At 51.2% G+C, this 143,363-nt stretch overlaps 1 protein-coding gene and 1 long non-coding RNA gene across 3 annotated transcripts; both read right to left on the minus strand.

Annotated features, from left to right (window-relative positions):
- Positions 1-7,881: 7,881 nt before the first annotated feature.
- FOXK1 (forkhead box K1) lies at positions 7,882-68,009 on the minus strand. The gene is made up of 9 exons (XM_061207810.1): positions 67,489-68,009; positions 23,497-23,682; positions 13,193-13,349; positions 12,592-12,738; positions 11,855-12,048; positions 10,431-10,597; positions 10,039-10,323; positions 8,976-9,200; positions 7,882-8,384 (listed from the first exon to the last, which is right to left on the minus strand). The coding sequence occupies exons 1-9, from the start codon at positions 68,007-68,009 to the stop codon at positions 8,125-8,127; spliced, it is 2,142 nt and encodes a 713-aa protein (XP_061063793.1). The 3' UTR covers positions 7,882-8,124.
- An 8,535-nt stretch (positions 68,010-76,544) lies between these two features.
- On the minus strand, positions 76,545-92,922 carry LOC133103553 (uncharacterized). Of its 2 annotated transcripts, none has more exons than XR_009703310.1 (3): positions 92,433-92,922; positions 91,605-91,737; positions 76,545-76,577 (listed from the first exon to the last, which is right to left on the minus strand). It is a non-coding gene; the product is annotated as an uncharacterized LOC133103553 (long non-coding RNA). The 2 variants fall into 2 exon arrangements; XR_009703311.1 differs by lacking the exon at positions 76,545-76,577 and adding an exon at positions 77,151-77,507.
- Positions 92,923-143,363: the final 50,441 nt, after the last annotated feature.

Raw genomic sequence — 143,363 nt, forward strand, 5'->3', positions numbered from 1 at the left:
GGCGCCAGCACACGCTGCTGTAAACCTGAGCGGCCACGGCCAGGATTCAGGACGCCTCCCCCTCCCTGCTGGCTCCCCGTACCCCACAGTCCACACCCACTCCCCTCCCCAGAGGCAGCCGCTAGCCTCGCTCTCATCACCAGAGATCAGGTTTGCCTCCTTTTACACTTCATACAAATGGAACCCACAGTACTGCATTTTGCCTTCACGGTGATGCCGTGAGGCTCATCTGTGTTGTAGGATGACAACAGCTCTTACTGCCGTGTACTAATCAGTGTGTGACTGTATGAGTTTACCACAACTTCTCCATTCTACTCTTGACGAATATTTGTTTTGTTTCCAAATTTTGGCAATGATTACAGCTGCAATGCACAACCCGGCTTTTGGTGGGGATATGCACTCACTTGTCTTTGGTACTCACCCAGGTTCACAGGGTAGCTTAGCTTTCATTGAGAATTATGTGCTCTCACACACTCACACACACCCAAGTGACATTACCAAGGGTAATATTTGACTATTTCTTACAAAATGTACATTTGTGTAAAATGCTATTTTAAGGTCTTACTAGTGAGAAATGATTGTCTTAATCAAAAACAAAACTTAAAAAACTTAAACAGTTAAAAAAATGCTAATTAGGGACTTCCCTGGTGGCGCAGTGGTTAAGAATCTGCCTGCCAATGCAGGGGACACAGGTTCGAGCCCTGGTCTGGGAAGATCCCACATGCCACGGAGCAACTAAGCCCGTGAGCCACAACTACTGAGCCTGCGCTCTAGAGCCCACGAGCCACAGATACTGAGCCCACGAGCCACAACTACTGAAGCCCACGCGCCTAGAGCCTGTGCTCCACGAGAGAAGCTGCCACAATGAGAAGCCCACGCACCGCAATGAAGAGTAGCCCCCCGCTCGCCGCAACTAGAGAAAGCCCGCGCGCAGCAACGAAGACCCAATGCAGCCAAAAATAAATAAATAAATAAATAAATAAAAGAGGAAATTGTTAAAAAAAAAAAGATGCTAATTAGCCAATGTAGCTCCTAAAACTCATTATTCTCACTCTTGCTTGCTCTCTAGCTAAAATCCTAACCTGTGATTAATCTGTTACTGTTGTATGAAGGCTTCAGCTGGAGCAGTGATGGAGCACCAGAGGAAGAGAAGTGCTCAAACCTTAGCACCGTGGACCACTGTGAAACCTGAAAAAGGCACGTTATCAGCTGAACGAGGGGATGAGTCCCACGCACAAACATGAGGGAACCTTGAAGATGATGGATTTGCGACAAACCCCAGGTCAGAGCCAGTCTGCGGCACAAACGCCCAAGCGCCCCCTTCCGGTGACTGTCAATCCAGCAGCACCACGAAGAGAGCAGGCGGCGATTTCCCCGCAGCTGAGGGGGCGGAGCTGCCGCTCCCAAGACCACACAGAGCCCGGTGTCGTTTCTTTAATATATAATTTTATTTCTGGTTATAGAAACAAATGCTAAGAGGAGAAACAAAACTTCCCCATCCACATACAACAATTTAATAGATAAAAGAACAGTTAAATGAGAAACAAAAAGTAGAAATTTTAAACTTTGTTATAGCTTTAAAACATTAACGTCTGGTACAATTGGAAATCACATTCAGATCTCAAACTTTAAAAAAAAAAAGTATGGCTCCTTATTAAAAAAATACTGTATCCCATTTGAAATGAAAACGCAGGCCGGCCCAGCTGCGGTGGGCCCCGCCCCGTCCTCTCGTCCCCGTGACGGGGTTTGTGCCGACCCCCCTGGGTGTCCCACAGGACCCATCACACTCACAGGTGGTGAAACACGGCCACGTGACGTGACCTCAGCTTCCCATCCAGCGCTCTGGGACCTAATTCACTCTACAGGATACCACCACTTTTTAAAGCACTGATGATTAAACATATTGTGAAAAATACTCTAGACAGCCACCATTAAAAAAAAAAAAAAAAACCACTCACACACAGACACGCCCCTAACAACACCCGCCCCCCCAAATGATCTTTACAGGAGAATTCTCAGTCAGATAAGAAGGAACAATCCGTGCTGGGTTTAACCCTCCCCCACGTGCGCCAAGCTGCCCAAGGTCAGGGTCTGAGTGTAAGCCACGAGCAGGGACACACTTTCTTCTTTCCTCCCGGATCCCCGTCCTGAGCTAGAAATCGAACCAGGTCAGTTCTGGGCTACCAGGTATTCAGAAAGCCCTTCCTGAAAGGAAGCTGGGAGGGGAGGAGGTAAGGGCCAAACTTAAAAGTGTTGGAGTTTTAAATCCTATTTTTACTTATTAAAAAAATTTTTTTGGACCAGTTAACCCAGAAATTTAGAGGCTAAGATCCTAAGAGGCTGCAGGTGTAGTTCAATCCCCTTTAGGCCAGTTAACTTCATGCACAAAAAATCCATTTCAGAGTCACAGGCCTCATTCCAGCTCAGCCAATACGTTCAGAATTTGGGGACAGGTCACAGCGCTCCTCGTGGCTCTGGGCAACAGCTCAGAGGAGCGAGTCCTATTACTGCAGGTAAGAAAACCTTTACACAGGAAGCACAGAATCTTTTTAAAGTGTCAGACCACTGGAACGTTAACCCTGGGGGGCGTCGCAGGTCTAAATGGCCATGTCCCTCTCGGGTCTGGCCTCCCCTGCACTTTTTACTGTTTCTGACACAGAGTAAACCACCAATAAATATCTGGACGAATCAAATGAGCCAACGATTCCGGAAAAGATTCTCAAATAAAGAATAATGAACTAGAATTCTTCCAATTCTATCTTGACTCTTAAAATAACTGGGTTTGGGCAAAAAGGCGAGAGTAGTTTGGAGACCTCTCACGTCTCCCTTGGAAGCGAAAGGGAAACTAAAACCCGGAGGCATAAACTGAAGACACCCTGGCTCATCTGCCGGGGGTGCGGGCCCCGTGCAGCCAGCTTTTGGCACGTCAGCCCAGGTAGAGAAGCGTGTCTGCTTTGTCTTCTCTCGACCTCTTCCCAATCGCTACCAGCATGATAAGCAGATACAAGGAATGAATGAAATCCTCTGAGTGGGGCTCCTCCCTGGGGAGAAAGAAAGAAGCCTAGAAACAAAGTGACTGCTGCCTTCACTCTCTTCTAAAACACTGAGCAGCTAAAACCGTTAGGGAAAGGAAAAGACACCAAGGATCCTGAGGCCCGCTCGCCCAAAGGAGAGCTCTTCATTCCAGCCCCGCGTGAAAACACAGCACAAGCGCCCTGCTCCTGGTCCACGGTCAGTCCGCAGGAGGCCTCCCGTCAGCAGGCGGCAGGGTCACCGTGCTGCTCAGGGCAGGAACAGGGACAGTTTCCCCGACAGATCGGACCTCCCACAGCGGCTGCTCAGACACCCACTCGGATGTGATGGGGACACGGGGGTCTCGGCACACCTAGAGGCACGAACCGTTCCAACCTCCGTCCTCTGCTGAGTTGCCCTGTGTCCCCGGGGCAGGCGCGGGGGGGGGGGGGGCGACGGTGGTGCAGCAGGACGCGGTCTGATGGCAGGAGGGGACCGTCCCTGCGGAGGCAGGGCTGAGCTGTGGCCTGAGCCCGGCTGGGAGGCCTTCCGCAGAGACGCCCCTGACAGCCCGGCGGTGCTGGGGGCACGACAACTCGGCAAGTGACCGTCCTTTCTTTGCAGCATAAGAGCAAAACTACTTTCCCTAAACACACTTGGCAGACGGCCCGTTTTCTATTTCCGTTTGGAGGAAATGCTGGTGGTGTGTCACACACCCCGCACTGCAGAGCAGCTGTGACTCCGGGGCTGGACAGAGTGGGTGGCCGCTCTCCGCAGAGACCCTCACAGTCGGACAAGGTCACCAGAGGGGCCGCGCGGTTACCGATGGCCGAGGACACCTGCAGGCGTCGGGCCCAGACCTGCTGCCCTTGGACCCAGAGGGGGCAGCTTCTGGTGGTAAAAGAAAACGCGAGAAGCGGGGCCCCGGCAGGAAGGGCGGGTACACACGCAATGGCGAGAGCTGTGTCCTGAGCATTTTGAACCCTAACGTGGGAAACAAGGCCTCGAGAAAGGAACCTGTGAGATGAGAGTAGTTTCTAAAACACGGGGAAGCAACCTGAGGACCACGTAGAGAAACCACTGCTGTGCCCACCGCACCCCAGCCCCGGGCCTCCCTCCCTCCCTCTTGGGCCCTCCCACCTTTACAGCAGCACGTGTGAACGGTTTAAATGGTGCTTTTATTAAACACCATCGTCTCTGGCAGAGGTATCACGAGGGCAGCTTCAAGCAGCCGTGGAGAAGCCACTTTCACTGTCAGCCACGCGGGGACGGGGCCTCGGTTTAGCAACTCCGGCCGTTTCTACTTGCAGAGCCTCATGATCATTTTGGGTAACTTATTCTAGAACAAGCCACGCACTGTTTACTCGGCACTGAAGCAAGGGGCAGCCGCATGGTCCATGGCGCCCGAAGCCCGTTCCCGGGGGCACGACAGTCCCTCATCCCAGATGAAGCCATCCCAGGGCAGAGCAGAACTTGAGGCTTCTGGAGAAAAACAGCTCATTGCCCTGCATCAACTGCACGTAAGTCTAACCCCTAAAAGCCCCGCGAACAAACCTCTCTTCTCTAACATGCTCTCACGTTTGGTCTGCTCTTTGTCTGCATAAAGGAAGAAACTGACCAAAGTAAATAGCCAAAAAAAAAAAAAAAAAAAGTCTTTCTCCTTCTGAACTCCAAGCGGCCAAAGAAAGGGGTTTCTGTCTACAGAGATCTCACCACACACCCCAGGAGATGCACAGCTCACTCTAAATGGTCCACGCACAGCTACCTTTAGAGGAAGTAAGCGCATTAGCTGAACGATGTCTGTGACCTTGCACTAGTCTTTCGCCAGGGCCAGTGAGGTCCAGAAAAGGGGCCAGGCAGCCCGGGGGCCCCCCACAAACCCATTCCCGTCCGGCTTGAGAATCACCGATGCGCGTTTAGCAACTCAGAAATCCACTTTCACCAAACTCCCACAAACAGCAAGCCCCAAACATGAACCAACCAGGCCCCGGCAGGGAGACCGAGGGCCCCCCTGCAGCAAGCGAGTCAGAGACGACGGTGTCCGGCCTAGGGACCCGACCCCCACAAGCACGACTCTGATCTCATGGGAAATGCAGGCTGTGTACCCTTTACGGACCTAAGAAGAAGTGAAGCTGGATAGACTGAGCACTGATCGCAGGTTCTGCCCTCGACAGCGCTGTGTGACTGGGAGCTTCGCGTGGAGAGAAAGCTGCAGGTGGCGGACGAGGGACCCTCGGTGTCCACTCCGGGGCAGCTGATGAGCTCCTAGGTGCAGCCCTTCCCCCTTCTGACGCTGGACCCAACTGTCTTGGGGGAGATGCTCAGCTGCTCAAGAGCAGTGGTTTTCGTGACTTCCTTCCTGTGCAGAGCGCGTGTTTTCCTGTATCTGGCACTGGTAAAGGTGATGACTCGTCCAGCACAGCCGGACAGGTGGACCCAGGTACCTGGATAGAGAGGGAGCCACTGTGACAACAGGGGCCCAACTGCCCTGCCCTGAGCCGCACCCGCCTGGCACGGATTCCAGCCCCTGGGTGTCCTGAGGCTGCAGTGACACGAGCATCAGGCCAGGTCAACTCACTTGCGCTTATTTTCCCAGCCTCGGCTGGGTCAGCCCACGTGCCACACCCATGCTTGTGGCGGGTCATGGCTGCCAGGCCCCGAGGGCGGGGGTTCTCCTGGTCACTCTGGCCTGGCACTCTTGCTCCCGTGGGCGGGCTTGGCGGGGGGAGGGGGTGTGGAACCATCTGAGGACATCGGCGATCCTGCTGGCCGCCACGTGCATCTTCCTTGGGGAGCTGGCCACTCCTGGGCCTCCTGGCTACCAGCCCCAGGCCAAGTGCTGGCGGGAGCCACGCATGCCATCTGGTCAGGTGACCAAAGGCCCATCCGGAAGCATACCGTGAACCTGGAGTGGCAGGTCCCCCGAGGCCGGGCTCCACAGGGTCTCTTCTTCTCCTTCCCAGGAGGAGCTAAAAACGCACAAGCTCTCCACGTGGCAGAATGTCACCGAAGGGTACCCCGTCCTGTCTCCCTTCCGGGTCCAGTCACCCCCCTCCACTCCCTTCTCCCTCAACCACGGCCAGAATAAACAGTGGGATCGCCGCTGATAACAGACAGAAACCAAAGAACCTCAGAAGTCAGGAAAGCACAGGGTCAGGGCCAGACGGGCCAGACCAGGCAGCGAGGCCCGGAGCTGAGGGCGTCCTGTGGCCTCAGCTGTCCTGGGCGTCTGTCCTCCGTGGGTGGCGCCAGCTCTCCCGAGGAGGCGAGCCTGTGGCATCGAGGACAGCCCGTGAGCAAGAAGCCCCTGCAGGAGGCCTGCGCAGCCCCGGGACCGAGCAGCAACGAAGGGGAAGGAAGCGATGGCCGCCCCGGAGCCCTGGCCGAGGACCCACAGGGGCCAGGCCACCGGTGTCGGGGCGCCCGCCTCGGCCTCACTCGCTCTCACACTCGCCCACACACACCAGACGCGGCCAAAGACACAGTCCACACGACACAACACAGAACGTCAGCGGGGCGTGAGCGACTCTCACCACCGGGCGGGAACAGGGCCGAGGCGCCACCCCTCCCCATCTTGGCCGCATCACAGGAGAGCTCCTTCCCACGTGGGGTTCAGTGCCGCGGACGCCGGACGAGGCGTTTCCCGGGCCGGGCGTGCGGGGACAACCGCGACAGCTAGAGCACCTGGCCACGCCTGGCCCTGCGGCGGCGCTGCCGTCGGGGCACTGATGCGGACGGCGTGTCGTAAGGGAGGAACCGTTTCCGCCGGGGCCCCCAGAGCTCGTGCGGAAGGGCCGACGCGGGGCGCCAGGCCGAGTTTAAAGCCACTTTTCACAGAGACGTGCTTAACATTTCCTGAGAACGTTCTCCCAGAGAAGCTGAAGGACTGCGGGCTTCCTCTGCTCTGCTCACGTCTCCAGGGGGCACAGGGGGTCCCACCGAGCCGGCGAGAGCTGCGGGCCGAGCCCAGGGCCTCCGGCGCCGCGGGCAGCAGACACGGTTCCGATGGGAAACGTCAGGCAGGCTGTCGGGCGGTGAAGACACTGGAACCTGGTGATAAAGCCTGGTGAGCGGCCGCGTGGCAGCCGGCCATCAGAGCCACAGGGAAACGGGGGCCACTCGACGTGACAGTCCTCCTGTCGAGCGGCCACCTCCTTCCCCGGAGGACCAGTGGCCGCCGTGTCCCCCGTGTGGCCGGGACACAGGCCAGACGCTGCAGCCGCTGGCTCAGGTGGGTCTTTCGTGTGAACAGCTTTCTGCCTTGAACACCAGTCCGGGAGGCCGTCAGTCTTTCTTGAAGTTAACAGACAGAGCGGCAGGTTTACTCTCCGTGGGATTAATGCCAGTAAGAAGCCCAGACCTACAGCTGCTAAACTGTCTACAGATGAAAACCGCAAAAACAGATGATCCCTTCTGTGTCTGTCTCAGGTTGACGATGAAGCCTGAATTCCGTGTTTCAGCAAAACCAGAAACACCTGGGGCCCAAAGCCAAACCAGGCCCCTCCCCTCCGTCCCATTAATGCCAATACTTTCTATGTCGCTTTTAGAAGAAGAAACCATAGGACAGTCTGGAATCCGGCGGTGCTGCCGTTCTCTCGCCTCTTTCCAATCTCTTACAAACAGGGCTGGATCCCCAGGCCTGTGCTCTCCTTTGGAGGCCCATCCGCACCAGGCTGCGTCTCTGTCCCGTCCTCGGGGTGAAGGCTGCTCTGGGAGCCTGGCTCCTGTGCGGGGTCGGGGCCGCCGGGACGTGTTCCCAGAGACACTGAGCTACAACCTTCTCCCCACGCCCTTGACGAAAGGCACGGGGAGAAAAGGTGCTGCTGGGGGAGAAGGAAACGAAAACAAAGAATTCCCAGAACGGTACAATCAGCTGTCTGAACATGTTTATGGGTTTTTGTCTTAAACCAGAGCGGGGGCAGGAGACAAGATGCCGGGAGGATGCGTGTGTCCGGGTGCACGTGGACGGAGAAGTCCTGCCCGTGTGGCACCGAGCGCGGTCCGCGTGGAGCCCCCTCATCTCGGTCCCGAGCGGCGGTGGTGTCGGCCGCCTCGGCCCAGCTCCGGAACTCCTTCTGGCGTGTGTCCCGCTCCACCTCCACGCGGGCGACGTCACTCCCCGGTCCCGGGGCCCTGTGGGCCGGCAGCCGCAATCGCCCCGGCCTGCGTGGTCACGGTCCCCAGGGGCTCCTCCACTCGGGACCTCTTGACCTCGGGCTCCCCAGGGGGCGAAGCGGAGGGGGCGGTGGCGGCGGTGCTGGGGGCCGCCGCTGCTGCCGGCTCCTCAGGCCCCACCTCGTGCACACGCGTGACCACCACCGGGGTGGACGAGCTAGCCTGAGCCGCGAGGAGCTGCAGGGGGCTGGCGAGGGCTAGGGCGGAGGAGAAAGAGTCACGTTGGGAGGCCGGCTGGGAGCACCGCTCGTCTGTCCTGCGTGGCCACACGAGGGCCAAGGGACGTAGGGGCCCAGCTCCCTGGCACGCCGGGCGCCTCTGGGTAAAGCCAGCGGCAGCACTTGGCCGCCAGCCCCTCCCGGACCCCGGCCCACTCCCCGCCCCAGGGGCCTCTGTCCCTGTCTCCTCCTCGTGCCGCTGCTTGTGTGTGTGGATCCCTCTAGACACCCCGCTGGCTCCCGCCTCCCCTCCGGCAGGGCCTGCCCGCACCATGGAGCTCTCTCCCCCCAGACCTCCCCACACCCTCCTGCGTGGCGCTCAGGGCGCCAGTGCCGTTTCACTTCCCTCTCCGACCTCTATCCCCCCAGCAGGGCATGAGCTCCGTGACCTGGGGATTTTGCCTGTTCCCTCGGGGCTACCCTGGCATCGTACCCCAGTGCCTGGCACATAGCAGGTGCTCAATAAACTGAATGGATGACCGCATTAAATGGGAAAATGTTCTTGCTGCACTGACCCTGGTCAAACCACAGAGCTTAAGGCCAGGAAGTGGACGCCGGGCAGGGCCTCACCATAAGCGCTGCCGGCTAGACTACTCGTGGGGACGGTGTGCTTGCCGTTCTGAGTGACGGCCCGGACCGGAAGGTGGTGCTGCCCGATGGTCACTGGTGTGGCCGGCTGCAGGATGGTGACCGTGTGTCCGGGGACCCCTGGGGCCATCTGGCTGGCCACCGTCTGGATCACTCGGCTGGCGGCAGGGATGGTGGCAAACGCGATGGTGGGCTTCTCTTCCAAGCCTGCGGGGACAGCGTGCGTCAGAGCCACATTCATGGCACCCGCGGTGGCACTCACAGGCGTCTCAGCCTGAGCCTGTCCACGTGGGGAAGGGGGCCCTGAAGCAGGGACACTGGGAAAAGACCCTGGTTCTCAACAGAAAACTTCCAGTGATGGCATGTTTTGAAACAAGAGAAAAACAAGCAATAGGGCTTTAGGAAAAAATTTAAATACCTTGCACTTTAACCAAAGCAAGTTTAATCGAAGAAAAAAAGTGTATTATTTGGAATGAAAGGACTTGTACTTGGAGCCATAACTTAGTTTTCTTTTCCCAAAACGCGTGTGTCGTTAGGACGGTATTACAGAAGACGGAGCCGCTGAGATCAGCCATCGGCGGTCAGGAGGACACTGCTTCATTCAGAAGTGTTCCCTCGAGGGTCTCTGACAGCACTGGTTGCATTTTCAACATTTACCTCATTAATTCCCTGGGACCCAGACTTCTAACTCAGGACTTTGTTTTTTTACTTTGAATGCCTTCTAAGGACCCCTGCTGGGGGTTCTACAGGACTCTTCCTCCGACTCCAATCTGAGGCCCCATACCTAGTTCAGGGGCACCTGGGGGCGCTGGGCATCTGAGGTGCTGCACACAGGGAACAGCGTTTCAGAGGATAATCAGTGCTGCTTCATAGGACGTGCTTCCCGAAAAACAGGAGTGGGGAGGAGCGGCCGCAGCCCGGGAGCCACTGTCGCCCAAAATAGCCTGTGCCCCACGCCTGGGCTCTGCAGCCCCCCTGGCCCAAGCTGACGGCTCCACCTTCTGGAGACCCACGTCCCCGCCACGGGACCGCTTGGCGACGTTACCTCTCGCCTCGCTGCCCAGGTCCAGCACGGCCGTGCCCGCCGCTTCGTGGGCACCCCCCGCCGAGGCCTGGCTGGCAAGGATGTATCCGTTGGCGGAGCTGGCGGAGGTGGTGACCACCCTGAGCATGGTGACAGGGGGCGCCTGCTGCACCACGTGGATGGCGTGGCCCGAGGGCTGCTGGGCCGTCACTAGGGAAGCCGGCATGTAGGCGACAGGTTTGGCCACCAGATTGGGCGGTCGGGGCGGCACGGCCATGATCACCGGCTGGGCGCTGACGGGAGAGCCTGCGGAGGAGGATGCGGGTCAGCGGAGACCCCCGCATGCTCCCTTCCTGGGTGGGGCGCGGCTCCGAGTGCCGCCACATCAGACCAGAGGATAAGACCCTTCTTACCGGGTGCGCTTTGGGAATACCGATACTCGGGAACAGAAGCTAACTTTGCCCCAAAGTCAGGGTCATGCGGAATGGGTGAGCCCTCCCGGGACAGGCACTCTGGAGTCTGCAGGCCACTGGAACGCGGGGACATGAGCCCGGGGTGGGTGGGTGAAGCTGGGGCGCTCCTAGGAGGGGGGAGACAGGACCACAGCAGTGAGTACATACGATAAGAAACGAAGACGGCACTTATCAAAACGGGAGACGTCTCAACACCCGTGCCCTACACGCTGCCTTTGCCCAACTTTTCCTGATGCTTCTCTGTCCTCGCGAGGGACTTCCGACGCTGGCACTCCGCCCGGTACACGTAACATCACCCAGTGTTTAAAGGCCCAGCAAAGGCCACGATCCAGAGCGTTTACCTCCTGAAGGCCCGGGCCAGCCTCTCAGGAAAGCAGCTCGGGCTTCTGGGTGAAAAACAGCAGCTTTGCTGGGATGGGCACCAACCTCCCCCTGGACAAATTGACACCCGGAGAGCAAAGCACATGTTGGGAGCCCAGCCGTTTTGTCTTGCACAGATAATAATCCACAGAACACTTCGCCTGGGTCTAAAATCGAGCATCTTGCCCAGCTCCTGCCCAGAGCATTGCCGGGATGGGCTGGACAGCAAGACTGTCCCCGACCCAGGCCTAGCGGCCTCATCTGACTGGTCTGACGCTCAACCTGGTAGCCACCGGGTCACTCTCCAGTCCTCGCGTCTGTGACGGCCCTGCCTCTCACCGTGAGGGTCCGAACTCCCATTGGGGCCTTTCTAATCCGGCTTTGCTCCTCCATCCCCAGCACAGGCACCCCTGCCTTCTCTCCCTGAGACGTGGTGCATACCAAGCTTTGGCTGAGCTCTCCTCCTGGCCTGGGGGCTCCCTTCCCGAGCCCCACCCGCCCCAATGCAAGTTCTACCAGCACAAGAACAGGTTCCCAACGACCAGTGTGACCTTGAGGATGGGCCCCCTTACGGACACTCTTTACGGGGGTTCCCTGGGCAGCGCTGGACACACAGCGCAGGCCCAGTTACTATCCCCAGCTGGCCGGCAGGCTTGTCTACACGTGACAAGCCGTGTTGGTCACGGGGTTGAACTGTGTCCCCCAAAGACATGCTGGGGTCCTACCCTCCAGGGCCTCAGAAGGCGGCCTTCCTTGGAGACAGGGCCTGTAAGAGGTGGTCGAGTCAGATGAGCAGGAGGGGGCCCTCGTTCGCCTCCGCTCCTCCGTTTCCCCCCATTCCCACTGCGCATCATCCCAGCGTCCGAGAACCGACGTGGAAGACCAGCTGCCGTGCCTGCTCACTCCCTACCACAGGGCTGGCCGGGCCTGAGCCAGTCTCTCCAAAAACCAGTGAAGAGGTTTGAGTGGCCACGGCCCCTGGGGGTGGTGGGGCGGGGACTTACCTGGACGACAGCGGCCCGAAGGGGGTGCGGAAGCAGGAGACGCCCCGCTGCCTCCGTTTCCGGAACGCCTGCTCCACGAGCTTGGCCTCGGAGGCGGGGTCTATCCGCCAAAAGGACCCCTTCCCGGGCTCCTCCTGGGAGCGAGGGACCTTAATGAAGTAGCGGTTGAGAGAGAGGTTGTGGCGGATGGAATTCTGTGGGCAAAGCAGAGAGAGTCACTGGTCACGGCGGGTCAGACCTGAGCACAGCAGCCAGGAGATCGCGGCCCCGGGTCCGGGCCGGAGAGGTCTCCTCGGGGGCGGGGGGCGGGGGGCGGCTCACGGGGGAAGGACAGGGGTTTCACGGTGGTTTTTCTTGTGAAAACTCAGCACAGGCTCACGACCACTCCTCACACAGGAAGCGAAACAGAAGGACAAGCCCTGGCCTGGGAGACGCCAGCTTAGAGCTTGCACTGAACCAACCAGCCAACGGGACAGAGTGGCCACAGAGGGGACCTGAGCGGCTGTGACGTGCTGGCTGTGGCCAAGGCCGGCGACGGTCTTGTGAACCCACACAAGAAACCGTCTGGAAAGAGCGGGGACAGCGTGTCTCCAAGTTAGCGCAGGAGAAGCCGGCGCGCCGAGCGTTGGAGCGTTTCCGGACCCAAGGGGGTGCCCACTCTGGACACAGCCTGGCCGCCCGGGGAACAAGCCCCCAGCCCCCGGGGGTCGTAGAGTCGGGGCCCAGGCGCACCGCACCTGCCAGCCCTTGTCGGCGGTCCGGTAGTACGGGTAATGCTTGGTGATGTGCGCATAGATGCCGCTCAGCGTCAGCTGCCGGTCCTGCGCCGAGGAGATGGCCTGCACGATCAGCTGTGCGTAGGAGTACGGCGGCTTCGACTCGTCCTGAGGACACAGCCAGCGTGGGGTTAGCCCGGAAAGACGGTTCTGGTCCGACCCCCCCCGCCAGGCCACCTGCTCATGGAGAAAACCCTCCAATGAGGGCGCAGATTTGCAGGGTATCCGCTAAAACCAATCCCCACGACCTCCTCTTGTTTAATCCACGTGGTTTAAGCTAGGAAGAGCTGTGTCTCCCTCATGGGGGTAAAAATTAGGTTTATTCATAGTTTAATTCTGAAATTTCTCATCTTCTCTACAAATTGATTTAAAAACAGTTGTCAGATGGGAACGAACTAAGACAAAGCTGTAAGGCGAAAGTCTGACATTCTTCCCAGAGACTGTAATTACGCTCGGAGCCATCCCGCCCCCGTGGACAGGACGAGGGGAGGACGAGGGAGGGAGGGGCAGGGACGCCAGCACCCCACGCCCGGTCACCGGCCAACGCGCCAAGGGCTGAGACCTTGGGGCTGTCCCCTCCGGAGGCGTCGGCCTGCTGCTCCGAGGCGGCCTTCGCAGCGAACTCCGCCGCCAGCTGCAGGTCCGAGGTCACGTTCTGGACGAAGCGGTAGCCGGAGGACCCGGCCCCTCGGGGACTGGCCGGGCAGGAGTTGGGGACACTGCGGAGAGAAAGGACACGTCCTGAGTTCTGACCCTGAGCCGAGAAGGCGGGCCCGGTGCCACAGGATGTCCGGACGGCGTGGGGGGCCGGCGCTCATGGCACTGCCCCACCCCCACTGTCCTGACACCGCACCAAGGGCAGCCAGGGGACTTGGGCGGGTGACGGCCACACGATGGCGCCCGAGGAGAGGCCAGGACGCGGGGAAGCACAGTGCCCGCCTCCCCGACCGGTTCCCAGGCCCATGGCGCCCACCGTCAAGGTCGCCGCCTCAACCCACGGGTTGGGGGGGGGGGAGCTCCTCTCCGGTTGGAAACTGCAAGCCAATCCGTGGGCGGGAAACATCGGGGCTCCCACTCCGGGTCTCAGCCCGCACGGCCCGAGCTGTCTGCGGTCTGTCCCCGCTGCCCTGCAGCTGGCACAGCGGGGCCCGCCAGCCACAGGCGTGGCCCAGTTCCTGCTGCTAACAAGGTGGACTGCAGTCTTCAAACCATGTCGCAATTTTGATTTTGTAAGTTACAAGTATTCCGAGAAAATCAACACAAGCTCTGAAAGTGGGTCCCAAACCCAGGTAAAAAGTATCCCTGCTGAGAGCTGACCGAGAGCCCGGGGGTGCCCGCCTCCTTCCGCTTATCCCCGTAAGTGCTGAGGCCAGCCTGCCCGCATCCACCAGCACCCCCGGAAGTCGCCCTCCATTCTCCCAACGCGCCCAGGCGTTCCCGCCATTGTCCAAATGACAAGACGCCCCCCAAATCCCCACAAGTCAAGCTCATGTGAAAGCTCTTTGTGCCACTTTCCTGGACACACACGCAGAGCCTCCTCTCTGGCTGCGCTGCCATCACTGGCTTCCCTGCCCAGCTCCTCAGAAGGGGGAGCCATCTGTGGCTTTGAAGGAGGGGCTCAGGAGATAGTTACTAAACACGGGAAGGGAAGAACGAAAAAATAAAACACTGAGACTGGGAAAAACCTGGCAGTTGATATGAATGGTGAATTCCACTACAGGCGGTAATTACCCCTTTTTGGTGAGGAATCTGCAATCTATGTAGAAATTATAAGGAATCTTTTTTTTTTTTTTTTTGAGAATTCTTGTTCTCCTCCGCACTAGATTCCCCAAACATGGAGACAGTAAGTCCTGTGAGTATAGAAATTTTAACCAACGACCGTAAGGTAGGATGCAGTAATAAAAGCAGCTCTTTCTGAATTTCATTTTGAACGAAACATACAAAACCCAAGCTTATAAAGTAAGGTAGGAGGGGAGAGAAGGCGTCTTACTAGTGACATGCTCACACACTCAGCGTCAGGTCTTCCAAATGCATCCATCCGGGAACCAAATGCCATGGCACACAGTGGCTCAATGAAGGTGCAACCCTGATGGGGGCTGGGGGGAGGGGCTTCCTGAAGCCTCTCTGCCCTGCTTCCTCCAACGACGTGGTGCTGCAGGACGCGCCAGCACGGACGCGCCGGTTCGCCAGCTCCAGTCCCAGACACATTCAGCGCCCCTTCTGGACTTGCACACAAGTGAACCGCAACACCACGCCTGGCCCATGCTCTGACCACAGGGGGCGAGAACCGTCCCCCGGAAACACACCGGCCTCAGGACAGATCAGGAAACGTCCAGGTTGGTGGAAACAGACAGTGCAGGGCTTATCTGGGAAAACCTCGCTGACATCTGACCTCTGTGACCCACGGGGCACCCTGACCAGTGCAGACGACAGACAGCGACTTCTGGGCTTGGGCACCAGGGATCCACTGTCTGTCCCAAGTCCATATTTTGTAAAAGATCATAGAAAATTTATATCTAACTCTCAAAAAGCAAAACCCAGAGAAAAGCCTGTCATTCCCCACAGAATGATTTCTAGTGGAAATAATGAACAGCGGGCTGGCAAGGCTGGCTCGCAAACGGGAGGAGAGGCCGGGCAGCCTCCACGCCACTTTCTACGACGCGGCAGGCTTGTGCTGACAAACCCTTCCTGGGGAAGCGTCTGCGGGGACAGGGCACCGCTGATGCCCAGAGGGCCCAGCAGGCCCGGCCTGGAGAACGTGCGTTCGGGCACACCGCCGCACAGACCTCAATAAACCCCATTCAGCTGTCACTGCAGGCTGGCCTCGGCCCAGAGGGCTGTGCCTGGTACCCAGCCGCCCTGGCGTCACACGCCCGGAGGGCAGGAGCAGAGGAGGAAGGAGGTGAGCAGGACGTCTCTGGGCTGAGAACACGCGAGTCAAAGGCGGGCCTCGTGGGGGTGTGTGTGGGGCGGGGGTCTGGGCGTCCGGGGGGCGTGTCCCACCCTGGGGAAACCGACCAAGACACTGAGTGTCCCCCGAGGGAGTTTCCTAGTCCTCTGCAAAGTCCCTGACAATCAGCAAAATAGGAAAGATTCCTATAGTATAAACACACATGTCATCTCTAGAGGGGCGGGGGAGAGGAAATGCCGGGCCCCCTGGGACGCCAGGCTTCAGCAAAGAGCCGCCCGCTTCAGGGGCCCCCCAAGTGCCCGGGGTGGGGGAAGTCTGATTTGCGGACGGGGTAAAGCAGCAGAGGCCAAGCAGCCTGGAACTACCCGACCTCACGTGATAAACACCGTTCTTCCCACCTTGAGGTTGCAAGTGGGAACGACGTGGAAGACGCACTTTAGGACATCAGTCACTGACCCCCCCCCCAACCCCCCTTTTACGGAAAAACAATTCCTAAGTCACATTTCCGTTCAGGCAAGAAGGGCTTCGGCTCAGGAGTGGAGATGGCTCCTGGCTGGCCGGTCCTGCCAGCGGCTGCCCTGCATCTGGGCCACCGTCTCACCAGGACAAACGTGCCGGGCCCTGGGACAGTCCAGGCCCAGAACATGACTCCTGTGACCGCTCAAGACACACCTGGAACCACACCGCACCCTGTATTCACAGCAGCCTGACGGAGAGAGAGTGCCTAGGCCCACTACGAGGGTGAGAGCCTGAGCTGAGAAAAGCAGATCTGACCAGAGGCCACTGTCCCCAGAGATGTGCTGAGCCTCATCTGGGCTCCTGCCGTCCCCACGGCGTGGCCCTTGCTGCCCCGCTCAGACGCCTGGCGGTCCGGCTTCGCCTGGGCCTCAGCAAAGCGCGCAGGTGGGAGGCTCTGGGAAGGAAGTCCTGCTGGTCCCGCACCAGAAACATTTTCTTTCATTGTTACTTGTTTATAAAGCGCTTCAACCACTTAAAGAAAATCTGCTTATGGCACAATTTGCCTCAAATCGATTCCAAGTTGTAGAAGGGCTTTTCAACAGAAAAAAATTATAATTAAAAAAAAAAAGGAAGTGGGAATGGATCTGAAATGGAGGTGGGAACGTGGGCCGCCCAGGCGCGGGGGCAGCGTGGCCCCTCCACCCTGGCCCTGTGCCTCGTTTGCCTGGATGGAGGGCAGCTGGGCCAGACAGGACACGGGGAACACACAGAGGAGGGGCTCGCGGAGGACGCCAGACGGCGGGGAGGGGGGTTGCCTGGGAGAAAGCAAAACAAAGCAGCAGGATCACAGCCCCAAAGAGGTGAAGAGGCTGTATTCACAACAGTAGGACACAATTAAGAGGACATCTGGAGAACAAGGAAATGCTCTTACAATTTTTAAAAAGAGGAGAAATAAAAGTTCAATAAAGGGTGGAAGGAGAAACTTGAGAAAAGCAGAACGCAGAAAAGAGAAAGGGACGGACAGAGGAAGAGTACGCAGGGGGCGAGAACGTCACAGAAATAAGAAGGTAACTTCCTAGAAACGTAGGAACTGAGTCTTCAGATCCAAAGGGTCCCATTAGATGTCCAGCCCCCTCCTAGGCACCCCGCTGAGACGGGGCCGGTGCTGCGGATGCCGGAGACCCAAGCCCACCCTCCGCCCCCAGGGGGACACACTGTGTACAAAAGGGCCAGGATCACAGGAGCATCAGACTTCTTAACAGACACACTCGAAGCTAGAAAGCAACATCAATTCTGAGCATAAACGTTTCCAACCTAGAACTCTCTACCCAGGATAACCATCTACCTAGTGTGAATGGAGAATAATGATAATTTTCAGGTGTGGAAGTTTTTATTAAAAAATTTACCTTTCCTGTCCCCTTCCCCAGGACTAGAAGATGTTGTCCAATAAAAGGAAGGAGCAGATCAGGAAAGGGAAGACTGGGGAGCTGGGAGAGAGGGGATTCCCAGGATGGTGTGGAAGACGATCCCAGGGTCAGAGGCGCCCCCCGCACCTCGGGGCCAGGCGGGAGGAGGCCTGGGTTCCAGGTGATGACATAAATGGGAAGGATGTGCCAGTCGTCCCAGGTACCAGGAGATCTAACGAAACAGAGAAAGGGCCGCTGTAACTCCCAGGAGCACAGGCCGGGGAGAGGCTGAGCAGTGTAGCCGTCACACAGCCGTACTGAGGCCACTAACCAACACTTCTGATGCAACCTCGTTGGGCCGATGGGGTGGGAGGAAAAGCCAAGTCCTTTATCCCACAGGAAGTCAGTGTATGATGATCTGAAACTGAGACACCAGAGGGTGAGTAGGTGCCGAGGGGCGTGAGGACAGGCTGGGCGTGGCCAGGGGCTGTTTCATCATCACCAGCCCTGCAGAATCTTCTGCTTTCTTAGATCACGTGCACATATTACTTTGATATGAATAAACCTTTAAAAAACACGAGTGAAATCAGTACCGCCTCTCTCCCTGTGGGCACCTGCTGAACGTGCAGCCCAGCCGTTCTACCCGCTCTGCTGGAGAACCACCTCCGTCTCCCATCTGCAAAGTGGGGACAGCAAGGCTGTGACACCGCACGGCAGTACCACACAGCAACACTGCACAGGACCACCGTGGAGGTGAACGGATGTACTGAGCTCCCAGCCCACCGCGCAGGTCCGGCGTGTATGTCAGAGACAGCTCTATTTTTATCACTGTTCTTAAAATCTTGTGGCTCACGACCCTAACAAGTGTATTTTAACCAAAATAATCAAACCTGAGGGTTCCATGGCCTCAGCACAGACCGTTTAGACACTTCAGAGAGGCGATTTCAGACCCAGGAGACTAAGAAACTGGAAACAGCTGCCTGGCCCTCGGTGGGGAACTGGTCAACCAAGTACAGGACACGTCAAACAGTCCACTGTGCAGCCACGAGCGATGCAGTGACACAGAAAGGAGCCCGAGACACAGAGGGACAGGAGAAAAAACAAGCTGCAGGACACTCTGAGCTTCAAAGGACCTTTCTGGGGAGAGGTCACAAGTACTCACACCCGTCGGACAAGCTCTCGGGCATGTTCAGAGAAGATGCACCTGCAAACATGGACTTATCTCCAAGAATGTCACTGCACGATTTTTATTTTCTGAAACATTTCAGTTTTGTAGAGTGCACATATATTGTAATATTTCTGTAATCCGGGGGAAAATAAAGGGAAAGAGAGGCCAGTCTCTTAAGAACACCTGTGCTCGCTAAGAGAAACTCAGTGCTGTGAAATCCTGGGACACTATTTTAAAAGGTTAACTCATTTATGAAACACACCTTGTCCAAGTGAGAACAATGAGCGAACCGGCCTGAACCCAGAAGTACCAGGTGCATCTCCGTCTGAGGAGAGGGCAGATCCGGGCGGGGGTCCCATGCCTCCCTCAAGTCCTCCTCCAGGCTCTGCCTGCTTCCGGAAACCCAGAGCCGCAACCTGGAAAGGAAGGGCTCTCGGCGGCAGGGCACCAGGCCGGGCCTCGCCCAGAAGGCACACCCAAGAACACATTACATGGCACCCATCCCCCAAAGATGTGCCCAAGAGCAGGGAAACAGCCGCCCCAATGGACACGAGACTAAAGCACAAGCCCAGTCAACCTCCTCTCAACAATTTAAAGCCAAAAAACACCCTGGCACGGATGTAGGCAGAAGGAAAACTATAAAGAACACGGAGGGCCGCACCTCTCTGTGTAGATGAACCAATTTTTATTTCTCCCAAGTTTTCAGATGGGGATAGGGACCAGGTGGGTGTGAGTGGGGCTGGGGGGTGCAAGGGCCACAGGTGCAGATACAGGTGCGGGACCCACTGACGGCGGGTCTCCCAGACCAGCCAGGCAGGGCTCCCCACTGCGCAGGCACCTTCCTCTCTGGGTCACTCGGGGGAACTGAGGAAACGCTGCAGCTGGAAACTTCGCAACAGAATAAATCACTCTCAAGGAAGGATCCAAAGTTTGCCAGAAACACAAAGACTTTCCAACAGCCAACTCGACAACCTCCCAACTCAAAAGACACTTAACACTGCAAAGTGAGTTAGGACTGAATCTCGCGCAGCAGTGAAGCAGGACTGGGCTGGAAGGTCATGGTTAAAAGTGGTCTAGGTTCTGAGGCTGGTTGCTTAATTTTTATTTCCTACAGGGTTCCGCTCACCTTGGCCAAATTCCACAAAACAAATTACTTTTGGTTTTGATCTCTGTATTACAAAAATTAAGAAACGCCTTCCTCAAGAAATAGCTTCTGAAAGCTTACTCTTAGTATAAATTAGCTGCTCTCTTTCTGTGCTGCTCCCTTTCTCTGGTTGAATTTCAGCATTTTTCTTAACAAGAGAGATCATTCATTTTCTGGGTGGAGGACTTCGGCGCAGGGAAAAAACCCCGCAGAACCCGCCCCCACCCCGCCCGGCCACCAGGGGAAGGGGGGGGCGGGTCAGCAGGGCAGGGCGGGGCCGCTCCTACAGGTGCAGCCGCTCCCCACACCTCGAGAGGACGGGCCCAGAGCCGGAGGAGGCCGACCCAGGCCGAGGCCTGCGAGCCTCTGCAGCTGAGCCGCCGGGCGAGCGGGCCAACCGGGCAGCGCGCTCAGACGCTCCAAAGAGGAACCGCGGCGGGGAGGGGCGGGGCGGAGGCGGTGGGGGCCGCGGGGGCGGGGCGGGGACCGCGGGGGCGGGGCGGGGACCGCGGGGGCGGGGCGGGGATTACGGAGGGGGCCGCGGGGGCGGGGATTGCGGAGGGGGCCACGGAGGGGGCCACGGGGGGGGGGCGGGCGTAGGGACGGGGACCGGGGCGCGGGCGGCTGCCGGCCGGGGTCTCCCAGCCCGCCCGCCCGCTTCCCCGGGGACCTGCTTTGGGCGACGGGCGCAGGGAGGGTGCCCGGGGGGTGGGGGGTGGGGGTGGGGGTGGGGGGAGGCAGCTGTTTGTAAACACGCCGGTCCCGCGCCTGCGCCGGGCGCGCCGGAAAAGGATCTGGGCAGCAAAACCTCAAGGGCCTCTGAGGTTTCCAGCGGGCAATCGGATTCCGCGGCGCCAAGATAAACGGATGTAAACAGAAATCCTTTTCTGTGACACTTAAAGGCCCAAGAGTGAAAGAGCCAGTCTCAAAGTTATTACTTTCCCCGCAAAGCTGTTCTACCGGATGAAGACCAGAGGCGGGTGCCCCCGGCGGCCCGGCGCCCCAAGCCCCACTCGGGCCCGGGGTCTCCACAGTCACATGGGCGCGACTTCCCAGAACTGCGCAGGGACACCCTCCTCATTCTGCTCGGTGACGCCATCTACGCCCCTTTAGAACCGCCGGCGCCTCCTAACACACAGGCGGCCGCAGCCCGTGGAGCTGCCGCACTAGCTCAGCCTGCTGGGCACTGTTTTTATTCAAAATGTTACTGGGAATTATATTTATTTTATGAAGACCTCCAGGTACAAACCAAAACATCTTTCTTTCTTAAAAAGCGTCGCAAAAAAAAAAAAAAAATAGCGTCGACGTGGCTGGATTATGAACTGATTATTAGCAGCCCCACGCCAGTCTAAGGCTGACCGCGGGCTCTGGTTTCACCAGGCGTGGAAGGGCTCCGAGGCCCACACGCCTGTCTGGCTCCCAACGGCACGTAAAACACACTTGGCCACTGCTCCTGCAGCTGCTCGGAGGTGCTACTGGATTAAGGTGTCAGTGCATACAAGCTTTTTTATCAGCTTCACTGAGCTATAATTCCACACACTACACAATTCACCCGTTTCAAGCGTACAATTCAGTGGTTTTTAGTGCATCCAGAGTTGTGTGACCATCACCTCATTGCACAATATTGCCGTCACCCCAGAAAGAAACCCCTTGACAGCGAGCAGCCCACTCCCTTGAACCCCCCAGCCCCTGGCAGCCTATTTTCTTTCTCTAAGGATTTGCCTATTCTGGACATTTCATATCAACAGAATCACACAATGTGTGGTCTCTGGGGACTGGTTGCTTTCACTTTGCATCATGTTTTCAAGGGTCATCCATGTTGTACCAGGTGTCAGCACTTCATCCCTTTTTATGCCGGAATAACCCTCCACCCCGTGGCTGTAACACATTTTCTCTCCACTCAGCAGCTGATGGACACGTGAGCTGTTTCCACTTTGGGGGCTGCTATGAATAACACTGCCATGCACCCTTGTGGATGAGTTTCCACGGAGACCTCACGATCCAGGGAGCTGCTGGGCGGTTAAGGTAACCCTTTAACATTTTGAGGACCTGCCAGACGGTATTCCAAAGTGCCTGCTTCATTTTACTACACAAAATTTTTTATCTATGCATAAATTATACACATGTAAGTAAGTGCGAGAGCATTTTCATAGCACAACTTCATCATTAACTCCAGTGGAGCCCTCATGTTTTCGATTATTTTCAAGGTACATGTCTCAAAGAACAGTGAGATGACATGCTAAATTTCGGGTTTGAGAACAGAGCTATTGCTGGAAGCCTGAAAAGAAATAAAGAAAAAAATACATCTCGTAAATCCCTAAGGACTAAATAAAATAACACACGTCCAGTGGCTGAGCGCAGGGCCTGGCATACAGCGGGTCTCCATCACTCACTGCTCCTCCTTGGCATCCCAGACGTCTGCAATGTTGGAGGGATTCACTGAGGGAGAAAACGAAGCCCGAGGAGGCTGCAGAGACCTGCCCCCAGTTCTCCCACCAACTGGAGATGCGGCCAGAACCAGAATTCAGGTCCGTGGCATTTCAAAGCCGTCCCTGAACTTTCTCTCTGAACTTTCTCTCCGTAAGAGAAACGCGCCCGCCCGCTCACTGGCTCGGGAGGAAACTGACTCCAAGCAACTCAATGCAAATGACTCGACACATCATGGTAGGAAAACAAAAGGCACAAGTGAAATCAATGGTGATGCCATGATTAACCCATCTGGGCTTCTAAGTGTAACCCTTAAAGGTGCCAAACCAGGGACCACGAGCCTGGCTGGTCAGCCAGAGGAGAGACCTGGTAAGACTCAGGGACGCAAAGCTCGAGCTCTGCTGGGAAGTGCTTCTCGGAGTGTGGCTCCCAGAGGCACCCCGGGGCCCCGAGACCATTTCAGGGGGCGTGTGAGGCCGAAACTGGCTTCGTGGCGACACCGAGACACGCTCTGCCTCTTCCACGGGCTGACGTTTGACGATGCCCAGTCTGCGGTGGCAAGCGCAGTGCGTGGCAGGAACCGAGGCACCAGCACCAAAGGCACTGGTGCTCATGGCATCGCCAGGGCCGCACATACCAATAAGGAAAAGGCCAGCTTTGTTTTAAAATGTCCTTAATGAAGCGATAAACTATTTTAAAGTTTATTAAATCTTGATCCTCAAGTCCATGTCTGTCAACATGTTTTATGACACAAGGGGAAGAAGGCACAGGACCCCTGTTGTCGCAAAAGTACTTGTGCCCCTGAGAGGGGACAGCTCACCAGCCACGCCCCCAGTCTCTGGTTACACACTTCACCCTCAAACCTTCCGCCAGGGACCCTCTCTGTATAACACGCCAAGGATGAGAAAGTTCGAGGACTTCCCTTTCTTCAAACTCTAGATTAATTTCTAAAACTTCGCACAGGATTCCTACAAATACAGTTTAGAAAAACCTAGTCCACCAAATCCTGGTATACAAATATTCCTTTTAAACGGTTTCACTGTCTTTAAAAACTGATACCTAAGCTTGTTTTAAAAGACCCTAGTATATAAAATTTCATACTGGAAAAGTGACTAAGTAGTGATTCTTCACTTTATAAAAGAATTCTCCAGAGAGTTTATTTAAGTTCTCAGGTCCCTTGATGCACTTAAAATAGTTTCAAAATTTCCATCCATGTGCGATTTTCCAGAAACATACTTGATATTGTATGAAACACAGAACACCCGCATCACTCTCCTCCTTCTGGGCCGCGGTCTAAAGCACAGGGCCCGGCTTCTGCACAGGCAACCACGTGAGGGGCCAGGCCACTCACCTGATGGTGCCAGTCGGGGAGGGGACGGGGCTGACCAGGCTCCGGAGGTCCGGCTCCGGGATGTGGATCTTCAGCGGGGAGATCTGCGGGTAGAGCGGCCGGAGGGGGGACGCCGGGGCCTCCTCCTGATGGTACAGCGACGTGAACTGGATCTTTATGGCCGTGCTGGGGAAGCGGAAGGTGCACCTGCAACGGTAGGGGAGCGGGACGTTAGGTCCAGCGGGGGAGAGGTGTCCCGGCGCGTCTACGCCGCCCGCCGTCACCAGCCAGTGCGCTCTCCGACCACGCCGCGCGCACACACGTGCCCAAACCTGCGCCCAAACGGCGCCACCTCCGCTTCCCTCGGGACAGGCCGGCGAGGGCACCGGGCTCCCCCCACCACGCGTGCCACAGCAAGACCTCCGGCCCGGACAAGCCCCCTGGTGTCCCCTCCCACACGGGCTCCAGCTGGCCAGCCGGCTTCCTGTCTGCCACGCTCGCCACGTGGATCCAGCACCGCGCAGAGAACGCTCCTTGGGAAACCGAAACGCCACGGTCACCTCCTGGGCAGCTTTTTAACGACAGATGCCTGTCACCCGGAAGATGGAAAGCGAGCGCTGCCTGGGAAAAGCGGCAGCGCCTCCTGCAGAGGCGCCGGCGGGGGTCTCGGAGGAAGCGCCTGGAACCCGAGGGAACCGGCTGCCTTCACCGTCCGTTCTGGCCTCACGAGCCCCGAGCCTCGTCTCCTCTACTGGCAGGGGACCGCCAGCCCCAGGCCACTGCAGACCCCAGTCCCTCCCTGTGTGCGCACAGGAACCCAGGGCTCATCTCCCTCCCACAAACTCTGACCTGTAAAGCGGGGCATTACTTGTCAGGCACACCTTCTAATGTCTAAACTGACCAGTTATCCACAAGTTGCTAACTGTGGTTAGCAGACAAAGGGTGCACACCGAAAAGTCCCTGATATTTGGTCCAGTCAATTCAATTCAATTCAATTCACTGTCTAAGTAGCCAATTACCTCCCACCTCCCACCCACACAGCAAGCACTGCTTCAATCCAATTCCCTTTTCTCTTAGTAAAACAACTTTGAAGAAACAAGATTGAAGAACAGGCTCTGGGACATGGCAGGTGGTGACCTGGCACCCCAGCATCCAACAGGGGTGCTTGCGAGCCTTCCGCCGGGAGACCCACCTCTCAGGAAATGACTCAGCAGTACAAGCGTCTACTCTGAGAGCCCCTGCCTGCATCTCACAGAGAAAATCAGGAACTCCAGCTGGCCTCACTGGCCAGTACAGATCCTTCCAGAGACACCAAGCAGAGAGCGGCTGCATGTGGCTGTCCAGGCAGAGCCCTGCAGCAGGCAGTGAGGCACCAAGACACTGGGACCCACGGCTACCAGGTTTGTATTTCCAAATCTAAAAGCAGAACAAAGGGATCTTGATACTGTTCCAACAGAAGCTGTTTTCCTGTTGGATGCTGTTTTGACTCTGGGAAATTCAGCCTAAACACCAGAACGTTAGGGATGAGGGTGGGCAGGTCTGGAATGGCGACATCATCCCTACGGTTCTGCTTATAGGGCCGCCCCAGGCTACTTAAAAATCGCCTGCCATCGCCGTCTTGTAAGCCAGTTAAAGAAACGTTTGCTGTCCTTTCCACTTTCTTTAGTTTCCCCACCACCCAATGGAAATTTCCTCCGTCAGTATTTTGGCTAGAAAGTGACATCACACATTTGCCTAAGATGCTTTCTGAGGCCGAGGGTCTCTCCAGACCCAGAGGCTGGTCAGCTTTTGTAAGTCAGAGTCAACATGCCTCCCCACCAAGTCCGAGATGGGCCCGGTGTCCCCGAGCCTGGGAACTGGCTGAGGGCTCCACACAGGTGAGCAGAGAGCGACTGAGGTGAGCCCCACCTGTGAAGGACAGGACTGGACAAACAGCAGGGGTGTCTGTGTACACACACACATGCACGCACGCACGCACACACACCTGTTCCACCAGTGCTAGGTAGGAAGGCAGTAATGCTGACAAACAGTTAAAAAAGAGTTTCTACGGCCCTTTACCATTTGTCTCTTCCTTCAACTGCTGCAAATTAACAAAACAAGCTACGTGTTTACTCTCTGCCAGAGGCGCGTGGAGTTCTGACTTCCTGCATAGTGCAAGTCCCTGTGTTAACGTGGAGTTCTGACTTCCTGCATAGTGCAAGTCCCTGTGTTAACGTGAGATCAGACTACAACCTCGAGATCATGTTACAACTACAACTGTCAATACCAACTAGAAAGAGGTTGTGGCTTCTGGCCTCTGACAGAGGTCACAAGACGGGCGGGGAATCTTAGAAAATGGGGTTTAGGGTGAAGATGAGAAAAGGCACGAGATCCGGAGAGAAGAGCTCTGGGCAGGGGTCAGTGCCTGCCTGGCCCTGGGCTGAGGAGGCAAGATGCCGGGGAGCATCGTCAGGCCCCCTTCCCTCTGCTTCCCAGCCTGACTTCTGCTGTGGGACCACCTGCCGTAACACCTCTGCAGCCCTGGATGCTCTGAGCAGGAGAGATCACCTCCAAGACGCTTTCCAGTTCAAATCCAAGACGCTAGACAGACAGTACATGCACACAGACTGGGATGTCAGTGAAACAAAGCACAACGTTTTATAGGTCAGGGATCTGGGCATGTCACCAACGGCAAAATCTGCTGCCATCCGTAACTGACAGCAGCATGACAGTTTCCTACTGGAACCGTGATTTTCCAATTAAGGTTTAACCATAAACAGTTTCACATTAGTTACTGCAAGAGCTATTTCAAAAGCATCTCCTGACTCACTCTTCCAAAAATTATCCCGAGGCAGCTGATCTCCCACCCGGGAGGAGGAGGAGAAAATACCAGGAAGCTGCTTAATTTTAACCAGATGCCTCCCCAGGGTGCCCGCCGAGTCTGCCAACTGTTGCTTCTCTCTCTGGAACACTTTCGTTCTGGTTTAGGGCCCCAGCTGCAGCTTTAATGAGCGCGTTCTGCAATCAGAGCTCCTCTCCTGAAGGTGCTCCACGCTCAGGCTGGGCCCAAGCGCGCTCTGCCCGTGCGTCGGGGTTCCTGCCGAAGGGGGGGATGCGCGCTGGAAACCACCGCCCACCAGCCCAAGGGAGGCTCCGTGCAAGCCCGCGAGCTCTGCACAGAACCCTCGCCCTGCTTTGCAGAGGCAACGGTAGTCTGGTGGCTGCCCGGCGGGGGGTGGGGTGGGGGTCCTGCAGACGGGCGCGGGGCTTCCTTCGGAGGCGATGCAAACGCCCAACCGTTGGCTGTGGCAGCAGCTGCACGATTCCCCGGGTCTCCTGAAAACCACTGGCCTGGACGATCCAAGTGGGTTCTTCCTGCAGTGTATGAGCCGCACCCAATCGAGCTGTTTCTATTTTTTCATGTAAATTTATTTATTTATTTTTGGTTGCGCGGGTCTCCGTTGCGGCGCGCGGGCTTCTCACTGCGGTGGAATCAAGCTGTTCCACCTGTTCCTCCTGGACGTTGGGCCAAACTGGTATTGCCTCGGTTCCCCGTGAAGCTGCCCTGTTCAGCATCAGGTCAGAGATCCCTGCATGAAGGCTGGTCTGGCCCCGCTCGGCCACTAATGAGCCTCAGGGACTCGGGCTGTCACCCACCTTCACTCCCATCTCGTCCTTGGGGAGGATGCCCTCCACCGGCCCTACCAACAGGAAGTTGTCAGAAAAGAAACGTAATTTCTCTGTCATCATTCAGTCCTCACGGAGAGGACACGGACCACCTGTATCCCTGGGACGGGAGAGGGCGCCACCTCGGCCACCCACGGACTGCAGCCCCAAAAGGCACCTCCAGGGAAAAACAAGGACCGTGGACAAGTAAATGTGACACAAAAGAAAACTTCACAAGGAAGGCTGGGTGACAGGCTTGAAAACATCTCCCGGAAAAGATGAAGAAAATACGAGAAAACTTTGGAGGCTCAGGCCAGGAGGTTTAACACCTGAATGAGAGTCACTCTGCAAAGGACGCCCCTCCTCAGGCAGTGACGGGGAGGGCGGCCCAGGACCCTGCTTCGTGGCCGGCACAGAACTGCCGCTGGCCAGGAGTCGCCAGGGCGGTCACACAGTTTGAAGTGCAGGGTGCTGCCTCGGCAGAAAGCAAGGACGCGAGTGCTGCAGGCTAGAAATCCGGTCACCTTCCCTGTGCCGGGTCCAGCGGTCCCCCGAGATACCCGAGAGCGTAGCCTGTGTACCCAGGATGCCACAAGCTGCAGGGGTCCACGGGGACCAGCGCCCGGGGCAGGGAACGATGCCACCGAGCCTGCAGCCTCAGTGGCCTCAAAGGAGCCATGACTCGGGTGAGACAGGCAGAGAGGCCCCAGCCCAACGGCAGAAAAGACCAGAGCAGAGTTTTCAAGAGTGAAACCTGCCCCCAGAGACCCTTGCTGTGCATCTGACCTGCGGATGTGACGGAGCCAACGTGCTCGGAGACGCCGGAGCCGGAGCAGCCCCAACCTGGCCTCCGAGGAGGCATGACCGTCCCTCCCCAACCTGCCCGGCCCGGGGCGCCGCCAGGAAGCACGGCAGCGTCGTCTCCGGAGCACCTCGGAGGAGGCCGGGGAGGCGGGCGGACACAGAGCCCTCCACGTGCAGACACGGGGGCAGCCGGGCGGGCCCCCCGGAACCTGCCCCTCTGGGGAGGGCCTTTGAGAGCAGAGCGGCTGTGACCAGTGAGTGTGCGTCCCGCTCCTCCCTTTTCCAGACGGAGCTGGGACCGCCTTCCTCTGCTTCTCCTCGGCACAGCGCTTCACAGATCCACCACTCGTGGCGCCCCGATGCGGGCACGCGCACACCTAACAGTGACCCTGGACCTCCGCGATGCGGTCACCAGGTGGGACTTGGGCCGCCTCCCTTGACAACGGGGATGAGTGGTTCTTATGTCAGAAGAAGGGTCACAAACACATGCGGGGCCGAAAAGGGCAGACTATGATAGAGATGGCTAGTCCCCTGGACGTGCACCCTCTTCTGCTTCGACAGTGAACTCGTTTCAGCTGGACACGTGGCTGCCCGACTAAGGACAACGCTTCTCTGCCTCTTGTGCAACCATGAGACTGTGCTGGTTAGCGGGATGCGATGGTTTGTGCCCTTAAGAGGAAGAGAGTGTCTTCTTCACTTCTTCCCTTCCTATGGCCAGAATGTGGGTGTGATGGCAGTAGCTGGAGCAGCCATGCTGGGCCATAAAACGGACACTGGGTAACAGAGCAACAGAACAGAAAGAGCCTGGAGCTGCCGTATCAGATTACACTGGGACTGTTATACGCAAAAGAAATCCACCTCCCTTGCTATCCTGACCTTCGTTACAAAAACCAAACCTCCGTTCTAATTCTAAACAGCTAAAGAGCTCCCTGTGAGGAGCAGCTGAATGAACCACAGTGCACATTCATGGAGGAGTATCATTTGAAAGGATGCCTTCCAGGACTGTTTGTCTCTGGGCAAATCTCTTAATGCATCTGATCTGTTCTCCTCATCAGGAAAATTGGGGTATTTATGGTGTGTATTGTGTAGCAGTCTCGTGTGAGTATCAAATGAAATAAGCAAAGTAGTTAGAAGCTCACACAGTACCTAACAGGTAATAAGCACTCACTAAAACGGGCCCATGGAGGAACATTAAAAATGCTGATGACACAATGACAAGTGAAAACAGCAGAGACTAAACGGTCCAGCATTGCGGCTAAAGGCCTGGGATTTGAAATCAGACAGACCTGGTTTGAGAATGGGCCGCTGGGATGCTGTGGGGGATCTGGGGCGAGTGGCTGAATCTAAGGCCCCTCCCTGGTAAACCAGAGACAGGCAGGCAGGCCTGGTGCAGCAGGAGCCCTGGGGCAGGCGAGGCCGGCACAGCAAGCGGCCGATGACACCGGCTTCGGTCATTCTCGCAGGACAAAGACAGAAGGAGTGAAAACATCCCCGGGGTAAGAGTGGTACTGCCGGAGACCTCGAGTCTTTCACAATGTTTTTTAAATGTTGTAACTGTGTCCTTTAAGAAGTGAAAGACTCAAGAATAGGGGGGAAAAGCTGTTACACATTTGATGACCAGTACGTTCAAATTTTGAAAATAACCACAGCCTAGTAGTGGAAAAATGGTCAGGCGTGGGGGCCAGCTGACAGCCAGCGGCCCCGCCCTCCCCCGCCGGTGTGTTCTAGGCCAGCAGGCGGCTTTTCCGGGTGGGCCCCGGCCAACAAGCAACCCTCATTTACAGAAGGTCTGCAGCTGGCACACCAGAGGCTCTGAGTTTTGTAAGAACTCCAAAGAACAATAAGACAGTTCAGGAAATGGTTTTGAAAAACCTTTTACATATACAATCCCCAAATCAAAGGTTTCTGATCATCTTAAGTGTTTTTAACCTAAAATATCTATTTCTATTAAAAACGTAATACATTTTGCTAGAACATCTTTAAAAAACAAAACCCAAAAACAGAACCGAGCAGAGGAGGCTGGAGGCTGCAGAGGCCATAGTTCACTGCTGTGCTGGGAAGCCGTGCAGACCGGCGAGGGGTGAGCACGTGATCCAAACACAAGCTCCATCCAGGAAGAGGGAACAAGCAAACAGCCCAGGCCCCGGGAAGGCGGGGCGACGACCGTCCTGACCAGGCAGCAGCTCCGCAGGGTCCCAGACACAGCAGCAAAACCTCAAGTCATCCTACTCCAAAAAAACTGGCGAGTGCTGGTGTATTGCGAGGCCCTCGTCCCTCCTCCTCGAACCAAGGCTACCCGCAGCCTGGACCTCAGACACAGAGGGTCCCAGCAGAGCCACGCAGGGTCAGGCACCCTGGGGAGGAACCCAAGCCATCTGCCCAGGGACACTCTTATCCCTCAGTGGGGAAGCATCAGGTTTAAGACAAGCAAACAAAAAAATGACTGTGTAAGTCGAGCTCCCAAGCTTTACAGTTTGGAAAATCAAATGGGGCAGAAAGTCCAATATATCTGAAAAAGCAAATACCTTCCAGATTTGCCTGAGAAACACCAAAGGTGATCCAGTTGGGTGAATGGAGGAACTATGAAGATCAGAATTCCACTTCACATGTCCTGGCTCCCTGAGGGTCACTGCCGACTGCACGGGCGCTGCAGAGGGGCATCCTGCACTGGGTGACTCAAGTGTGGACACAAGGCCGGGCTCTCCAGGGACGGAGCTCCAGACACGGCACCGCCGCTGGGATGCACACGGCGACGGCAGAGCTCGCGGGCGACGGGCTGCCACCAAGCACAGGGCCTGGCCGCGTACCAGCAGACTCACCTTCTTCAAGATTCTGTCCCCGGAGGCCACCCCCTGTACGGAGCCCGCCTCAAGGGCCCCTGCGCATCCCCGCCGGGCTTCCCAGACCGCGGGCTCCCGGAGGGAAGTGTCCCCTCTGCAGCCGCCTGTCCCCTCCATGCCGCGCACACACATGCTGGTGCACACGGCCAGGAGCTCACCACGCTCCGCGTCTCTGTGTAACTTAGAGTCTATCGGGAGGTAAAGGCGGGTGTGAGGCAGGAGAGCGATTCCTTCCACATGGGTGAGGCACCCCGGAGGGTGTCGGCTGAAACCCAGCGGCCAGACCACAGGGAAACAATCAGACTTTTCTGACCCTGGGTTAACCTTGCAAGGACATTGACAACATGCCTTCTCTGTGTTTCGTAGAACCACTCAGCTGGAGAATCACAGGACAGCTGGCATCCCTCCATCACACATGGAGGGCAAGGGCCGCTGATTTCACCGCTCAAATCCACATCCACAGTTTTTACGGAGAGAGACTCGTGTGAAAATGGGAGCATCTGCTGGCAGCCCGACCACTGCCTGCAGGCTGCAGACACTCCACGTGCAGAGCCCGGCCGGCCGGGCTGCCACCAGGTCAAGTGCCACTGAAGATGGGTGTACTGAAGATGGGGGGGTACTACAGTGGTCTGTGCAGTGATCAACACTGGCCCATTCCAACACTAACCTGATCTGAAGTCAGATGCCCAGATTATCTCCACATTACACACAGCTTCTCCCTCCCGAGGACGGGGTGTCTAAGCACGAACGTGAAGAACCAGGAAAGAGCCAGGTGTGACGCAACAAGGACTAGCACGAAATAATAACCACATTTACACTTAAAAATTCCACCCAGAGAGCAGCAGTGACACGCTTCCTCAGGTCAGGGACCGCCCCCTCCTGTGAGAGATGCGGATGTGACATTAGGAACCTGAGACTGGTCAGGGGCTGTCAGCTGCTGGGGCCTTAACACTTCCAGTTACCCAATCTGCAAAATCGAGAGTCTACTGCCTAAACCTTAATCAACGTGAAATTCAATCATATAACATAATACAACACAATGTAATGATAATAATAATTAAAAAGTAGCACTGGCTATTATTTATTACATGTGCCAGCAAACCATGCACTGAGCAGGTTAAGTATATCGACTAACCAGAATATTCCCTTTCTCTGGACACTTGAGATATATTTAAATACGTGTACATTAAGGACACCCCGGAAAGGGCTCTGTGCTATCACAGCGCCTATAAATTTGAGGGGCAGAAAGAAAAGGCTCCAGGACAGGGCGGCTGTTGCACTGGGGGGTGGGGGGAGAAACAAGAAGACAGCAGAAATCTGCTCTGCGCGTTTATTTTCCGGGTCCTGGCAAGGCCCGAGTTCAATTCTGTTAAACTTGGCCAAGGAAACGCTTCAGAAGCTGAAGACAGAGCCCAGGAGGCGCTGCCAGAAAGGTGTGGTCACCACCACTGCCACCGCCCACCGTGAGGGCCGAGGGGAGCGCGTCCTTCCTGAGTGGACCGTTCCAGGCAAACCCACGAGCCTCCTACCCAGGCATTACCGCCCAAACCAAGACCTTCCTTTCGATACCAGCCTCGGAGACAGCAGCAAAGCTCGAGAGGGAACCCCAAACACAAACCGCGGCTCCACCTCCAACGAGAGCAAACAGCCTTTGCTGTTAAGGAAAAAGAAGAGAAAAAAGTTCCACTTGTCGCAACACAACAGGAACCGTGTGTGACCGCTTCCAGCCCGGCTCGGCTCCCCTTCCTAATTTGGAAAATCCGACAGGCACACTCGGAAACCGGACGGAGCGGCCCTGCACAGAGGCTGGGGGGGGGGGGGGCTGGCTCATGGGCGGGCGGGCGGCTCCCCTGCCCCCCACCCCCCACCCCCAAGCACCGCACGAGGCGTCCAGCCCATTTCCCCGAAGAACCGAAACCATGAAAGCTGCCGAAGCGCAGAGGGAGGTATCACAGTCGACAGAGGTGGAGAAAACCTTGCTGCCTGTCGAGGCCGAGTGGGATGGAAGCGCACCGCCCCACCCTCGTTCCCAGGGCAGCTGCCCCGGCTCTCACCTCCGGCCCAGCAGCGAGAAGTGACCTCCTCCCACCGCCCCTGCTTATGTCAACACACAGCTCCCCTCTGTCCTCCCCAACGGGCCCCAGCAAGGGGAGAATGGGGCAGGGGTCCAAGGGCCTCCCTGCCGGGGAGCTGGGGGTGCTCCCCCAGGGCAGCTCCCACACCCAAAGGAACCCGGGCTTCATGGGGGGAGCCAATCACGGGGCCGCCAGGGGAAGGCTGGTGAGCAGAGTTCCGCGGGGGGCAGGTGCGGGGTGAAGGGGTGCATGAGGGCAGGCACCACCCCCAACCCACTTCCATCCCCCCCTCCTTTTCCTGGGTGCCCACATCCCCAGCGTCCCCTGCTGGGGGGGGTGACTCATAAAAAGTGACACAGTCGCAGAAAGCCCTTGGAGAGCAGACAGACACCGCCTGAGGGTGTATTACTGCCCATCGTCCCTTCCTTCCACTCCTCACCTGGCGTGGAAATGTGACGACCGGCATGCCAGCAACCACCGTGGGCAAGGAGATGGCCTTGAAATGGAAGCCCCGGGCCCGGAACGGTGGGACAGAGAAATGGAGGCGGCCTTGATGTGAGCTGGGCCCAGAGCCCGGCCCACCTGCAGTCTGTGTTCAACACAGGGCCGCGTGATTCCTCTGTCCTTTACACGTTTTGGATGAAACAAAACTGTATGGCTTAAGGAAGGAAAATAAGCCAGAGCTCTCCACTGAAAGATAAACCAACCACGGGCCGTCCTCTGCCCAGCTGGGCACCGGGCGGGGCTGCTACAGCACCATCCCCATCCCCCACACAGACTGAGAACCCAGCACACCAAGGGCCTCGACACATGGAGAAGCAGGAAGCGCAAAAGGGCACTTAAGTTTCTTAAAAACTAATGACAACGATTTTGAACAGCATCTGCTTGGAAGATGAATTCCTTGCTGTTTGCGCTGCCCCGCGGTGATCCTGCCCCGCGACGAGGAGCAGGATGTATGGGCACCGGGCGGCGTGTGGGCCCGAAGGCCAGTGTGGTACTGGTCACTTTGGGGTGGGGCAGCCCAACGTCCTGCCCCGGCTCTGTCCTAAGACAGACCCCTCCCCGCCCACTATGAGGGAACCAGGGCGTAGAAAGAGGACGCTTTATATTCAGGATCACGACGCTGACAAATGGGGTGCTGGGACCTGAACCTCTCGTCCGGATGGCATCGTCTGGGGGGTGCCCCACCTGTCACCCCCTCTGGGGGTTCTTCACGCAGAGACTGCCGCCGTGCAGAGACCCCCAACAGAGAGCTCTGCACAAGGGGCTTCTGGACCCAAACCAAAGGGACAAAGGAGAAGTGGAGGTGTGCCAGAGCGGAGCACTGGGGTCAGGGGCCTGTGGCCAAGGAGGGACAGGAGCCCCCAAAGCAGGCCAGTCAAGTTTCCGTAACTTCCTTGTAAATCAGGTCTTTGAGGGAGGCCCCTGAAAACCTCCTGTGCCATAATGAGTGAACCCCAGGCCGTCAGCTGCCCACACGACACTGAGTCTGCCCACGGCCAGCACCGTGGCCCTGCTCTCAGCACGGTCACCACTGGGGGCTCCAGACGTCCTCTGGCCAAGATTTCAGGGAAAACCTACTCACAGAGCACTCCCTTCACTAAGGAAGTACCGCCAACGAATGTCAGAGGCTACAGTGAGAACCCGGGCACAGCTTCCGAGGGTTTCTAGAACCACACACCTTGGACAGTCCCTGCAGCAGGGACACTGGGAAGGATGGAGGACACAGACCGCAGCCCCACCTCGTGGGGTTTGTCTTCGGGCAGCAACGGAGGCGACATCAAATGTTCACTCAGACGCACACCCGCCTGACACAACCAAGCCCCAGGCCCAGGGCCTAACCCAGGGCACCTCTCCCATGAGGTCCCTGTCAGCCAGGACGGGGGCGCAGGCGGCAGGGCGGCCACACCACTCACAGCTAAACTCAGTTCCCCTGGGGAGGGTCCGCACAGGTCCCAGCTCCCGCAGGAGAAAGGGCTGCGTTGCTGTTTAAGAAGTCTAATTCTGAAATGAAAACTGAACAGACAGCTCTCATCATCTTCCTTATTTTTCAGTTGTTCCCCAGTTTTCCTGTGCTCCTTCAATGGAAATCTAGGGGAGCATCCAATCCATCTCCTCTGCAAAGTCCAAGGTGAGCTGCGGTACTCACACCTTTTAAAGTCAATTACTTTCGTGACGTTGAACGTGAGTCACTATTCAAAGGAAGAAGAAACAGACCACGCAACGCAGAGACCTGATTCTAGGTTTGCCGTGGATGCACCAGCCAAGGAGGAGAGTCATCCTGCAAGGACTCCGTGGTAGTCTACTGGTGGGAAGCAAGTTTTTTTCTTTTTTCTAAGGGCCAACTCAGGGAAGATTTAAATATTCAGAGGCTTTTTTACAATTAAAAATTAAAATAATATTAAATTCCGTGCAAAAACCCATACGTTCATCAGATGCTGGGCTGGAGCACGCGAGCCCACCCGTGGGTCAGGACTTCTCATCACTAAACTTTTCTACCCGCATCGCCCACCAGGACAATGTCTTGGCATCACCACCTAATTACGCATACTTGCTTACTTCTTTATGAACTATATTCATGATGCCGTCCGCTAATATACACTTGATGAAACGTGACACATACACTTTAAAAGGAGAAGATTAACAATAACCAAATGAAAGTTCTGACGTCACCTCCTGCACCCCGTGGGCTCTGCTCCCGGGTGACAGGCCAGCCCCAAGGGCTTTCTGCCGCTTCCCACCCCTCCCGCCACTCTCCACAGGCCAGCAGGACAGACTGGGTGAAACCCCACAACAAACCGGGTCCTTGCTCAGCTTAGAAACCGCCCACAGCTCTTGGGAGACAATGCAGACTTCGGGCCCCGCCAGCCTCTCCGATGCCCCCTGCTCCCTCCCGGGCCTCCTCACCAGGCCTCCTGGCATTAGCGGCCTCGCTCAGAGAGGTCGCCTCCGACCTCGACGCACAGCAGGCCTCCGTCCTCCCTCGGGGCGCTCAGGCAGCTCCCTCCCAGGACAGGGCCCAGGCCTCCTGCTGGCTGTCATATGCCAGGAGAGGCGAGATGGAGAGACAGGAAAACTGCCTCTGAGCCTCCAGCTGTGGAGACTCGCAGGTCAGGGGCTGGCATTATTCTCACTCTCAAAGTTTAAGAAAATTCTTTATGTGATTTATTTATTGATTTATTGATTTATGGCTGCGTTGGGTCTTCGTTGCTGCGCGCGGGCTTTCTCTAGTTGCGGCGAGCGGGGGCTACTCTTCGTTGCGGTGCGCGGGCTTCTCATTGCGGTGGCTTCTCTTGTTGCGGAGCACGGGCTCTAGGCGCGTGGGCTTCAGTAGTTGTGGCCCGCGGGCTCAGTAGTTGTGGCTCACGGGCTCTAGAGCACAGGCTCAGTAGTTGTGGTGCACGGGCTCAGTTGCTCCTCAGCATGTGGGATCTTCCCAGAACAGGGCTCAAACCTGTGTCCTCTGCACTGGCAGTGGATTCTTAACCACTGCGCCATCAGGGAAGCCCAGCAGGCAGATTCTATACCACTGTGCCAGCAGGGAAGTCCCTTCTTTATGTGATTTAGATGAATGACTGCCGCTCTGCAGGCCCACCGCCTGCCCAAAGGAAACAGGCCTGTTGTCCCAGGGAAGACCACCGTCTCACCAAGGCTGCTGGAGGGGGTTACACCCTCGTCAGAGGCCATGAAGCCGCAGGCGCCTCCTGGGAAATTCTGGTGGGATTTTCCATCCACTTCGACAGCACACACAATGCAAGGCCTCCACAGAGCCCAGGACCCCATGTTAATCTGGGGCGGCTTCATAATAAAGCACAGCTAGATTTCGACAGAGACCTACTTCAAGGCAGCAATGACAGCACCCGGAGTTTCACAGCAGAAAGCTGTTCATTAAATGGAAAACGCTGAAAGCAACAATGATAACAACAGAATAAAAAGGAAGTCTCAGATATGCAACATCTTTATGGAGAAAAATTATAAAACTTAATTAAAGGACAAAAAAAGACCTACCTGAATGGGAAGACAGGTCACACAGCTTACAACAGTTTACAGTAGGTTTGTCTAATCCTGTTGGCAGGGAGGAAGGGCACTGAAATGGGTGGCAGGATGAGATGGCACCACGGCGAATGAGGCTGGTGATTCACGAGGACTGGCTCAGTTACCAACCCACGGTGGAGACCAGCCCCTGCCAATCACACCATCCCCCCTGGAGGGTGGGGACACACATCCTCCCCATCCTGGGTGGGGACACAGTATGTCCCCACCAAGGACAGGGGGCTCACACCACCCCCACTGAGGACCAGAGAACACATGCCAGCCACACCAAGGACAGGGGACACAGGCTGTGCCCACGGAGGGGCTAGGAGACGTGTCATTCCCACTGAGGACTCGGGGACACACAGGCCAGTGCAGAGAGCAAGCAGCAGGGGTGGGGGCAACACGTGTGCGCCTGCGCTCGCCCTCAGCATCAGTGGTAGCCACGTGGGAAATAACAGGGGGTGTCCCCCCTTCTCCCAGGGCCATGTCAGAGGAGTGCTAATAAAATACTGGATTTAAATAAGATCCAAAGTCTTCAAAGATTATACCCCAAATGTCCAGATTTCAATTATGAGGAAAATCTCAAACAAAATGAGAAAAGGCGTCAACAGACACCAACACAGGATGACACTGGTGTCAGAATTATCTTTCCAGGACTTTAGAGCAGCCATTATAAAAACTCCAATGAGCAATTATAAGCAATAGAAAATCTCAGTAAAGAAAAGATATAAGGAGGAACCAAAGGGGATTTTAGAACTAAAAAAAAATAATAACTGAAACAAATACTCAGTGACTAGGCTCAAACAGAATGAAAAGAACAGAGAAAGTAATCTGTGAACTCAAAGCTAGAATGATAAAAATGACCCAACCTGAACAAAGAGAAAAGAGACTGAAATAAATGACTGGAGTCTCAGGGGCCCATGGGACCTACAACAAAAGGTCTAACTTCATGTTATCCAAGTCCCAGAAGGAGAACAGAAACTGGGTGGGGTAAAAAAATAGCTGAAAATTCCCCAAAGTTGGCAATAAAGTAAACTTACAGATTCAAGAAGATGACTGAACCCCAAACAGGATAAACTCAAAGAAATCCACACCAACCTTTTGAAAACTGAAGACAAAGAAAATGTCTTAAAAGCAGCCAGAGAGAAATAATATATTATCTATGGGAGGAAAACAATTCAAAATTCAAAAAAAAAAAAAAAATTGGCACCTAGGGCTTGATGAAGACGTGACACCAAAAGCATGATCTATAAAAGAAGAAAGAAAAAAAAATCAAACTGGACTTTGTCAACACTTAAAACTCTTGCTGTACAAAGAGCCCATCAGAGGATGATGACAAGCTTCCGGCTGGGAGAAGGAATGTCAAACCACACATCGCACAAAGGACCATCCAGAATGTGTAAAGAACTCTCAAAACCCAACAGTAAAAAACAAACAATTCAGTTAGAAAGTGGACAAAAGATACAAAGGGACACTTCACTGCAGAGGACACCCAGATGGCAAATAAGCACACAGACAGACGTGCAGCACCACCAGCCAGTTAGGAAGTGCAAAGTGATGGCGACGCACCTAGAAGAGTAGCTAAAATAGAAAGCAGCCACACCACCAGATGCCGGCAAGGATGCGGAGAAGCTGGGCCTCCCCTACCCTGGTGCTGGGAATGGAAAACGGCACAGCCCCTGCGGGAGATGAGTTAGCAGCTTCTTAAGCTAAACATACCCTGATGATGCAACTGATCGACTGCACTCCTGGGCATTTATCCCAGAGAAAGGAAGATTACGTCTACTCTAAACCTGCCCGTGACTGTTCAAAGCAGCTTTGTCTGTAGGAGCCAAACACTGGGATCAGCCACGGTGTCCCTCAGGAAACACAGGTGGAACCGCACACAGTGGGATACTGATTACTCAGCAATAAAAAAGGAACGAACTACTGCCCTACACGGCCTGGATGGAAGGCATGATGCCGAGCTTGGAAAAGCCAAATCCCATTTATGTCACATCTCAAAATGACAAAGTCACAGAGACAGAGAACAGATTCGTGGCTGCCAGGGGTTTCGGGGCGGGGGGCGGTTAGGTGTGACGAGCGCAAGGGAGAACTGGGTGGTGGGGTGAGAGCCATGTGTCTTGGGGGAGGTGACGATCACACAGATCTACAGGTGCGGTAACACGACACAGAACCACACACACCTCGTACCAACGTCAGTTTCCTGGCTTTGATACTGTCCTGCAATCACGTAAGCTGTAACTAGTAGGGGGAAGCGGGTGAGGTATAAAGGGGACCTCTCGGAACGTGTTGACAACTTCCTGTGAACCTATCAAAGTAACAAGTGCACCTGTGGAGCTGGAGCCCACTGTGGAAAGCCACGTAACGACGGGGTCTCACTTGGGCAGCAACCCACACTCCACCCTGGACTATATAACACGTGCGGGGGGCATTCGCTCCCCTTTATCTCAAAACTGAGTTATCACGTAGAAGGAATAAAAAACCTTACAGCTGGTTCACCCACATAAAACAGTGTCTGCAGACATTCATGAAGAGAAGGTGAAGGTAAAGATGCTTAATAATCCATTGCATTTGCGACAGAAAAAACAAAACAAAACCTGACACACCTGAACAAAACACATGATCAACTCAAGGGCTGTGGTCTTCATATCCTGTAGAAATTTTAATTATTCTACAAGGGAACGTGGACTAACATCCTATAACTACAAATGCATTGGCATAATAACATTTTAGAATCAACAGTACTTAGCCATGTGGCTCAAGCACTTTTTTTTTTTTTAATTTATTTATTTATTTTTGGCAGCATTGGGTCTTCATTTCTGTGCGAGGGCTTTCTCTAGTTGCGGCAAGCGGGGGCCACTCTTCATCGCGGTGCATGGGCCTCTCATTATCGCGGCCTCTCTTGTTGCGGAGAACAGGCTCCAGACGCGCAGGCTCAGTAATTGTGGCTCACGGGCCTAGTTGCTCCGCGGCATGTGGGATCTTCCCAGACCAGGGCTCGAACCCGTGTCCCCTGCACTGGCAGGCAGATTCTCAACCACTGCGCCACCAGGGAAGCCCCAAGCACTTGCTTTTATAGATGAGGAACTGCATTCCAGGAGAGAGGAAGGGGCCGCCCAGGCCCAGCTGGCAGCAGGGGTCCGGGGTAGGCACAGGGCCTCGCCTCTGGGCCAGGGTGCTTGGTCACAGCACGCGGGTCCCATGCGCTGCAAACCTCCCCTCTGGCCGTAGAGGGGCTTCACTAAGAAAATCAGACGTAAACCAATTATGGGCTTTAACTTTTACTTTAAAAAAGAAAAAGAAAAATCAAGCAATCAGCTTCAAATAATACACAAAATTAAACCCCGTAGGCGTCCTTCCTCCTCACCTTTGTCAGCCAGCTGCGAACCTCTGAGATGGAGATGCCCATGCTACCCTCACGGGCTGTGGAAGGTGCACACACGCCTCATGGGAGCCTGTGGGTCCAGGACGAGGAGGGACAGCCGGCCTGCCCTTGGAGTGCCCGTTCCAAGGACGCGGCGGGCTCCCTTCCTCTCCCTCCCCCCGGGAACTGGACAGACTGGGCCGTGCGTTCTGACCGAGCGCATGCCCAGTGCCCCCCAGCCCACCGGGATGTGGGAAGTCTGCTAGCACACGGACCACGGCGGCCCAGGAGCTCTGCAGAGACACCCTATCCTGCGGCCCTCATTTCTGGCCCCTTAACTACAGCTTCCAGACGGTGGGGTCTAGGTTGAAGCCTGGCAATCCCACCCTGGGACCAGCCACTGGAGGCACTGCTTTCCCTCATCTTGTTTTCCCTACATTTCTCGTCTTCAAGGAACTGGCTGTGGATGTGAGCGCTCTTGCTGGTGGAATCTGTGAGCCGCCCCAGACTCCCAACTTGATAACATGCCCTGCTCAGCCACTTGGCACGACCTGGATCCCATCGGTCAGTTACAGCGAGAAACAAAGAACTGGCAGTTTCCTGTTTCACAACACCAGAGTATTTCACGTCATCCTGTTCATTCATTCTGAACTTGGCTCTGCTCAAGTCAAAAGCTGGTAAACAGACGGCTTCTCGTAGGTTAGGCTTTGTAGCCCGTGCCCCCGGCCGGAGGAGGTCCGCGTCCCGGCCAGTGCGCGGGCAGAGCGGGGCCGGCAGGGCACACAGACGTCCCCGGAGCCGGGAGCCGGGCCCGCGGCACACGTGGGCCTGACACTCATGGCTTCGCCCTGAGACACACTTTGCCAGCGGACGGAAGCCGTGAGTCGTGACCCCTCCTCGAGATGAAACACCCAGACACACAGCACAGTCCCAGCTAAGCTCCCTCTGAGGATTTTCCGCCAGGAGACTCAGCTGACCAGAGAAGCTGCCCTCCCTGCCCGGGGGAAGCCTGATGATCGCTGCCTGCCGCGCTTCTGACTGCGTTCTGCTTCCGCGTGCGCTCGCTTCCACCTGCACTTCCGCATATGCTTCCCCGGCACTTCCGCACGCGCCCCCCGCGTGCGCGCCCCCGCGTGCGCTTCCCGTGCACTTCGGCGCGCGCCCCCGCGGCACACAGACTTCCCGCAGGGCAGGTGAGAACACACGCTCCCCACGGCTCTCTCCGGGGAAACGGAGCCCCTCCCGGGTGAGACACCTGGGCGGGTCTGTGGGACGGAGGCTGCGGTGAGAAGACGAGGAAGCCCGCTGACCGCACACCTGCAGCTCTGAGCTGCGGCCGTGAATCACCTCCTCAAAAAGTACTTACATCAGAACTTAAGATGTGCATTAGAGACGAGACAAACCAAACAGCACCCTGACTTTTATTAGAACAGAACGTGAGAAGAGCAAGAGGGTAGAGGATACCATTAATCTGCAGAGACGACTCCCCACCTCCCCCCGTCCCGTCCCTGTGATGAGGTCCGGGAGTCACTCAAAAACACCATCTCAGCGACGCCTGAGACATCAGAGCATAGGGCTCCCAGCACCCTTCTGCTTAGGAAGCCGACCTCTCGTGGGCTTTCCTAGGACGAGCAGCTGCGTGGGCTGCACGTCTCCTGATTCTTCTCCCGCCTCGGCTTTTCCAGGAGCCCTGACCCCGGGCCAGCTCAGGGCCCCCGCACGCAACAGTGCTGAACTAATTATATAAAACATTTCCCACTATTTAAAGTTTACACAGTTAAAGGTTATGAACAGTTATGAACTTTCTCTGTTGACTATTTAAAAATGTAAGCAACTATCAAATTAATTGGGTAGGAAAAGAATTTTTTTATAAGTTTTTTCTCAAATTTATTTTTGGCTGCATTGGGTATTCGTTGCTGCGCGCAGGCTTCCTCTAGTTGCGGCGAGCGGGGGCTACTCTTCGTTGCGGTGCGCGGGCTTCTCATTGCGGTGGCTTCTCTTCTTGCGGAGCATGGGCTCTAGGCTTGTGGGCTTCAGTAGCTGTGGCTCTCAGGCTCTAGAGCACAGGCTCAGTAGTTTTGGTGCACAGGCTTAGTTGCTCCGCGGCATGTGGGATCTTCCCGGACCAGGGATCGAATCCATGTCCCCTGCATTGGCAGGTGGATTCTTAACCACAGCGCCACCAGGGAAGCCCCCCCAATTTTTTTTTAAGTCACAAATTTACTTGGATAAGTTACCTGGGCATCTGATTATGAACCTGGATGTGAAGTTTATCAGCCAAAGGGGGCCAGGTAGTTGGCCTGCCCCTCAGAAGTACTGACCATTGTCTGTTTTTTTTACCATAATTTTAAAATGAAATCTTGTTTGTAGTTCTGCAGAAGTCACAGAGCTATGAGCACAATTTAAAAATAAATGCCATCTCTTGTCAACTGGAAATAAACAGAGAGAAATGATGCACAGCCCCCGCCCCCCATTCTCATCAGCCCTACTCTGCGTCAATAAATCTCACCCTGAATGTTTGAACAGTGTTTAATCATAAATGGATTCGAACGCACTCAGAAGCATAAACAGAACTAAGTATCTGTCACCCGTCCAGGAGAGCAGCAGGTTAGCAAGGTTAGAGGACAGAAAACCCCAGCTGTAAAATGAGAAGCCAGGGAGCTGGCACATTTAAATCCAATGCAGACAGGACCATTTTCAAGATTACAAGAATAAATCCAGAATTCACAGAGAGTGGTAGTTTGATTTTCAACTATCAGTATTCTTTCCCAAGGACGTATGAAAGGCAGAACAAATGGGTTTCACTGTTGTCTTAGAAATGCTTATCCCTTGATGGTAAATGATCAGACTGACCTTAACTTGTCCCGTCTGCCGTGGGCGATGCTGCTCTGTACACACAGGGCGAGTGGTGCTGGGAAGCCCTAGCGAAGGCCAGCCCCACTCTCCAGAGGGCGGCTCAGTCCTCAGTCTGGATTATTCAAAACCAGCGCGATCAAAACTACACACAAAGCAGACACAACTCACAGCACCCCGCACGTTTCCGTCTAAAGTAACCGCGCTTGGGACTTCCCTGGTGGCGCAGTGGTTAAGAATTCGCCTGCCAATGCAGAGGACACGGGTTCGAGCCCTGGTCCAGGACGATCCCACATGCCACGGAGCAACTAAGCCCATGCACCACAACTACTGAGCCTGCGCTCTAGAGCCCGCGAGCCACAACTACTGAGCCTGTGCGCCACAGCTACTGAAGCCCATGCGCGCCTAGAGCCTGTGCTCCGCAACAAGAGAAGTCACCGCAATGAGAAGCCTGCACATCGCAACGAAGAGTAGCCCCCGCTCGCCGCAACTAGAGAAAGCCCACGCACAGCAACAAAGACCCAACGCAGCCAAAAATAAATTAAAAAAAAAAAAAAATCCGCCTGCCAACGCAGGGGACACGGGTTCAAGCCCTGGTCCGGGAAGATCCCACATGCCACACAGCAACTAAGCCTGTGCGCCACAACTACCGAAGCCCGCACGCCTAGAGCCTGTGCTCCGCAACAAGAGAAGCCACCTCAATGACAAGCCCGCGCACCACCACGAAGAGTAGCCCCCGCTCACCACAACTAGAGAAAGCCCGCGCGCAGCAACGAAGACCCAACGCAGCCAAAAATAAATAAACAAATAAATAAACTAACCACACTTATGAGCAGGCACCAAATGCTGGAGTGACCCGAGTGGGCACCGCAGCCCACAGGACCACACACGAGACGCCAAATGCCGGCTCGGACCTCGTCCCCACTCTCCTGGCCTGTCTCACGCATGAGGGCAAGTAACAAATAAGCACAAACAATCCACCTCAAATATCTAAGAACCACGTGCCTGGCTTCGGCCTCACTGGGAAAGAATTCCAGAGCCCCCCCATTGCCACTGTCCCCCCTCTGTGCACCAGCCCTCCGGCTCTAGTCCCGCCCACCTTGACCTCCCTCCAAAAGCACATCTTGATTCCCGATGTCTGGGGTCGGTGGGCCTGTCACCTGGGTCCCTGCCCCATGCACACCCTGAGTCCACCTTAACCAAAATCAGCTCGTTAAGGTCCAGCTCGAGCCTCCAGCCCTGAGCCCTGATGCCTGGCCCCTGTTCCCTGGGGCCACAGCACTCCTGGTCTGCACATCTGAACGTTTGCTTCCTGGTGATCCAGAGCTGTGTGGCCTCGGGAAGGTCCTTCCTCCGTCAAGCGTGGGAACACACACCACACCTACCTCATGGGGCCATGGCGATAACGGTGAGACAGCGCGTGTGACGCGCACAGGGCACGAGCCAAGGGCCAGGAAATACACGCAGTTACCGTCGCCCTCATGGTTCTCCTACGGGTTTGGTGTTTGGGTCTTTCCTCACAAAGTGCCCACCTCACTACACTCCATCTGCAGGCTGGTGCTGACTTGGGTTCCTGAAACACGGGCTAATCGCATCACTTGCTTACTACGAAACCTCCAAGGGTCCCCCACTGGCCTTGGGATTGAGCATACGTTTCCACCCTCCCACGTGCCAGGCTGCCTGAGGTCCACGGGGAGCGCCCCATCTCCCTTTACCCAAGGCCCCCGCCCACAACATCCACATCACTCTCCCGCTACAGTGACCGCGAGCTGCTCGGGGCACAGAGCTAAACATTTCCCAGCATCCCGTGTGGTTCTGTGCATCCCTGACACTTGTTCTCACCAAGGAAATGTCAGCGGGGGATACAAACCATCTCTGGGCCAAGGCTTCGAGGAGGGCAGTGTGCCCGCTCCTGTTCTGGCCCCCTGGGAAGGCGCTCTCCTCCCTGTACCACCTGGAAGGGGCTGGCGACTTACTTCCTCCGTGTTTGAGCCGCTGGTACATTTGTTACGACACCCTCGCCTCCCTGACTGATACATCACAATACAGACCACAAGCAGCCCTCACCTCTGCTTCACCAGAGCTGCCCTATGCAGAGGGGTGGGAACTCACTGCCCTCGTGTTTCCGGTGGTACCTGCAGGACAAACGCCAGCACAATGATTCTTACACTGAACTAGAATAAACTGTCTTAAGCATAACATCCCAAAGAAACAGGCTGTTTTAGTAGAAAAAGCAATGGTGACTAAGGGTCAGGAGATGCGGGGTCCAGTCCCAGCTTTGCCACCTGTAACCGACTCATGGGTCAGGGTCTTGGTGCCTCTGCTCTGTGTTCTCCAGGGCCCTTCTGAGCTCTGAAACTCCCTGAGGTCCAGGAATCACGACCTGCTCTCCATACACCCCAAGGGCGAGGGCAGTGGCCAACCAGCGCCCATCGGTCACATCCACTGATGCACATACACATCCACCACCAAGGAGGAACGACAGACACAGAACAGGAGAAGTGAGAACAGGACAGCAATAAGTAACTACAGTGACAGACGGAAGACAACAAAGGGGGAGAAACTTGAGACGTGTAACTCCATGTGGGGGAGAGAAGAGGCTCCGAGTTCAGTTTCTATTAAAAGCAGCCTCGGCCGCGCAGACAGATCAGGCCCCTCTCGCCGCGGGGCAGCCAGCCTGGCCCCCGCGTGCTGCCCCCCTCCACGGCCAGGACCAGACAGCCTGCGGTGCCAGAAACAAGGGCCACGGCGATGTTTTCACTGGAAGCATCAGACAGTCGTCGACACAGATTCCCAGCACTCCGCCCCTAATCCAAATGCCGATTAAAACCCGGATGGATGCACTGTCCCTGAAGCCAACGTGTGGGTCCTGGAAGGAAACTTCCTTTAAACAGAACCTTCACTGAGGCGGCCGTGATCTCAGAGGGAAGCCGGCATCTGCACTGCTCTGCAGACAGGACACCGTGGCTAAGAGGTACAGGTCACTCCTCCAAAGTCACCAAGTCACCCAGAGAGCAAAGCGCAGCTCCTGTGCAAGCTCTGACCTCCTAACTCCTCAGAGGATGAAACAAAGAAACTGGATTTTGTGAAACAAAGTTGACAATAAAACCATAAAAAACTCCTGCTGAATCAACCTACCACCACGAAATTTATTTTAAAAAGTCGTTTCCGTGCTGCCACTGGGCTTCAGAGCAGCGCTGACCGGAGCACCGGGCCTCGCCCCTGCTGTCCCCTGTCCCCACCCACGGGCAAGGGGCTCCCATCGCACTGAGGAGTCTCACTGCTCAAGCGCTCGGGCCAACGGCCATTTAACGGGCAACTTGAACTCTATGGTGGCAAAATTAACCAAAGATCAATTCTGAAACTTTGCCCTCTCATGCCTCGCAGGCCACACGTGCTGTCGCAAAAGCAAGAAGTATTCCAGGTGGGGAGGACGCGGGTGAGGCCTGCCCGGTGGCCGGGTCCCCAGGCCCGGGCAAGGCCGTCTGGTCCACGGGGCGTCCGCTCAGCCTTTCACTCACCAACGCAGGTACCGAGCGCTTGTTGACAAACAAGTGCTGGCCCCGCACGGGCCCAGAGAATGAAAGTGATGGACCCTCCGAGGAGATGGGGCCTGCGACCTGGGCAAGGAGGCCTGTGACACGGCAGCAAGGCGGTGGACGCTGCGCAAGAGAATAAAGAGGACGACGGGCCCAGCAAAGGGCCCCCTGAGGCGGCAACCCCTGCGGGGCAGAGGCGGAGGGCAGCTGGCTGGGGGCTGCACGGGGGCTCGACAGCGCAGACGAGGCTCCAGGTGACACCCAGCGCTCACCCGGAGTCCACATGTCACCAGCCAGGAGCAGCGCTTCACTGCCACCCTCACCCCCCCAAACTCCCCAAGAGGGGGGAAGCCGGGGGCCGGGGGCCACCCCCAGCAGCCAGGGCTTCACCAAATATCCGGGAGAAAATTCCTTCCCAGATCACACGAAAGTTGAAGTTTACACCACTTGGAGCAAACGTCCGTGTTTTTACTACACCAATTTGCTATACTTTCGCTACCTCGGTTCTCGTTCTGTCACACGGTATTCCACACTAAACCAAGAAAATTACTTTCCATCATTTAAGGTCAAGTTAGACTTTAACCCTTTCAACCTTTTCCAAGGGAGTGGTGTTTCTCTGCGATCCCCTCTGACTGACCGCAGGCCACTGATAAAACAGAAGCTCGATCAGAGAGTCAGGACGCTAGCCCGGGCTTCCTCAGGGAGACGGGGTCCTCTCCCGTAACCAGCTGCAGTTTACGAAGCAGTGGGGCTTGTTCAGAGACGCCCGGGTTTGTCCTGGAGAAAGCACACGACAGAGCCCAGCGAGCAGCTATCAGCACAGGCAGAATGTGAAAAGGCCTGTATCTGGCTCAGGACTCAGGCCCTCCCCAGAGCGCATTCCTACCATCCTGGGGGCCGGGAGAAAAGGCCGACACATCTCCCAGCTAATCCCCAGCATCCGCCCAAGCGGTGAGGCCTGGCTCTCCCTCCACTCAGCTCGGAACTGGGAGGAGACCTGGAAACAGTGCTGTGGACAATATGCTTCCACATGCGTGAAGCAGCAGACGGGGGAGGCCGAGGGACCAACCCCCCCCCCCGCCCCGGCAAACAGCCGGCCCTCCACGGGGGCTCTTAAAGCCACCGGCTCGCTACCGCAGATCCCCACATCTCTGCACGTGTTTTAGCACCATGGAGAAGAAACGATCCATTTGGGGGAAGTGGGTCATCAAACAGATCAATAACACTGAATAACTGTGCAGGGAGAAGCCTGCTTTCAGCAGCGTGGGGATAAACCAAACCGGTTTAATTGTTATGTAAACTGCAGCCTCAAACCCATCAATTTATCCCTGACAGCCTATTCGTCAGAATGGTTTTCTCTGGAATAAAAACGGAGCCAGACACTTTTCCGGGGTACACGCCCACCCTCGCGACGCAGCCCGCCCCCGGCCCGGATCTCCAGTGGCGCTTAGTGTCTGAGCAGCGCCCGCCTCCACAGGGCCAGGGCACTGGATGGAAACCAGGCACACAGTCTTCTGTCCCCGAGGCTGGAGGCCGACGCTCCGCCCAGTATCACCGCCCTGGGATCTGCGCGGGGACGAAGGCAGCATCTCTTCTCCACAGGGACGAAGGCAGGAAACCCTTAGGTTTTAATGTTCATTTTTACAAAGAAAATGCAATGGAGTTCAGTTAAGGTATAAACCAGCTAAGTTATACCTTATAACAAGTAACGAGCTCTTGTGTTACTTGTTCAGTTTCAATAAAATTCTTTGTAGACCCTGCAAAAAGTGCTCAGAACAGTGGGACGTCTCTGTGGGCCCCTCGAGAGGGAGCCACATATGGAAGGAGAGGATGTATGGGGGGTGGTACCCAGGCAGGAGAAGGAAGGACCGACCCTGACCTCAGGGTCAAACAGGACTCAAGGGCACTTACAGCAAAGGAAATAATCCCTCACGCTTCCAAACACGCCACCCCGTGATAAGTCCCTAACTAGATGCATCTTTTATCTTCCACATTTCTCCACGCTGAAGACAATCCAGAAAAAACTAGAAATCACATATTGGTTTTGGTTACCATGAGCATTATCTGATCCAGTTGGTAGAAATTGGGGCCCACGATGATGGAGCTGGGTGGGGAGGGAATCACAGAAGCCAGGTCCTGCCCTGACTCGGCCTGGCCACAGCTGTCAGTGTCCAGTGGCCTCTGCCAGCCCGGCCACACCGCCCGCCCGCATTCGAGACCCTGCTGGGACTCCCAACTCAGGGCAGCGAAGGATCCTAACCTACTCAGCCACACAGACATTAACATAAAAAAGGTGCTTTAAAGCCCCTGGCTAATTGAATCCCGATCCCCCAGCAGTAGTGATTGCAAATATGCAGTTTCAGCAAAGCGCCTGCTCTGGTTTTTTAAAAGGAAACAGGCATGAGGAAAACATGCTGAATGCCATGGCGGTCATCTCGGTGAAGAGCAGTTGTACACGGCTTTTCTCCGTCCCACATTTCTGTATTTTCCAAATTTTCTGTAAGCGTGTATGTGACACCAAAAAGTTTGAAAAAATAAAGGTTGCATAGATATGTAACATCAAAGCTAAAGTGCACTCTTCTTTTTTTTTTGCTTTCTTTTAAAGACTGAATCCTCCAGAAAGAAATAACACTGAACAATTCTGACTTTTAGGAAAATTAGAGAATGCAGGCTGATAAAGTAAACTCTCCAAAAAGCTTGAGAATTCAAGACTTTTAACTTTCTGTTAACTACCACGTTAGTCATATGGAATCCTCTGGAAAAAAAGTCACTGTGGATAGAAGATTTCTCCAAAGAGACCCTCGTCTGCTCCTTTAAAAAGTTACTGACTTTAAAATCTTTACCCCTCCCACCCCTTTTTTTTAGTTATCATGTTAAAAATACCTCAAACTTCCTTGGCTGCTTAAATGACAGTGAACAAAATGAAATTACGATTCTGAAAGTTATAAAAGGTGAAGTCTGAAAAGATGCAGACTACAAGGAGTGAAATGAAGGAACTGGTAGAACTGCTCAGGAAAGGTAAGTACGACCGCAGGCATCAAACCCCCAAATGTCAGAACTGTGGTTCAATCCCTTACACGTTAGAGGTGTATCAGAAGGTAAGAAACTTGAAGAATTAATTATCCCCAAATATGGGCTGAATGTCCCATCGGGGTCCCGTACTCGCAGATGATAAACAATGAGCGATGCAGGAGCAGAGAGCACGGGGGACGGGGACGGGGACGGGGACGGGGACGGGGACGGGGACGGGGGACGGGGGACGGGGGACGGGGACGGGGAACGGGGGACGGGGACGGGGGACGGGGGACGGGGGACGGGGACGGGGAACGGGGGACGGGGACGGGGACGGGGGACGGGGGACAGGGGACGAGGGACGGGGGATGGGGGCGGGGGACGGGGGACGGGGACAGGAGTGGGGGGAGGGCAGGGCACTCCCGGGGCGGCCAGCATCTGGGTGGGCGGCCTGTCTGACAAGGACTATTCCAAGGGTGGTTCCCGAGTCCTGAGACCCTCCCCACCCATCGCCCCTCCGGGTGAGCTGACGGGAGGGCCACGTGTTCAGCAGGGAAAAGGCCCAGATAAGCCCTTAGGAACCACAGCAGAAACACTTCCACGCAGGGCCTCACCCTCAGGGCCTTCTAGGTTAATGGGGCAGGAAGTGGGGAGGGGAGGACACACAAATACATCATATAGGAAATAAACAATTGTAAACTACAGGAACACCTGGGGAAACACAGACTGCAGACAGTGAGTGCCCCAACCCGGCCCCGAGGCAGTGACACTGGGTGACCCCACGGAAGAAGGTGGACGCGCTCCAGGCAGGGGATGGCAGGGAAGGCATGGGGCGCTGGGGCCACTGAGCAGGGATGGATGTGTGAGAATCACTTAAGTTAAACGGCTGTATCCGCCCGGACCGACAGCAGCGTGAAAGCGAAGGGCGAACAGGGATGCGAGAGGGGTCAGGCCCACAAAGGGCGGGTGCCAAGGGCTGGGGGAGCGGGCTGGGGCGTTGGCGGTCAGTGGGGACTGAGTTGCAGTTTGGGGAGATGAGAAATTCTGCAGATGGACGGTGGCGATGGCTGCACAAAAATGTGAATGTACTGGATGCCCCTGAACTTACACTTAGAAATGGTGAAGACGGTCAATTTGATGCCACGCCTGTTTTACCACAATTAGAAGAGTGGCTGACGTGGGAGACGAGTGGCCCGGGGTGGCCCGGCCCGCGGCGGCGGGGACGTGGGAGAGGTGGGGGCCTCATGAAGTCTCAGGGGCAGGCAGAGCTCGGGACGCCCGCTGAGGAGAAGGAGGCCCAGAGGAGGCCGGGGACTTCGCTGCCGCGACGCGCCACCCCCCCCCCCACCGCCCCCCCGCCCCTGTCCGGAGCCGGGCTGACCATCTCTCGCTGCATCACCAAGAAACCTCCTCGCTGGCCTCAGTGTCACACCTAGGCTCCTCCCTCTGCTTATAACCGCCAGCGATGACCACTGCAAATCTCACGGGCATTTAAAAAACAAAGCAAAAACCATCTACTTTAGAAAAACTAAATTCGCTGCACAGATACAAGCTCATAAATCAAAATAATATCAGGGAAAGTCGTACAAGTTAGCACAACATATAGAACAGGAGGGAGAAGCTGTTCTGTCTCACGGTCCATCCTCACGGCTCCTCGCGGCCCTTCCTGCCCACCCAGGACGCCGCACCAGGCCAGGGGCTCCTGGAACCCAGTGTGACAGCGAGCTGGAGAGACACGCCCTCTCAGGGCCCGGGAAGAAGCGCCCCTGCGGGTGGACGCGGCCGGCCCTGTGTCTGTCCCTCTTAGACGGTGACCGGGGCCGAGGACAGACCCCGGCACACAGAAGGCGCTCAGCAGCTAGAGACAAATCCTCCGGGTTTCACTCAGAAACGGTGGGCAGAGCTCAGGTCTCCGTGGGGCTGGGGAGTCGGGGAGGAGCTGGCCAGGGTGGGACGGGCTCCCCCGTGCTGCCGGGGCCGTGGCTGGGCCACGGCGCACACGCCCGCCTCCCACGACCAGCCCGGGAGCCGCGCATCTCACAGCCTGGCACGTAGAAGGAAGGGCGCCTAGAACCCGGGCTGAGGGACGACCAAAGCTTCCAACCACCGCCTCAGCCTTTTCTGTGACATCTGGACAAGCCCACTGTGGGCTGGATCTCAGCCCGCGGGCTGTGAAACAGGGAGAACGTTTACTCATAATCCTGTGAGCGAGACGCTTTCAGAGCTGCTGCCATCAGAAAGGCTCCAAGGGCAGGATCTGAAGCCGCACCATCCACTGTCTGACTACTTCCCTCCCAGGTTATTTTATTAAGTGAGTAGTAGCCGATTTTCCAAATATTCAGATAGCTACTCTTAAAACAAACAAAAAAACACACAATTTCTCTACGATGTCTGGCTTTCTGTATCAGCGACTAGCAGGGTTTTCGGTCTCCGTAACCTTAATCTTACGTGGCTCTCACAAACTTCCTTCTGCAAGTGGAATCGTGGGTCAGGTAGTTTCCCTCGTTTTCATGGACAGGCACTGCATCGTGAAAGATGAGCTGGAAACACTTCCAGAGTCCTGGAGGGACTTCCCGCAGAGCAGGTGCCACTCTGAATTTCATGGAGCCCCAGTCCCCGGGCCGGGGCTTTCCCCAAATCCTGTGGTTTATTACTGATGCTTTTAGCTTTACCACACAGAATACAACAACGCTTCCTAACAATGCTCTGGCACTGACGCTCAGATGAATAAAATCCACCCGTCTCCTGGTCTCCGTACATTGTGTGTACACTTCCTTCCCACCCCACGACAGGCAACGTGGGACGAACCTGTGTAGGCTGAGGACCTGAGCTGGAGGCTGCCGGCCGCCCCTGGGGGCTCTGGGGGCCATCCTCCCCCATCCTCCCGCACCCTCAGAGGCAGCCCGTCACCCAGCCCGCGGGCCACATCCCGAATGGCCTTCAGGGTTATGAGCCTCTGCCACGGCCGCAGCCAGCACTCCGGTCCCCGTGCCTGAGCATGGCCCCCACGGTCCGTCCCACGGGGTGGCCCTGGCGGTGCCCACATCACTTCTCTCCTTTGAACCTGCAGGGGGACCCCGAGGCTGTCCGCTCCATCTCTGGCTTCCCCATCAGAGCACCCCACCCTGGCCCCCGAGCCTCTGCCCTGACTCTTCCCGTCACCAGCTCGTAACTCAGACCTCTGTTAAGATGTCGCTTCCCAGGAAGGCCTGCCACCCACCGTCTCCCCCGCCTCCTGCAGGGCCTTCCCCACTGCGCCCGCATCCCCCGAAGTCTCACCGTCACTCGCTCTCCGTGGTCACAGTGTCGCCCTCCTGCTTCCCGGGAGCGGGGAGGCAATGTGTCCCGCTCGGCCTGCACACCCATCCCCGCAGCGCCTTACACACAGGAGCGCTCACGAGGAAAGGAAACCAGAGACCTCAGGAACCTAAAGGCCGCTGGGGTGTGGGCAGGGGTTCCGTCCAGGTCCAGCACAGAGACGCCCAGGGGCCCCCAGATCCGGCCGGGAGCTCAGGGGAGGCGGCTGCGGGTGAGCCCGGGGCCCCCGGGATGGGACAGGAGCCGGAGCCAACGGGTCGAAGGGCAGGCAGGGATGCTCTGTCTGAGGCCCGGGAGTGCGCAGGCGCTCGGGGGCTGAGACGCTAGAGCAGCGAGAACAGGGGAAGGGATGCCGGGAAGGAGGCCACAGGGCCGGGAAGGGCTGTGGTCAGACGGTGGGGCTGCAAAGACGCAGTCAGTTATGTGTCTGACAGTCTCACCCACGAAGCAGTCTTTCTGGAGCCATGGAAAACACACAGTATAACGAAGTAGACTGTATGACACGACTTGTGTAAATTACCCCCCCGGCCACACACACAACTGAACGAAGCATCACTCGCAGACGTCTCTGGGTGTGGAAGGTACGAGAAAGGCCTAGAATCAAACTCCTACGGGTCTCGGGAACTCAGAGGACCCCAATGTCAACTGTAACGTGTCGTTTTTCTTATTTAAAAAAAGTATGACAGGACGTGAACAAGGACACGTTACATTATCGTCTACACTTTCCTGTATTTTTTAAATGCCTTGCAGTACATGTGAGTTGTTTCATCAGTTCTGGGCATCCATCTCCAAGTCACAGCTTTTCCTTTGCCGGATGCCCTGCATCCCAGCTGGTGGTGGACAAAACACCGTGGTGACGAACAGCGAATCCGAGGCTGGCTTGAGATCAAGGCCCCGGCCCTGCTTGTCTCTCAATGTCCTGCCCAAGTGTGAGCCAGTCCCCGCACCCTGCAGAGGCTACTCAAGCCGATTCAAGGTAAAATCCCCTGTGCTCTGAGATCCCATCCTCCGGACAAGCAGCTCAGAGGAACACAAGAACACGCACCCTCCTAATTCACTCTGACCGTACAACCTTAGCAGCCGGGAGGCATCCTGGTGGAGCCGAGCCCGTCCCACAGCCCGTGCACGAAGGCCGCCCTCTACAGAGCCCCACTAGCGACTGGCGCCTTGGTGAGGGAGCACAGGGCCGGTCCGCCCCAGCACGACCAGCTTGAGGCACGGCGACGGCTTCCCCAGCAACAAGCCAGATCTCACTGCCAACACCAGACGCCTCACCAAGCACACACAGTCCCTCTCCTACTTGGTCACAGGGACAGCAGTGACGATGACAACGACGGGGGCTTGCGCCGGGTGTGTCTAGCGCCAGGCACTGCGGCGAGGGCTGTGAACACGCTGCTTCCAGTTCTCAGGACCCAGGGAGTGGGCAGCGTGCCCATCGTACCGATGAGGAAACCGGAGCTTGAGTTAGGCCACCTGTTCAAGGGCACCCAGCTGGGAGGTATGCAGTCAGGTCTTTTTAAAAGCTAAGCTACTATATAACCTTCGGCCACTTTCTTTGGCCGGCTTAGTTTTGCATTCAGACTTCTACTGTTTGTTTATTAATTTTGCCAAGAATTTATGAACTGCCAACTATGTGGCAAACACACTGGTAGGTACCGGGGTTACAGTAATGAACCAGAAAAGCAGTCCTGCTCCCCTGACACTCAGACTGTGCCAGATGATCATTAACTACAAACCCTCCAGTAACAACGAGACGGCGCCACCCTGGGGCGCTGGGGGGCGCTGCCGTGGGACCTCACTCAGAGAGGCGTCGGGAAGGCTGCCTTGAGAAAGCGGATTTCAAGCTCCTGTTGTACAGCACGGGGAACTGTATTTGGTATCTTGTAATAACCTATAATGGGAAAGAATCTGAAAAAAAATATATATATATACATATATACGTGTGTATACGTATGTGTCTGTGTATATATATATATATATATATATATATATATATAACTGAATCACTTTGCTGTACACCTGAAACTAACAGAACATTGTAAATCAACTATACTTCAATCAAAAAAAAAAAAACTAATGAAATCTGGGGAAAAAGAGAAAGTGGATTTCAGCAGCAAAGCTCCATTTGCTCTGAACCAGCTTGGAAGCTCTCCTTGTCAGGCTAGAAATGAGAAAGAAGCCCATCATCATGGTATTTACTTAGCAACATTTGGAGGCTATAGCCAACTAAACAAGACAACAAAAGCGAAGGAGATACGAAATAGTGGAAGAAAGAGACAAAATAATCACTATGTGCAGATGAAGATTATGACCTAGAAAACACATCTGAAAAGTGAATTTAAAAACTGTTACTAGAAATGGTGAATGTGGCTGGATACGAAATTAACATTTTATTCCAGTACCACAAAAATTACTTATTAATTACAAGGGGAAAAATCATAACTGTTTGGTGGAGGAGCCTGACAACACCTAAAGCAAGTGACCACACGACCCCATCGAGAAGGCCCCATGTGCCTGGGTGACACCCCTAAAAGGACACACGGTCCTGTCCCAGCATCTCAGCCAAAGATGTTTCACCAGAACCTGATCAGGATGTTGTCAAATTAGACAAACCTAAATTGAAAGGCATCCGATAAGATAACTCCTGTGGACACGAGCAGGGCTGAGGTGATGGGCACCTGAGCGCTGCCTCCGGCCTGGACCCGGCCTGGACAGCGCGGGAAACCACGCAGGAGGCCGCCAGACAACTGGCAGAAGTGGCATCTGGCCTGAGGATGTGATAAAGCGTCACAGTTACTGTGACGTTTCCTGAACTCACTGCCAAGACTGTGGTTATGGAAGCATCCTTGTTCTGAGGAAATACATACTGTGGTACCAAGGCAAAAGAGGCCCCTCTTTCCTACCCGTGAGCACTGACCCTTTAGAAAATAAAGAGGGAAAAAAGATCCCATCATATTAACCATGCCCTAAAGAAATATATAAAATGCCCAGGATTCAGCGTAACAAGAAACATGGGGGCTCTGTGTAAAGGGAACCAGGCACACAAAGGTGCTGGCTGTGACGCTGGTGGCCGTGCACGACGACGTGGAGCTCGCTGTGCAAGCCGTCTTAGGCTTTTGTGCCGTGCGGTCCCAGTCTGGATCGAGCCGCGGAAGCCGGTCAACGAGTGGGTGTGGCCGTGCACCGAGAAGACCTGACCAACAGGAGCCTGGGGGGTTTGGCTACAACGGAGCGGCTCCAGTCTCCTCCGGGCGGCCCAAGCCCATCACACGCCCCCGCACAACCTCCCGGAACGCCTGGTGTAGACACCACTGCCGCCAGAGGCTGAGCTGACCGGGGGCGGGGACGAGGGGACATGACACTGGACAGTGCCGGCCTGGCTCCCGGCATCGCCACCACTGATCAGAAACCCCTATTTTGGACTTTCCATGAGCAAGCTGTTGGAATGGACCCTTCCAGCCGCCTGCAGGCCACACAAGGTCAGGTACATGGGTAAACGCTCAGCCGACGTTTAGCGTCTCCCAAGGCCCAGGTGTGTGCTGGCCCTGGGGACGCAGCGCCACCCCTACGGAACCTCCAGCTCCCCGAGGGGGACAGACACGGACCAGCGCTCTCGCAGGATGGCGGCTGATCCCGGGAAGTCCCGAGGGCTCGACGCGCGGGCCCCGCGCGGGCACACGGAGCAGCACCCCCCCCACCCCCGGTCCGAGCAGGCGTCCATGCGGACATGCGACAGGCACACGTCCGCCTGTGAAGGAATTAAAGGTCTGCAAGGACAGAAACGTAAACACTAGCGTTGAGGAGTTGGACTCGCAGGGGATCCATCCGTAACCAACACGCACCGTAAACCCAGGGCTATGAAGGGCCAGGGAGAGGATTTTTTTTTTTTTAATTTTTTTTTTTTATTTGTTACATGTGTTTAACCTCCTCCTCCACCACTTTAAATTTATTTATTTATTTATGGCTGTGTTGGGTCTTCGTTTCTGTGTGAGGGCTTTCTCCAGTTGCGGCGAGCGGGGGCCACTCTTCATTGCGGTGCGCGGGCCTCTCACTATCGCGGCCTCTCTTGTTGCGGAGCACAGGCTCCAGACGCGCAGGCTCAGTAGTTGTGGCTCACGGGCCCAGTTGCTCCGCGGCATGTGGGATCTTCCCAGACCAGGGTTCGAACCCGTGTCCCCTGCATTGGCAGGCAGATTCTCAACCACTGCGCCACCAGGGAAGCCCAGGGTTTTTTTCAATTTCCCTCAAAGCTGCAAATCTGTCTCCATCTTTACCTGCCATTCACAGGGGTCGTGTCTCAAACCCTCTCACTTTCTTCCTCTGGCGTCAAGAACAAGGGCAATGAAGGGAAAAACAGAACCCGTCCATCCGGACTGGGTGCAGACAGGGAAGGGGACCCCTCTGCGGAAGGGCCGCTTGCCCCACACACAACCTGACCCCATGGCCTGGACCAGGCCTTCCCATCCCTGCACCTCGAAGCGCACGGCAGAAAGCAAGACTTGTGCCTCGGAGTCGAGCGGGTAAACTGAGGCAGCAGCCACACCCCTGGGCCTGGGCACCCACGGACCTACCACGTCCCCAAGGACACCCGGGGGCCGCGGCACATGCAGTCAGTTTAACTTAAATTAACTGAAAAATGAAATAAAAATTAAAATTCAGGGACTTCCCAGGTGGTCCAGTAGTTAAGACTCGGCGCTTCCACTGTAGGGGGGGCACAGGTTTGATCCCTGGTCGGGGAACTGAGATCCCATACACCGCGCGATGCAGCCAAAAAAATAAATAAATAAAAATAAAAATTCAGTTCTTTGGTCACATTCGCCACATTTCAAGTGTCAACAGCCACGCAGGACCCGGGCTGCCCTGCTGGACGCTTCTATCATTGCAGGCCATTCCAGACTCCAGGAGATCCCTGCCCGGCCAACCAAGGGTGGGCAGGCCTGGAAAATCTGCTCACGCCGCAACGCCAGAGAAAACCAGAATTGCTAAGAAAGTGGAACAATCAGTCGAGTCATGCTGCAGGCCAGGAGCTAACAGGGCAGCAAGTGCTCCTGGTCAACACGGAATCAATCAAGGAGCTGGGCACTCTGGAGGGAAGGTGCTTTCCCTCCGGCTGCGATGAGTCACTGTTCCCTGCGTCGGGGACGTAACTGCCAAGCAGACCAGATATTTACGTCCCCACGGGTGGAGGTGGAGGAGCGCTAACTTCTGCTGTGCGATCTTCCTTTTCATGTCGCCCCGACGGCTCCAGCCTGTCTGCTCTGTCATCTGCTTTGTCATCAGTATCATCGGATTTCATTCCAACATCCTTTCAAAATCAGCTCCAAAAAGTTACTAAATTTACAAATTATTTTTCACTGAGGAAAGTTCCAGCCAAGACCTCCTGGTAACACATAGGAGGCTCCTTAATTTCCTCAGTAAACTGTATCCAAACCACACTCGGGAGGGAGGATTTCTGGGCAGGCTTTCTACAGACAATAGCCTGGCCCCGGGAACATGCGTTTGTCTGCGGTGACTCATGCCCGGCTCCCAAGGCTGGTCTCCCCGCAGCTCAGCCTGAAACCCAGCGCTGCGGGTTCCCCAGCAAAGGTACACCCGCCACATCAGATCAGCACCACCCACCTTACATGACGATTGGCACAAAATCCCAACTGAAAAATATACAATCACTTTTTGAATCCTATATGCTACTCCCTGACCAAACACAATCTGTGAAACAGAGCAATGCAAGTGGGGGGCGGCAAGGGAGGCATCCCAGCACATTTGATGTTACAACCGTCCACCTGGAAAACAGCAAGTCCCGTTGGTTTTCATGATACAAGTCACAAAAGGCAAAGCTTTTTCAGCATAGATGAAAAATAGGTTTTATCCTATGTGTGATACTGAGTTACTGGGAAGAAGAAAGAGAGAGAAAAAGACCGGATTGGGAAGGGACAGAATGAGGTTTATGTTTATCAAAAGGGGGCCCAGTTTTTCACAAGTGTGCTCAGAAAGGTTACACGAAAAACCCCAAAAAAGGAATAATGTCCATAAAAGCCCGTTTTGTCACTGACATCCCTTGAGGGCTGAGTCACTCCACGTCCACCCGCTTCACTCTGCTGTTTCCTGGTGGGTCCACACCCACGGCTGAAGGGAAAAAGCAGGGGTGTCATCCAGGAACCCCAGAGCACCCTACTTGGTTGTGGGAAAATAACAGAAATAACTGACAAGCTGGATGGTTCCACCTGAAATAATCAAGAATTGATTGTACATACAAAGAATACTAAATTTAAGCCAAATTATGCCACCAGATGCGAATAAAGGCCAATGACAAAATTATGACTTCTTTATTTCTACAAAATGTACTGTCACTCAACTTTTAAAGCAAATTTAAAAATCAAATTACATCAAAAGCCTGATCCTTTCATAGATTTCTATTTTCAAAAACATGAGTCGTGGGACTTCCCTGGTGGCGCAGTGGTTAAGAATCTGCCTGCCAATGCAGGGGACACAGGTTCGAGCCCTGGTCTGGGAAGATCTCACATGCCGCGGAGCAGCTAAGCCCGGGCGCCAAAACTACAGAGTCTGTGCTCTAGAGCCTGTGAGCCACAACTACTGAGCCCACGCACTTAGAGCCCGTGCTCTGCAACAAGAGAAGCCACGGCAATGAGAAGCCCACACACCACAACAAAGAGTAGCCCCCGCTCGCCAAAACTAGAGAAAGCCTGCACACAGCAATGAAGACCCAACACAGCCAAAAATAAACAAATAAATAAATACATTAAAAAAAAATGAGTTGTTGGGTTCAAGGGGATCAATTTAACTACCAATCGAACAAAGATAAAACATTTGTATAGTAAGATATATGGACATTAGATCTAAATAATTCAATCAATATTTTTCTCAATGACCAATGCAAGAGGTTACAAATTCACACATGGGTAAAAGATTTATTCAAAATGCAAGAGAAAGCAATGGATTTCACAGAGTTTCACCAAAACTCCACTGATGAGGTTTCAGATTCCATCCTGCAATTAACGTTTAAGAAACTACTACTGTCCAGTTCCCGAGAGGCGTCAAAGAACATCCACAATTTCCTGAAAGGCTACTAAAACACTCCTCCCTTTCCCAGTGACATATTTCTGTAAGGCTGGATTTTCTTCATATACTTAACTGAAACAATGTATCAAAACAGACTAAAAGCAGAGGCAGCTATAAAATTCAGCTGTCTTCTATCAAGGCAGACATGAAAGACTTTTACCAAAAAATGAATACCCCTATCCTAATTTCTTTTGTTTGAAATACAAAATAGACTGAGCTATTTTTTCATAAAAACTTATTTTTGAAACAGGCTTATTATTGCTATTTTTGAATAGATTAATAAATATATAGATTTTAATTTCTCAGTTCTAATTTCGAATACGGTACGTGTAACAGACAAATCCCACATAAACAAAAGCTCTCTGGGGTCCCCAGTAATGTGTGAGGGCCCCAAACCCTGAGAGTTGATGGACTAAACAGAGGTACAGGATGCCCAGAGGCACCTTTGCCCAAAGGCAGCCGCGTACCTTGAAACGCAGGTGGCAGGTGAAGGGAAGGCCTGCAGAAACGCTGGGACCTCTGCTAAGGGATGGGCACCAGCAGCCATGGGCAGCAGGGTGGTCAGAGCTCAGCTCTACACACACACACCGGGGGAAACAAATGGTTAAACACATCACGGATGACTAAGGGCAAAAGTTCCTTCTTAACCAAGTCATGGACAAAATATCCAGACTGAAAATTGATCTTAGGAGAGAGAAGCCACATATTTGCAAGCAGCTCAGGATTTAGCGCTGGAACCCTCAGGTCTAAGGGAGGCAAGCCCCGCACTGGCTCACCCCCATCGCACCCAGGGAAAGAAAGCCTGTGATGTCCACCTCAGGCGTGCAGCCACGGCCCGTCACCACCAAACCAGCCGGGACGCCCAGTGCGCAGCCGCTCTGCAGAGCCCAGGACAACACCCAGCATGCCTCCCTGGCTTCCCTTCACACGGTCACGAAACACGTGCACACAGGCAGATTACATTTTTCTTTCTTTTTAGATCAACTGGCAACATCTTACCAGAAAACCAGAAACTTGTGAAAAGCGATAGCAGCAATGAAAATTAACTACAAAATCTCCTAACAAGTCACAATGCAAGGGCCTATTTTCCAGGAAATCAAAGTAAAAGCATTTTATAAAATCCTCTCATTTTAATATGAAATCCTTTAAATGTACGGTAATTATGGAAATGAGGCATCACTGTAATTCGAGTTGTCATTAATTTAGCAAGTTTATCTCCTGACATTCACAAGATACAAAAACAGCAAATAGTAAATTACTGTATCTCCAAATCAAATGCTTTCCTTTCATTTCAGCACATAATTTTAAACATAGCTGTGTCTTTTTCCAAAGTACTATGAACACCATTAAAACTCTACTCAATACCCTTTTAGCACCTACCAATTCCATTCCTTCATCAATGACAAAGGCTTTAATAAGTTTATTATAAACTCAACACATACTACACGATAAATACAATCCTTCTCACAGACTGATTTTTTAAATACTACAGAAACTTTCTTATATGGGTGATAAGCCCAAAAAACTCAATGTGAACTCAATACTAGAACATAGATTCAATGTACTAGCTCCCAATTTGCCACACTCCTATAAACCTTTTTTTTAATTAAAAAAATTCTTTTTTATTTTTTAATAGATCTTTATTGGAGTATAATTGCTTCACAATACTGTGTTAGTTTCTGTTGTACAGCAAAGCGAATCAGCCATATGCATACATATGTCCCCAGATCCCCTCCCTCTCGAGCCTCCCTCCCATCCTCCCTATCCCACCCCCCTAGGTCATTGCAAAGCACTGAGCTGATCTCCCTGTGCTATGCGGCTGCTTCCCACCAGCCAACTATTTTACATTCAGTAGTGTATGTATGTCGACGCTACTCTCAGTTCACCCCAGCTTCGCCCTCCCACTCAGTGTCCTCAAGTCTGTTCTCTATATCGACCTCTTTATTCCTACCCTGCAACTAGGTTCATCAGTACCATTTTTTTTTTTTTTTAGATTCCATATATATGAGTTAGCATACAGTATTTGTTTTTCTCTTTCTGACTTACTTCTCTGTGTATGACAGACTCTAGGTCCATCCACCTGACTACAAATAACTCAATTTCATTTCTTTTTATGGTTGAGTAATATTCCATTGTATATATGCGCCACATCTTCTTTACCCATTCATCTGTCGATGGACACTTAGGTTGCTTCCATGTCCTGGCTATTGTAAATAGTGCAGCAACGAACACTGTGGTACATGACTCTTTTTGAGTTATGGTTTTCTCAGGGTATATGGCCAGTAGTGGGATTGCTGGGTCGTATGGTAGTTCTATTTTTAGTTTTTTAAGGAACCTCCATACTGTTCTCCACAGTGGCTATATCAATTTACATTCCCACCAGCAGTGCAGGAGGGTTCTCTTTTCACCACACCCCTTCCAGCATTTATTGTTTGTAGATTTTTTGATAATGACCATTCTGACCGTCTGAGGTGATATACCTCACTGTAGTTTTGACTTGCATTCCTCTAATAATTAGTGATGTTGAGCACCTTTTCAAGTGCCTCCTGGCCATCTGTATGCCTTCCTTGGTGAAATATAAACCTTTTTAAAGGAAGTCTTTAACAAGACACAGTCTAACTTTGAACAAATACACATGACACACAATAACCGCCAACTAGCAAGAAAAGCAGAAGACAGCTTTTATTTAGAGAAAATGCCGCATTTCGTGTTTTGACCACACCATCCAGAGGCGGCCTAAGTCTAACGCTCCGTTCCCTCCACGGCACGTTCCCCGCACCCCTGACCCCCCAGCTTCATTCTGCGTGGTTATCAACCCTCCAGCTTCCAGAAGCAAACCGTCTCTTCTACCCCGTCACCAGATCAGCACGTTCTTCCATCAGAAGATCTTTCAGCTGAATCTCTTCCTCGCCAGTCCCTGGGCCACCCTCCCGCCGGTCCTGCCGGGTCAGGCCTGAATGACCGGCTGGCTCCGTGGCCCTCCCAGCTCCGAGCAGGCCCACACATGTCACTGCCCCCTGATCACCGCTCTCCTCTCCACGTGGAAACACAGCTGGCACAATCTCAGTCTCTACATCTTCAGCCACTGGCAACAGACTGATCTGATGCCCTCTCTTGCCCCAAGTGCACCCCCGGCTCAGCACGCAGATCCACTCCTGGACCAACCACCCAGGAAGGAGGCATTGGGTCAAGGAAGGACCCCGTAGCTCCCAGCAGACTGGGGAGGCACAGTGAGGAGGGTGGGGGAGAAAAGGAACGCTGCTGCTGTTTCTGGGGACGCTGGGCCCTGAGGCGTTCGGCAGACACCTGCTGTCCTCACTAAGTCTGGGGCGTTTTCCAGTGAATTTCAATATAATCTCCATCTGAGAACTACTGTCAGATGGTTAGTTACAAATTCGACGTTCTTCACGTGACCAGTTGGAACAGCAACGAGAAACTACGTCCTGTATGTTTTCATGGGGCCTAAACAATTATTTATGTAGTAAAATGCCTTGGTGGTTACACTTAATTACCTCTTATCACAGTGCGCGTGCGGAGGCCGCGATCCGTAACGTCTGCCGCTCAAAACGTGCCTTTCAGGGGGCAGAATGCGTCAGCATGGTGAGGTACGTGTACTGGCAGCCAAAATGAGTGACAAGAGTGCAGGTGATAATAGATTTACGGACGCAGGCAGTGCCCATCAAAAGCTGCCACGGGGACAAACAGACGGGCCTGCTTCCTGACAGACCGACGCACCACTGCCTGTGCGGCAGTTCCAGCAAAACACATCGAACCCGAGTCTGATCAAATCTCCACGTCCGACAACCAATTTACAGGAACGACAGGGGAGAGGACGCAGTAAATGGACACCACGGGAATCCAATCTTTAAAAAAGAGACCGTGGGAAAGTGTACGGGACAAATGACCCTGTTTCTTCATTGAGAAAAGAAAAAAAAAGAGTGAGATGAAGCCTATAGATTGAAAGAGATGTAAGAGATACGCCAACCAATCATAGTGTCTGGACCTGATTTGGTTCCTGATTAAACAAACACACTGCAAGAAAAGAAAAAAAAAAAAAAATTCATGAGATGGTAAGAGAAATCCACACTCATTGGAAGTTTGATGATAGCAAGAAATTGTTATTAATTTTCTAGGTGTGATAAGGACATTGTGGTTAGGTTTTAAAAAGGGAATCTTTACCTTTTACTGAAATATTTACAGATGGAGTGATAGGACATTTGTGATTTTCTTCCAAATACCTGGGGGTCGGGGAGGTGGGGGGGGGGACGAAGATGAAACAAGCTTGGCCACAACATGGTAGCTGTAGAGGCTGGGTGATGGGCAGGTGGAACTCACTCCTCTGTTTTTATGCTTGAAACTTTCTGTAATAAGAAGTGTTGAAAAGAAAAAAAAGAGCCATGCTCTTCCCAGAAAATTTGGGACACAAAGAAAAGTAAAAAGAAGAAAAGAATCCCATACGTCTTACCACTCACAGAAACCACCACAAACAGAAGTCTAGTTTTTACTGTAATTATTCATATAGTCCATGCTTATTTTACAACAGTATCAGGAAAGAAGGTTGGAAGAAAGAAAGGAAGAGCAGGTACAAGGCTGTGCATGGGTCTTTTTCCTGTAGTTCACAGATTACATCTAATTCAAACTCCAAATCTGCTGGTATCAAGACCTACAGTCACACACACGAACCATGTCCCCCCCCACAGACCCAGGAAGGCCTGCTGACAGCCCACTTCGGAAACCCACTAAGTTGGTGACACTGCTTCTCCCCCGGGGAAGCTGCATATTCACTCATGGATTTTTCATTCAACAAACCTAACTCCTCTGTGCACACCTACTGCCAGCCAGCTCCTGTGCTGTGTCTCCACTTAAAGATAAAAAGTGCCCAGCCCAGCCCTGGGGAACGAGGGCCAGAGAATCGCACAGGAGGGGCTACACCGGGACCCGCTGCACCTCCCTCTGCACCCACACTCATGGATCAAGGTCAGCTCTAAGTTGCGTCACGCGAAATTTTTTCTCTACCAGTAATTTCAATATTATTTCATTTTAGTTTTGAAAAAACTTACTTGTAGTCACAAGTGTCGGTGTACTCTGGGGCTCCTCTCCACCTCGTGCTTCCCTGAGAGGGGGCTGGAAAGGGAGGGACGGCCTGGCCGGGGAGCTGTGTCCTGGGGGCGTTGGAGGGGGGGATGCGGCGTCACAGGGCAGGAAAGGGTGAGACGCCACAACACAAGGAAGAGCTCCAAGTCTCAGGCAGCTGTAGCCACAAAACGCAGACAACAAAATTCCAACACGGATAAGAAGTCTGAATTTATGGTGGAGAAATTCACAACTTCAAACACTCCTGGCAAAACTGTGCACCAACGCCTGAGAGGAAACAGACAATAACTGCTGCCGTTCTTTGAAAGTCAGCACTGAATTTCCCATTTCGAGGTGACAAGAACGTACACATCCAACTTCCTTCCTCTGAATTCATTAGCATTTCTTGATTACTCTCCACGTGGTGGGCCAAAGCACCCTGATCTAATTCTAAAAAGCAGCTTCCAACAGCCTGTCCTACAGATGCTACCACCTACAGGTAAAGTTTTCTCAAACAGAAAGAACATAAAACCACTCAGACTGCTAACATGTTTGTCCACGGGCTTTGACGGTTTCAGAAGCGAACTGCCCTCTGCCGGGAGGGCAGACACGGACATCCACGTGCTGTTTCTCTGCCAGCACGTCTGTCCTGTTCCTGTAAATTCTCCATCACCGCCTGCGCGGCTGTTGGTCAGAGCACCGCTGAACTTGAACCCAGCCAGACGCGCACCGTGGGCAAAGCCCCAGCCAGAGGGCAGGGGACAATCTGGGCTGCTGGCTACATGGGCTAGGAAGGCAGCGTGAACACCACCCACGTTTCATACACAACGGACTCGGTACTCGCACGTGATCTGAGGACTCCTCGGGCTGAAATGTCCTACCCTTGAGTTAGAGAAAACACTACTGCATTCGAGACTCGGTAAGCTGGGGCCTCTTCGGGGCTGCACCCGCTCAACAGCTAGGCAGGGAACTCTGAAAACAAGGTTGCTGGATGGACGCCCTTACAGAACCTGAATTATAAAAAGAGACCTGAGCAGAACGGGCCTCTAAGAGCCACCGGGCAGGGAGGGGAAGGCGCTGTTTACCTGTCACTTTCTCACCGTGAGGGACTGGCCCCAGAATGCATTTAAGGGCCCAGAAATGGAGAGAGTGTGTAGGTCACAGAAAAGGCAGAACAGAGTAACAGTAGCCATGGGATAAAACAACTCTGTCATTCACCAAGTCCTGACTTTACAGCAACACACACACCCCTTCCACGTTTGGAAAACAAAGTCTGTATACGCCCCCCCCCCTCACGCCCCGAGCACCAGTGAGTCATCGTTGATGTTGAAAAGTATTCAGTACAATACTTACAACCAAACGTGCCAATGCTCTCGAAAGGGGAGATGGTTACAGAAACAGGCAATCACCCCGGCACAAACTCCCTGGACCCAGGGTGCGTATAAAAGCGAGAGTAATTAGTCAGAGACAACTCTGGAACACAAGCACGCTGGAGAAATATAAACACTGCTGAGGAGCTAGAAGCAACTACTACACAGAAAAAGAAAGTGCCTAAAGACCTCATGAGTAACCAAACAGGCTTTCTCCTGATCAAAAGATCTCCGGAAAGCAAGGATCTCCTGGGGCAGAGCAGCTGCCCCGGGAACCGGAAGAGCCCGGGAACACGAGGATGTTGCTAAAGCACCGTGGGGCATCCGCGGCCTGTCCCCAAGTGCGCCGGGTCCCCCTCTCCTTGCCCTGCCTCCCCGCCCGGCCTCTTCCCCTCCTGCCCAGGAGCCCCAACTGTGCGGTGAACGCCCCCAGCGCTGGCGACCCCTGACCTGCGTCCTCAGGTCCACTGAGGAGAGGGCACTTCCTGTCCCGACCCCAGCCCACTCTCCGGCCGTCCCCTCCCGGCCCAAGTTCACAGCTGGCCCCTATGGCCGGGGGCTTGGGCCTTCCGGGGGCACTGGCGTTGCCCCCGGGGACCCCGCACCTCCCGGAGCGACACCGCCTGACGCCAACCCTTCTCCTCGGGAGTGCGTTTGGCGGCGACCCGGGTCCAAACAGGGTGGCGGGGAGAGGGCGACCCTGGTGTCCAGCTCGGGGAGTGGCAAGGGCGACCCTCGGGGCCCAGGCCGGGCGGGGATTGGGGTGGCTCCCGGCCCAAGGCGGGCAGGGGTCAGGAGGCGACTCCGTAACCAGGCCGGGCGGGGATGGGGGCGACCCCAAGCCCAGGTGGGGGGAGGGGCAAGGGCGATCCTCGGGGCCCGGTCCTCGGGGCTCCCGGGGCCGTCCCCGGGGGTCGGGTTGATCTCGGGCCCAGGCCCGGCGGGGGGCGGGGCGGGGGCGGGGGTGACCCGGGGCCCGGGCCGGGCGGGGGCCGCGGCACTCACTGTTTGGGCAGCTGCAGGGCGGGCGCGCCGCGACGCTGGAAGGCCCCGTCCACGAAGACGCCGTTCTTGCCGAGGCAGCGCAGGTAGAAGTGCGGCTCCTGGAAGCTGAGCTGCAGGTGGCGCCGTGAGATGAAGCTAGACAGGCCCATGCTCAGGTCCACCGAGCCCTGCGACGAGTTGCGGCCGATGGTGACGCTGGGCTGCCGCATGAGAAACTCGAACTCGCGGCCCTCCAGGCGCGCCAGCGCGGGCCCGGGGCTCCGGCGCACCGAGGCGGCCGCCGCGGCCACCAGGGCCTCGCCCGCCGCGCCCCCCGCGCCCCCGGCGATCGAGCCCGGCGGCGGCGGCGGAGGGGGCGGGGGCTGGGCGGGCGGCGGCGGCGACGGCGCGGCGGGCCCGGGCGCGGGGACGGCAGCGGTGGGGAAGGCGGCGGCGGCGGCGGCGCACAGCACGGGGCTGCAGGGCGCCGAGCGCAGCGCCAGCAGGGCGCGGGCCCCGCTGTCCTCGCCGACTTCGGCCATGTTCGCACAGCTCCAAGCGGCCTCCGGCGGCGGCGCGGCGCAGGGGGCGGGGCTCCGCGGGGCGCGGCGGGCGCGGGATCCCGGACCGGATCGCGGCGGAGCGGAGCCTGCGGGCCGCGCGCCCCGCCCGCCGGGGCTCGCGGGGGCGCGCGGGGCGGGGTGGGGGACGGTGTCCGCGCCCGGCCCGCCTCGCCCGCCCCTGGGTAGCGCCTCGCCCACCGTCCCCGGCCGTGGGCTGTCCCTTCCTCTGTCCCGGGACTGGGGCGGGGAACCCCCGAAAAAGTCTCCCTGGAAAGTTTTGATCCTGGGTCACTCACTGGAGAAGGGACAGCTGACGTCAGCAGTCTCCGGGGCCCTAGTGGCTCCATCCGCCAACCCGAAAGTGCGATACTTAAGCACCAAATTTAAGGGGTTTCGAGCTGTAACTGAAGTTTGCCTAAAGATGCTTGCGTTCCCTGATGCCCTGTGTTCCTTTTTGGAGTCATACATTCACTCAACAAGTATCTAGACAAGTATCCTGGGACCCAGCCTAGGGCCCGGTGCAGTCGCCGCCGGCCCTTTACACCTCTTACAGTCTCATGGGGGAAGGCAGACGCCTGCAGAGGGGTCTTCTGTGAAAACGCGGAATTGGCCACCTTCGGCATCCTTCAGATCCCGCAGTGCTTCATGCATTCCTAATTCAGCCAGGGCCCCCTGCAAAAAGGTGGCAGTGTCTGCACACTGCCATCATTTAATAATTATTGAGCGGGAGAAAACAGACCCTCCCTGGTAGAGCTTACGGTGTACTGGGAGATGCGGACAGGAATCAAGTAACATTCTAATAAATACATACAAAATTACAGCTGTCTCAAGTCCCGTGAGGCATTGTTGCCCAGTGACATGTGTAGGGACTGTGGCCCCCCTAGGGTGGGAAGCTTGTCTGCGTACCCACTGTCCAGCCTGGGGCTGCAACAAATATTAGCCCAACTGTCACATGATTGAATATATAGGTGCAAACAGAATTAGTCCTTGGGGGGCAAGTAAAACATTTTTACAAGAAGCTGTAATGAAAGAACCTACTTGAAGGTGGAGGAAGACAAAAACGGGGTCAGGGATCTCTTCCCTAAGGAGTGACACTTGAACTGAAGTCCAGGGATGATTAGGAGAGGGGGTTGGAGTCCGGGGATGGCATTCCAGCCAAGGAACAGCATGTGCTAAGGAACGGAGCATGGTGCCTTCCCAGGATTTACAGGTGGAAAAGAGAGAGTGACCACATCAGCTGAACAACATCAGTCATGTAATTTGGGTCTGATCCCCAAAGCAATAGGAACCACTGAGGGGCTGTAAGCAGAAGGGCAACATGTAGACCCACATATTGGAATTAGGATCACTGGCTGTCGGGCAGAGCCTGAATCCGAAAGGGGTCTGTGTGACCATAGGAGGCCAGCTAGGAAACTCGTAGACCAGGCCAGGGGCTGAATTAGGGAGATGGAGAGAAGTTGAGGGAGTCAAGCAATGTTTATCTCAGACAAAGACGTTTACAGACACATTGCTGGCGGGAATGGAGAATGCTGCAGCCCCTCTAGAAAGCAGTTTGGTGGAAAACATACGATCATCTGATTCAGCAATTCTGCTTTTCGGTCTATACCCACGAGAATTGAAAGCAGGGTCCTCATTTATTTGTTTTTAAATAAATTTGTTTATTTATTTTTGGCTGCGTTGGGTTTTCATTGCTGCACGCGGGCTTTCTCCAGTTGCAGCGAGCAGGGGCTACTCTTCGTTTCCATGCATGGGCTTCGCATTGCGGTGGCTTCTCTTGTTGCGGAGCATGGGCTCTAGGCGCACGGGCTTCAGTAGTTGCAGCACGCAGGCTCAGTAGTTGTGGTGCATGGGCTTAGTTGCTCCGCGGCATGTGGGATCTTCCCAGACCAGGGCTCGAACCCGTGTCCCCCGCACTGGCAGGCTGATTCCTAACCACTGCGCCACCAGAGAAGTCCCGAAAGCAGAGTCTTGAAATGACATTTGTACACTCACGTTCATAGCAGCGTTATTCACAATATCCAAAAGATGGAAACAAGCCAAGGGTCCACCGACATGTCCGATGAGACATTATTCAGCCTTAAAAACAAAGAAAATTGGGCTTCCCTGGTGGCGCAGTGGTTGAGAGTCTGCCTGCCAGTGCGGGGGACACGGGTTCGAGCCCTGGTCTGGGAAGATCCCACATGCCGCGGAGCAACTGAGCCCGTGAGCCACAATTACTGAGCCTGCGCGTCTGGAGCCTGTGCTCTGCAACAAGAGAGGCCGCGATAGCGAGAGGCCCGCGCACCGCGATGAAGAGTGGCCCCCGCTTGCCACAACTAGAGAAAGCCCTCGCACAGAAACAAAGACCCAACACAGCCATAAATAAATAAAAATAAATAAATTTTTAAAAAACCCAAAAAACAAAGGAAATTCTGACACCTGCTACGTGGATGAACCCTGGAGACATGGGGCTAAGTGAAATCAACTGGTCACGAAAAGAGAGATCCTGTATGATTCCGCTTATGTGGGGTCCCTAGGGGAGTCAAGTTCATAGAGACAAAAAGTAGAAGGGTGGTTACCTCCCAGAGGGACGGGAATGAATGGGGAGTGAGTGTTTAATGGGGACAGGGCTTCCGTTTTGCAAGATGAAAAAGGTTTGGAGATGACGGTGGTGATGGCTGCACAATAACGTGAATGTACTTGACGCTACCGAACTGTACACTTAAAATAGTTAAGATCGTAAATTTTGTGTTACGTGTCTTTTACCACAATTTTTTCTTTAAAGAGAGAGATTTACATAAAACCTCCAAAGTTCTTTCCTCTGGCTCATCTGGGGTGACTTCTCTCTTGTTAATGACAGGTCTGTTTGAGAACAAGAGGGATATATGTGCTTCCACGGCCCTCAGGCTTGACGATATTAAACGTGAAGACTTCTGCGCAGACTGACAGACCTGGACAGTTCTTTTCCTGACCAGCAAGAACCTGTACGTGACAATGGCAGGAGCTCCCAGGGCTGACTCACGATGACCCTGCAATCCTAGACGCCCACTGAACCTTGCAATTCCTTTCCTCTTAAACAGCAAGCCTTCGATACACTGACAGCTTCAACAGAGAGGGACAGAAAAGGAGCAATAAAAAGCCATTATAGAACCAGAATCGGAGAAAGTGAATTCTTCTCACACTCTCTCCGGGTCTAGAGGGCCTGCTTAAGCTGCTTCACAATGCATTCGCTCAAAAAAGGAAAAAGAGGGACTTCCCTGGTGCCGCAGTGGTTGGGAATCCGCCTGCCAATGCGGGGGACACGGGTTTGAGCCCTGGTCCAGGAGGATCCCACATGCCGCGGAGCAGCTGGGCCCCTGCGCCACAACTGCTGAGCAACCCCCGCTCGCCACAACTAGAGAAAGCCCGCACACAGCAACGAAGACCCAGTGCAGCCAAAAATAAATAAATAAAAATAAATTTATTTTTAAAAAAAAAAGGAAAAAGAAAAAATTTGCGAGGGAGAACCCAGTCAACTGCTGGGAGCCCACGACACCCAGGCTCTTACCCTGATGGAAGCCTCTGGAGCTGGTCGCAGGAACAAAAAGGAACAGAATTAACTACAAGACACTAAACCGTTTACAAGAAAAACACACTGTATTGGGGGGTGATGATGAAGGCCATGTTAAAAAGAGGCCATGAAATATCTGGAGAAACAATCCATTAAAAACAAACACACGTGGGACTTCCCTGGTGGCACAGTGGTTAGGAATCCGCCTGCCAATGCAGGGGACACGGGTTCGAGCCCTGGTGCAGGAAGATCCCACATGCCGCGGAGCAACTAAACCCGTGCGCCACAACTACTGAGCCTGCGCTCTAGAGCCCTCGAGCCACAACTACTGAAGCCTGCGCACCTAGAGCCCGTGCTCCACAGCAAGAGAAGCAACCGCAATGAGAAGCCCGCGCACCAAAACGAAGAGTAGCCCCCGCTCGCCGCAACTAGAGAAAGCCCGTGTGCAGCAACAAAGACCCAACACAGCCAAAACAAAAACAAAAACAAAAACAGATAATTAAAATAAAGTATTAAAAAAAATAAAAACACATGAACAGATCCTTCACTAAAGATATAGGCGTGAAAAACAAGCCCAGGAAAAAATGCTCAACATCATTCATTGTTAGGGAGCAGGTTAAAAACCACGCTGGGATATCTGTTAAAAATGATGAGAAGGTCTGGAGTTCTCCCACATGGCTCGCAAAATTCAAGACGGTACTGCCACTTTGGAAAAGTCTGGCAGTTTCTTATACAGTTCAACTACCTTACCGAATGACCTGCAATCCCATCACTAGCTATTTATCCAAGTGAAATGAAAACTTGTGTGGACACAAAAACTTGTACATGATTATCTGTAGTGGCTTTTTTCCTAAAGACCCCAAACTCGACAACCCGACAATCCAAATGCACCTCACTTGGGGAGTGGAAAACAAACAGGCACAACCGTACGACATAACATCATGGTGCACTAAAAAGGAGCGAAGGACGCGTACATAGAACAACACGGAGGACCCCAAGTGCATCCTGTATGTTTTCATTTGTAGGACACTCTGGAAAAAGCAAAACTATAGAGACAGAAACAGATGAGTGATTCCAGGGGCTGGAGGTCTGGGGAGAGGCTAACTACAAAATGACACGTGGGAATCCTGGGTGGGAGGTGATGATTGTGGTGGTGATTATATGACTCCATGTATTTATCGAAAGTAGCAGAACTGTGCACAAAAAAAGTGAATTTTACTCCATGTACCTTTTACTCTATGTACATTTAATTTAAAAAAAAAAAAATATATATATATATATATACATCTCTAGAGAGTTTGTGATTATAGACCCAAAACAAGGATTAAGAGCCATGTCGTCCAATTCAGAAGCCGCTAGTCACATCTGGCTATCTACACTTATACTCTAATGAAAATGAAATAAAATGAAACCCTTCCTTGTGAAACGTGGCACGAGCCACATTTCAAGAGCTGGATCTGGAGACCCACGTGGCTAATGGCTGCTGTACTGAACAGTGCAGATGAAGAAAGTTCCCATAACTGCAGAAAGTTCTGGACCGTGCTGCTCTGGGGACGGGGTGTGGCTGGGCTGCCTCTGCCCTCTCCTCCCTTCATCCTCCAAAGTCAGGGAATCACACCAACATGCTCCAGGCAGAGCTGTACAACAAGACCTCCGCAAAAAGCGCCGATGGGGTCACCCTCCTGCCTTGAGCCGAAGGGGTCCTCGCTTGGCCTGTTCCCCATCACAGGACAGGGGCCCGGTGGAAACCCCTCCACCTAGTCCTGGCTGGGTCTGAAGGTGGGCAGATGGGCTGAGAAGCCTCAGCATCTGAAAGCGGCGGGTCCACACTCACAGCTTCGAGGGCCTGAAGCCCGACGTGCATCTGGCAAATGACTGAGGAGCCCAGACCATTCTCTGTGTTTTCAGCGTCCCCTTCCTCTTCCTGTCTGCTGAATGTCACTTCCTGCTGCTTCTGTATCCTTCTCGGATCCTCCCTGCATCCCCAATGCTGCTTCCTGTCTGTTCACTGAGTCCCTGGGGCATTACATCACACAGTGATGGGCCTCTGACCACTACTGGGAAGGACTGCATTTTTGTATCGCTACAGAAGATAGAGACAGACAGACAGAATAATCCTCCAAGAAACTTCCTCACCCATTTGAGGCCCCCAAAACCTGAGAGAGATGGTCCCTGTGTCCTCTGTCCTCACTTGGAACAGGCTGGCTTGTTTTTCTTTTACAGCCGCCCCTGGCCACCCTGTCATTTAGAACCGATCATATTTCTTAAACGCTAATTCAGGAAAAGACATGTCTGACTGCGACACCACAGGAAACTTGTTCAAACAAAGCCGGGGTGAAAACTACTCTTGACAGAACACTCGGGTGTTGGCGCTCAGGAAAAAAAGATGTTGTGTGTTACTCATCCATGGCTGTGTAACAGCAAACGGTTCCAAAACCTAGCAGCTGAAACCAATCAACGTGTACCATCTCACAGTGTCTGTGCGTCAGGAATTTGGGGGTGACCCAGCGGGGTGGTCCTGGCTCGGGGTCTCTCGTGAGATGCTGGCAGGGCTGCGTCTTCCAGAAGTTCGCCTGAGCCTGGAGGATTCGCCACGTCAAGACAAAGCGGAACGAAGGTGCTGGGGGAGGGGCACCAGCCCCACTGTTAACCAGCTCTGAGCCCTCGAACAAGTTACTTGGCCTCTGGGCTTCAGTTTCCTCTGCTGTGAAATGGGCTTAGGGCTGTTGGGGGACACTGAGAGAGTCACTCCTGTGACCTCAACAAATGCAGAGTGTTTTGTAAAAATAGACTTGGAAATAAGGAAAGCAAGACTCTTAGCCGGAGGGCCAGCTCCGCAGAAGCCCCCAGAAGCTACTCAGCCAGGCAAGCCTTACAGAGAACAGAAAGAACGCACGATGCCTGTTCTCCTCCCCTGATGGAAGGAAGCTCAAGGGGATTTTTTTCTTTCTGATCTTTACTGTGAAAACCTGGCAGGGCTTCGGGTGGTAAAACTCACGGCAGTGTCAGGGCCCCCAGGAGTGTGTGATCTGTCCACCCAGCCCTGGGTCCCCCCACCGTTTCCTGTTCTCCAGCTTCGTGCATCGTGACTCTGCATTCGTCTGTCTGTCCCAACAACCTAGGGCGGCGGTTTGCCCTGTGACCTCACTGCTCTGGCAGATCTAAGACAAGTTTTGATTCTTCAGCTCATTTAGCTTTTTTCTTGCGTGGCTGGGAGTGGTGTGTTATGGACCAATGTAAGCTCCGTGCGTGCAGGAATGGAAACAGAGGTCATTCCAAGCAGTAATTCAGCGGCTCTGTTTCTGCTTCTCCGCGAAGGTTTTTGTGCCGTTATTTCCACCACAAACAGACAGGCTCAATTCTCTAAGCGCTCAGGGGCCCGTTCTTCTGGAGAGACATCCGATGGGCTGCATAAATCACCTTCGTACCCGGTGAACAGGTCACGCCAGGTTTTTAAATCAGCGGCCTGAAGTCAGGCCCTCCGAGTGCCCAGTCAGTGGTGTCATCCCAGTGGAGGGTCCCCACTGCAGACAAAACCAGCCCCTGACTGATGAACCACTGGGGTTGTGCCCTCGGCGGTAGCCTTTGCTACAATCCTGAGGACGCAGCTGGGCAGAAGTGATGGCCCTTCTAAGGCTTCATGATCCAGAACACACGCAGAAACCCCAGAGGGATAATTTATAGCCGCTGTATAATTTATAGCTCTTGAGCCCTGGAAACGCGACTCAGCCAAAGTGAGATGTGCTGTCCATGAAAACACACTACACACCGATTTCAAAGACCTAATTAAAAAAAAAAAAGGCAAAATGTTATTAATAGTATTTTATATATTTATATTGGTTATAGTTTGAAATGATAATTTTTTGGATATACTGAGTTAAATAAAATGTACTACCCAGATTAATTTCACCTGTTTCTTTTTACCATGTTAATGCAGTTACTAGAAAATAAAAAATTACCTCTGTGCCTCACATTTGTGGCTCGTATTATACTTCTATCAGACGGGACTGTTATAGACCAATGTAACTTTTTTGTCCCAATAGATGTTTCTGTCTCAATTAGGACGCTGCTCTGAATTTGTGTTTTAGCAGAGCTCGGGCTGATCATTATCAATCTGGTGTCTTTGTATCATGTGTATTCCTTCCTCTTTGGTTATCAGAGCACTTTGTGGGAGTTTTAATGTCCAAAGGGTCTGTGTTTGTGGCTGGATCAGCCCAGGGAGGTGGAGAGATTTAAAAGAGCCCATCGACCACTTGGTGAGCTTTGCTGTCTCCGCCGCTGGGTGCTTCGGTTTTCTGCCACGGAAACCAACTCTGGCCAACTTCAACAAAAAGGGAATGTGTTGGCATGATGCTAGGTTGATCACAGAACTGGAGAAAGCCGAGATCCAGCTTTCAGAAAGGGCTGGAGTCAGAGCAGCCCTGGGGATTTAGCTGCAAAAACCCCAAGGCTGGTCTCCCAGGATGCCCGCGCTGGGATTAACCAGCTCCAAGCTTTCCCCTTTCTTGCATCATTCCATAGGAGATTGGAATTCCCAGGAGAAAGCGGCTGACGGGTTTAGGGAGGTTCTGTGCCCAGGCCTGGGCCAAAGGAGGGCAGGCAGCAGGCGGGGCCGGCCCTGGAAGGCGTCACGCAGCCCACGCTGTGGGGCTGGCCCGTCCACGAAGCAGTCTGGTTACTGTTAGCAGAAGGGGCGGGGACGCGGAGCAGGCAGACAATAGATGTCCACCTCCTCATTCCAACTGGATTTCGTCAGGGACCCGCCAAGAACTCAGCCAATTCAGCATTTTTGCAAAGACCCTTAAGCTCATCTTTTAAAACTTTTAATTGTGGGAACGTTGAACACATAGACAAAAGAAGACAGAATAATGCAACAAACCTCCACGTACCCAAAACCCAGCTCCAGCAGGGATCCGTATACACAGCCTTGTTTCATCTATAAGCCGCCCAAATCCTCTCGTATTATTTTGAAGCCCATCTCAGGCATTATATCATTTCCTATAATTCAGTGTGTATCCCTAAAAGATAAGAGTTGGTTTTAAAAAACAATCACCACAATATTATAATCCATGAAAGAATCCTAATCCTGCCTTAATAGTATACAATTTTGGGCCAGTGTTTAGATTTTCATCTTTTAATAACCTTATTGAGGGATAATTTACCTCAATTGAGGTATAATTTACATACCACAAAATTCACGCGCTGTAACGTACAGTTTGACAAATTTTTGGAGGATTGTACAGTTGTTCAATAATTACCGCAATCCAGTTTCAGAATATTTCTGTCACCCAAAAAGTTCCCTCAGGCCCATTTGCAGTCAATCCTCACACGGACCTTCAGCTTCAGGCAAACACGGATATGCTTTTTTCTCTATGGTTTTTCCTTTTCTACCAATTTCCCATACACAGAATCACGCACTATGTGGTCTTTTGTGTCTGGCTTCTCTCACAAAGCGCAAGGTTTTGGGGTTCATCCATGTTGCACAGATCAGCAGTTCATCCCTGTTATTGCTGGCAATGCTTTACTGTATGAATAAACCACCGTTTAAAAAAAGAAATCAGTCCACAAGTTGAGACACACACGTGTTGTTTCCAGTTTGGGTTTTAGCAAAACTTCTGCTATAAACTTTTATGCACTACTTGTTGACATGTGTTTCCATTTCTCTCCAGTAGATTTATAGGGGTGGAATTGCTGGGTTACACGCCGAATGTATACTTAACTTTTAAAGAAATTACACCAGACCGTTTTCCCAAGTGACTGCAGAATTTGATGTTCCCAACAACGAGTGAGGATTCTCTTAATCTCTTTTAGTCCATGTTTTCCCTCCACCTCCTTTTTTCCCCCTTTCGATTTATTTTTTAAAACGAGGTCACTTGTTCATTAAAGCTTCCCAGAGTCTGTTTCCCACTTTTGCTGATTGCATCTCATGGAGTCTAAGTTCATCTGAGCTAAAACAAACACACAAACAAAAACAAGATTAAGCTGCAAACCTTAAAGTCTAAGAGAGTTGGTAGAGATAAATCCCGGTTTTAATTCTGAGCTTCCTAACAGCCCAAAGAAGGAAAGAGGTTTGGTTACAGGAGTCACTGTCATAAGATAAAAACAAACTGATTGCTCTGAGGAAGCTGGCTTTTTCCTGCCAGAGACCAAAGAGACATTTCCACCATCATTCCCTCTTCCTTATTAGGGACGTGGTAGGAATTCGTGGGGCAGCGCCCTGACTGGTGACCCAGCCAGCTCACGACAATGTTCTTTGTCAGGGGATGCCAATGATTAAAAAAAAAAAAAGCCAGTAGGCTCCTTTGGGATCTGATGAGGTAACATAACAAGTCAGACTCCCAATCCCAGGTCAAAAAAGGCAACTTTTAACCACATAATTCAGGACCTCATGTGAGTGTTCATCATCCAAGCCCCAGTGCTGTGTTGCTGGGAAGAGAAAGAAACATTGTTATAACATAAAGATAATTCCCAACAAAGCACCTACTATATTAGCTGCCCTTTCAGGTCTGTACCAAACCTCCCCACAAAACACAAAAATACGCAAACAAAACGAAAACAAACAAAAAACCCACTGTCAATTCATCCTTTTTTTTTTTTTTAATTCACATAGAGTTGATTTACAATATTGTGTTAGTTTCAGGTGTACAGCATAGTGATTCAATTCTTTTTGATTCTTTTCCATTATAGGTTATTACAAGATACTGAATATAGTTCCCTGTGCGCTAAAGTAGATGCTGTGTTGTTTATCTATTTTATATACAGTAATGTGTACCTGCTAATCCCGAGCTCCTAATTTATTCTTTCCCCCCGCTTTCCCCTTTGGTAACCATAAGTTTGTTTTCTATGTCTGTGGGTCTGTTTCTGTTTTGTAGATAAGTTGATAAGCAGCCTTTAAATGCAGATCATAAGCACCGTCCTCTGTGCCCATTCTCTTACCCTCAAGTGACAAACGGGCAAGTGTCTGAGATGTAGGGGAACAATGACCAGCACAATGACCTTCCTGACGAGGGTGACTTCCCCGGCCAGCTTCCCACGCTGTGGACCTGCCTCTCCCCCCGAGGCCACATTTGGCCAGCTTATCTCGGAGGCCCAAGAAGAGACCCCCCCCCCCCCCAGTAAAGGAGATGTTTGGCCCTGACCTTGCTTGTTGCAAACCTGGCTTAGATAAACTCACGTCCTTTGCATCCTGTTTTTCTTCTAAGTGTCAGCTGTACATCAGGGTCCGTCTCAGCACTTTTCTCTCCCTCCCTCTCTCACTGCCCACGTCAGCCTTGGAGGTCTCCACGGTGACGAAGGGCACTGGACAAGAGCGACTTTTCACCCCAAGAAACTTGAACATGGAGTTCCTGGCTTACTTGAAGCCTCACTGTTTATTCCAAGTCCGGACTTCCTGGCAGGAGCTAAATAATTTCAATATCTTATATTTTTGTAGCAATTTATAAATGTTAAGATGTGAGAGAATGAATTCGAATCCAAGCCCCAGGAGGGCGGGGACCGTCTTTTGTTTGCTGTGGCTTCCTAGCACCCATAAAAGAGTTCGTGCTTAAACTGTTGTTTGAATGGATGCATGACTATGAATGTACAGCCATTCTACGGGATGTAGGCGATGTCCCTGTGTTTCTACAAAATTTAAAAACAATTCTTTGAGTGCAGAGGTGGTGCAAAATTCAGTTTCTCTCTTGCTGGCATCCTCCCTCTAACCCGGAGGGGTGCAGAGGCCTAGGTGTCCTGCAGGAGGGCTCAGGCCTTTAGCCCACACTGAGCTTTGCTGATACGTCCTTTGACCAAGGCCAATGCGGTCAAGGACCCCGCAGCTTTGTGGCCGAAGTCAGACACAGGAGTTTTTGGCAAGGCTGGAGGCCTGGTTCGTGGGGTCCAACCTTCCCATGTGCGGCCCTGTTCCCTTCTTGGGGCTCTCCAAGAGAGCAGGACTTGGGTCCCCGTGGCTCACAGCACCCCGCAATCTGGCACCTTCCTTGATCTTGGTTTGTGACCCCCTCCTCTGGGAGGGGCTGGGAGCCACCGCTTCTGGGAACTTTTCTCTCTCCTCCTCCCTCCTCGGAGGCCCTAGTATAACCCCTCACTGAAAACTTAGGCTTCACTTCTGCAACCCAAGCTCCCCTAAAACAAGAGGACACAAAGCCCGGCTACTTTCAAAAATAAACACAGAGAGGACAAAAATACAAATTTATATATCGGGAAACACCCTGCCGCAGACACTTTGAGGAGATTGTCTTCATGTCTTACCATTTTCAAAGCTGCTGTTGTTTTTTTAAAAAAATCTGATGTGCTTGTAGAGGCCAACACAGAGGGAGGTGTCATCAGTTCCACTGTACAGCCTGGAGGCTGAGGTTCCAACAGGACCGGTGAGGTGCCCTCGGTTTGCAGAGGTGGGCCTGCAGCCCAGGCTTCTCAGGGTCTTTCCCACCCTCATGAGGGGATTAGAGACTGCTGTCCTGGTTTTACAGCCGAGAAGATGGCCACGCAGACTTGAGTCTCATCCAAGCTCACAGAAGCCGCTAGTGAAACATTAACCAGGCTCGGCCCAGCAGACCTTCCCCTACCAGACCCCCAGCTCTCCCTTCTGGGTCACAATTTACTTTAGTTGACATTTATCGAGCACCTATTGTGTGCCAGGCACTGTGCTGGGCATCTTGGGTATATTATTTAATTCTCCAAGCAACCCTGTGAAAGGCGTTGTTAGCAGCAGCTCCATTCCAACAGGGCAGAAAACTGAAACTAAGATCTAGAGAAGGGAAATGACTTGCCTGAGGGCACGTCGCTGGTGGGCCGGGCTGAACTGAGGCTTAGCTCTCAGGCCATCCGATGCTAAAGCCCCCTCCAGCTCTTGGTACTACTCCCTGCTCTTTGCAAAGGGATGGAAACAATTAATTGGAGGGGAAGTTACTAAAATACTCAAGCAAAAAGCTTTCCCTTTGTACTTTCTACAAAATGCTCTGTAACCCATGCAGATGATAATATGCCTGTGTCCTCAGGTTAATGGAGCTGATGGCATGCGGGTGTGTTGGGTGCATGGACAGGCCCTGGAGTCAGAGCCCCTCAGGGTCCAAATGCAGCTCCAACACTTAGTAAGTGCAGGGCCCTGGGCAAGGCACTTAGTCTCCACAGGTCTCAGTTTCCCCTCTTCGCACGAACCTCCAGACCACAGGAGGGCCGTGTGTCCAGGGCATGGTGCGCGGCCCAGCAGGTAAGCAAGCTCTCCACACGTGCTACTGAGTGTCAGGACGACCCAGATGCAACTGCCACTCAGAACTGGGCAAACGCGGTCCATCGGTGTTCCTTTCACATGGTTCAACCTAAACTTATAATCAAAACTGAAGTTGAGGGTCTTCCCTGGTGGTCCAGTGGTTAAGACTTCGCCTTCCAGGACTTCCCTGGTGGCGCAGTGGTTAAGAATCCGCCTGCCAATGCAGGAGACATGGGTTCGAGCCCTGGTCCGGGAAGATCCCACATGCCACGGAACAACTAAGCCCGTGCGCCACAACTACTGAGTCTGCACTCTAGAGCCCGCGAGCCACAACTACTGAGCCCGTGTGCCACAACTACTGAAGCCCACGTGCCTAGAGCCCGTGCTCCGCAACAAGAGGAGCCATCGCAATGAGAAGCCTGCACACCGCAACGAAGACCCAACGCAGCCAAAAATAAATAAATAAATATAATTGGGAAAAAAAAAAAAAAAAAAAGACTTTGCCTTCCAATGCAGGGGGTGCGGGTTCAATCCCTGGTCAGGGAGCTAAGATCCCACATGCCTCGCAGCCAAAAACCAAAACATAAGACAGAAGCAATATTGTAACAAATTCAATAAAGACTTTAAAAAATGGTCCACATCAAAAAAATCTTAAAAACAAAACAAAACAGAAGTTGAAACAAATAGGCCCAAGGGTGGGAGTTGAACTGGAAATCTTCAGAACTCCGAACCAGGAACAGGATGAAATAAAAACAGTGAGAGAAAACGAAATTGGGCTTCGGTGACATATGCGCCGTAGGTAGGAAATGCTCGTTTCTCACTCTGCTCTAGGTATATACATTCCTAGTTTTGAAGTCAGAGAAAAGGAAAAAGCAAATGTAGCTTCCCACATCTATGGGGAAACCTGTATCCGAGAGAAGGAAAGGGAATTCAAGAAGCCCTAGCTTTCAGTCCTGCTCCGGCCGTGTGTAAGAAGAGCAGTTGTACTAAACACACACGGCGCTAGGGTGACGGAAAGCAGAAGAGACGCGGCCTCCTGTTTTGGGTGAACCTTGCGGATACCTAAGCATCATCTCGTCCCTACACAGCTTAACCTACCCATGCTTCAAGGGGAAGAACAAGTTGGCTAAGAGAGTCTTACGAAGTTTAAGTTAATCGAAAGATTAAATCTTCAGGACATGATGTCGCCTCCCTCTTTTTATGTTTTTTGTTGCCATAAAGAACAGGCAGCGAGCTGTTGAGATTCAAGTGAGTCAGCATACTGACTTACCGGCTTTGAAATCCTCCCTAGCAAGTGTTTTCCTACCAAGCCAAGAGTAGTAAATGCAGGTACCGAAGGATATTTAGAATAAACCTAGGATACGATGATAGTTACCGTCTGAGAAAAGCGCCAAATAAATATAAGATTTAAAAAAGAAAAGAAAAGAAATACAGGACCCAAGATTCCTGAACCCCTCTCAAAAGTAAGAACTGAAAACCCCACTCGTATACGAGTGATTCCCACTCGTATAGAGCCTTATTGGACTGCACACGCAGAAAGGAAAATAGAACTTCTGTAAACCTGCCACGTATCATGTGGTGGGAGGGGTCACTGCCCAGCCCCTCGGCTATAGGATTTAAGTAGCCCCTGAAGATTTGAAACACTGAAGGATGGGCATGATTCTCCCCTTCGGGCTGCCAGAGAGGAATCACTGTTTGAATGAGGAAAACAGGCAGCATGTCCTAAGGGAGACCACCGTCAGAGGACCCGGCTTCTTGTCACAACCTTGATGACAGCCATGTCTCAGGCAATGCCCTCAGGTAGTTAGTGGTTACAGCCTGGAGTTAAAAGGGCAAAACCACCAGCAGCCTCCCCTATGGCCATTCTGCCCTTTTCCCTAATTTTTCCTGGGATGGTAATGAGCCCAGCTAAAAAACTACATTTCCTGGGATGGTAATGAGCCCAGTTAAAAAACTACATTTGCCATCCTTCCTTGAAGCCAAGTGCGGCCATAAAACATAACTAGGGTTAATGCATTTGATGAAGTCACAGGGTTTAGGACGACCAACTCATTGCCTATACTTTCTGAATTTCAGCCACGAAAACCCTGCATCCCGGGAGACTCCTCAGCTCCGGACAAACTGGGATGGCTGGTCATCCTAGTCCAAGGCTCTGTGAAAGGCGAGATGCAGGTGGCACGTGCCGGCTCCCGTCTGCCCGTCCCCTCTTGATGCACGGGGTGTGGACTCAATCCTAGAGGTGACGATGAATCGACAGACATGAAGACAAGAGCCACCAAGTTATGTTAACAGCAAGAGCTTGACAGGAAGAACCGTTAACTAGGTCCAAAGCTGTTAACAAGGTAACGGAAAGGGTACAAAGAGAACTCTGTCTCTTGGAGGTCGGGACTAAACAAGGTGGATAATTTGGTGGTGGTGATGGGGGCACGAAGTGAAGGGCTTGGGATTATGGAAATGTAGGAACTCAGAGGAGCTGAAACTCCGGTTCACGAGTGGGGGTTGGCTGTGCTGGTGGTCCCGAGGGGTCACAGTGAGTCGTTTCCATAGGCGTTAGAAAAGTAGCAGACAAGAAGCTGCTGCTACCCAATGGAACTGACGATGCAGCAGTAGAGAGGCTTTGCTAGAACAGAGTTTACGGGAGTAAGGAGCTGGTGCAGACCTAACGCGGAGGAACCGTTCTTTCCTTCCTCTTCCCTGCCTTGCAGGCTTGGTCTAGTGCCACCTATTGGCAGATCCTGCCAGGGAGCCAGCTGGCTAAACAGAAGCATGGTGTGCAGGTCTCAGCCGCAACTCCACAGAGCCCCAGTCTAGGACGATGGGTTTGGGGCTGAGAGGTCGTAACTTAATAACTGGCACACCTTCCCAGGTCACATCACCTTCCCTTCCCCCCAGGAGGAAACCATGGCACCAACTTTTTGTTTTCTTGCTTTTCCTTAGAGTTTTATCACATACCCATGCAATCCTGAATAACATGGCTTGATTTTCCTGTTTTTGAACACTTAATGATTGGAATTAAACTGCATATGATCTATCCTGTCTGGCTTTTTACAGTCGAATTGGAGATGCACCCATATTTTGCAGGTGGGGGTAGTTCATTCATCTCCAATGCTTTACAGGATTCCATTGAATGAACATGCCACACTTTATTCATTCAACTGTCGATGGACATTTTTAGCTACGACTCTGAGGACAGTTCCCATACGTGTTTCCTGAAGCCCACGAGCACACGTTTCTCCAGGTGGTTCTCAAAGTGTGGCCCCCAGGTCAGCTGCATCAGCGTCACCTGGGAGGGAACTTATTAGGGATGCAGATTCTGGAGTGCCACCCCACACCTACTGACTCATTCTGGGGATGGGGCCCAGAAGCCCTCTGGGGGATTGTGATGTCGGCTAACGTTCGAGAACCACTTTTCTAGGTTACACATCCAGAAGTAGATTTGTGGGTCATCGGATATTTTTCTAGACAATGTCAAACTATTTTCCGAAGTCACTGTACCAATCTACACTCCCACCTGTGCTGTCTTAGAGTCCCCATGGCTCTCTGTCTTTGCGACCACTTTGCTGGTTTTTGCCAGTCTGGAAGGTAAAGAGATCTCTCACAGTTTTAACAGGCACTTGGATAACTTCCAGTGAGGTTGAACACCTTTCTCAAATGTTTCTTGGCCCTTTGGATGGCCCTTTTTGTGAAGTGCCCATTTTTTCCTATTGGGTTGTCTATTTTTCCTTATCAGTTTGAAGTTCTTTACATATTTGGAAAACTGGTTTTTCTTGGTTATATTTGTTGCAGGTATCTTCTACCGCTCTGAGACTGGCCTTCTCACCTCAGTTTTCTCCTTGTTGCCATTCTTTGATGAACAACTTCTTGATTTTAATTTATCGCTATTTTTATGATGAATGCTTTTAATGACTTAAGAAATCATTCCCTACCCCAAAATCCTGAAGATGGTCTCCTTTAACGTCTTTTTAAAACTTTGTAGCTTTGCCTTTCACATTTAATTCTTTTTTTTTATAAAGTATTTTTTTTTAAATTTTTATTTATTTTTGGCTGCGTTGGGTCTTCCTTGCTGCGCACAGGCTTTTCTCTGGTTGCGGTGAGCGGGGGCTACTCTTCGTTGTGGTGCACAGGCTTCTCATCGCGGTGGCTTCTCTTGTTGCGGAGCACGGGCTCTAGGTGCGTGGGCTTCAGTAGTTGTGGCACGGGGGCTCAGTAGTTGTGGTGCATGGGCTTAGCTGCTCCGTGGCATGTGGGGTGTTCCCGGACCAGGGCTCGAACCCGTGTCCCCTGCATTGGTAGGCAGATTCTTAACCACTGCGCCACCAGGGAAGCCCCACATTTAATTCTTGAATCCAACTGCAACTGATTTTTGCATATGATGTGAGGTAGGGATTCCATTTCGTTCTTTTTCCATGTGAATACCTAATTTTCTTAGCACCATTGATTGAAAACTACGCCTCTGCAGTGCCACTTCTGTCATCAATTGTTTATGCACGTGGATCTGTGTCTGAGTGCTCTGTTGTTTCATTGCTGTATCTGTGTGTACTTGAATGGATACCGCGCTGTACAGGATACCCCGTCACCTCTTCGCTGCCACTCTCCACAGGAGGATCCATCCTCTCAGAGGAGCTTGATGCCCTCAAGTTGAGTTGTTCCTTTGCCCCGATATCATTACAGTTGGATGAGGTAACAGCCTTGTCTGTAATTTTGCTTTTGGCTCATGTTTCCATGGGTGTTTCACGCCCTCTCCCCACACAGCATCCCCGCCTGTTGACACCCTACCCTTCCTCCAAGGCCCCTGCAAGGCCGACACCGCTGATCATCTGCAGCCAGAAGGGATCCCCCTTCCTCCTCAGACATACCTGCAGTAGGATGTCTGTGTGAGTTTGCTGGGGCTGCCGTAATAAAGCACCACAAATGGAGCAACTTAAACCACAGAAATATATTATTGCGCAGTTCGGGAGGCCAGAGGTCTGAGATCAAGGTGTCGGCAGGGTTGCGTTTCCTCTGCAGGCTGTAGGGAAGGGTCTGTCCCGGCCTCTCTCCCACCGGCTGGCAGTTCCTTGGCTTGTGGCAGCTTAACTCTAATCTTCCCAGGGCATCCTCCTGTGTGCCTGTCTGTCTCCATTTTCCGCTTTACATAAGGACACAAATCATATTGGATTTGAGGCCCACCCTACTCCGATACAGTTTCATTTTAACTAATTACATCTGCGACCACCCTATTTCCAAAGAAGGTCCCATTTCGAGTTACTAGCGGTAGGGTTTCAACAGGTGAATTTTTCAGGGACACAACTCAACTCATAACAACAACTGTATAACTGATCATCTGAAACTGGGACACTCTGGAGAGTGAACCAGGACACTCGTGATAATTATCCCAGGATCACAGGTTAGACCGTGAGTGCTGGGGATGGTCCACGATGCATGGGTTACCCCACGAAGGCGGAGGCCAGGGGATCCCCATCATGCAAACCTGTAGCATTGGCACTGGCTCACGTGGGAGGCTTTGACTGCAGATAACAGAAAGCCCAGCTTGACGTGGCTCCAGCACGGAGCAGGTTTATGACCTTACAGACGAGAACTCAGGAGAAAGGGCAGCCCTAGGATGACTGATTCAGTGACTCAGTGATGCCATCAAGGACTCAGCTTCTGGCCAGCACTTGGCTCCTTTGTCCTTGATGGATCGACTCTTGTGATTTTGAGGTGGCTGCAGGGGCCTGAGGCCCCTCATCTTCCCAAACCAGGATCTGGAGACCGTCTCTGCTTCGTGCACCTCTTTTCTAGGAACAAACACTTCTCTCAGGACCTCCCTCCCCCAGCCCACTTCCCCTCACGTCTCATTCGCCGAAAAGACACCACATGCCTGTGTTTAAACCACTTCCAGGCAAGGGGTTTGCGACCACCATGCTTTTCTTAGCCCAATCATGGGTTTCTCCTAGGAGCTGGGCCCCAGGTCTCCTGAAGCTGAAGGAAAGATGGTACAGGACAAGAATCTGGGTTCTCGTGGCAGGAAAAAGAGAAGGGTGGGGAGGAGGCTGGTAGGTCGGCAACTACAATGCATTTGCTACAAAGGAGAGAGAACAGGGTCCCGGAGACCAGCAGCATCTCAGGGACAGGCAGAGGAGATTTTCACGGCTGGGCATGGGAGCGGAAAGCTAGTAACCATGGATGTTTAAGGCGTTGTTCTTTCTAGTACATTTATTAAATGTAATGTTTGGGGAAGTTGGCAGCAGTACCCACATCTCCTAAGGTGGAAAGTGTGATAATTGAGGTCAGATAGTTTCGTTTATTGCCCTGGTCTGAAATCATTTCACACCGTTTTGCTCTGCAATTCAGCGTCACTACAGAGTACCAATGAGGAAGAGGCAATCAGTAACGATGATTGTTACCAAGCAACAAGCAGCCATAGCAAGAATTAAATAAAAGGAACGTAAATGGACCACAAAACTCAATCACCAGAAAAAGGAAGCATATGGGAGAAAAAGAATAGGAGAAAGTTTTCCCAGTTTCTGTTAAACTTCATTGAAAAAAACTACAGGCCACGATGCCAACATATGGTCACTGCAGAAAATTAGGAAAATATGTATCAAAAAGAAACTAATCACAGGCATGACTTCACCACTGACGGCTTTTAAGAAGAGTTGGGTGCAAAAAAAAAAAAAAAAAAAAGAGTTGGGTGCATTTTCTTCCCAACACACACATGCTCAGTTTCCTATCTTGCTTTTTCCACTTCACTTTATACGGTGTTTCCCCATGTTATTAAAAATCCCTAGTGGACATCATGTTAAGTAACTGCATAGCACAGGCATTGATCAATTACTCTTTGCAAAACACTATAAATTGGTGCTTTGGAAGGACCGCACAGGGGAAAGGAGGTGAGTTGAGAACCTAAGCGCCAGGCCTCCCTCACCGTTCTCCTGTGCTGAGTTCTGACGTTAGGTCAAAGGTGTGGCATCTTTCTAATCTCCAGTTTGGGAGAAATAAAAACCTGTGCTGGGGATGGGGTGGGAGGGGGGTCTCTGAATTTTTTGGTGGCACCCCATGCATTGCTTTGTGCTGCAAACCATAAAGCCAGTACACAAAACTTTCCAATTATTAGTGGCATTTTTTTTTTTTAAGGTCAGCCATCAAGGGCCTCAGCACTTCCTGGAATCACAGTAAGTGGGCCTGCAGCTGTACCTTAAATTTCCTACCTTCACTGGTGTGCTGGCTCCTTCGGAAGCTCTGTAGAGCTATTATAATCATCCCTCCTGTTAGAGGGTCATTTAATTTAATTAAAAAAAAAAAAACCCTCACAATAGTGAAGCTCCAGAAGTACTTTTTAACTGCCATGCTAGCAATTTCCCCCGCTATGTGATTACAGCGCGTGCCAGGCAAGACCATCCACATTCCAGTCATTTAACTCCGTTAACCTCTGAGGAACGAGCAGGCATCACCGATCGCAAATCCAGTTGCAGAATTTGCCTCTCAGGTTTTTCTTTGTGACAAGAGCGCTGCTAGCCCTCTTGGGTTGGAGCAGTGCATTGGTGGTGTCATGTGAGACTGTGCTCCCCTGGTCTCCTGGGCGGCAGCACGTGAGAACCACCCTCCCCCGGCCCCAAAGTGTGTTCTCATAAATTATTCAAGAGGCCAAGTTCAGGGGAAGGAGCATGGACTCCGGAGCAAGACAGACCTGGGTTTAAATCCTAGGTTTACGCTAAGCGGCCTGTTCTCGTGACTAGACTGGGCCAGCTGCATGTCCCCTGGGAGCCCTGGTGTTCTCACCTGTAAAACAGGAAAATAATACCCGCTCCACGGAACCCAGAACTCAGCAAGGGCTCAGGACTGGACGAACACTGCTAGTGGGAGGCTTCTGTGCTCAGAGCCCAAGGTCGTGTTCAAGGCGAGACCGGCATGCAGAGGGAGGCCGTATCCCGGGCAGGCCGAAATCTGTACTGTGAGTCACACCCCTGCCTTGCGAGGCCAAGGATGATGCTTTTTCAATAAACTGCTGTCTCTTTATTCATCTGATTCTCCAAGCTCATGCTCTGCGTTGCTTCTGGACGGACTTCTGCCCTCAAATCTAAATGGACGACATGCCGATGCTCTTTGAGCCAGCTTTTTTTCTTTCCTTTTTTTCTTTCAAATTAAATTTTAACGACAAAGAGCTTGCCTGCACTCAGAGGCATAAACGTCTCGGACTGTGCTCCTCCTGCCTGATAAGGGGCCCCAGCACCTGGATAAAAAGGCCATTTCTCTCTGTAACAGGACAATTCAGACACAGACATGGCACCAGAGATCACATTCCCCCTGGTCCCTGGGGGGATGAGGGCTTGCTGGGGAAATGACTGCCTGGTGCTCTGGCCTGGGCCTTCTGTTAAAAAAGAGAAGCCAAACTTCCTATTTATAGATGAACGAATAATGCAGTATCAGTTATTGGTTAAGGCAGGACAACAACATGGGAAAAAAACAGACAAAGGGCTTCAAGGTTATGTCGGAGAAAGAAAGCAGGTGGGATTTTTGTTTCATCTCTCCCATCCTCCTAGTATGTGTCCACTTTTAAAAAATACCATTTAATTGGGTCTTGTTGGTTTCTAAAATAAAACAAGGCAGGGGCTGCGTGCAGGTGAGACCCCTCGCTGGCCATCCCTGCACAGCCTTTTGGGGGCACAGGCGCAACCGGCTGAGGTCCAGACCCCTCTCCAGGCGGCTCCTGTTCGCGTGTGCGGGTGCAGGAGGCCCCGGCAGGCGTCTGGTGAGCATTACGCCGGTGAGAGGGGCTGGGGACCCTCTCTGCTCAGCTCTCTCTACAAAGCTCTTCCTGCTTAGAAAAGAGGTTTTGTTCAACTCCTTTTTTGGCCTCGGAGGCACCAAAGGGAGTGGTTAATAGGGAACCACCTCGAGGTTTCGATAGGCCACAGCGAGAGCTCCAGGGCCGCGGGGCCTTTGTTCGCTGGGCTGCGGCAGCCCGGGGGTGCGGCCTTGCGCTTCGGGTGGGCCCAGGGGGCGGCGGCTGGGCCTCGCCAAGCGCTAGGGCCCGCTGGGGCCTGGAGACCGGGTTTCTCTTGTGAAATCCAGCAGACAGGAGGCAGGGCTGGAGACGGACATGCCGATCCCCTGGGGCAGGGTACAAGGAGGGCTCCTCGGTGGCGGCGGCATTGCGGTCTGGCCTCCAGGCCTGGGGACAGGGACGCGCGCTGGGCCAGGCTCGGCTAAGCTGTGGGCAGGCTGAACGGGGCTCCTGTGACCACACAAAAGCAAGGCGGGCTTGGGACGCAAGTGGAAGGTGACCAGGCACGGGGCGGGGAGTGAGGGGGCGGGTTAAACAGGAAGGAAAGCAGCCTGGCCTGCCCAGGCCTGGAAACCATCGTCCCTGCGGGGGGCACGTGGCTGGATGCTTCCTGGGGCTGCATTTGTCCTCGCGGTGGAACAGGGGGATTAGAAGGTTCTCCTGTGGAGGTTTCCCTTCCTCAGGCCCCAGGCCCCTTCCCTTCATTCATTTGACAACTGCCAGGCCCCCGTTAGGACGGGAGCATCCTTGCAAACTCAAGCCGGGCACCTGGCAGCATCTGTGGAGACTGTGCCCGGCCCTGACCACGTTCGCAGGCGCAACGCAGAGGGGAAACGATGACACGGCTGACGGCGACCTCCCTGTAGCACGGAAGTGTTTCACGGCATGTTTTCAGAGGAGATAGAGCATGGTTGATGCGGGGAGTGTCTTAGTCAGCTCAGCTGCTGTAACAAACACACCACGGACTGGGCGGCTTAAACAACAGACATTTATTTCTGACAGTTTGGAAGCTGGGAAGCTCAAGACCAAGGTGTCAGCTGATCAGATGTCTGGTGAGAGCCTGCCTTCTCTCCGTGTCCTCACGTTGGGGGCGGGGAGAATGAGAAAAATTGCTCTTGTGTCTTTTCTTATAAGGGCACCAACCCCATCCACAAGGACTCCACCCTCATGACCTGGTTACCTCCCAAAGCCCCCATCACACTGGGGATTAGTGTTTCAACAAATGAATGGTGGGGGAGGGGATGGATAAACATTCAGTCCACAGCAGGGAGTAAGGCTACCTGGGTGTGAGCCCTGGCCCTGCTCCTTATAAGTCACGTGGCCTCGTGAGACGTGGGCTCTATTTCAGCGTCCTCAGCTGTAAAGTGGGGCTTTGCTGTGGCTGAATTGCATTTCCTCCAAATTCATATGTTGATGGCCTGAGCCCCAGTGCCTCAGAGCGTGACCGTATCTGCAGACTGGCCTTTACAGAGGTAAGTAAGGCAAAATGAGGGCACAATGTGGACCCTAATCCCATGGGACTGGTGCCCTTATAAGAAGAGGAGATCAGGACACAGACACGCACAGAGGGACGACCATGTAGAGACACAGGGAGAAGATGGCCGTGCCCCAGCCAAGGAGAGAGGCCTCGGAGGAAACCAGTATTGATCTCAAACTTGCAGCCTCCAGAATTGTGAGAAAATAAGTGTCTGTTGTCTAAGCCGCCCCATCTGTGGCATTTATTATAGCCGCCTGAGCTAAGATGGGGTGATAACAGTACCTGCCTCCCCCCAAGGCCGTTCTGAGGATGAAGTGACAGAACGCCTGGGGAGCAGCTGCAGGTGATATGTCGCACGCCACAAAGGGCTTCAGCCCTGAAAACACGCCACCCCTGTGCCACGCCCGCCCATGTCTAGGCGGAGCTGCAGACACAGCATCCAGCGGCCACTGTCCCTCGTCCCCATCCCCGTGTACGGACCTGGTTAATGGCTTTACATGGCGAACGAATCAGGATGCAGGTTCGGCCCATCAGGCACCAGAAAACCCAACTCAGAATGGTCTAAACAATGCCGAAGCGTGTCAGTCACATACCTGGGATCTGGGTGCAGATGGAATTTCAGTGTGGCTTGACCCAGGGCTCCAGCTTCCTCGGTTGATGATGACGCCGGAAGCCCGATGATTGCATCGTCGCAGGCTGCACACGGCTCATCCTCTGCCACTGCCCCTGGAGGGGAAAGGCCATTTCTTCTCACGGCTGCCTCGTAGAAGATGGGAACCCTTCTCTGGAAACTCCTACCAAATGCCTGTTTCAATTGGACGCCTGATCTTTCCTGAATGGCTCAGGGAATGGCAGATGGTGACTTAGAATCATTTGCTGGCGGGTCACCCTGTGTGGTGTAGACTCACCCGGACCCAGCCCAGAGCTGGGGTCAGCACCCCTTGCCCCTTGATGGCTCTGTAATGGGTGAGGGCTACAAGGAACGCTGGCCACTTAACGACGTGGTCCACTGAAAGGGGCCATCTCACCACATCCTGACGCTGTCCCACAAGGCAGGGACCACTGTCATCTCCAATTTAAAGGTGAGGAAACAGAGGCTCGTGGACACAGGTAGGCAGGAGGTAAAAACTCAGGCACTGGAATCCAGCTCTCAACCTCACACCCACTTTGCAGTGTAGACAGGCCACAGAGTCAGGACAGTGAGATCATAGGGGCAAACAAACCCGCTAAAACCCACTGCCAACCTTCCTCAGAGTCAGACTACCCGAGAGCATTCTGGTGCAGTTATTTCCTGCTATTTTTATTGCACTTACATTTCCTCCCCAACCTTTACAAATTGAGAAATGTAACTCACATACAGAAAGACGCATACGTCTAGTGCTGCAAAACAAAGCACCACAAGTTTAGCAGCTAAAACGTACACACATTTCCAACCTCGGTGTCTGTGGGGCAGGAGTCCGGGTATACGGCTCAGCTGGTCCTCTGCTCAGGGTCCCACGTGGCCACGATTGAGGTGCTGGCCCAGCTTCTTCTGGGCTGCTTGCTGCCCTCAGGTCCAAGAAGCTCCATGGTCCCCTGCCAAGCGTCCCTCTCTGGGGCTGTTTGCTCCTGAGAGGCCAGCGGGAGAGTCTGTCTCCAGTTGTCATGGGGTCCTGGGAGTGATGGGCGTGACATCTAACTCCCTTTACATACAATGCTACCCAAAGGGATGACATCACAGTCCTTTTACCAAATTCTACTGGTTAGAAGCACATTGCAGGCCCCGCCCACACTCATGGGGAGGTGATGATACAGGACATTGACTCATTGGGGGTGGTGGGGGTGTTTCACCTTCCCGTGTGTCTAAGTTTAACCCAGAAACAGAACATCGCTTACCCTCCCAGAAGCCTGGCTTACCCACCCCCAGGTCCACTTAGAGGTAAGACCAGTGTGGAGTTACAGCCAGTTAGAGCTGATCGTTAAATATTCAGGAATTCCATGAGCTAGCTGTTAAACACAGATGTTATAAAAAATTGAATTATATAGAGTAAAATCAATTCTATCAAAAACAAGGTCTCAAAACTCACCACTTCATGATTATTTTACTAAAACCAGTGCTTTTGAGGTTACTTACATCTCTTGTACCTGTATGGTGGAAATACTTTCCCTAACTCTGCATTCAAGGTATTTCATGTTGGTTCAGATACTCCCAAGTTGGCCATTAGAGAAATAGTTACACTGTGGAACTCTGAAAATGCTACAATTCAGAGCTTGAAGGCCAAAGGAGGCCCTTGCTCAAGCTAAGAATGGCTTTTACATTTTTAAAGGTTCGTAAAAAATAAAACAAAGAATATGTGCCAGAGACCATTGGTGTCCGGCAAATATGTATCTGGCCCTTTGTAGAAAACATTTGCCAACCCCTAGTCTAGTAATGGAGAAAATTAACAGTGCAGCTAAACTTAAAATTGTGTCCAGTTTTTAGCCATTAAATTATGACTGGCACAAAATATTCGTCCAGTACTGGAAAATGATCCAATACAGCAAAGAAGTTGCTCACATCACTGATGAATAAAGATCTATATCTTTTTGGTTCATTTGTCTTACTCATTGATGTGATTAAATCGACCAAAGTTCATATCACATATTACACTTAATGACAATAAATTTATTGGAAAAACAGTGGGTTGGGAGACAACTCAATTTGATAGATTGATTTAATTTTAACCATAGACTGGCCATGGATACAAGAGTTCAGCAAAAATAAGCAATAGCAACATCTGAGAATCAATTGGCTCCACGGAATTTACAAGAGTACTGCATGTTTTACCATTTTTGGTAGGCTGTGTACTGCACATGCTTTATACTAGTTAAAATTCATAATAAATGTATGTGTCTACATATGCACTCCTCCCCCTGCCAGCTGTTAAACATGTACCATCAGCCTGAACTTTGGGCGAGATACTTCCTGATTTCCTCTATCATTTAACCACTTTTAGGTTTTCTCTTACCTAGGTGTGGCCCATCTTCCTTAGGACCTGTGGCAACGTCTGGTACATACTAGGTATTTTAAAAATACGGAAGTGGGTAAACTTCTGAGAAACACTAATTTTACTGAGCAACCAGCAGTGGCAATGCAACTGTGAGCCTTTAAGATAAAATGGCAGAAAAAAAGGGGAAAGTTTGTTTGCTTTTCAATCTCTATAAGACCCTGCTCAAATCTTTTTACACTTAACGGAGTAAAGTCAAAGAACAAAAAAAAAAAAAAAAAAAAAAAGGCAACAGCCATAACAGTAACTACCACAGACTCCTTGCTTACTATGGGCCCAACGGTGTTTCTCACGTAGACTCCCGTAAATAAAACCTATAGCATAGGCGATAGAATAAAAGACCTAAAACAACACTTCCTGAATATCCTAATAATTAATTCACCCTCCGTTCACTGATTTTACTAAGCATTTTACAGCGCGCCGACAGGAAACCAGCAGTGTCGGCCCTCCGGGCACTTAAACTCAGGCTGGGGAGGGGGCAGCCGGCCTGCACCCCCTCCGGCCCGCGCGGATGCCCCCAACACGCATCACAGCCCGGCCGCCGTACACGTCCGGCCGCGGGCCCCACTTGCGCGAGGCACGGCCCCAAGCCTCCGCCAGCCCCGCACGTGCGCCCCCGGCGGCTCGTCCCGCCCCGCCCCCTCGGGACCCGGGGCGCCGCAGACCCGCAGCCGTCACGAGGACGCAACGGACCCACGCCCGGCTCCCGCGCAGACCGGAAGGCGCGTCGTGACGCGTTGTGCGCAGGCGCGACGTGCAGCGCAGAGCACCTGGCCACCGCTAGGGGGCGCTGGGGCCGCCGGCGCCATGGGGGAGGGGAGGCCGCCGCGTCGGGACCGGACCACGTGCGCACCACGTGGCGCCCCCTGCAGCCCCGGACCGCGGTAGGGCCGCCGGGCCGGCCACGCCGCGCAGCCAGCAGCCCGCAAAGGCGAAGGGATGGGTCTCCCCGCCGGCGCCCCCGTTACCTCTGACCTCTAACCCCACTACCTTTAGGGTTACCCCTTGCCGGTGGCCGCGCGGTGTGTTTATAAACAGAACTCCCGGCGGGGCCAAAACCCCGGATCGCGGATTCACGCCCGGGGGAGCGGAGCTTTCCGTGCCCTGCGCCTTCTGCGCATGCGTCCTGCGGGGCGCCGGGCGGCTCCTCCTGCTCTTGCGCACTGGCGGGCGGGGCGGGCCGCCGCGCCGGGCGGGGTCGCGCTGCCGGGAAGGGGCTGGCGGCGGCTGGGAAGAGCTGGATGCGGCGGCTGCAGCCCCGCCCCCGGCCCTGCCCGGTCCTTCTCCGCCCTTCCTGGCTGTGTGACCTGGGCAGGCCGCCTGCCTGCTCTGAGCCGGGTCCTCGCCTGTACGGCGGGGCACAGATGGGTGGTCGCGCAAGTGAAATACCTTCCCTTTCTGTGTCCTTGGCCCTTGTTGACCCCTCGGGGCAGTGTCGCCTGGCCCTGAAGCGATCCTTAAACATTTCCGTCCACCCGTGTTGACGAGTGGGTGAACAAAATGTGGTATCTACCCGCAGTGGAATACTATTCAGCCTTAAAAAGCAACGGAATAAAATTTGTGTTATGTATATTTTAATCACAGTATGACATGTGCTGGATGCTGGACATGTGCTGGATCCACATGGGTGGATCTGGAAGAATACTCCAGACACAGAATTACACGTGCTGTATGATTCCACTTACAGACATCTCTAGAATAGGCAGATTCACAAGTAGCCAGGGGCTGGGGAGGGGACCGGGGAGTTTTGATAGGGACAGAGTCTCAGTTTGGGAGGATGAAAAAGTTCTCTAAAGGGATACTGATGATGGTTGTACAACAATGTGAATGTACTTAATGCCCCAGAATCTACACTTAAAACCGGTTAAAGCAGTAAATTGCATGTTACGTGTATTTTAAGCCCCCTGCTCCCCCCCCCCCCGCCCCCCATCAGTTCACGTTGTGCCTGAAAATGTCCTTCCCATGTTTTAAAAGGCCTGGACCTCTCTCACCCTGCCTGTGTCATTTTGAACCCCTCTAGCCTCAACCTGGTGCTTTTCTTACCTGGAACACACCACCCTCCTCACTTCTTCTTGTGGTTCTCTCTGACAGAAATGTTTGTCCCTCTCATCTTATCATGGCTGTGTCCTTCTTTGTATATTCATTCATTTAATCAACATGTATCCATGCTTACCTTGTGCTAGGCTTTATACAAGGAGCAGGAAACACACAGGTGATCAAAACAGGGAAGGGCTTTCCTCTCACAGACTTTGTATCTGGCAGAGGGCATAGTCAATAAACACAAACAGAAAAATATCAGATGGTTGGTTAAGTGCTTAAGAAACCCCTGGCGATGTGACAGCGGCTGGGGATCGGAGATCTAATCTACATCAGGTGATTCTGAGGAGCTCTCTGAGGGCTGTTTGAACTGAGACCTTATAAGATAAGGAGGCGGCCATGGAAGATGGGGGGAGGGAGGGGTATTTCCAGGGAGAGAGAGGAAGCTAGTGGAAAAAACCCTGAGGCCAGAACCATTTCAGTGTGTTTTAGGAACTGAAAAAAGGGCAGGTGGTAGGAGCCCGTGAGCAAGGGAGAGGTTTAAGAAGTGAGGGCAGAGAGATAGGTGCTCCCATTACTAAAACCATGGAACAAATTACCCTCAAACTTGTAGTGTAAAACAACCAACTTATTTGACTCATGATTTGATGGCTCAGCAGTTCGTTGAGGGCTCAGCCAGGCAGTTCTCGCTTGTGGGGGTGGTGGTCTATGCGGTGGCCATGAGATAGTGGTGGGGCTGTGGACAGCTGAAGGCTGGACGGGGCTGGATGTCCAGGTTGGCAGGCGACACTGGCCGTCAGCTGGGAGCTCAGATGGGGCTGCCCGTCTGTGGCTTCCTCCCCGTGGTGATCTCAGATGAAGTGCTCTTCTTGTAAAGCAAGCCTCCCAGGGGAACCAGGTGGAAAGGACACCGCCTTTTAAGACTTATCCTTGAAAGTCAAGTAGTCTCATTTTTGTCATACTTGGTTAGTCGGAGCAATCAGAAACCCGCACAGATTCAAGGAGAGGGGGAAAAAGAAAAGATGACATGAATACATTTCTACCCTAGATTCCTAGATTCTCAAACCAGTCCATAAGCACCCTCTGGGAAATGTATGGACTGATCGTCATCAAAAATAGTTAAACACAACTGTACCCAATCTAGCATTATGTATTTACTCTTTTAGACTATAACTAATTTAGTGTTACTTTAGTATTGCTTCAAGAATAGCTCACGTAATGTTGGTGGAGATAGGGGGGAAGAAAAAAAGCAGAGGGGATGGAGACCCCACCTCTCAGCGAGAGGAGTGTCAAAGATTTTTGGAGCCAGGTTTTAAAATCACTGCACAGGTGTTCTTAGCTCTTTGTACAGGTGGAGAAAATGATGCTTCCAGGCAAAGTGACTCGCCCAGTGTTACAGGGCCGAGCAGGGCTGGGCTGAGTGAGCCAGGCCCCTCCCACATCTTTCCTACCCTTCTGGGCTCCAGCCACAGGGAAGGGAGGCTTCAGGATCAGAGTCTCACGACCCGGTTTTGGCTCAGACATCTCCTCAGAGAGGCCTTTGGAACACTGCCCTGTTCAAGTAGCGCACGGCCCTCTGGTTCATGACCCTGATTGAGTGCCTTCACAGCCCTTATCACTCGGATTATGGGTTCATTGTCTGTCTCGCCCACTCCCGGGAGCCTCGTGTGTCTCTCACCGCTGCCTTTGCAGCCTCCAGCCGGGGCTTAGCCCGCAAGAAGCATCGATGAAGCCCCCGCAAGGAGCCTATGGGTTTAACGCAGGGTTGGCTCAGCCGGTGCACCCGGCCTTCCTAACTGCCGCCTGAGACAGCCATATAGACATCAACGTGGTCCTCCCAGCAACCCTTAGGCCCATTTTATAGAATAGGAAATAAAGGCTCTGGAAGGGAGAAGCAGGATTCGAACTGCGGACTGGATCGTTTTTCCACTGATGACAGCCCTCTCCCCCTCTCCCAAACTTGTCACGGGTTAAAGAGGCAGTAAGTGGGAGGCTTTAGTCAACTGTGGGGTCTGACGGGGATGACTGTGAGGGGTCTATATTAAAATATGTGTGTCTGGGGACTTCCCTGGCGGTCCAGTGGTTAAGACTCGCGCTTCCACTACAGGGGGTGAGGGTTCGATCCCTGTTTGGGGAACTAAGATGCCACGTGCCATGCAGCGCGGCCAAAAAAAAAAAAAAAAAAAAAGTGTGTCTGTTTACATCACACCTTATCTCTGAAAGGACAGAGGCTCGCCACACCCTTTGGTGGCATCGCCTTCCTCAGTGGGGCCGATGGTTGATTTTAGAAGACCCTCGGGGAGTCTATCTGAAGGGTGTTGGCAAGTTTCATCACCGGCCAGCAGGATGGGGAGGCCCGGCCGGGCCCATGGTCCCAAGGATCCAACAGGAAAAACCCTCGGTCTCCCTACCTCATGTGACTTGTCCCCCTGCCAGCAGAGTGGAGCAACTGGCGGAGTCCCAGACACCACTCCTCTGAGTGTGCCACAAAGAGCTTGTAAGACATGCGGGGGCCAACATGTAATTACAGGATCCCAGACTTGGAGACAATTCTGCTGGTGCAGGAGCCGTGAGGCCATTAATGCCACTTGTGACACGAGTCCACAGTAATGGGAAACAGCTTCACTGAAGCATCTATTTTTTTTTCTTTCATTTTTATTGAGATATGATTGACACAGCACTATGTAGATTTGAAGCATCTATTTTTAAAAATTTAGCTTTCCCTACCCACCAAATTGTAATTTGTTCAGAATTTTTAAACCTTATTTTTTGGCTCAGTTTCCTCCGGCTCTGCCTCACTCCCCCAAATTTGGAGAAAATCTATGAACTCCTTCAATATCAAGGTATATATCTATCCCTGGAATGGTATCCCTTTTTTCTGCTTTTCGACAGAAAAAGTCCATTACACACACACACAAGTACAATGTAACTTTGCATAAGTAGTATGATCTTGTAGTAATAAACAGAGTTTGGTCGCTGAACGTGAGAACACATTATAGGGTATAGGTTTGGAATTCTAACACTTAATAACGTTGGAGCACGTTATTGGAGACATTTAGTGGAGACACGTAAATGGAGACATTTAATAATGTCTAAAGCAATGATCCTCCAAATGAAGGCTGAGGACCACTCCTGGTCTGTCCAATGTTTACTGGTCTCTGACAAAAAAGTACAGAAATCGGAAATAAGCATTTAGAAACTTCTTTAGCAGCTTGACCTTTTAATGACATCCAGGAGTGGATTCTGTAGACGTCATTTATTTCACAAAACACATTGGGAAGAAGACTGAAGCCTGGTCCTTCACCACACATAGAACTCACCTAAAATTTTTTGTACATGATGTGAGCTCTACCTAGAAACCCAAGACAGTTGGAAAACTACCATAAGGGTGGGTATATAGCAAAAAAAAAAAAAAAAAAAAGAAAATTGATAGAAGCTCTATATACAAATAATACCTCCTTATAAAATAGAAGATCCCTTTTACAGGAGAAGCTAAAATGAAAATACTCAGGAATAAATGAAAAACTGTGCAAAACCTTTATGATTGCTTTTTCTCCCTTTAAAAACCGGAAGACACAAGGAATTTTCTTGACAAAATTGAGGTGTTTTAGCTGACTAAGTAGGACTCTGACCACTTTGCAATAGTCCAAAAGAACATCCAAGAAAGCCAAGGTGTGGGTCCAGGAACTCATGGCTTCTTGAAGAGACTGAAAAACACATGTCTGCCTCTATGAATCTGCCTATTCCAGATATTTCATGTAAAGGGATCATACGCTATTGTTCTTTCCTGTCTAGCCTCTCATTTAGCTTATAATGTTTTCAAGGTTCATCCATGGTGTAGCATGCATCACTACTCCATTCCTTTTTATGGGTGAATAATATTCCATTGTGTGGATCGACCACATGTTGTTTATCCATTCATCTATTGGTGGACACTTGGGTTGTGTCTATTTTTTGGCTGTTGTCAATAATGCTGCAATGAACATGCATGAACAAATAGGTGAATTCCCATTTTCAATTCTTTGGAGTGTATCCCTAGGAGTGGAATTGCTGGGTCATATGGTAGCTCCATTTTAACTTTTGGAGGAACTGTCAGACTGTCTTAAAGCATTACACCATTCTACATCCCATCGGCAATGTGCGAGGGTCCCAATTTCTGCCCATCCTCACTGGCACCTGTTATTTTCCACTGTTACAATGAGATCCATCCTGGTAGGTGGGAGGTGGCATCTCACTGTGGTTTTCTCCTGCGTTTCCCTACTGATTAGTGATGTTGAGCATCTTTTCCTGTGCTTGTTGGCTATTTGTATATCTTCCCTGGAGAAAAAAATCTCCAATAGATATTAAGAAAAATATTAGCAAAACTTAATAAAATATTGATAAAGTATTCTAATAGAAAGCAACTTTTCTATTAGAATCACCTGGGGAATTTTTTAAAATCCCTGATATGCAGGTTGCAGCCAGTACAGATTAAATCGGGGTCTGTAGGGATTCCCACATCAGTAATTTATTTTTTTAAAGCTTCCCGGGTGGTTTCAATGTGCACCTGAGCTTAAGGACCATGGTTCTTGAGCAGAGCATCTCAGACTTCACCATGTCTATGAATCACCTACAGATCTGGTTCAAATGCAGGTTGTGATCCAGAAAGTCGGGAGTGGAGCCTGAGACTCTATTTCTAACAAGCTCCCAGGTGATGCTGATGCTGCCCAAATGGGGACAGCATCATGAATAGCAAAACCCTTCCAGGGATGCTGATGTCGGGGCTGCTGGCCCTTGGACCACAATTTGAATATAGCGGACGGACTGCTGCATCAGACCAGCAGCACCAGCATCTGGCATTTGCTAGGAATGCAGACTCTCAGGCCCCCCCCCAGGCCACGGCCACGGAATCTGCATTTTACACGATTCCGGGTGCTTGCCAGGCGCGTCACCCTGGGATCAGCGCTGGTCTGGCGCTGTGGTCTCCCCAGCTTGTGGAGTAGGAGGCAGGCAGTTGGTGTCACCACTGCACAGCAAAGATGAGCAAATGCTTCTCTAGTGCTCCGACCTTTCTCGGATCAAAAGCTCTGATTATGAGGGTGATTCTGCGGTTCCAGCCAAGTTGGCCGCACCTTTGATCATCTCGGAACGCCCTGGTGCCCTGGAGATGGCACTGCAGGACCGGAATTGAACAGGACCGAGCTGAGAAAAACTGCAGCAGCTTCTCCCTGACTTCTTGCCAATCGGTCCAGCTGTAACTGCCAGGACTGGCCGGGGCTCTCCCAGGGGGTCCTCCCCTGACCTCTGGCTTCCCAGATAAATGGGGGGTGTGAGTCACCCCAGCACCCCTCCCTGTGCGATTCTCTAACAGGACGACTTGGACGGACACTGGTGGGAGGTTCACGTTTATTGGCTGGAACCGGAGAGAGTTCATTCAATTACTCAACCAGCATTTATTGATTGATTACTGTGTGACGGGCAGCCCGCTAAGTGCTGGGGACACAGATCCAGGGCAAAGAAAACAGTCGGTGATGAAGAGTCACCCAAATGCATGAAAACTATGAACAAGTGCTACCGAGGAGAGCTGCCCGGTGCTCAGAACGGATAGAAGAAGGGGTTTTGACCTTGTCTGGGAGGAGAGATCTAAGGGATAAACAAGGAGCAGACAGCTCTGCGGAGTGGGGTGGGCAGGAAGCAAGCGCAGTGACTGTAAAACATAAAGCATGGCTCTGTGTATCTGCACGAACGACAGATTTCCTTAGTTTCCCCTTCTCCCTGGTGACAACTAGTCTTGGCCAAGCAAAGCTGGAGTTTATGGGCCATTGTGTCACTCGGAAAGTGCCATAAGCTCTCCTATAGGGATGGCCCCAAACTCCGGGGCAATCCCTGACCTCAAAGCAATCAGCATGTGCTCCCTGGGTGTGTATCTTGTGCAAGATGTGGCTCCAGGTCATCCCGAGAAGTGCTAGCTGGGCCCTTATCTGCAAAGAGCCACTGATTTTCTTGCAAAGATTGGAAACTACCAAGGAAAGGAAAAAGAACCATGCATCACGGTTTACAAAACGGCCGCTTCGGGAGTTCAGAGGAAAGGAGGTGCTGAGGGAGAAGGGGGTGGTCTAGCGGGGTGGGGGGGCAGGGTGGGCCGGGTGGGAATACAGTACAGACAAGAGGACTAAGGGGGGCTGTGAGCCTGACCCTGGAGGGAGGGGTGGAGTGCCTTGTCTCAAATGTACACGCCTGGACAGGTGTAGATACAGATGGGAACCCAGGTACGACTGGCTGCAGGGACCCCATTCCTCCCATACAACCAAACTGCTCAGTTGTAGACATGTTGAGTTTGCCAAGATGGCGGGCTTCTAGATGGATACGTCCAAAGGGCGCTCGCAGATGGGAAGGGATTGTAGAGGCTGTCGCTGTACCCTTTCATCCAGGACTGGACTCTTGTGTTCCTGGACTCTTCCTGTTCATGGAAGGTGGTCATCCAGGGGCTGCTCAAACATACCTGGTGATGGGATTCCCCACCACAAAGGGCCTCCCAGTTCTTTTTTCAGAGACGTTTCATTGCTTAAGTTCTTCTTTATCCTGAGCCAATATCTCATTGCGGTGGCTTCTCCTGTTGCGGAGCACAGGCTCTAGGTGCGAGGGCTTCAGTAGTTGCGGCATGTGGGCTCAGTAGTTGTGGCGCACGGGCTTAGTTGCTCCACAGCATGTGGGATCTTCCCGAACCAGGGATCAAACCCGTATCCCCTGAATTGGCAGGCAGATTCTTAACCACTGCACCACCAGGGAAGTCCCTTTTTTTTTTTTAATGATAAACAGGACAGAGCCAAGAGGAGACCCATGAGATCTCAAGACCTTTCTCTGGCTTGATATCAACCCATTCATCAAAACTTTGCATCTAGTCCTTCAGCTTCTTCTGAATCAGTCTCACTCAACTACCTTTGGCCCATAGTTGTCTAACCCGCCCAGGGGGGCATCAGGAGGACCTCTGTCAAGTGTCTGGCTGAAACCCAGACATGCAGTCTCTTTAGTCTTATCCTAAAGATAAGGGAATAAGGAAGGGGAATGAGTTTCCTCTGGTATGAATAGTCTCTGTGGCTCCAGGCGGTCTCCTAAGGACCATCTATCTGTGCCTTCTTCTCCCAGAGCCTACAAGAGTGTAGAATTTTTGCCCAGCCAGCCGTCCAGCTGTGCAGCTTCTAGGATCTACCCTTCCTTGCTTTTTGGCAAAGTGGGACAGCTGTCTGTTCATTTCTCCTCGCCTGGCACCGCCCCAGCCCTCGGGGCTCTCTGAGGATGGGGACTACATCTGTCTTGGTCACTGTCCTGTTTGCTGCAGCGCCCCCAGAGCCTGGCAAAGAGAAGTGCTCAGTGACGGCGTTGTCTGTGCTGAACTGAACAAGCTCCGATTCTGCAATCTCGTTCCCGAGCTCTGTCCATCCCAACCTGTCTCCTGCTGTTGCTATTCTTAAAAAAATTTTAAAAACAACCAAACAAAACCCAGCGTATTCTCTTTTGTAACTAGACAGGAAACACATGCCCGCTAAGGATCCTAAAAATAACCAAACAAAAATCATCTACAATTCAATGCTCAGAGGTAATGACTGCCAACATTTGCTTCCTGAGTTTATTTATTTATTTATTTATTTTTTTAATTTTGGTTGCGCCGGGTCTTAGTTGCCGCTCGCAACTAAGCCCATGCGCCTTAATTGAGGCATGCGAACTCTTAGTTGTGGCATGCATGTGGGATCTAGTTCCCTGACCAGGGATCAACCCAGGCCCCCTGCATTGGGAACGCAGAGTCTTAACCACTGCGCCACCAGGGAAGTCCCTAGTCTAGGAACTTTAAATTTTTATTTATTTATTTATTTATTTATGGCTGTGTTGGGTCTTCGTTTCTGTGCGAGGGCTTTCTCTAGTTGCGGCAAGTGGGGGCCACTCCTCATCGCGGTGCGCGGTCCTCTCACTGTCGCGGCCTCTCCTGTTGCGGAGCACAGGCTCCAGACGCGCAGGCTCAGCAATTGTGGCTCACGGGCCCAGTTGCTCCGCGGCATGTGGGATCCTCCCAGACCAGGGCTCGAACCCGTGTCCCCTGCATTGGCAGGCAGACTCTCAACCACTGCGCCACCAGGGAAGCCCCTTCCTGAGTTTTTGACTGAGATTTCCAACTGCCGGTAGAATATTTCCATCAGGATGTCTCTCAAACATCTCAAGCCCTACCTGACCCCAATCAACCTCATCATCTTCCCCACTCACACTGCTTCTGAGTTCCCTAGATTGGTGGACAGCATCACCATTCACCAGATCACCCAGGACAGAAATCTCGAATTATTTTCCTTTTGACCCCCAACATCCAATTATTCATCGAGACTTGTCCCGTCTAGCTCCCTGCAATGTGGTTTTGCGCTGTTACCCTGGCTTCCCTGGTCTCCAAAGCAGCCCCTTATCATTGCTCATCTGAATGACTGCAGCAATATTCTTACGGGTCTCTTAACTTTTAACCTCTCCCACCGGGGCAATCTAATCTCTACACAGCTGCTGAGATAAGACCATATTATCTCTCTGCTCAAAAGCCTTCAATGACACTCCATTTTCCAAAGAAAACTTCAGCATGACATTCAAAGCTCCACATCCTTTGGTACAAATCTCTATCTTCATTCTCATCTTCTACTCAAATGTCACCTCCTCCAGGAAGCCTCCTCTGATCTGGAGGGTCAAAAGTAACAACCCCCTTTCTCTGTTCTCCCATGGTGCTCTGGTCGGGTACCTTTAATAGGTCTTAGTGATCATCTTATGGTTTATCCCATGTATATCTTGTTCCTCCTCTAGATGAGGGAGTCATTGATGCTGGGGACCACTACATTTATCTTTGTGTGACCTGAGGGAACCACAGTGGTGTTCAGGTTGATTTCAAGATTCATCTGGGCATGAAAACTTGAACTCTGTAAATTTTAAATTAATTTTTCTTTTTTAAAAGTTTAATTTAAAATATGCATGTTTAAAAAATTTTAAATATATCTATTTCCCAGGTATCCATTTTCTCTGATCTCCCTTGAGGAATCGCCAATCCCTTTCCCGTTGGATAGAGTTCAGTGGAGGCGGGGTGGAGTTTATAAATAGGAGTCTGCCCTCCCCAAAAAGGGAGTCTGTGACCCACGCTAGACCCAACTAGATGCTCCTTCCTCTGGAAAATGAATCTGGGGCAAAAGAATGAAGAGGATAAAAGTGAGTGAAGTTCTTGTCCATCCTCCCCAGCTCTCCTTGTGGGACCTTCTGTCTTAGGGTTAGGGCCCCACCCCTTGTGCGCTAGGTCACACTCTGATTTTTTTTGCTAATTACAAGATGGAAATTCCAGGACTCCAGAGGGCTTTGCCATCCACCCATTCCCTGTCAAACGCTACGTTAAGCCACATTCGGATATACCCATAGTACTCCCATTTCTGCCAGAGACAGGCTTCATCACTTGTCTAAACATCCTGGACCTCTGAGCTGGCAAGGCTTACTTGGTGGAGGTGTGGGCGCCAGCCACTGGCTACAGTTTACAGTTCAGCACAGTGGAGAAATCATTCACGGTGGAGAAATGTGGGCACATCTATTCATAACTCTTGTTTTATTTGAGACACTGAGAGGGTAAGTTTCCCTCTGGAAATATAACAGTAGGCAAGCAAAATCTCCAAAGAGGGACGTTTTAGAAGGCTAATTTATAGACTGGTATGTTCTCTCTCCCCATCCCAACCTATAGCTTAGCTTCCAGGAAAGGGTGTGGTTTGTTTTCACATACCAGTGGCTGTTTATTAAGCCAGCTGCTCCCTTGAGAAGGAGAATCATCATGTGATGGTGATAAGGTCATCCATAACTTGAGCTGCCTTGGTTCTTGCTCATTTCCAGGCCTGGTTCTCCAGATTCCTATTGCTCCTGTGAGCCCTGGATCGGTTAGGGATGAGTTTGCAGGCAGCAGAAAAAGACTGGCTTAAATGTCAGAGGTAGACAGCCCAGGTCTGGTCTGTAGCTCCACAGAGTCACCAATGTTCCAGACTCTTCCTCTCTGCTCCAACCATTCTCAGCATGTGGCTTCCATCCTCGATGTCTCATATGGTCATAACTGCTGCTGTGGCACCAGCCGTCACAATGATATTCCATACAGGAGAAACAAGGAAGGGAGGAGGGTCAAAAGGACTTTGCCAGCATGGCCAACCACTTAAAAAAAAGCTTTCCCAGCATTCCAACCCAGTGATTTCCATTTATATCTTATTTGCCATAACATGACCATCCCTAGTTTTAAGAGAAACTGAGAAGTGCAATTTAGCTGGACACATTCCTAGCCTGAAAACCAGGCTTCTACTAGGAAGGAAGAGGTAGACGATGGACGTTGGGTGGGCAGGTCTTGCGCTTTGTCTCAGCCTCCAATATTCTTCCTTTTTTTTGCCTAGATTAGTTTGAGTTACTTTCTATGGTTTTCAACCAAAGAAGGCTCACACTATATTTTTCTTCTTATAGAAACAATGCATTCAGATTTATTGTGGGAAAAAGGGAAAATACAGGTTAAAAAAAAAAAGGAAGATCAAAATCACCTATAATCCCACTATTCAGAGATAAATATGAATAATATATTCATATTAATAAGTATTCTACTAACTAGTGGTTTTCTAGCTTTAAAAAAAAATAAAATCTTAAAGGGATGCTCAGTTCACAAAATAGATAAAATGGATCTGCTCTGATCGATGCTGGAATGGGAGGCCCAGACCCCTCCCAGTGAGGCCCAGACCCCTCCCAGTGAGGCCCCTCTCCTCTGGCTAAATTTTGGATTTAGCTGGGAAACAACCATTTTAAAGGACTTCCCACTGGCCACTGCACGGATACATCGTCATTTACTTAATCAGTCCCCTATTGATGAGCACGTAGGTTGTTGCCAGTTTTCCACTGTTATCAACTTTGTTACAAACAAACTTTGTTATAAACAAACTCTCTGAACTTTTCTTTCCACGTAGCCAGGTGTGTTGGAGCTCATTTATTGCCTTGGAGAAGGTGGCAGGACAAGGGGAAAGATGAGTCCTTCTTCTTCTTCTTTCTCTGCCATTTAGTGGCCTTACACCAAGGAAGTGTGTCCCTTTTCTTCCCTCATTCCCATCTTTAAAGGCACCAAATCTTTTCAGTGCATCCCCTCCTGGGATGCAGCCTTCCACGACACCTCCATTTGGTTTCATCCTGGGGTCTGTGAGAGGCCTATGTGCGCCAGTATGGGGGTGACCTTGTTCCCTACCTCCAGTTTCCCCCAATGGTAACATCTGGCATAATTATAGTACAAGGTCATAACCAGGAAATTGACATTTGTACCATAGAGCTTATTCAGATTTCACCAGTTACGTGTGTGTGTGTGTGTGTGTGTGTGTAGTTTTATGTAATTTTTACCGCATGTGTAGATCTGTGTAACGACCACCACAATCAAGATACAAAACTGATCACCACCACCACAAAGATCCCCCTTATGGGAAGGATTGGGAGTTTGGGGTCAGCAGATGCAAACTCTTATATACAGGATGGATAAACAACAAGGCCCTACTGTATAGCACAGGGAACGATATTTGATATCCTGTGATAAACCACAATGGAAAAGAATATGAAAAAGTATATATATGTATATACATATATATGTATAAAACAGAATCACTTTGCTGGACAGCAGAAATTAACACAACATTGTAAATCAACTCGACTTCAATAAAATTTAAAAAAAAGTCTCCCTTATGCTGCTCCGTTATAGCCTCCTATCCACTCACCCCCATGCCTAACCCCTAGAAACCACTAATCTGTCTCCATCACTATAATTTTGCCATCTGAAGAATGTTATATAAATGGAATCATATAATATGTAACCTTTTGAGACTCACTCCTCCCTTCCCCCCAACATAATCCCCTTGAGATGCATAAAAGTTCTTATGTGTATCAACAGTTTGTTCCTTTTTATTGCTAAGTAGTATCCCTGGTGTGGATGTAACAGTTTCCTTAAAGGCATTTAGGTTCTTTCCAGTTTTGGGCACTACTAATAAAATTGCTCTGAACAAAAGTTTTTGTGTGCCATAGTTTACATTGCTGGGTAAATGCCCCAAAGTGTAATTTCTGGGTTGTACGAAAACTGCATATTTAGTCTTGTAAGAAAGTGTCAAACAGGGAGTTCCCTGGCAGACCAGTGGTCAGGACTCAGCGCTTTCATGGCTGTGGGTCCGGATTCAATCCTTGGTCAGGGAACCAAGATCCTGCAAGCTGCTCAGTGCAGCCAAAAAACCAAACCAAAACAAAAAACTGTCAAACAGTTTTCCAGAGTGGCTGTACCATTTTACTTTCCCACCAGCAATCATGTACAATCCAGTTTCTCCACATCCTTGCCAGGTTTGGGCGCTGTCCCTATTTTTTATTTTAGCCGTCCGGATGTAGTCACACCCCACTGTGCTTTTCATTTGCATTTCTCCTGTGGCTGACAATGCTGAAGTCTTTTCATGGGTTCATCTGCCATCTGTATATATTTTTCAGTGAAATATCTCTTCATGTCTTTCGCCTGTTTTCTAATTAGATTGTTTTTTACTATTGACTTTTGAGAGTTCTTTTTTTTTTTCTTTTAAATAGGTTCTAAAAACAAGTCGGTTGGTAAATAAATGGTTTGCAAATATTTTCTCCCACTTTGGAGCTTGTTTTTTTTTTTCACCCTCTTAATGGGGTAATTTTATTTTTCTATTGAGATGTAATTGACATACCATAAATTCACCCTTTTAAAGTGTACAATTGGGTAGTTTTTAGTATATTTGCAAAGTCGTGCAACTGATGCCTCTGTTTAGTTCTAGAACATTTTCATCACCCCTAGAATAAACTCCAGACCCATTAGTAGTCACTCTGCATTCTGTCCCTCCCTACAGACTCTATAAGCTGCTTTCTGTGTCTATGGATTTGCCTGTTCTGGGTATTTCATTTCATATAAATGGAGTCGTGCTCTACATGACCTTTTGTGTCCAGCTTCTCCCACTTGGCATCACGCCTTCAGGTTTTACCCACGGTGTAGCATGTGTCAGTATTGCATTCCCTCCCATGGCTGGATCATACCTCATTGTGTAGATACACCACATTTCATTTATCCATGGTTAGGAGTTGAATTGTGTCCTCCAAAAAACAAATGAAACCCTAACCCCTAGTTCCTCAGAATGTGACCTTATTTGGAAATAGAGCTGTTACAGAGGAATTAGTTAAAATATGGTCATCCTGGAGTGAGCCCTTAATCCACGATGACCAATGTCCTTACAAGATACATAGAGAGAAGGTGGCCATGTGACAACAGAGGCAGAGATTGGAGTGATGCAGTTGCAAGCCCAGAAATGCCAAGGATGGCCAGCAAAACCAGAAGCTGGAAGAGGCAGGGAAGGATTCCCTTACAGGTTTCAGCCCTGCCGAAACCTTGATTTCAGACTTCTGGCCTCCAGATCTGTGAGACAATATGTTTCTATTGTTTTAAGTCACTTGGTTTGCTGTAATTTGTTTCAGCAACCCTAGGAAACCAAAACATCCATTCCTCATGTGATGGTTATTTGGATTGTTTCCACCTTAAGGCTGTTAGGAATCATGCTGCTATGAACATTCATGGACAGCTTTTTGTGTGGACACATGTTTTCAATTCTCTGGGCTCCACACTTCAGAGTGGAATTGCTGAGTCATGTGGTAACTCCAGGTTTAACGTTTTGTGTGTGCGGCAAAATGCACACAACATAAAATCTCTCATTGGAATCATTTTAAAGTGTACACTTCAGTGGCATCAAGTAATTCACAGTGTTGCGAAACCATCACTGCTATCGAGTTTCAGAACTTTTTCATCACCCCAAACTGAAACCCCACCCATGAAGCACTCACTGCCCCCTAATCCCGTCCTCCCCCCTCCCCCCCACCCCTTGCCCTCCCAGCCCCTGGAAATCATTCACCTCCTTGCTGTCTCCATGGATTTGCTATTGCGCGTATTTCACAGAAATGGAATCACACCATGTGTGTGTGTCCTTTTGAGTCTGGCTTCTTTCACTTAGCATCATGTTTTCAAGTTCAACCACATTCTAGCATGTATCAGTACTGGATTCCTTTTATGGAGGAATAAAATCTACTGTATGACAAATGAACTTATCTATGAAATGGAAACAGTCTCACAGACGTAGAGAACAGACCTGTGGTTGCCGAGGGGAAGGGGGTGGGGGAGGGATGGATGGGGAGTTTGGGATCAGCAGATGCAAACTAGTATACATAGAATGGATAAACAACAAGGTCCTCCTGTAGAGCACAGGGAACGAGATTCAACATCCTGTAATAAACCATAATGGAAAAGAATATGAAAATGAATATATGTATATATGTAAGTGAATCACTTCGCTGTACAGCAGAAATTAACACATTATAAATCAGCTATACTTCAATCAATTAAAAAAAATCTACTGTATGAGAGTGAAGTAAGTCAGAAAGAGAAAAACAAATACCGTATGCTAACACATATATATGGAATCTAAAAAAAGAAAAATGGTTCTGAAGAACCTAGGGGCAGGACAGGAATAAAGACGCAGACGTAGAGAATGGACTTGAGGACACGGGGAGGGGGAAGGGTAAGTTGGGATGAAGTGAGAGAGTGGCATGGACATATATACACTACCAAATGTAAAATAGATAGCTAGTGGGAAGCAGCCGTATAGCACAGGGAGATCAACTCGGTGCTTTGTGACCAACTAGAGGGGTGGGATAGGGAGGGTGGGAGGGAGACGCAAGAGGGAGGAGATATGGGGATATATGTATACATATAGTTGATTTACTTTGTTATACAGCAGAAACGAACACACCACTGTAAAGCAATTATACTCCAATAAAGATGTTAAAAAAAATCTACTGTATGGATAGATCACATTTTGTTTATCCATTCATCAATAGATGGACACTTGGGTTGTTTCCACCCTTTGGCTGTTGTGAATAATGCTGCTATGGACATTAGTGTACACGTTTTTGTTTCAGCTCCTGTCTTCAGTTCTTTTGGGTACCTACCTAGGAGTGGAATTGCTGGGTTGTGTGGTCATTCTAGTTAAAGGCATTTGCAACCTAGGAGAGGGCCCTCACCAGAACTCGGCCATGCTGGCACCCTGATCTGGGACTTCCAGCCTCCAGAGCCGGGAGAAATAAATTCCTGTTGTTCACAAGCCACCCAGTCTATGGTGCTTTGTTAGAGCAGCCTGAAAGGACTAAGACAGTTTTGCCTGTCTTTGAACTTGACCTGAATGGACTCGTACAGCACGTACCCTCTAGCTTTGCTCAGTGTGGTGTATGTGAGGCTCACACATGTTGTCGGAACAGGCTTTGTTCACTCTCACTGCTCTATCGTATTTCATTGTTATAGCCTATACACCCATGCTACTTACCCATTCACCGTTGACAGACATTTGAGTTGTTTCCAGCTTTTGCCTGTTGTAAGTAAAGCTGCAGTGACACGCTTGAACGGTTCTTTGGGTGGGTCCATGCCCTGCTTCCTCTTGCGGATTAGTGAGCTGGCTGGGGCATGGGGAATGTGTATAATTAGCTACAGCAGGCACTACAAATAGACTTCCCAAGTAGCTGTACCGTGCTGTGCTCCCATGTGATGGGAGAGAGTTTACTTTTGCCCAACCTGGTATTGCATTGTAATTTTTCTTGGCGTTTCCTGGATGGTTAGTGCCGTGAAGCACCTTTCCATATGCCAGTTTCCCACTTAGTATTATCTGCAACACTCACTATAATCCTGAGAGGTTAGTGCTCTTGGGTCCATTGCACCGAGGACAGAGGCCAGTGGCCTGTCCGAGGGTGGGCAGCTGGGAAGCGCTGGATCCCGGGTCTATTCAGATAACAGAGTGAGTTCTCACCTTCTGTCCTGTAGAGAAGCCTTGATTCCAGGAGAGGAAAATGTTCTTTTCCCCTGTCAAACTGGAGGAAGAACTCAGATGAGCACTTGACAAATTCAAGTTGGGCAATGCATGGGTTAAGAAGGCTTTTGCTGGGAGCGGGCTTGGTCAGCGGTGGCATGGATACTGATGTTAGCCGTTGCTGTTATTTTTATGGGAAAGTGCATCCAAGTTCCACGCCGGGGACTAGGAATGAAGCCTGGGGTCTGGCCTGGGGAAGCACATCTCTGTTCCCAAAGAAAACAGCACAGCTTGAGTAAGAGCAAATCCTGGAAATGATGACAGCCTCTCGCAAGCTTGTTGCAAGCGACGCGCTCTGTTTGCAAAACCGGATCCACAGGCATGTGTGGAAGACAGGAGGCATGCTGCTCTGGGTCTCAGGTTTCCAAACCTCCAAATGATGGAATCCATTCTCTCCTCCGTTTTAGGTCCGGGTCCCCAGAAGCAAACCCTGAAATGAGGGTTTATGTGCAGGTCATTTACGTGGGTCGTGGTCCCAGGGAGGTCTGCAGGGGAGACCTGGAGGCCAAGCGGGCCAGGACTTCTGGGCTGGCATCGGCAATTCGAAAGCATCCTTGGCCTCGTTTTCCAGAGGAAACCAAAGCGATCAGCACATCATGTAATGATTTATCAATGCCTTGGAGCCAGATGAAGTTGATGTGTGATTCCAGCGAGGCAGGCAGCCTCCCATCTCCCCATTTCTGAAACGGAGACACCCAGGAAAAGCTAGGAGGTCAAAGTCTAGACTCAAGGTCCTCATGTCGCAGTAAGGCGAGGCTATCCGAGCTCCCCCATGTTCCCATGATTCTTTTCACCAAGAGGTGAAAGCACCAAGGGATGCTTAGCTTTGGATGGCCTGCACCTGAGCTGCTCTGCCTGCCCACGCAAAGATCAAGGGGTTTTCATCTCCCAGGTGAGGACCGACAGGTGTGAGAATATGAAAGCCCAGCTCCCTTGCCCGAGTCTGGACAAACCCTGAGGTGTAACCTACTTTCCAGAGGCCTGGACTTTGCCCCAAAGTCCTGCCTTCCCTTGGCTGCTCTGTCTCCCCTGCGGATCTCCCGGGAACCGCGACCCACATAAATGACTAGCACACAAGTTCTTGCCTCAGGGAAGCACGGATTCCTGGTCGCCAAACCCTGTACCTCGGCCCGTTGACACAGCCCATCCAAGGGTGCTGGTTTTCCTTGGTAACAACACAACACCTGTGATTCCAGGCAGTTCTGGAGTGAACGTTATACCTGGAGGTGGCGATACAGGAACCTGGGGGTTTCCTCCCCTTCCCCTCTCCAAGCCCTTTCCTGTCCAAAGCACATGTGGGACTCTCTGTTGTGACACTTGTGTGTTGGACTCATATATGTACGGAAAGGGAGCAAACCATGAGTGGATTTCCCAAAGGGACCCCATCTGCGTCATCACCACCAGGTCAAGCGCCAGAACCTTACCAGCACCCCAGCAGACACCCTGTGTGCCCTTTCAGTCACCACCCAGGCACCCCTAAGTGCTATCCGGACTTCTGACACCATAGCTGAGCTTTGCCTGCCGTTTACATTTCACACAAATGAAATCACACAGGACGTTCCTTTTTGTGGCTGCCTTCACGTACCTAACATTACTTTGACGAGGTTTGTCCGTATCCTGGTTCATTTGCGTTGCTGTCTAGTATCCACTCTGTGAATATACAGTTTATTTATCCTTTCTATTACTGATGGACATTGGAGCTCTTCCTAGTTTTGGCTCTTACAAAGGCCATGCCCACCAATGTTCTAGAACATGTTTCTGGGTGCATGTATGTATGTGTGCTGTTGGGCACACACCCAGTGGAATTGCTGGGTCACGGGTATTTTTTTTTTAAGTTTTTTTGATGTAGACCATTGTTTAAAAGTCTTTATTGAATCTAGTACAGTATCGCTTCTGTTTTTTTAAAAAAAAATGTATTTATTTATTTTTGGCTGCGTTGGGTCTTCATTGCTGTGCGCGGGCTTTCTCTAGTTGTGGCGAGTGGGGGCTACTCTTCGTTGCGGTGCACGGGCTTCTCATTGTGGTGGCTTCTCTTGTTGCGGAGCACAGGCTCCAGGCGCGCGGGCTTCAGTAGTTGTGGCTCACGGGCTCAGCAGTTGTGGCGCACGGGCTTAGTTGCTCCACAGCATGTGGGATCTTCCCGGACCAGGGATCGAATCCATGTCCCCTGCATTGGCAGGTGGATTCTTAACCACTGCGCCACCAGGGAAGTCCCATTGCTTCTGTTTTATGTTTTGGTTTTTTGGCCACAAGGTATGTGGGATCTTAGCTCCCTGACCAGGGATCCAACCTGCACCCGCTGCATTGGAAGGCAAAGTCTTAACCACTGGACAACCAGGGAAGTCCCATGGGTCATGGGTATTTGTATGTCCAGCTTGAGTAGATGCTGCCAAACAGTTTCCAAAGTAGGGGGTGTATCAATTCACACCCCGCCCCCGCTCCCCGGTAGTGCATAGTTCCTGGTTCCTCCATAACCTCACCGACCTTGGTATTTAGAACTTCCATTTTGCAACCCAATCAGAATGGATGGGATCGTTCACTTGAGTATTCTCCACCCTCAGGGCTGCTGCTGGTCCTTACATCCCTTCTGTATGAATTAGAAGAAGGACATCCCTGCCTTAAGACACTTTATATCCATCTGTTGAGAATTTTTGTGATGTGCTGTGTTGTCAGAGCGTGACATGCTACTGCCCTCTGCTGGACAACGGTTGACATTCATAGTACAAATCTTGGATACCTGGGATAGAAAAGGCAGCCTCTCAGATGGGGGGCCCTTGGGCAGTGCACTCCCTGGACGACCGCACATGGTGACCCTGGCCACTCTCCTCTCCTGTTCACACATGCTGGAGGTGATGGTGAGGACTGGCTGGAGGAGGTTTAATGAAATCTCACAAGGTGATGGCTCGCGAGCTGAATCTGGTGTGCAGTTTATGTTTTACTTGACTCACAGTGTAAAAAAAAAAAAAAACGAGCTAAAATTTTAAAATTATTTATTTTAAAATTATTGATTTTAAAATTTGGGAGATTTTAAGTAAAAATCTGAAAAATCAGAGAAACTAGAAAAACTGGGCCCTCATCCTCAAATTATGACCTAGAGGCAGATCTGCTCGGGTCTCCAGTTAGCCTCAGTCTCTACCACGCCCCGCTGTCCCCAACCCCAAAGCCTCTGTCAGTTGGCAGCAGCGAGACCAAAATAGCAAGCCAATGCAGTGCCAGATCCCCAGCCCCTCCACCCAAAGCGCTGTCACTTATTTATGGTAACTGCCTTGCTGCTGTGTGGATATACCTTTGTGATCACTGTTTTGACATTGATAAGGGAAGGAAAAACCATCCCAAGCTGACCATTAGAGTGTGAGATAAAATAACTCCACTCTTCTGTGTACCGGAGTAAAAATCCCATCTGATAAGGTCTCTATGGAGCAGTAGGGTTTTAACGACTAGAGTTTACTGACAGCCCTGCCCAAAGGGGCTGGTGCTTTATGAGCTGGTGGCTAAGAAATGAAGCACGAGGGGTGGGGCAGGAGGGGCTGGGATGAGCAGGTGAAGGGTGAGCAGGTGGCATCTAGAACTTTCTCAGAAAAGCTCTCGTGTCCCAGGAATCAGGGCTGGGGCAGCAGCCTAGCAAGTTAGGGGGCTGAGACTGAGTTGAAAATTCCTTATCTGTATGTTACATAGTTAAACTAGTTTCTTGATTAACTCAAGAATTTTTCACTTATCTGTATATCTTAGCAATTTTTAAAATCTAGTGCCTAAATCAACTACCTCTGAAGTAGCTGTCTTATCATTTTTGTTACACGTGAATGATCACATTACCCGTGTTTACTGGGCACTTACTCTGTGCCACGTGCTGTATCACCTCATTTAATCTTCACAATGATGCTCTCTGCCCTAATGCAGATAATATTACCAGCTCCATTTTGCAGACTTATTTTACAGACAAGCAAACTGAAGTCCAAAGAGGTTAAACAATTTGCCTAAGATCACACTACGTGGGAGGGGCTGGGTTTGAACCCAGATCTTCCTGATTGCAGGACTCAAGCTCTGGACACTTCTGCTCAGACACCATCTGACTTAGAAGCAGAACCTCTTCCTGGGTGGCGCCAGATAAAATCTAGGTTGGAAACCAGAGCTTTGTGATCATTACAGATGTGTTAGTGCGTTATCTCTGCCCATGTAAGGTCTTTCTCGGAAATGCGGGTCTTTCTGATCTTTGATGTTATGAGCTTTGAGACCTCGTGGGCGGAAGACCACTGATGTGCTACCCCACCTTCTTCTTACAGGAGGCCCCGGGGGGCAGGGGCTGAGGCTCTGTACAAGGTCACAGGGCCCGTCCCGTGGGGGAACCCGAACTGGGAGCTTGGGTCCTGACTCATGGATCCCCCCCCTCCCCCATGCTGAGTCTCAGAGCACGCAGCTCTTTAGAAAGAAGGGAAGCGATTACATCCTCACCAGCAGGACACGGGCTGCCCCTCCCCCGGAGAGGCCCTTGTCACACTGGCGGATGCCAGCAGCCCTGATCCACGCGCGGCTTTTCCACGTGGTCCGCCTGCCCAGGGAGCCGCAGCTCGTGTTTGATTCCGGTCACGGGAGGCGGCCCCTGCCTGCACACTCGCTCCAGTAAATTCACTCCTGTCCTCGCCCCTGGGGCTCAGCTGGGATGTGGCGGGATGATCAGAGCTGCATTCCGCCCTCGCAGTGGGTATGGTAAGGATCACAGGAGAGTTTTGGAAAAACAGAACAACTCCGGGCAGGCACACAGCGTTATGAGGACAGAGGAGAGAAGCGGGAAGAGGCAGGTGGGAGGGTGCCTTGGCTTTTCCTCAGGAGTCGTCTCCAGAGCCCAGCGGCGCCCCCTTCTCGCCCCTCTCACCCTGCAGGGGCTCACGGCTTCTGGGCCAGCAGGTGCGTGGGTCCTGAGCTCCCTGACGCTTCGTTGCTTCACTTTTATTTGCCCCGGAGCCTTCCATTTAAGACAGCTGCCGGCCAGTTCAAACAATAGCTTTTCTACGGCCACGAGAAAGTGATTATTTGCATTGTGTGGGAGTCGCCATCCACGAGAACGAGCAGTTTCCCTCTGAGCAGAGAATGAGAGCCGTCTGAGCCTTCGGAGGGAGCGGGGCCACTAAGTGTGCAAAATCCTCCCGGGGGCAGAAGTCAAAACAGGTCGGATGTGCTTATTCATTTATTTCCTCCTTAAAAAATATCACTTATTGATCACATACCTTGTCTTATGTATGAACCCAACCCTCGGGGCCCAAAGTATAGGCAGAGATGGACACTCACACTAGTGACAAAGTACTGTAGGGGCACAGATGCGGGAAAAGCCGACCCTGCTGGGGAGGCGGGTGTTGGAATGTTCTGGAAACCAGGTAACATTGCACTAGGTCTTAAAGGATGTATGATTTTTTTCCAATTAGACAAAGGGACAGCATTTATGATGGAGGAACAGCATGTGCAAAGGCCCTGAGGCTGGAAAGTGCAGGGAGTTTGGGGGCATAAGGGTCACCTGGGTGACTAGAGCATGGGGCGCTTGGGCAGAAGAGGGGGCGAAATCGGCTGTGAAGAGCCTCAGATGTGGTGAGGGAGGGACCCTTATTGCTCTTTTCCTCGTATTTCCATAGAAAGGAGGGCTATTTGTCTCTGGGAGGGAAAAACACTGTACAGGGCAACATTCTCTGTGCCCCTTGCAGAAGGAGGACGACCCTTCTGATTGGTAGGCTGAGCTGAAAGTGAGTGATTTACCATCCTGGGATGTGAAAATAGATTATTTGGGTTTCGCCCATGCCGACATACACCATGTTCGCACTCTCAATTGCATAGAATGTGATTTCTATTTCAGTGGTTGCCTTCCATCTCCAGACAGAACTCTGAAAGTGTCAAAGTGATCTTAGAAACTGCATAATTTTATCTGCCTGCTGAATATTCCAGAAGCTTCAGGGAAGCAAGTGTGCGCTGTGGATTGTGGTGAAGAGGTACGCATTTTCATGTATGGATCCGAGAGTGACCCTGGATCTGACACAAGCAGGCAGGGAGTCTCTGACTTGGATGTTTCTGTCCTGTCCCACAGTCCATACAGCGCAGCCCCACAGAGAGCGGGGCAGGGATGGGGCGTAGACTCAGTACTGGGTCCTCCGGGTACCTTGTGGAAACATCGTCTTGGGTGCTGTCTCTAGTTCAAAACAAACCAAGGAGCCGCCTGCAAGGGAGGAATTTTTCTCCTAAAATGTAAAAGTAGAGTCTTAAGTGTTTAAAATCTGAGTGAGGCTGCCAGGCACATAGGTGGTGCTCAAGAAATATTTACAAAATAAATGAATGAGGAGAATTCCCTGGAGGTCCAGTGGTTAAAACTCCGTGCTTCCACTGCAGGGGGCATGGGTTCGATCCCTGGTCGGGGAACTAAGATCCCGCATGCCTCGTGGTGTGGCCAAAAAAAAAAAAACCCCAAACAAAAAAACTCCAAACAAACAAACAAATAAAAACCCTTAAAAAAATGAATGAGTACGTAAGTCTAGTCTTTCAAACCTGCCCAGGTTCAAGAGGAAGGGACACGGCCCCCATCACGCCACAGGAGGAGTGTCAAGGTAATATTTTAAGAAGAGCAGTTGGGATGGGAGATACGGCTGTGGCCACTTTTGGAGAACAAAACCTGCCATAACACTGGAGGGAGGTAGTTCCACGAGGGGGTCAAAAGATTTGGAAGAACCCTCTGCCAATCCCAGCGAGGTCCTGTGTTTATGATTTATGTAAAGAGAAGGCAGGAGAAGGAGTGTGGTCTGTGGTCCAAATCCCAGCTCATTCACTTATTCCTGGAGTGACCTGCATCTTCTTGCATCCATAGCAACCTGCATGTGTGACGTGCCCACCCCAGACGGGAGCTCACGGATCCGTGGTTAGGATGCCTGTTAGTGTCACCAGGACTGGTTACAGGCGGTCGGGTCGGCTGCAGAGCGCTTTGCACAGCCTAATAGTTCTGTGTGTGGTCTGTACCCCACGCATCCCACGTTGCTCTAAAGGCTGACCCTGTTTGGTGCTGACTTTGTGTGCTGGGACAACATATTTCCAGAAAAGAGGAAAATATGGGACAGCCCAACAAGCCAGAAGCCCTGTGTTTGTTGAGACAAAGGCTTGGATCCAGCAAGCTATTGGGGGCGGGGATTGGCTGGGGAAACAATGCCCAAAGGTGCCCCCGTAGGGTGGGTCTTGGCTCCAGACCTGCCCCTGGGTGGGAGGGGGTACTGTGTGCTCACAAAACCATAGTCAGGGGACATAGCAAAGGCAGCCTCTGGATTTGGAGAAATCCCTCACTTCTCTCCAGGTAAGCACTGTGTGCTCATGACATTTCCATTTTTGGTCATTTTCTACCCTAACCCCCAGTAAGAGTCTCTTGTGTTAAGTGGGGAGGGGGCCGATTTTGTGCTCCACCTGTAAAGAGAGAGGCTCAGTCTGGCTCCCACCCAGAGGTGAATGGGGCTGACTCCAGATTCTCCCCGGCTTGGAGGGGGCAGAGGCGGGAGCAGTGGGGTGACAGAGCCACACCTTCCTTGGGATACGAAGCTCTGAGCTGAGTTTTGGCCAACGTTCAACGCCATCTTCCGTGACTTGCGCCCTGCGCAGCGTTTTGTGCCTATATTTATCCATCTGCAAAATCTCTTTTCCTTCCCTAACTACCTCCCAGGGATATAAAATGCCTTCAAGGTACATTTTTGTTCGTCAGACAGAAAGAAAAAAAAAAGGCACTACCGAAATAGAAGAGATTATTACTACTGTACGATTGTAAAAATGGTGATCAGGGAATTGGGAATTCAGGCGTGATGGGAGAGCCGCGGTAGTGAATATTTTAGAAATAAAACATACATGATAAAAGAATGATCAGAGCGGACTAATTATAGAACGGAGCCTATTAAGGGAAGCAAGGAAAATCTATGCTGAGGAGAAAATTGGTGAGCAGAGAAGGTAGAAAACGGAGCGGGAGGGAAACATTTATGTTCGTCGTCTTTTACACGAGCGGCCTCTGAAATGTGATGAGTGGAAGGCGCAGGAGTATTTGAAGAGGAAAGTGGTCATTGTTGAACACGAATGATTTATTCTATATTTCTGTATATTGAAGGCACTGACTTGTAATTTACACCGAGTGAAATCCATCCTTTTTCAGTGTGCACTTCTGTGAATGTTGACAGACAGATGCAGTCATGGAACCTCTCCCGCAATGAAGGTCTAGAACACTCCATCACCTTCAAAAGCTCCGTCTCCACACCCTCCTTCCCGCCCATTCCTCAGGCTACCACAATCCATCTTACTGTCCCCCGCACCCGGGAATGTTCTGCACAAGGCCTGGGATAACTTCTTGATGACCAAATCCAGGAGACATATTTGAGACACTTCAGATGTTTATTCAACAGAGTGCGGTCCAGAAGGAGGTGTGACGGAGGCACAGGTGTGGGTGTGGGTAGAGGACAAATGGCAGAGCTCAGACCTGCAGGTCTTAATCATCGAGGCGAAGGGGAGGAGTCTGGGGCATCGGATGGCGGTCTTGACGGGAGCGGTGAAAATCGGGAAAGATCAGGAAGAAGAAGAGGGAGATTAGAACGTGTCTCCGGGTTCCCTTTACTACCTTTGAGATGTTGTCGTCATGGAGACGGGGAAGGGGCGGGGGAAGAGGAGGAGGTCAGCGGCCCTGCAGGGGTGGGTGTGGGGCAGCTACCAGTGACCGGTACTGAGAGGATAAGGCGCTGAGTCAGCTCGCCCGCCTGACTCGTCCTTGTCGGGGGCTTTCTAAGTGCAGTGGGGCAGCGCAGCGATGGGGCTCTGATCCTCAGCTGTGCTCTCTAGAGCCTCTTTTGGTGGCTGTTCAAGTTCGTCTTGAGCAAACAGTCCAGCGCACCGCTCCCTCTGCACCTGTCTCATGTCCCCTGGGGGTGAGCGGACGTGTGCGCCCGGCTCTGACAAGGTCACGTCCAGCGTTTTCGGTCTCCAGACCCAAGTGTGATCTTCCGTTCCAGGAAGGCTCAGGTGACACGACTGAGTCCAGAAGCCTGGCTTGTGCCTTCGTGTTCTGATGAATTGAGACTCTGGCCTCTCCATCATTTTCTGAACTGGCAGGGCGGTTCCCACATCTGGGAGATCTGTTTTTCCTCCGCAGTGTTGGAAGGAGAAAGAATCCCCCTGGCATCTGGCGTTCGCTTGGAGTCTGCCAGGAGAATGGACCGTGAGATAGAGTGTGAACGAGGGTCCTAGGATGGAGGCTGAACTCAGACGACCAAGCATCCCAGGAGGACCTGTGGAGTCCTGGAGGGACCTGGTGAGAGATGACATTGCTTTCTTGACTCTAAGACTTGAGAGCTGCTGACTTCGTGGGGAATCAGGCAGCTGAAGAGTAGAAATACCAAACGGGGGCTTCCCTGGTGGCGCAGTGGTTGGGAATCTGCCTGCAAATGCAGGGGACACGGGTTCGAGCCCTGGTCTGGGAAGATCCCACATGCCGCCGAGCGACTGGGCCCGTGAGCCACAATTACTGAGCCTGCGCGTCTGGAGCCTGTGCTCCGCAACAAGAGAGGCCGCGATAGTGAGAGGCCCGCGCACTGCGATGAAGAGTGGCCCCCACTTGCCGCAACTAGAGAAAGCCCTCGCACAGAAACGAAGACCCAACACAGCCATAAATAAATAAATAAAATTAAAAAAAAAAAAAAAAAAAGAAATACCAAACGGTCGCTCACTTAAAGCGAAAGCTCCAGGTTTTCTCTCTCGTTGTGCCGGCCGCTCAGGACTAAGGCCCTGCCTCTCCTGGGGGTGTTTGCACTCACCCTTTGCCCTTGGGGTACCTGAGTGAAGATGTTTGAGAAAAAGGCCATTTCTCCAGGGAAGTTGCATCTGTCCAAGGGCCGTGCACATCTTCAGCAGAGGCTGCAGGGGATGCTGCTGGTGATCAGCCCTCTATCCCTTGGGGTCCCTGTTATGGTTTGACGGGTCCCTCTCAAGATTTGGTGCACCTGTGCCCTTCTGCAGAGGGCGGCCTCTGGGCCACTGGAACTGCCCCCCACCCCTGCCCCCCATGCTTTGCTGGGCCCCATCCTCGTCTCTGCCCTCCCTTGCTCCCTGGCTGGCTTCTTCTGGGAGAGAGTCCTTCATGTGTCCTCCTGCTTGACCGAGATCTTCACTGGTCCCTCCTCACACCCTTGACCACAGAATACTGGCATTTCCCACCGCCCAGCCTTGGCCTTGCTTTTCCACTTACATTCCCTTCCTTGGTGATCTTGGCTACACTCAGAGCAGCTGTCTGTCCAGCTGGAGTTCTGTCCAGTGCAGCTCCTGAGACCATCTCCCCACCCGTGCTCAGTCTCCCCTGCCTGATGCCTTCACACCTGTCCACCCCCGACCTGGGTCCCTCTCCTGTGTCACTGTCACACCTGTGCACTGTCCCCTTCCAGGCAGATCTTTGTGACGCTGTAGGGATGCCCTCCCATCCACCTCAGCAGAGAGGGTTCACCAGGTGTCTGGGAGGCCAGGCGGGTCAAAAATCCAAGGTCAAGGTAGAACTGTCCCTTTGAGCCTCGTTCAAACCAGGTCATATCAAACAGAGCCAAACCGACGAACGGCACAAAGCAACTTCCTGCAAATCAGACTCAGCGACCACTTAACGTTCCTTGCCTGCAAATGTCTGTTAGGATACATCAGTTTTATTTTAACTACTTTTCACAGACAAATGATATAATGTAGAACAGCTTTTTGTTCAGTTTTAAACAGATTGTTTAGTTTATCTATAATTCAAAACACTAAACAGATTCAGTAGGTGCCACAGATTCAAGAATCCGGCACCATTTGTCCAAGTAGCACAGTCTCTCCTCACGCAGGGGATGGTCAACTTCACCTTCTAATTACAAACAACTCATACTCAATGCAAAAAAATTCAAAAACAAAACAAAACAACCAACCCACAGAAAACACAAAGATTAAACATCTTTCCTGCATCCTGCTACTCAGAGATAACCACTACTAATATTTTGATGATGATCTTGCGGTTTTAAAAATATGTATACACCCACCCATACCCACACAAACTATATGTATTTATAACTTGTCAATGATTTGTAGATAATTATAAAATTATACATGTGTGTAAAACTACAAAGTACACACATTTACAAAATTAGTGGTGTACTCATCAGCATACTTGGATGTCTCTTTTTTCTCTTTGCAGTATATTATGAACTTTTTTGCATAATAAATATTCTTCCTCAACACCTTTTTTTTTTTTTTTAGCAGAATCTATTATGTGAATTGCCCAGATTTTTTTCTGGTAAAGGGAGATTTTCTTGTGCATTCTTTCTATCCTTGGGCATGTTCCTAATTCCTATCTCATTAGGTTCTCATAGCAGCTGGTAAGGAACTCTTATCATTTTGTAGGAAATACACTCCAGCAGCCACGGGTGGCTCATGAAAAGCGGTGAGTGTGACTAAGCAGCCTCAGAGGAACTGGGACGAGCCCACAGGGGCTGGAGCAGAGGGGCCCCATAGCCATGGTGAGGATTTTGGACTCTGTCTTAAGAAAAATGGAAGTAATGAACGGTTGTAAGCAGGGGAGCTGGAAGGATAGAGTGGGAACAGAGTGTATATGCGGAGACTGGTAAGGAGCTTCCTGCAGTGGGTCAGGGAGAGAGGAGGAGGACAGCCCAGGCCAGGGTGCCTGTGGAGACAGAGAGAGGCCGATGGGGTCTGGAGGTATTGGGGTGGTGAGATCGACAGGTCTTGGGTTGGGTGTGGTTACCCTGATTTAGAGAGAGGGGATAAAAGCGCTTTGTAAATGTTGAAACTGAACCAAGATCACATCGATTATTATGAGGATTAAGGGAGAATCTTAGGGCAATGAATCTTGCAGTCGTGTGTGTTTTTCCTACAACCTCATGAGAAAGCCAAGGCAAGCATGGCTCCCATGTTTAGATGGTTTTATGAGTCAGCATAAGCACCACTAGCTTCTACGACAGATAAACCTTGAGCAAGTTTCTTTTTCCTTCAGGTCACAGACGGATGTAAGCTGGGCCGCTTTCTGGAGTCAGGTCCCCTGTGGAGGGGCAGTTCTTTTGAGAGACAGGGTGCCTGTCTTGGGCACGCTGAGGTCAGGTGGGGTGACCCTTCAGTAGAAGCTGGTGTGGCAGAGTAGGTTTTCCAAAGATGCCCCACGTGTTCTTCTAGAGCCTTGCTTCCCTTCCTCAAGGTCTTTCCCCCACTCCTGAGCCTGGACAGACCCTCAAGACAGCCTCAACCAACAGAGCAGAGAAGTGATGCCATGTGACTTCTGAAGCGAGGTCATAAAACTATGGTGCATCTCCTCCTTGTTCTTGTGGGATGCTTGTGCCTGGATGTAGCCACCATGCTGTGAGGAAGCCCAAGCAGCCACACAGAGACCTCGCGGAGATGCCAGCCGTACCTGTTCCATCGACGGCTTCCTGAGGTCACAGCCAACAGACCAACCACCAAGGCGTGACCGAAGACATCTCAGGATGGTTCCAGAACCCTCAACTCCTCTGCCGCCTCTTTTGGGTGAGGGAGCCTGTGAAGATGGCTGCTATAAACGGCTTTATTTTATTAGCTTGGGCCTTCATTTGTCTTTGTCCCAAGAGACCCTGGAACCATTACATGGCCTTTAAAAATCAAACTAATTAAGCTCTAAATTAATTCAAAATGTATGGAAAGTGAGCTGAAAAGCAAAGTAAATGGAGAGGAGAAAGGAAATGAAAGTTGAGTTCTATGCTTATGATCTGTGCCCATCTGCACATAGGTTGTACATCAACAGAGAGTTTAAAAAAATGGGGTGGGCGTGAGGGGGTAGGGCTTGACTGCTTTCCCAAAGGAAGGAAAACTAATAAATTGCCCATCAGAAGCCTTCTGGACGATTAAAACTGGTGGCCTTGACTCGGCCTCCAGAAGCTGGCCATGCTGGCCACCTTCTGGTCTGTGTGGTTCCTCCCATGTTCCCTCCCGCCTCAGGTTCCCTTCCCCTCCCCCACTTTCCCCTGCCAGGGAGCCTTTGTGGTCTTACAGGCAGGATGCTTTTTTATTGTTATTTATTTATTTTTTAATTTTTAAATTTAATTTTATTTTTTTATACAGGAGGTTCTTATTAGTCATCCATTTTATACACATCAGAGTATACATGTCAATCCCAATCGCCCAATTCATCCCACCACCACCCCTGCCCCCCCACCACTTTCCCCCCTTGGTGTCCATATGTTTGTTCCCTACATCTGTGTCTCAATTTCTGCCCTGCAAACTGGTTCATCTGTACCATTTTTCTAGGTTCCACATGTATGCGTTAATATACGATATTTGTTTTTCTCTTTCTGACTTACTTCACTCTGTATGACAGTCTCTAGATACATCCACGTCTCAACAAATGACCCAATTTCGTTCCTTTTTATGGCTGAGTAATATTCCATTGTATATATGTACCACTTCTTCTTTATCCATTCCTCTGTCGATGGGCATTTAGGTTGCTTCCATGACCTGGCTATTGTAAATAGTGCTGCAATGAATATTGGGTTGCATGTGTCTTTTTGAATTATGGTTTTCTTTGGGTATATGCCCAGTAGTGGGATTGCTGGATCATATGGTAATTTTATTTTTAGTTTTTTAAGGAACTTCCATACTGTTCTCCATAGTGGCTGTATCAATTTACATTCCCACCAACAGTGCAAGAGGGTTCCCTTTTCTCCACATCCTCTCCAGCAGTTATTGTTTGCAGATTTTCTGATGACGCCCATTCTAACTGGTGTGAGGTGATACCTCATTGTAGTTTTGATTTGCATTTCTCTAATAATTAGTGATGTTGAGCATCTTTTCATATGCTTCTTGGCCATCTGTATGTCTTCTTTGGAGAAATGTCTATTTAGGTCTTCTGCCCATTTTTGGATTGGGTTGTTTGTTTTTTTAATATTGAGCTGCGTGAGCTGTTTATATATTTTGGAGATTAATCCTTTGTCCGTTGATTCGTTTGCAAATATTTTCTCCCATTCTGAGGGTTGTCTTTTCGTCTTGTTTATGGTTTCCTTTGCATGCAAAACCTTTGAAGTTTCATTAGGTCCCATTTGTTTATTTTTGTTTTTATTTCCATTACTCTAGGAGGTGGATCAAAAAAGATCTTGCTGTGATTTATGTCAAAGAGTGTTCTTTCTATGTTTTCCTCTAAGAGTTTTATAGTGTCCGGTCTTACATTTAGGTCTTGAATCCATTTTGAGTTTATTTTTGTGTATGGTGTTAGGGAGTGTTCTAATTTCATTCTTTTACATGTAGCTGTCCAGTTTTCCCAGCACCACTTGTTGAAGAGACTGTCTTTTCTCCATTGTATATCCTTGCCTCCTTTGTCATAGATTAGTTGACCATAGGTGCGTGGGTTTATCTCTGGGCTTTCTATCTTGTTCCATTGATCTATGTTTCTGTTTTTGTGCCAGTACCATATTGTCTTGATTACTGTAGCTTTGTAGTATAGTCTGAAGTCAGGGAGTCTGATTCCTCCAGCTCCGTTTTTTTCCCTCAAGACTGCTTTGGCTATTCCAGGTCTTTTGTGTCTCCACACAAATTTTAAGATTTTTTGTTCTAGTTCTGTAAAAAATGCCATTGGTAATTTGATAGGGATTGCATTGAATCTGTAAATTGCTTTGGGTAGTATAGTCATTTTCACAATATTGATTCTTCCAATCTAAGAACATGGTATATCTCTCCATCTGTTGGTATCATCTTTAATTTCTTTCATCAGTGTCTTATAGTTTTCTGCATACAGGTCTTTTGTCTCCCTAGGTAGGTTTATTCCTAGGTATTTTATTCTTTGTGTTGCAATGGTAAATGGGAGTGTTTCCTGAATATCTCTTTCAGATTTTTCATCATTAGTGTATAGGAATGCAAGAGATTTCTGTGCATTAATTTTGTATCCTGCAACTTTACCAAATTCATGATTAGCTCTAGTAGTTTTCTGGTGGCATCTTTAGGATTCTCTATGTATAGTATCATGTCATCTGCAAACAGTGACAGTTTTACTTCTTCTTTTCCAATTTGTATTCCTTTTATTTCTTTTTCTTCTCTGATTGCCATGGCTAGGACTTCCAAAACTATGTTGAATAATAGTGGTGAGAGTGGACATCCTTGTCTTGTTCCTTATCTTAGAGGAAATGCTTTTAGTTTTTCACCATTGAGAATGATGTTTGCTGTGTTTTTGTCGTATATGGCCTTTATTATATTGAGGTAGGTTCCCTCTATGCCCACTTTCTGGAGAGTTTTTATCATAAATGGGTGTTGAATTTTGTCAAAAGCTTTTTCTGCATCTATTGAGATGATCATATGGTTTTTATTCTTCAGTTTGTTAATATGGTGTATCACACTGATTGATTTGCGTGTATTGAAGAATCCTTGCATCCCTGGGATAAATCCCACTTAATCATGGTGTATGATCCTTTTAATGTGTTGTTGGATTCTGTTTGCTAGTATTTTGTTGAGGATTTTTGCATCTATATTCATCAGTGATATTGGTCTGTAATTTTCTTTTTTTGTAGTATCTTTGTCTGGTTTTGGTATCAGGGTGATGGTAGCCTCATAGAATGAGTTTGGGAGTTCTCCTTCCTCTGCAATTTTTTGGAAGAGTTTGAGAAGGATGGGTGTTAGTTCTTCTCTAAATGTTTGATAGAATTCACCTGTGAAGCCATCTGGTCCTGGACTTTTGTTTGTTGGAAGATTTTTCATCACAGTTTCAATTTCATTACTTGTGATTGGTCTGTTCATATTTTCTATTTCTTCCTGGTTCAGTCTTAGAAGGTTATACCTTTCTAAAAATTTGTCCATTTCTTCCAGGTTGTCCATTTTATTGGCATAGAGTTGCTTGTAGTAGTCTCTTAGGATGCTTTGTATTTCTGCGGTGTCTGTTGTAACTTCTCCTTTTTCATTTCTAATTTTATTGATTTGAGTCCTCCCCCTCTTTTTCTTGATGAGTCTGGCTAATGGCTTATCAATTTTGTTTATCTTCTCAAAGAACCAGCTTTTAGTTTTATTGATCTTTGCTATTGTTTTCTTTGTTTCTATTTCATTTATTTCTGCTCTGATCTTTATGATTTCTTTCCTTCTGCTAACTTTGGGTTTTGTTTGTTCTTCTCTCTCTAGTTCCTTCAGGTGTAAGGTTAGATTGTTTATTTGAGATTCTTCTTGTTTCTTGAGGTAGGCTTGTATAGCTATAAACTTCCCTCTTAGAACTGTTTTTGATGCATCCCATAGGTTTTGGATCGTCATGTTTTCATTGTCATTTGTCTCTAGGTATTTTTTGATTTCCTCTTTGATTTCTTCAGTGATCTCTTGGTTATTTAGTAACGTATTGTTTAGCCTCCATGTGTTTGTGTTTTTTACGTTTTTTCCCCGTAATTCATTTCTAATCTCATAGCGTTGTGGTCAGAAAAGATGCTTGATATGATTTCAATTTTCTTAAATTTACTGAGGCTTGATTTGTGACCCAAGATGTGATCTATCCTGGAGAATGTTCCATGCACACTTGAGAAGAAAGTGTAATCTGCTGTTTTTGGATGGAATGTCCTATAAATATCAATTAAATCTATCTGGTCTATTGTATCATTTAAAGCTGCTTCCTTATTTATTTTCATTTTGGATGATCTGTCCATTGGTGTAAGTGAGGTGTTAAAGTCCCCCACTATTATTGTGTTACTGTCGATTTCCTCTTTTATAACTGTTAGCAGTTGCCTTATGTATTGAGGTGCTCCTATGTTGGGTGCATATATATTTATAATTGTTATATCTTCTTCTTGGATTGATCCCTTGATCATTATGTAGTGTCCTTCCTTGTCTCTTGTAACATTCTTTATTTTAAAGTCTAGTTTATCTGATATGAGTATTGCTACTCCAGCTTTCTTTTGATTTCCATTTGCATGGAATATCTTCTTCCATCCCCTCACTTTCTGTCTGTATGTGTCCCTAGGTCTGAAGTGGGTCTCTTGTAGACAGCATATACATGGGTCTTGTTTTTGTATCCATTCAGCAAGCCTGTGTCTTTTGGTTGGAGCATTTAATCCATTCACGTTTAAGGTAATTATCGATATGTATGTTCCTATGACCATTTTCTTAATTGTTTTGGGTTTGTTTTTGTAGGTCCTTTTCTTCTCTTGTGTTTCCCACTTAGAGAAGTTCCTTTAGCATTTGTTGTAGAGCTGGTTTGGTGGTGCTGAATTCTCTTAGCTTTTGCTTGTCTGTAAAGCTTTTGATTTCTCCATCGAATCTGAATGAGATCCTTGCTGGGTAGAGTAATCTTGGTTGTAGGTTCTTCCCTTTCATCCCTTTAAGTATATCATGCCACTCCCTTCTGGCTTGTAGAGTTTCTGCTGAGAAATCAGCTGTTAACCTTATGGGAGTTCCCTTGTATGTTATTTGTCGTTTTCCCCTTGCTGCTTTCAATAATTTTTCTTTGTCTTTAATTTTTGCCAATTTGATTACTATGTGTCTCAGAGTGTTTCTCCTTGGGTTTATCCTGTATGGGACTCCCTGTGCTTCCTGGACTTGGGTGGCTATTTCCTTTCCCATGTTAGGGAAGTTTTCGACTATAATCTCTTCAAATATTTTCTCTGGTCCTTTCTCTCTCTCTTCTCCTTCTGGGACCCCTATAATGCGAATGTTGTTGTGTTCAGTGTTGTCCCAGAGGTCTCTTAGGCTGTCTTCATTTCTTTTCATTCTTTTTTCTTTATTCTGTTCTGCAGCAGTGAATTCCATCATTCTGTCTGCCAGGTCACTTATCCATTCTTCTGCCTCAGTTATTCTGCTATTGATTCCTTCTAGTGTAGTTTTCATTTCTATTATGTATTGTTCATCTGTTTGTTTGTTCTTTAATTCTTCTAGGTCTTTGTTAAACATTTCTTGCATCTTCTCAATCTTTGCCTCCATTCTTTTTCTGAGGTCCTGGATCATCTTCACTATCATTATTCTGAATTCTTTTTGTGGAAGGTTGCCTATCTCCACTTCATTTAGTTGTTTTTCTGGGGTTTTGTCTTGTTCCTTCATCTGGTACATAGCCCTCTGCCTTTTCATCTTGTCTATCTTTCTGTGAATGTGGTTTTTGTTCCACAGGCTGCAGGATTGTAGTTCTTCTTGCTTCTGCTGTCTGCCCTCTGGTGGATCAGGATGCTTTTTTAAATCCTATTCATCCTATTCCCCCAATCTCTATCTATATATGAGAGAACTTTCTAGGGTTCTGGGGTCCAGGTTTTTGAAACCAAAAGCCAAGAAATGACTGTCTTAGTCTGTTCAGGTTGTTATAGCAAGATACCACAGTGCAGATGGCTTATAACATCAGACATTTATTTCTTACAGTTCTGGAGGCTGGAAGTCCAAGATCAAGGCCAGCATGGTTGCTTTCTGGTGAGGACCCGTTTCCTGGTTCATAGCTGGAGCCTTCTCAATGAGTCCTCACATAGTGGAAGGGGCAGGGGATCTCTGTGGGACCCCTTTTATAAGAACACTAATCCCATTCGTGAGGGCTCCCCCTTCATGACCTAATCACCCCAAAGGCCTCACCTCCTAATACCATCACCTTGGGGGTTAGGGTTTCAACATATGAATGTCGGGAGGAGAGAAACATCCAGACCACAGCAATGGCTCATTTTCTTTCTGCATTTCTGCTTTGCATTCTTTCCTTGAGGCACCACAAAGCAAGGTCAAAGGAGATACCAGGCATGAGAAAATGCCAGTTATGATTTGAAATTAGAGGTGAGGGTTGTACAACGTTATGAATGTACCAAATGCCATGGGATTGTACATTTCCAAAAAAAAAAAAAAAAAGTTCATTTTGTGTTATGTGGGTTTCACCCCAATAAGAATAAAGAAAAAAGGAGGCATTAGTTAATCGTTCAAAAACATGATCGGACTGCATTACAGCATCATCTCAGAGCCAGGTGGAGGGTGAACTCAGCACCTTTAAATCTGTACTTGCTAATTGGCGTGAGCTCAGGCTTCTGGCAGTAACGAATGGACTCTATGTGATTAATTCAGCAAATGTCATGGTCAAGAGGACGGGCTGTGGAGAAGACTGGGGGCCAGGGCTTGGGGTCCACTGCCTGGCTCTGCCACTTATGAGGGGTGTGACCTTGGCAAGACTTTTAATTTTAAAAAAATTGTTCATTTATTATTAGTGGCCCAAGAGGAAATAGGTGACAATGATCCAATATTCTATGTTTTAACTTCTAATGTCTTATGAACTTTCATCCGAGGAAATGTCAAATCCAGCCGCGGAACATCCAAGAAAGAGGGTAATCAGAAGTCATAATGTCCCCAAATGTTTCCAAATGTTAGAAAAATGAATCACTGAGGGACTTCCCTGGTGGTGCAGTGGTTAAGACTCCACGCTCCCAATGCAGGGGGCCTGGGTTCGATCCCTGTTCAGGGAACTAGTTCCCACATGCATGCTGCAACTAAGGAGCCCATATGCCACAACTAAGAGCCAGTGCAACCGAATAAATAAATATATATATAAAAAAAAGGAAAAATGAATCACCAGCCGACTTTACAAACACTTCTGGGAGTCACAGATACTTAAATTCTCCGTGCTTTGGTGTCTTTATTGGGGAATCGGCAGTAATGATACCACCTGTCTGGGTGAGGGCGTGGTGGGATAAAGGTTGTGTAACACCCAGCTTGGCAGATGTAAGCTTTGCTGCTGTTGTTGTAATTATTACTATTTTTACTTCACCTGTTAGTTCTGTGCAAGTTCAGTGATGGCGGGAAAAGTGCACCGTAGACTCGGTGATGGATAGCGTGCCCAGCACTCAATAAATAGTTTAATGGGTAATTGAATGAATTACATTCATATTCAAAATCCCCAAATTCTATGCTCCTTGGAGTTTGAGATTGGGTCATACCCTCTGCCGTGCTCATTCTTGGGTTCCTAACCCCTCATGGTGCCCAGTAGAGGAGCCCCCTCGCCCCAGGAGGCTCTAAGAACATGTTTGCTGGATGAATGGCCACATCCCAGAAACTCATTCGGGCTCGCTGAAGGTAGGAGATGGTGATGAGCATGACTGTCATGGCTGGAAAGAAATATCTCCTGGAAGTTGAGCTTGGTGCCCTAGAGCCGGCAGTGCTCAGGATGAATCCAGGGGACTTCAGGTCCAGTGGAATCCGGCCAGCTTTGGTCAGCAGCAGCTTGAGGAGGCAAACAAGGCTAACTTGCTCCCATGTCAAGTCCCGTGACTTGCAGACCCAAGTCAGCCAGAGCTGGCGGGAGAGGAAGAGTCAGTCTCTGCTTTTGATCTCTGGCCAACTCATCGGAACCCTGCACCAGGAGTCAGTCCACAATGTGGAATCCTGCCTGATCTCGGGGCTTGGCCGAGAGGGCCAGCCTGGGTAGGGTGAGCCAGGGCTCCTGACTGGTGGCCCACGGGGGCAGGAGAGCTCCGAGGGGCCAGTCTGGACCAGGAAAGGCTGTGGCAAACCTTTGGCTGTGAGCATCTGTGGCCAGGAACATCCAAGCAGATAAAGCTGGTGACCCAGCGGGACCCATGCGGGGAAGCAGTCGGGGTGGCTGACACACATGTTGTCATCTTCTGTTTGTTAACCAGTCTCTACCTCCTACTCCTCCCGTTACTGCCGTAAGTCTGACTCCTGGGGCCCCCCACTTTCGGACATGACTCAGGGGTAGCCCTAACACACGTCCTTCCCCTACAGTGAGTCCAAACGTCCATCTGTCACCCAATCAAATGACCTACTGCATGCCAGGGGCCCTGCCCAATCATTCTGGCCAGTGCCATCTTTGTTTTCTGACCAGCAGGGCATGTTTGACCAATGATTTGAACACCTTATTGCATTTCACCCTAGTATTTCATAATAATACTCTTGTAATTCTGTAGTGCTAAATCTAGTGGTAAGAAGAGTGTGGAGGTGACCCAAATTGAGATGAAGAGAGAAAGCACGGGGTGTGGGGAAAATGGTGATCTTTTCCACAGGTGGATTCAACTGGGAACAAGAAAAATATGAAAGAATGTGTAAAATGACCGGAGTCTAACACTGAGGGTTGTCTCCACAGGGCCTTCCCCTTCAATTTTGCAGTTATGCTCACAGTTATGGTTTATTACAGCGAGAAGATACCGATTAAAATCAGCAAAGGTAAAAGAATCACAGGACAGAGTCCAGGAGAGACCAGGAGCAAGCTTCCAATTGTCTTTTCCCAGTGGAATGGTACAGACAGCTCTTAATTCTCCTGGTAATGATGTGTAATGACACCTATGACATATTGTCATCCAGGGAAGCTCACTCAGGCCTTGGTTTCTGGGTTTGTTACTGGGGGTCAGTCACATAAGCACGGACTGTCCATGTGGCTGACTTTAGTTATTCAGTCTCCAGCCCTTCCAGAGGTCAAACTGATACAGCAGGGCCCAAGACCCCAACCATGATTCGCACTGTTGGCATAAACTATCTGGTGTGGCCCATGGTCCCCATGTAATACAAAGACACTCTTATCAGGTAAGATATTTCACGACCTTAAAGGTTATCTCCCTGGAGCTGGTCAGGACCAGTCCTTTCTTTGGAAGGTGCAGGGTTTGGGCAACTCAGGCCTTCTGAGCAGTCATTCAAGACCCAGTACATGGGAAAACTGTATAATTACATGTAAAAGAATGAAACTAGGACATTCTCTAACACCATACACAAAAATAAACTCAAAATGGATTAAAGACCTAAATCTAAGACTGGATACTATAAAACTCTTAGAGGAAAACATAGGCAGAACACCCTTTGACATAAATCACAGCAATATCTTTTTGGATCTACCTTCTAGAGGAATGAAAAAAAGAAAAATAAACAAATGGGACCTAACGTAAAAGCTTTTGCACAGCAAAGGAAACCATAAACAAAACAAAAAGACAACCCACAGAATGGGAGAAAATATTTGCAAACTTTGTAAACGACAAGGGATTAATCTCCAAAATATACAAACAGCTCATGCAGCTCTATGTCAAAAAAACCCAAACAACCCAATCAAAAAATGGGCAGAAGATCTAAATAGACATTTCTCCAAAGAAGACATACAGATGGCCAAAAGGTACATGGAAAGATGCTCAACATCACTAATCATTAGAGAAATGCAAATCAAAACTACAATGAGGTATCACCTCACACTGGTCAGAACAGCCATCATCAAAAAATCTACAAACAATAACTGCTGGAGAGGGTGTGGAGAAAAGGGAACCCTCCTACACTGTTGGTGGGAATGTAAATTGGTACAACCATTATGGAGAACAGTATGGGGGATCCTTAAAAAACTAAAAATAGAGCTACCATATGAACCAGCAATCCCACTCCTGGGCATATACCTGGAGAAAACCATAATTCAAAAAGATACATGCACCCCAATTTTCACTGCAGCACTATTTACAATAGCCAAGACATGGAAACAACCTAAATATCCATCGACAGATGAGTGGATAAATAAGATGTGGTACATACATACAGTGGAATATTACTCAGCCACAAAAAAGAATGAAATAATGTCATTTGCAGCAACATGGATGGACCTAGAGATTATCACATTAAGTGAAGTAAGTCAGAAAGAGAAAGACAAATATCATATGACATCACTTACATGTGAGATCTAAAATATGATACAGGGACTTCCCTCGCAGTCCAGTGGTTAAGGCTTCACCTTCCAGTGCAGGGGGTGTGGGTTCAATCCCTGGTCAGGGAGCTAAGATCCCACATGCCTCAGGGGCCAAAAAACCAAAACATAAAACAGAAGCAATACTGTAACAAATTCAATAAAGACTTTTAAAAAAAATGGTCCACATCAAAGAAAAAACTTAAAAAAAAAAGAGAAAGACGTATATCGTATGATATCACTTATATGTGGAATCTAAAAAAATGATACAAGTGAACTTATTTACAAAACAGAAAGAGACTCATAGACATAGAAAACAAACTTAAGGTTACCAAAGGGGAAAGGTGGAGGGGAGGGATAAATTAGGAGTTTGGGATTAACAGATACACACTAGTAAATATAAAATAGATAATCAACAAGGACCTATAGTTGTTAATCAACTACACTCCAATATAAAATAAAAATTAAAAAAAAAAGACCCAGCACAAACATGACCTCCTCAGAGAAGCTTTTGCTGACCAGCCATCCTGAACTACCCTTATCACTTCCTACTGTTTTGTCTAGGTTTGTTGTCATCATTGCTCTTGGCCATATTTTTTCTTGTTTGTGTATCGTCTACCTTCTCCTCTAGAATACAAATTCTTTGAGGGTGGAGACTTTGTTGCTCGTGCTGTATCTCAAATGTCAAGCACAGAGAATGGCAAAGAACAGGCAGGTAATAAACACTTTGATGAATGAAGAAATCTGGACCATGATGGGCTGATTTCTAATATCTTTTCTAGCTTTAAACAACCATTAATCAAGTTAATGTATTCATATTTTTTAAACTAGGTTTCGAGTTCTTGTAGAGAAAGACTTTTTCCTGTGATTTTTCTACCTGAAAGTTCTGAAGGCTGTTAGGCAAGAACAGGTGCTGAGAAATGCTTTTTGAATGCATGACTCTTCTTTCCTTGAATGTCCCACACCCTCATGCTCTCCCAGGGTTTCCCCTTCCTCGCCTTCCTTTCTCTTCCCCCATTTCACTAATATGACTTGTGAATCGGGCTGCCGACCTCACCTGTGGTTTCTCCCGTTATTTGGGGCTCTTTGGTAATGAGCTGGCACTTCCTGAGATGACAAGCACGTCTCTTCCTTAAGAGCTGTGGCTCTCTGACAACTTCACTCCAGCAGGAGGTTCAGAAGATGCCCAGTGGAAGCCAATCTTATTTGAACCCTCTTTTTTTCTTTTTGCCACAGCAGGTTTGGATGGCACGCGTATTAGTGCCCTAGGGCTGCCCTAGCAAATTACCAGAAGCTGGTGGCTTAAAGCAACAGACATTTATTCTCTCACAGTTCTGGAGGCCACAAGTTGGAAGTCAAGCTGTCAGCAGGACCACCTTCCCCAGGAAGGTTTAGGGGAAAATCCTTCCCTGCCTCTTCCAGCTTCTGGAGGCCCCTGGTATTCCTTGGCTTGTGGCTGCATCACTCCAATCTCTGCCCCCATCTTCCCTGCATCTCTCTGTGTCTCAAACCTACCCCTTCTTTCTCTTCTAAGGACACCAGTCTTCGGATATTGGACCCACGCACAATCCAGGATGATCTCATCTCAAGATCCTTAACTTAATTACATCTGCAAAAAGACTCTATTTCCAAATAAGGTCACATTCACAGGGACTAGGACTTAGGACTTGGACCTATGTTAATGGGGGATGCAATTCAACCCACAGTAACACTCACGTTGCCTACAACAAGGAAAGCACCCGAAGAGTCCTCTTTCAGTGTCTGGCTGGCAGCTGGGTCGTGCAGGCTGGAATCGTGGGGCTGCACAGATGCCAAACTTCCGCTTAGGATTATGCCCACGACTTCGGTCGGCTAACGGGGTCTTCTTCCCCACCTTGATTGTCCTGTTTATAAACTTACATACGTCTTTGCAGAAAAACCTCTGAAAATTAGCTGGAAATTAGGTGGTTGGAAATCCCAGGAGCTGGTAAGTGATGTTGGGTGGAGGGGCGGGGAGGTTGGGGTGCATCCAGCACCGGGAAGCGGGTGTCAGGGCCCCCTGTGCCGAAGGCGTGCACTCAGCTCCTGGAGGTGACTATGAACATCTCACTGGGAGATCCAGGATTTCTGTCATCCACACCATGGAACGCTGTCTGGTAGAAGGAAGGGATGGTGGTGGACATGTATCCAGGAGTGAGAGGAAGTCTGGGGGACAGATGATTGACGAAGAGATATTTGTCAATTCCTTCCTTTAGCTGAAGCTAAAATTGTTACAAAGCCAGAGGTTCCTTCCCTTCCTCACCTACTCCTAGGTCATGGTGATCTTCATGTTTGTATCTCAGTGGCTGACTGATTCTTGATTCTTCACGATACACCATTCATTAAGGAAGGCCTAATTTGGTTACCTGGGGATGGCCTCTATTCTGTTATTGAAATTTAGCTCCCCTTGCATTTCATTTGGAATTCAGAAGGCCAGATAAGCCATACGTTCCCTGGTCCTGCCGTTTTTGGTTTAAATTTACTGTCAGATACAGCGATAGAGGATGCAGCCTGCAGATCCCTGCTCTCAGCCCCAAGGCTCTGCATCAAAGTTCTCAAAATTCTTTATCAAAAGTCAAATTCAAGCATCACCTCTCCAAGTTCAAGGACAGTGACCTTGGGCAAGCCCGTCATCTGTTTTTACGAGGCTTTATCTAAACCTCAGGCTCGGCAGAATATTTTTCAGATTATAAATCTAAAATATGCTTCGTATGAAAATACATTCTTTTACATCAAAATATTATACATATTTATAATTATTTTCCTATCTCCAGGAAATCGCTCCCATTTCCCTCAGAGCTCACAAATGTTCAGTTATTTCTTAGGATTACACAAATGCATCTCAAATTTTGTGTCCCCTCCCTACCCCCCTCCCTCCCTTTTTCTCATATATCGCCTCTTATTGATGTTGGTTCTCCTCTTGACTCTTCCACACCCACATGGGCTTCATCTCTCCGCCTCTAGCCATTATGCTCTGAGCATTGTTCTTTTTCCTTCCCTTCCCCATTTCCCTTTGGGAAAGGCTCCTAAAACTGTTTTTCAAGGCATGACTTGACTACTCTCTCTTTCTTGTAATTTTCACTAACTGGCTCCAAAACCCATTTATTGCGAGGCTTTCATGGACCAGACTTGGTGATTCCGAAAGAGATACTAAGACCACTTAGAATGAAAGACGCATGCAATAAGATGACGGGAAAAGAAAAATAAATCAAAACCATAAAAAGGAACAAATATGCTCATTCTAGGACTAAGTTACTGTGATTAAATTTTACCTTTGGCTCTGGGATTCCCGTTGGTCTGGGCATTGAAGGAAACAGGGCTTACTAAGTTACACTGTTTAATAGAGAAGAATGCTGGTCCATTTGTTATTAAAGATCTTTTCTGGTTTTAAACTACAAAAGGAATTTTTCCGGTGGGTGTCATGCAAGGGACACTGACATAATGGACAAGGCAGAGATTATCTTGACCTAGAAGACTCCTGCCCCTCCAAACAGGAACCTGGGCATCCCCTCCTCAGGATGCTCCTGTGTGACTTAGTTACAGAATACCCCCCATGGGACTGAACAAGTTGACCCCCTGAGCAGAGGTGAGAGAACCTACCATTTCCTTGCTGGAAAGCACCCGCCCAGGTCCTACTCAGATGCCGGTGTTGATACAGGTTCTGCTATACTATTAACACTGCTTGTGTCGGATTCCCAGCCAACTGTTTCTTTTTTAATTAATTAATTAATTAATTAATTAATTTTGGGCTGCGTTGGGTCTTCATTGCTGCACGCAGTCTTTCTCTAGTTGTGGCAAGCGGTGGCTACTCTTCGTTGAGGTGCGCGGGCTTCTCATTGCGGTGGCTTCTCTTGTTGCAGAGCATGGGCTCTAGGCATGCGGGCTTCAGTAGTTGCGGCTCGCAGGCTCAGTAGTTGTGGCTCGTGGGCTCTAGAGTGTGGGCTCAGAAGTTGTGACGCACGGGCTTAGTTGCTCCGCAGCATGTGGGATCTTCCTGGACCAGGGCTCGAACCCGTGTCCCCTGCACTGGCAGGCGGATTCTTAACCACTGCGCCACCTGGAAAGTCCCCCGATTGCTTCTTGAAGCCACTCCAGGTCCCTGATGATCAAACGAGTTCATTAACTTTACCCGGAAAAGTGGCCGCAGGTGGGTTTTCCCACGAACATTGTCCTGCTTTGTGTCACAGGATATTGCAACTCTGGCTTCCGCTGCTTGGACCCCAAATCACTACTTGGCCCAAAGGAAGTTATCAAAAATGATGATGATGGTGGTGATGATGATGGTGGTGATGGTGCTGGTGATGATGACAGTATCAGATAACCTCACCTTTTTGGAGAGCTTAAATCGTGAGTCACTGGGCTAAGTGTTGGTCATGTGTTTTCTCATTTAATTTTTTTTTAACATCTTTATTGGAGTATAATTGCTTTACGGTGTTGTGTTAGTTTCTGCTGTATAACAAAGTGAATCAGCTGTATGTATACATATATCCCCATATCCCCTCCATCTTGCGTCTCCCTCCCACCCTCCCTATCCCACCCCTCTGGGTGGACAGAAAGCACTGAGCTGATCTCCCTGTGCTATGCGGCTGCTTCCCACTAGCTATCTATTTTACATTTGGTAGTGTATATATGTCCATGCCACTCTCTCGCTTCGTCCCAGCTTACCCTTCCCCCTCCCCGTGTCCTCAAGTGCATTCTCTAGGTTTGTGTCTTTATGTTTCAGACATTACATGAAATTTCTAAAAATCTTATATGTTCTGGTAGAATGTTATGTCATAATTCTAGTTATTACTTTAAAATGTATATCTCAGAAATAAAAAAAAAGATTAACTATGAGTTGAACCTGGATGATGGATACAGAAGAGTTCATTATACTGCTATTTTTGTTTATATTTTGTTTTTATTTTCTATAGTAAAATGTTTTTAAAAAATTAAAAAAAAAAGACGCTCCCTAACTTGACGGCGCGGAGACTTCTGGGAAATAGAGTCCTGGTGCTTGTCCCGCTCTCCGGGCGGGCTTTGGCAGGCAGATTTCCGGCGTCCCCCTGCACAGGCGCGCCTCACGGTTTGTGCGTGTTGGCGCACGCGCACCACCGTTGCCGCGCCGCCCTCGCTTCCAGTGTGTGCCGAGGTCCCCGCTGGTCGTCGTTCTCAGGTCCTGGCGGCTGGCGGGTGAGGATTGCGGGGCGTGCGGGGCTGGACGCCATCCGGCCGGGCCGGCAGCCAGTGGGCGCGGGCTGTGCGGGCGAGGGTTCGCGTGGGCCTGGCGGAGGCTGGAACGGGGACCCCCGAGCGCGAGCCCCGGAGCCCGCGGGCTGGGCCGCAGGGACCGGGCGGGCGGCGGCGGCGCAGTGCCCGACCTTCTGCGGCGCGCGGCAGAGCGAGGTCCCGGGGGGACGTGGGCCTGAAGGGAGCTTGTGCCGTAGGCCCAGAGCCGGCTCCTCGGGCTCAGTGGCCTCGGGAGGCGGAGAGGAGGGACCCCGGGAGAGGAGCGCGCCGGAGGAGCAGCCCCCGGCCCGGAGCCTCGGGAGCCCGGGGCCGGTCCGCGAGTCCCGACTGGGTAGGTGGTGCGTCTTCGGGCCTGCAGGCGGTTGTAGACCCTGCGGCCCTTGGAGAGCGGGGCTCGGGTGAGCCCGCCGCGGGCCCCGCGGGAGAGCGACCGGGAGGGTTTGACCGCTTCCCGGAGGTGGAGGGGTCGGGCTGGAGGGCAGAGCCGGCTGCTCCGGATGGGGCTCCCCTGGGACTTGTGAGCTCCGGGTGTGCTGGGGGAGCAGGGGCCACAGGCTCGGCCGGGAGGTGCCGCGTCCACCCCTCCCTGCAACCCCGATCCTCCTCGTCCTCCTGCTGTCGCCGTGTCGGGCTCTCGCACGTGTCTCTCGAGGCCCATCAGCACGTTGTTGTCTAAGCGAAGCGTCCGCTGTCCCCCTGGGTTGTGCCCCGTGGACTCGCACGGTGTAGTTAGTGCGGGATGAGTCTGCAAGGCTTCTGTCCCGCTGCCTCGGTTGAGGAAGGAAGAGATTGGGCCTGAGAAGGGAGGTGACTTGTCCCAGATCCTCACCGGGTGTGCACGTGGGGTCGCTAACAGGACTCAGAACTCCTAGGGCAGGTGTTCTGTCCACTTAAAGTCAGTTTTAAGAAAAGATGTTTTTGAGCGTCGCACTTAAGTTTGTCCAAATAATTGGAAGAGTGAAACGCACCTGAGTGTATCCCTTTATCCTGGGTGTCCTGTGGATTTTCTGTTCTGAAGTTGTTAGCAGAGTTGGTGAGAAGAGATAAACTTTAAGCGTTTTTTAATCTCATATTTATCGACGGAGGTTTATTTTAATAGGATTCGGTGTACACTGACTACTGAAAACAAAGTATCCCCTCAGTTACCACAGTCACGTGGGAGTTACAGACCTGAGGGTGGTTGCTCCCTCATCATTCTAACAGGCCCTCGTTAAGGTGAAAGGGCGGGTCTCCCACAGGTGTCTCTTGTGGAGCGCGGGGCGGGTGCTCGTGCACCCCGAGCCGCTTCAGTCGTAGCTTCACTGCCTGCGTTTTTGTCCTTCTCCAGGTCCGCCTCCACTGTCACAGTCCTGCACGTTGTTCCAAGAGCAGCGGAAAATGAATCGGTCTCCGGTGAGTTTTGCTGTTTACGTATTGACTTGCTGCTCTTGTTTTGTAATAAGAGCTTGGGAGGCGAATAGTTCAAAATTTAAAATGGGAAAGTAGGACTAGGTAAAAGATGTGGTTAGACAAAGCGTAGAGGAGCAGGTCAGTACCAAGTGTTTCTGGCAAGTTCTACGCGTAGATCCCACGATCCTCTTATAGCCACAGTACAAGCCTCGGGTTCTTGACATTTGTGGCAAAATGCCATCCCTTGCTTGACTTACATTGTCCTGCCGAAGCACTTTTGTTCTCGGGCATGAAAGGTTTCCTTGAGGATCCCGCTGTAGGCCGCTAGCCTTCCTGAGTGACAGCCCCTAACGTGTTGACATTGGTGCCTTCCTTGTGCTTCCTGTAAGCCGAGAGCATGCTGTCCAGGGAGCACTCAGTGCATATAACTTTTCTGTTCAGTACAGCACTGTTGTCCCGTAGGTACATTGTTTTCAGTGCTCACTCCAGGGATGCAGCGAGGATCATCTGGAGGAACTGCCTTGTCACCCTTCAAGTAAATTTCCCTCTTTGTCTCTTAGAATCTAACGGGGTCGCGTTACACACCACGTAGTGATGTCTCTGGCAAAGATTCCTTATTTCCCATCTGAATTTTATCGTGCAGCCTGCGGTCTTGGTTCTGCCCCTCCCCGGAACCTGATCCGGTTGAGGTGACCTGTCATCCAGCATACAAACCAGTGGACATTTGCCAGTCCTCACTTCAGACCACTGTCGCCTTCCCATCTGCAGAGTCTCCTATGTTGGTTTCTGTGACAGATCTCTCCTTGCTCTCTTCCTGACTGATTCTTTCTTCCGCCCTCTTTGTGTGTTGTCTTTTTACTCTTGGTTCATGACTCTTAAACCTGTCTGATCTCACCCTCTGGTGCTTTTCACCTCCAGCTCTGTCAGTTCTCCCACCTGGACCAGATAGATGCCTCTGTCCAGCCACTTGCCAGCATGTCTATGGAGTTTGTCCAAAGGGCACCTCAAATGACTAGATCCAGTAGATCCAAAAATGATTATTTACAGCTCCCCCGCCCCTTGCCTTTTCCTTTTGTCCCTGCCAGCTCATCGTTGCATCATCCAGCCTGTCACCCTACCCAGAAAAATGGGTTCATTGTAGAGTCCTTCTCCATCCTCTGTTAGCACGTTGTAGTATTAGGCTTGTTAATGTCGTATTCTAAACGGTTCTTATTCGTTCTTCTTCATCCCATACTTGCTACCATTAAAATAGCTTATTTTTTCATTTCTATAGTTACAGAACCTTTTTTTCTGTGCTGCTACCTCTTTCCTCCACCAGCTCAAGTGTATTTTCCACGCTGAGTATTTCTCCTAAAATATGAATCACAGCAGTTTGTCTCCACGTGGGAAGCACTTTAGAGGTTCCCTGGGTGACTGGACAAACGAGGTTGCCGTTCTGTGGAGCCATTAACCCTCGAGCCCAGCACTGGGGGGAGGTCGTCACTCGCTGCTGTTGCGTTTGGATGGGTCTGTGGGGTGAGATCCTGCTCGGAGAGGCTTAGGAGAGAGGAGTGGGAGAACGGGGTTTGTTGTGTTCCTAGCTTTTTCAAGACGTTTTGCTGTGACGGGGAAAAGAGAAATTGGACAGTAGCTGGAGTAGGAGCTGAGGTCCGGGTCGGGTGTTGTGTTGTGTTGTGTTGTGCTGTGTCGTAACGGGAGAAACAACAGCGGGAATGATCCAGTAGACGCGTGTGGGAGCGGGGAGAGCTGCGGCCCGGGGTCCTGGCGTGGGGAGGGGGTGGCAGAGCTGGGGTGCAGGTGGAGAAGCCCTCCGATGGCTTCTCTGTTCTCAGGGAAGCAGCTCCTCAGCTGAGGGTGAGGGTGAGCTTGGGGGCTGGAGGAGAGGGCAGCGCTCTGGGGCCCAGCTCCATCCTGACCATCAGCACACACCGTTCCGCCAGCCGGGAAGACTGTACTTGCCTTCTCTGCCTGAAAAGCCATCTCCTTTCTTAAACGTGGGAGTAGTTACTCTTTGGGGAGCCTGTGTGATTCCACGGGTACTTCTCAGCTCAAAGCGCATTGAGTACCAGTTCTGGCCACGGACATTTTCTGCTCTGCTGA

The sequence above is a fragment of the Eubalaena glacialis genome, chromosome 13, assembly GCF_028564815.1.
Source record: "Eubalaena glacialis isolate mEubGla1 chromosome 13, mEubGla1.1.hap2.+ XY, whole genome shotgun sequence".
Lineage (NCBI taxonomy): Eukaryota > Metazoa > Chordata > Mammalia > Artiodactyla > Balaenidae > Eubalaena > Eubalaena glacialis.

Coding starts and splice junctions, on each gene's coding strand:
- FOXK1 (XM_061207810.1), bottom strand. CDS start 68,009: ATGGCCGAAGTCGGCGAGGACAGCGGGGCCCGCGCCCTGCTGGCGCTG. Junction 12,049..12,591: donor CCGCCGACAAGGGCTGGCAG/GTGCGGTGCGCC, acceptor CTTTGCCCACAG/AATTCCATCCGCCACAACCT. Junction 8,385..8,975: donor TCTAGCCGGCAGCGCTTATG/GTGAGGCCCTGC, acceptor CCTCCGCCCTAG/CCCTCGCCAGCCCCCTGCAG.